The 144,179-nt window shown below is 32.6% G+C and overlaps 3 protein-coding genes and 4 long non-coding RNA genes across 8 annotated transcripts; 4 read left to right on the top strand and 3 right to left on the bottom strand.

The window, feature by feature from the left end:
- The first annotated feature begins 4,160 nt into the window (after nucleotides 1-4,160).
- LOC127718357 (ras-related protein Rab-5C-like) lies at nucleotides 4,161-13,729 on the top strand. The gene is made up of 6 exons (XM_052224350.1): nucleotides 4,161-4,519; nucleotides 6,453-6,641; nucleotides 7,082-7,233; nucleotides 9,668-9,793; nucleotides 11,828-11,921; nucleotides 12,619-13,729. Exons 2-6 carry the CDS (start codon nucleotides 6,479-6,481, stop codon nucleotides 12,714-12,716), a joined length of 633 nt encoding a protein of 210 aa, XP_052080310.1. The 5' UTR covers nucleotides 4,161-4,519; nucleotides 6,453-6,478; the 3' UTR covers nucleotides 12,717-13,729.
- Nucleotides 13,730-21,014: 7,285 nt separating this feature from the next.
- Nucleotides 21,015-78,313, bottom strand: LOC127718358 (myeloperoxidase-like). Of its 2 annotated transcripts, none has more exons than XM_052224352.1 (14): nucleotides 78,198-78,313; nucleotides 76,911-77,542; nucleotides 75,844-75,958; nucleotides 69,613-69,803; nucleotides 68,898-69,077; nucleotides 67,070-67,118; nucleotides 66,284-66,396; nucleotides 63,277-63,378; nucleotides 62,216-62,377; nucleotides 60,004-60,499; nucleotides 26,217-26,444; nucleotides 25,595-25,764; nucleotides 23,043-23,145; nucleotides 21,015-22,287 (listed from the first exon to the last, which is right to left on the bottom strand). In XM_052224352.1, the coding sequence occupies exons 2-14, from the start codon at nucleotides 77,539-77,541 to the stop codon at nucleotides 22,101-22,103; spliced, it is 2,727 nt and encodes a 908-aa protein (XP_052080312.1). In that variant the 5' UTR covers nucleotide 77,542; nucleotides 78,198-78,313; the 3' UTR covers nucleotides 21,015-22,100. The 2 variants fall into 2 exon arrangements, with proteins under 2 accessions (XP_052080312.1, XP_052080311.1); XM_052224351.1 differs by having other exon boundaries at nucleotides 75,844-75,973.
- Nucleotides 34,418-36,497, bottom strand: LOC127718360 (uncharacterized). Its single transcript, XR_007989774.1, has 2 exons — nucleotides 36,193-36,497; nucleotides 34,418-35,190 (listed from the first exon to the last, which is right to left on the bottom strand). It is a non-coding gene; the product is annotated as an uncharacterized LOC127718360 (long non-coding RNA).
- LOC127718359 (uncharacterized) lies at nucleotides 45,805-54,632 on the top strand. The gene is made up of 3 exons (XR_007989773.1): nucleotides 45,805-45,930; nucleotides 53,389-53,494; nucleotides 54,041-54,632. It is a non-coding gene; the product is annotated as an uncharacterized LOC127718359 (long non-coding RNA).
- Nucleotides 78,314-95,035: 16,722 nt separating the features above from the next.
- On the top strand, nucleotides 95,036-100,101 carry LOC127718361 (uncharacterized). The gene is made up of 2 exons (XM_052224353.1): nucleotides 95,036-95,373; nucleotides 96,343-100,101. Exons 1-2 carry the CDS (start codon nucleotides 95,046-95,048, stop codon nucleotides 98,337-98,339), a joined length of 2,325 nt encoding a protein of 774 aa, XP_052080313.1. The 5' UTR covers nucleotides 95,036-95,045; the 3' UTR covers nucleotides 98,340-100,101.
- Nucleotides 100,102-118,976: 18,875 nt separating this feature from the next.
- Nucleotides 118,977-124,016, bottom strand: LOC127718365 (uncharacterized). The gene is made up of 2 exons (XR_007989782.1): nucleotides 123,401-124,016; nucleotides 118,977-119,371 (listed from the first exon to the last, which is right to left on the bottom strand). It is a non-coding gene; the product is annotated as an uncharacterized LOC127718365 (long non-coding RNA).
- Nucleotides 124,017-134,150: 10,134 nt separating this feature from the next.
- LOC127718364 (uncharacterized) lies at nucleotides 134,151-136,368 on the top strand. Its single transcript, XR_007989781.1, has 2 exons — nucleotides 134,151-134,388; nucleotides 135,726-136,368. It is a non-coding gene; the product is annotated as an uncharacterized LOC127718364 (long non-coding RNA).
- The last annotated feature ends 7,811 nt before the right edge of the window (nucleotides 136,369-144,179 follow it).

The raw sequence follows: 144,179 nt of genomic DNA on the forward strand, positions 1-144,179 counted from the left end.
AAAAGGAGAGATACAATCTAATCACTTGGCGTCCGTCGTCCGTTGTCGTCGTCGTTAACTTTTACAAAAATCTTCTCCTCTGAAACTACTTGACCAAATTTAAACAAATTAGGCCACAATCATTATTGGTGTGTGTAGTTTTAAAAATGTGTCCAATGACGCCGGCCACCAACCAAGATGGCCGACATGGCTAAAAAAAGAACATAGGGGTAATATGTTCAGAATCTTGAGCTCTACCAATTGTACATTGACGTCAAAACTGTTAGGCAACTTCTTATAGGAGTTATTGCCCTTAAATGACAAATTTTACCATTTTTTTCATTTTTGCTTTTTAGCTTGAAAACTATAATAGATGGAGACAAACTTTAAGTTGCAAAAATGATCAGCAAGACAAGATCTACGAATAAGTATGATGGTTGAAATCGTTAGTCGACTCCTGATTAAAGTCATTTTCCTTTGATGACAATTTTACCAATTTTTTAGGTTTTTGACTTATATCTGAAAAATTATAATAGATCGATAGAAACTTAAATAAGCAAAAATGATCAGCAAGACAAGATCTACATTCAAGACCATATGGAGGAAATTTTTCGCAACTACTTATTGCCTTTTTATGATGATTTTTACATTTTTTTTTCATTTTTGCCTTATATGATAAAAATTATAATCATTGATAATAGATAAATAGAAACTTTAAATAAAAAAAAAATTATCATCATGGCAAGATCCACAAACAAGTCAAATTTTGCCGATGTAGTTAGTAGACTGTCACTCTTCACAAGAGTGATTGCCTTTAAATGAGGATTTTTTTACCCTCTTTTGTGTTTTGAGCCAAAACTAAAGAAGATAGAGAGAAACAAAACAGACAAATGATCAGCAATACAAAATCAACAAAAAAGAAATTTTTATCATAAACTATTTTCTTGTCTACAATATTGGAGAGAGTCCATTGTTGAATATACTCAATGACCTACGTGAGCGACACAGTCTCTTTAGAGCCTCTAGTTTTGTTTTTGTGACCTCAACTTCACGAGGATCTGAATTGGGAGGAGAAAGGGGGTTGGTTCCTTAATTTTTTTATTCTTTTATTTTTAGGCAATATTTCTCAACTAATTATTCAATTTTCCCAATTGTTATCTATTTTATATATTTTAACACCTCATTAGCCTCTATTCTTTATTATTTTTGCCTATTTTTTCTATTCTTTATATTGTTTGCTCTTTATTCTTCACTTTTTACTAATCATTCTCTTTTATGTAAACCCCATTCAGACCCTCCTTCATAGTATTCTATCGTATACCAAAATTTTAACCAGCCATACTCCAATACTTTTAAGCTGGTATTGGATGGATGAACGGACGGACGGACGGAAGCACAGACAGGAAAACACAATGTCAACTACTATGTATCATGGGTGGAGTATAAAAAAGATGAAAATATTAAGAAAGTTAGTTGTTTTAATAACAGCTTTAATCAAAATTTAGGTGCAGAATATTATTTATATAGATATAAGAAGATGTGGTATGAGTGCCAATGAGACAACTCTCCATCCAAGTCAAAATTTATAAAAGTAAACCATTATAGGTCAAAGTACGGTCTTCAACACGGAGCCTTGGCTCACACCGAACAGTAAGCTATAAAGGTACACCAAAGTTTTATCGCAGAAAAATCATCACTAAACGAAGAATTAGAGATCATATAAAAAGTAGATATAGAAAAGGGATGACTTTCTAAAAATATTTATATTTACCAGAAGACCAGAAAGACGCTGGATGGGTTGAAGACTGGATATTGTTTTTGTTTTCATTCGTTTTGTTTGTATATATAAATAAGAAGATGTGGTATGAGTGCCAATGAGACAACTATCCATCCAAGTCACAATGTGTAAAAAGTAAACAATTATAGGTCTAAGTAAGGCCTTCAACACGGAGCCTTGTCTCACACCGAACAGCAAGCTATAAAGGGCCCCCCAAAAAAAGACTAGTGTTAAACAATTTAAACAGGAAAACCAACGGTCTAATCTATATAAAAAAAAAAAAACGAGAAACACTTATGAACCACACCAACAAACGACAACCACTGAACAACAGGCTCCTGACTTAGGACAGGTGCATAAAAATGCAGCGGGTTTAAGCGTTTAAACAGGCGCCAACCTTCATCCTAACCTAAAACAGTGGTATAACATTACAACATAAAAAGACACACAATAAAATATCAAATGAAATGGCTTAACTCGACCAAGAGACCGAGACCAGAAGGACGCTGGATGGTCTGAAGACTGTTTTTGTTTCGCTTTGTTTGTATGTTTGTTTGTTTGAAAAAAAGGTTCAGATCCTTAACTGAAATGAAAATATTTACTTTCAGTGACAAAAATGGGTTTTTTTTTTTCGCCTTAAATGTATAAGTTTTTTTTAACTGAGCTGCTAACAAGGAAAACACGTTTGCGCTTCCGGGAAAAATCTGTATCACAAATGTATTTTTCGATTTTGTCACTTTAACCGAAAATGATCCGTAATGAATTGAATTATATGGTGGACTCCACATTTAAATGATTTATAAACATAATGCCATCTACTATATAAGTATATATCATGGGTAATGTATAAAAAGATGAAAATGGTAACAAAAATAGTTGTTCTTATATAACAGCTTTAATCAAAGTTTAGGTGGAATATATTATTCATGTTCACCAAAGTTTATCAGGAAAAACTAGATATCATTGAGATGGGAGCCATCTCTGTGGGTCCCGCTGTGAATAATGTGTTGTAAAAAATTTGTATCTTTATCATTGGACATGGGGTTGTCAACTGAAACCAAAGTTTTTGACCTTGACCTTTGACCTAGGAAGTTTTACATAAATTATGACACACCCTCTGGTGCGTGTTAATATACATGTCAAGTATAAACTATGAAATCATAACGGTTCTCTAGATATAGAGCGGACATAATTTGTGACGGACGGACGGACGGACGGACGGACGGACGGACGGACGGACGGACGGACGAACGGACAGACGGACAGACGGACGGACAGACGAATAGACGGACGGACAGACGGACAGACGGACGGACGGACGGACAGCCTGATCACTATAGGGCGTCCGCCATTCGGCGGGGCCCTAATAATCACTAAACCAAGAATTAATCATCAAGACTTTTAAAAATATTTCTAGTGAACAAATTAAAACTCTGTCATAGTTCTAACTCATTAGAGGATGACACTTGACACAGATGCGGAACCAGAACTATGAAAAGGGGGAGGGGAAACAAGGCAAAGTTAGACAAAAAATGTTATAACATAAATACCGAACTCCAGGGTAAAATAAGTAAAAGGATTCAAAAGCTGACAAATTTTGAAAACGCTCGATTCTATGTACCAAAGGAACTACTGGAAATTGTACATGCATTTTCCGAGGAAAATTGTGGTTTAATCCTGGTTATATAGCTAGTTAAACCTCCAAATTGAATGACAGATGACTATAGATCTGTTATCTTGACAGAAATAGTATGAGCAACACAGAAAGACATTATAATCCGCTCAAACCGGTGCTAGGGACCGTCTTAAACTTGCAGTGAGGTGAGAGTTTTTGTTCCTTGTTGAAGGCCTCGCTGTGACGTTGAGATGAAGATCAGCAATAAAAGCGCTGTTCCTGTTTTTTTTTGCTTTGCGTGTACTGATTTTATGTCATGGATGTATTTCCTTTCTTGTCTATAATTGGTAAACGTGACAATAAGGGGAGCTGGTCAAAATGAAGGGGCGATCAAGTTTTTTTCTGTAAGTTGAAAAGGGGGGGGGGGGGGGATTCAGATTTTTTTTTATAAATTCAAAGTGGGGGGATCAATTTTATCTCTAATGAAACATTTGTGAAGTTTTGAATCTTCGAGTATCCTACATATGTGTGTCAAAGGTAAGTGCTTTGCATGTTGAAATTTTGGCATGTTTAAGTGAGGGGGGATCACATTTTTTAAAAATGTTTTTAAGGGGGGATTGAATAAAAACAGTGAAATATTATGGGGGGGATCAAGAAAATTTATATGTTTGATTTCAAATTGACCACTTCTCTGTGTACCAGTTGACATGAAATAAAAAGCGGAAAGTTATCCGTATTTCCAAAGTACTAAAGGAAGTAACTTATTATTATGTGTTTTGAGACAGCCCCTCTGATTACATAGAATTATCAGTAAATACACAATCACGGAAGTGGTTTATGTGACTTTCCTCGTACAAATGTTAAACTTTCTAAACTTTCTAATAGTTGATTAGGACTGTATTATTTTTTTGAGGCTTATATTGTGTATTCGTGTACTACATTCATAACAAAACGTTAGAAAAGAATAGTTTTGTTGGTATTGTTTTTCATCTGGTATACGTACTAAGAAAGTGGGCGTATATAAATCAACAAGTTGTACTGATCAACGGACGATATGTATTGTACTTTGTAATGTTACACTTATGTCCATGTACAAAATGACATTTTTATAACCAGAAGCTATACGTGCAAATAGTTACATCTTACAGGTAAGTTGTGTATTTTAAACTTAAATTATCGTAGTAAAACGTTTAAATACCGAAAAGGAGGAGGACGTTCGATTTGTATATTTTGTCTATGCAGAGCATAAAATGCACAAAATTGCTAAATTTAGAATAGTGAATTCCTCCACACCCATGCTATACAACTGCAGGCTATAAATACCATTCTAACGGAGCTATAACGCGAAGTGTGACAATAAACCATTAACATTTCAAGTTAAATAGCAATTAGCCTCTCAATGTTCAAGGGCTTAATGTAATATATACTCGATGTAAGAAAATGCAATTGGCCATTCAAGATAAGTTGTAAATGTACAAATTTATAATAGCATTCAAAAGTAAAACGGTATGTGTATGTATGAATGTTGGTATATTTTAAATAACAGGCGTCAGTAGGACAATAACACTTTGACACGTTCCCCTACTAGAGGTTATACAGCTCGTAACATAATAGTAACATTGTATCTCATCGATATTGGTTATTCAGGATGGCGAACCTGATCTTCCTTCCCTCTTCAGGAAACACTAATTACATAAGGATCCTTATAAACAAGTCACGAAAGCCCTTTAAAAAATACTAAAATTTATTCTAAATATATCAACTGTTACAATTAAAATTATTTTCAGAGTTATTGTGAAACTATTTACTCTCTGAATATGAAGTACTTTTTTTAAAACATCACACCCAATCAGTTCGTTTTCATCTCCTCAATGCGACAGTAAAAACATTTGACTTCTACGGTATTTCAGGAAACACCCCTCTTTTTTTTACATTAGTGTCCTTGCAAACAAGTTTATATAACTGGGTCTTTCAAATAGTCCCTTTCAAAACAAAATAAAAAATCTATCAACAATCAATACAAATCTTCAGAGTTATTTAAATGTATTCTAAAAAATACACCTTTTTTATTGGGAGATCTATTAAGGTACATACATATTAGGGTACATACAATCAGTTCGAATTCGTCCCCTCTTGCAATAGTTAAAACATTTGACTTCTACGAGGGTATGGAAGAGGGGTCTTTCATTTCTGTATTCTTTAATTTTTTAAGTCATTTTTCTCTATGTTTTATATTTTTTTCCCATTGTTATCTTTTCTTTATATTCTAGCACCCCATTATTCTCTATTCTTTGTTTTGTTATCTTTTTTTTCGGTATTCTTTATATTTTTTTACCTTTTTTTCTGCACGTTTCGCCCATTATTCTCTATTCTTTAAACCCCATCCACACCCTCTTCCACAGTTACACAGATATTCCTCGTTCTAAACAGACTTATTTGAAGATTACATCCAAACCTGATTCAAAAAGAACAATGACCAACTAGATACAAAACGTAGAATACCAACGGGCAAATAATAACCATAAGTTATACACAGTGGCCAAAATAAAAAGACGGATATATATACAACGGTCCAAATAGAGCAGACGAACCCCATGTTATAAAAAAAACGGTTCTGAACTCAGGTGATCCCGCAGTTTGGTAAAATTTGTCTTAATAAATGTTCACATACTAATGATGACCACGACTGATTAAATACTTGATTGCAGATTGTTTAATGTCCATTGGCAAATAGCTAATGCATATTCAGGACAAAAACGCATGCAACAATAATCGAATCGATCGATTTTGCAAACTTGGTTGATCGGGATGAAGGATGAAGTCTTAATGACAATTGGAAATGAGAGTATGACTCATTAGGGTTGCGTTTCAACAATTAAGACATCTATGCACTTAATTATAAAAGAGTAACTGTTCGATAAATTTCATCTGCAGAAAGTATGTTAGTCTCCCTAAAAGGGTTATTGCATTTTAAATCCCAATTCTAACCTGACATGACTGTGCACATACATAGACCCCGCACATTATGCAATGTCCAGCTGAACCAACTTTTTTTATTATACAATCTTATTATTAATTTAGATCTTAGATCCCCATGTTAAGAAAACATGACCCAACGTTCACAACCAAAACAACCTTCAGCAGCAGGAGGATCAAAATCAAAACAGATTAAACTGGTTCTACTTGGAGAATCTGGAGTTGGTAAATCAAGTATAGCCCTTCGCTATGTGAGGGGAGAATTCAACGAGAACGGCGAAGCTACCATTGGTGGTCAGTATATGTATTATGTATATCCTTTGGTATAATTCTAACAAATGAATGTAATTTTTGTACAGTTGTTTTTTCTGCTTAAAATTTGTTAAGAAGTACAGCGACTGATATGAGAGTGTAAAACATGAGATGAAGTACTCAGTTCAGCTTATTTCAATTGAATGAAAGACTTCTTTAGTACATAATATGTATCGTCTTTTTACGCAGCTGTGTTTTTTCGTTTGTGATATTGATATTATTGCGCCAAGTGTTTTTCATAAATTAATTTTCATTGGCTATTTTGAAATGTTTGAAATGACAATTCCATTTGCACCGACTCAACCCCCTCCCACGATTTCGATAAAAAGAGGGAAGCTATGACAAAATTGAACCCCGCCACCTGTTTATGTTCATGACACTATATTGAAATACGGTAACAATGATATCCATTGATTTTACAGCTGCATTTTTAACAAAGACCGTCAACGTGAGAGGTCAAAGTGTGAAATTTGACATCTGGGATACTGCTGGACAGGAACGTTATCACAGCTTAGCTCCTATGTACTACAGAGGAGCACCAGCAGCAATTATTGTGTACGACGTCACGAGTACGGTGAGTAATAAGATAACCCTTGTACACTATACCCGACATACAGGTTTATGACGGAACGATCTTCATCTGAACGATTTATCCTGAAAACATTTTCCGACTAAAACAAAACTTCCAGCAAATTGGGCAAACAGAATGAAGAAATCCTTTGGCCAATGAAAAAAAACCAATATACCCGAATTAAAAACTGGCAAAACATAAAATAAAAGACGAACAGAATAACAATACATACTGTACCACTCCGAAAACTAAAGATTTAACACGCAACCCTAAACAAATCCAGAATGAATGCAGGTGCTCTCCACAAGCCTAAGATGAGCAGTTTTTTATTCAATATTCACCTAGTATATCAAAATTTAGAGATAACACATTAGTGATTTTAAATCCACGTTCTCTCATATCTTATAAAATGCTATATCCAAGTTATGTTCACCCTTCCGATAGCAATACATTGCATTGTACTTCAAACCGTTACAGTCATCATAAATAATTATCTATCATAACGAAGTCAATTTGACACAATTGATCTCGGACCTATCTCTCAGTGCTTCACGTATTTTTCACCATTATCGAAATTGACTACTGGATTTTACAAGTTAATATCGAAAGCAGGAAATGCTGACATGATATATTGCTCCTCGTTTTTTCTTTCTTTCTATTGGCTAAAATTGTATTCTTATGTCTGCAATGCATATTGCAATAAAATAAACGCGGTTTTACTTCAATTAGTAATGAGACGTCTGTTGTTTTGTAGACCAGTACGTCTGTCTCTTTGTTTTTGAACGACCACTTAACTTCAAGGGGGGGGGGGGGGGGCATGTTTTTTTCCTAAAAAAATATTCTGACCCCCAATTTGATGAAAAAAATATTGTGGTCAAGCAGATGACAAAACAAAATATTCTGAATCCAGATGTTCCCCATCAGTACCTTATAGTGTTAAATTTTTTGACTCAGACAAAAAGCCATACCCCCCCCCCCTTGAAGTTAAATGGTTGCTCCCTTACGACTGTCTCTTTGCACCTGATTTGTCCATACGAAATTCACATTACATTTGATTTGCCATGTTGTCTTGTTGATCTGTACGTCTGTATCTCTGTTTTTGAGTTGTCCTGTTGGTCACGTTGCTTTAAATTAGATTTGTCCTTTTGTTTTATTGGTCCGCACAACTTTTTTTTGTTTGTCCTGATGTTTTGTTGGTCTTACGCCCGTGTCATTTTTGTTTGTTTGTCCATACGCTTGTCTATTCGCTTTTGATTTTTTGTCTTGTTGTTTTGTTTGTCCATAGGTTGTCATTTATTGGTTCGTACGACTGTATAACTGCTTTTGATAAGTCTCCTTCCTGTGTTGTCTTCTAGGTTTCAGTGACATGATCTCCCTTTTCTTACAGTTGTTATAATATCCTATACTATATATCATTACCAAAAGATCATTTAGGGATTATCTTTATTATCAATTTTTGACATATTTCAGGAGACTTGTTCCTTGATTTATTATGATAATGTGTCATTGAAAACGCTAAAGCAAGCAAATAGTTATCAAAGGTACCAGTCTTATAATTTGATACGCCAGACGCGCGTTTCGTCTACATAAGACTCATCAGTGACGCTCTGATCAAAATAGTTAGAAAGCCAAACAAGTATAAAGTTGAAGAGCATTAAGGACCCAAAATTAAAAAAAAGTTGTTCCAAATACGGCTAAGGTAATCTATGCCTGGGATAAGAAAATCCTTAGTATTTCGAATAATTCATACTTTTGCAAACAGTTAATTTATAAAAATGACCATATAATTGATATCTAATGTCAACACCGAAGTGCTGACTACTGGGCTGGTGATACATACGGGGAGGAAACACATCTTTTTATTTTATTAAATTTATAGATAAAAAAATTATAGAAATGATTAAGAAACTAAGGTTTCAAAACCCTCAGGCAAAGTTTACCTCAGATGGATTTGGCTATTATTTTTAAAGTTCATTTTGGTCATGCATGTTTAACCCCGCCACATTCTTTATGTGCCTATCCAAAGTCAGGAGTTGTAGTTCAGTACTTTGTCGTTGGTTCATGTCTGTCATATTTGCTTTTCGTAAATTATATTGTAATAAATTAGGCCGTTGGTTCTCTCATTTGAATTTTTTCACATTTTTCTTGTCGGGGTCTTTTAAAGCCGACTATACGGTATGGGGTTTTCTCATTATTGAAGGCCGTTCAGTTGCCTATAATTGCTTACATCCACTTCATTTTAACTCTGGTGGATAGTTGTCTCACAGGCAATCACTCCACACCACATTGTTTTTATGTATATAGCTCTTCAACTGTTTCGGTTCTTATACATTCTTGGCTATCAAATATTCGGCTTTGAGCGTTCCAAATGAAGGTAAATCCAGAAAAGCGCTTGTGACGCATGAAATTTATAACGTGTTGTTTTCATTTTTTTCAGTCATCGTTTACCAGAGCACAAGCATGGATTAAGGAACTCCTTCAGCAAGCGAATTCACAAATGGTTATTTGTTTAGCAGGAAATAAAGCGGACATGGCGTCGGAAAAGCGTGCCGTTAGTAGGGAGGTTGGTATCTTAGAATGTATGAAACATTTTTATTTTTTTTTGCCTCTCATTCAACAAAAATTTTGTACAACGTGATACAGATATTACTCACTTTTACAAGTGTTTGCCGCGAGTTAAGATAGAAAGAAAATTCTGCTTTTTTCTTTAAAGTAATTTTGTATTTACAATACATTTACAAAATAGTTTCGATATAATGAATATTAGTATCTGTCCTGCAAATATCGTAGAATACGAGACACAGGTCACTCACTTTTACAGAGTAGTTCATTTACGTGATCTGCTGTAACCTCATTTTGGTTTCATGGAAATGTTTAAGACTCAATACCGTATTCCTACTTCTGATTTGGTTGACCATTACGGCATATTTGTGTCATAGATGACCACGGATATGTTCTACTGGGCGTAACCACAATCCCACCCTTTTTCCTTCCATTGTTACCAATCATCGTTTTTTTTGCAATTAGAAACGTGATGTGTGCCACTACTAGTATGTGGAGCATGAACTGCCTATCCGCCCGGAGAAGCTGACTTCATCCCCGCATTTTATTGGGATTCGTGTATCACAACCTAAAATTTTCTGTGTAATGTTGTGTTATTGTTGTTTGTTTTATCATCGTTTTTCTTTTTCGTCAAGACTAGTGTTGTTAGTTTTTATTAGACATACTTTTGGTATCTTTTTTTCCCCTGCTGAACATTAGTTTTGTCAGAATTTCCAATAAGCACTCTCACGCATATTGCGAAATCCTGTAAATGTATCTGCATATTCGAACTAGATTTATTTACACCTATGAGTCCACGTTTTTTATAATTTAGCTCGATCGTGTTAGGAGCATTATAATGAACATTTCATTAACATCTCATTAACATTTCATTAACATTTCATTAACATTTCATTAACATTTCATTAACATTTCATTAATATTGCATTAACATTTCATTAACATTTCATTAACTTTTCATTATCATTGCATTAACATTTCATTATCATTTTTTAACATACCGTATCATTAACATTACTATCATGAGAAGCGCAGGTTGAATATAATATTTTGACACAATGTTAAAAAAGAAATGACCTTCAAATCACGAGGAGCGCACGAAATGAACATTCGGAATTCTGTAATGCTTTGTTATCAATAAGAAATTCATAAAAAATAGTACATTAATTTATCTGTCCTTAGACAGTAAACACGAACAATATTGTGTGTGACGAAGCCAAGAGGTCTTTATAATGGTGGTTAGATAATCAGTTTAGAAAATAAAAAGATATGATTGAATAAAATAGAAAGAAGGGAGGGTTGAAATCACTCCTTAAAATCCTTTTCCACTACTCTGCGCCCACTGATTTTCGTCATCGCTATTTAATGCAAGAAATGTGTGTCATAAGTTTTGCTTTAAGTCCAGTGGCACATATTTCATGCACGTTAAGGACGAGGACAAATTAAAAAAATACAACAAGTAGGTTCTACAAGGAAAATCAGGGTATGTTGGATAGGGCAGAAATTTTGACTAACAACATGCCATTTATGACCCTTCAGAGAATAACGGTTCTTTAACGTGCAGCATTTTACATTCCCATTCCGACATGACGTGGCTGCGTATTTATACATCCCGCACGTCACAGTAGGAATTTCAGAGGAAAGCAAGAAAATTTGACGTCATAATCGAATGTTGACCAATGAAGAACTGAGATCAAACGAACAATACGTTGATTAAATAAAAATAATCAACAGGTCAGAAAAAGGATAAATCGAGTAAGAATTAGAGAAATATTTGTATGCAACTTTTCCTTAAATCGCAATAATTTATCTCGCATTTATGTCCGTTCCTTAAAAATCGCAATAATTTATCTCGCATTTTTGTCCATTCCTTAAAAATCGCAATAATTAATGCACGCAATAATTTCTGAATTTACCGTATCAATGTGTACTTTGCCACATGCACCACTATGGATTACACAAACTTGTGTATTTGTTATGATTTAATTATGTTGATATATTTCTATTTACTATTATTAGAACTATTTTGTTTTAGGAAGGAAAGGATCACGCGGATGAACATGGTTTATTGTTTACAGAGACGTCTGCTAAAACTGGGTTAAATGTAGAGGATATGTTTATTAATTTAGGTAAAATTACAATTAATATCTTTCATACAACCTCACTATCTCGATGTTGGTTCCTTTATACACGGGGTTCACTAAAACTTATATATTTTTTCAAAATTTTGACCCAGGATACTGGAAAACTTACACCTGTATCATTGAACAGGGGCGGATCCGGGATTTTTGATAGGGGCGTAATTGCAGAAAATGTAATAGATACTGCTAAGTGGAGCAAGGCAAACATATTTTTGGACAATTTTATGCTAAAAATCATGTAAATCGTGAAACATAAAATGTTGTATTTTTTGACGATCAAGGAGGGGAGGGGAGGGGGGGGGGGGGGGGGGGGGGGTGCGTAGACCCTGGATTCACCAACTATCTGTATATTGAAGAGTACACAGCCACAAAGTTTAACTTACTAGTAGCTGTAATAGGTCGTACATAACATTGAAATACATGAATTGCTCTTGCCTTATATCTTTCATTTAGTATCCAAGATGACCTCAGAGAAATTAAATATAATTTGATGATTTTTGTGTGTAAAAATAAGCGAATTACGACATGCATTTTGTCCGACTTTTTTTTTTATTGACCCACTGCACAAAATATGTCTTTTAAATGATAATACCTTTGTATTTATCCTTCCGGAGCTTGACTTTACCATTGTTTAAGAAGGAATTATAAAAATCTTCCTTATACTTACATTTGTTTTTACTTTCAGCTGCCAAAATTGTTGCCACAACAATGTCATCTGGCAACGACATCGAAGAAAATGTTCGATTAGAAGAATCGGGCCGGAAGTCAGGTGGTTGTTGTTAGTACAGTCAAACATTCTTACTGTGATATAAACATTGTTTTGAAAATATTAATCCTTGCCTTGATGTTCATAACACTTATCATACATTTTTGGAAAGTTATTCGTCACGTGTCTTTGTTTTATTCTTTCCGGAAACAAATGCGGAATAGGAACAAATGATAATACGTAGTGTATCTGCTACAAACGATCAGCCTCCAACAAAACACTTTTAAGTATATGAAAGGACTTTCTTTTACAATTTCTAACGAGCTGGCATCTTTGAATTAGTCAATTCTGTTTCAAAAAGGTCAAATCTTGAACATTGATCTACTGATATCTGTTCAAATAAATTATATACAAATATACAAATAATTAAAAGAAAGTCTCAATGAAAACAAGTAGGAGGGGTGGCACTGGTGTGCTCATTTTCCCAAATCCAGTTTTTAAAAAAAATTCCCACTTTACTTCTTTTTACCCATCCCCCGCCCGATCCCACCTTTTTTACCCCCTATATCCCACATCCTCATTTTTTTAACCCCCTATATCCACATTTCAAAAGCCTATCATCCCCCTAAAGTAGTGATTCTTTATTAACATTTTTATAATTAATAGGTCCTTAAATTGTGTTTCACGTACATAAATAGTAAGCAGAACTTAAAATTACTGAGTAATACAAATTGTAAAAAGCACTACAAGATCAATGAGGGAATATTGTAATGATAATTGTGTGAAAAAGATGTTTTTTAAAAGAATATGAGCTAGTATAAATGGTTGTCGATATTAAAAATATGTGCTTGAATTTTACCGCATTTGTTATTCTGTAGCCTTCTTACTGCCATGTATAATTTTAAGAAATGTATTTTAAAACATTGAAGCACAAAATAGAAGTTAAGTGACTGATTTTCATAATTCATTAATAATACTTGTAATTTTAATTAGCTTTTTAATTATTTTTTTTTTTTGTAAAATGAAACCTAAAGTGTATGATTGTGTTACAAAAAATGTATATATTGTTTTAATAAACCTATAAGACATAGATATGCACTTTATTGTAATAAGATATCGTGACTTAGTACGAGGTCAACTTTTTCCAATTTATCCACTATCCAGTGTATGAGCAGGTCTCATTTTAAGGATGTTCGCTCCTCTTTTATTTGAATTTTTGCCAGATATTCGGAATCTCTAGTTTTATCCATGTAGCGCCATTAAAAATTTTGCCCGCTAACCCCTACTTTTCTTTTATAAATTGATTACAGATAGTTTAAAATGCCATCTTTGAAAATCTTATTAAATCCTTGTTATTTTTTCATAGTTTTTGAAAGAAATGTTAAATGTATGAAATATCTAGAGATGATCATTTCCAGCCAAATTTTCAATGGCTTATATCTCGAAAACAAGCACACGGACCCTTCATTTTTTTCTGCTTTTATAATTCCTTTATTTATATACTATCAATTTATACAGTCTTTTAAAAAAGCTTGTTATTTTGAAACAGAGTAGCGAACATCCTTAAGGGAATAAAACCTGCAATGATACAACTGAAACCTTCATTTTTAGTTTATATTATGCATTACATGAATAACTGCTGAAAATGAAGTTGTATTTATTTCGGACAGATTTGGCTTTTACACAATGCAATCTTTTTTTTTTAGATTATCGTTTATAAATTTAGAAATTATTAAGAAACTAATGTTTCCAATCCCACAGGCAGAGTTGACCATAGATGGATTTTGCATTGTTTTAGGTACTTTTCTGTCTTATTGCTCTTCAATTAACTGTTTCGGTTCTTATGCATCAATGGCTTGCAAATATTTTGCTTTGAGCGTTCTTGATGAAAATAGAATAGGTCCAAATTAAAAAAAACTGCCGATAGAGTTAATTTTTTTCTTGTTTTGTCTTTTTTATTAATTCAGACTCAGACATGCTTCAGATGCGAACCAATGTCGAAACTGCAATACCGAAATCGTCTCCTAGAACGGCAAGGTGTGAATATTTTAGCAATCAATAGTTATTTTGTATAATTTTATTTTCAGTTTTTTTTAGATATGTAGCTACGTTTTTTTTCACAATGTGTAAAAAGTAATAATTATAGGTCAAAGTACCGCCTTCAACACGGAGCCTTGGCTCACACCGAACAGCAAGCTATAAAGGGCCCCAAAATGACTAGTGTAAAACAATTCAAACAGGAAATCCAATGGTCTGATCTATATAAAAAACGAGAATCAAGAAACACTTATGCACTACATCAACAAACGACAACCACTGAACGACAGGCTCCTGACTTTAGACAGGTGCATACAAATGCAGCGGGTTTAAACGTTTTAACAGACGCCAACCTTCACCCTAACCTGGAACAGTAGTGTAACATTACAACATAAAAAGACACACTATAAAATATCAATTGAAATAGCTTGTTTGACTTTTCGTTGTCTTTTGGTTTTGCCATGATGTTGTAAGTTTATCTCGATATTTGAATTTTGAATGTCCCCTTGCTATCTTCTGTCTCATTTTAACGTTTTACTTCGTTGAATGTAAATAGTGGTAAAAGAATTAGATAATGTATATTTTATTTAGATTTTTCTCCAACTTCGTCTTTGCAGTGATGCAGAAAGCCTACTAGGCAGGACATAAGATTGCTTTGAATTTACAAATGGTGAACATTTTTCTTGTTTCCCCCTTTTTATTGTCATTGTAAAATCCTTTAAATAATTGGATGTTATTCTTCCTATATATAGTTTTGATATCGTGTTTAGGATATTCTAAACAAACTTTGCGGAAGGTTTTTTTTTTTTATCAACATCCTGCTTTCATACATGTCAATATTGATTGTAAATTCGATAATGATTTTTGTGCTTGAAAAGTGAAACTTTGTATTGATGTTATAAAATGGTATCTCTTGGTAACGAATTGTACCAGCAACGAAACAATACACTCTACGACATTTTAATTGTTAAATGATTATCAACCGATAACCTCCAAATTTGACTGATGAAAAACAAATAAACAACGAACTACATCTAAACAAAATTTATTTTTGAAATGAAAAAAAAGTCGTATACATTTTGTTGACTGTGCTTTTATTTTGCATTGTAAGAGTATTTCAAAGTAGATTTAGATTTAGTTTATGGGGACCAGGGGCCCCGACACCCTTATGGTATCATTTCAAACTTTGGCTTGTTTCCAAGGATTCCCCCCTTTTTAAAAATTATCATGAATCCGCACCTGGATATAGTTGTAAGCACAATATAGCAAAGGAAAGACCACACGTTGAATTGTACAAATACTATATTTGATGTGGTAAATCGATGATTTTAGTGCACGATATTTAAATTGATATGTTTACTCAGCCCAATCGTCCAAGTGAACACTATCATAACCATCTTTCAAGAGTTCAAAACAACTTACAAAAAAAACTTGCTTATCAAACCAAAGAACGGTCATTGGTTTTTTTCTAGCAGTATACACTAAAAAAATACAAAATTTCACATTGTATACTTACAGCATTACATACATATGAAACACACATAGGTTGCAGAAAGGGAAAAGGGGGTAGGGGGTTGGGACTCACAACAGGTGAATGGCAAAATTTTAAAGTATATATAACTTAAACTTGAAGTTAGGTGGCTAATATGCTATATCATATTTTGCCCTTTGAAACCCTTCATTTGATTTGAAAATCATCTTTGTTGGTGCAGTGGGCATATATGCCAACCCTCCTGTTTTGAGCGGGATTATCCCGCGCAAACAACGAAATTCCGGAAATCTCCCGCTTGCCGGTCTGCTCCCGCGCGGGAGTATATATAGAATCTCCCGCTTATGGATATTTTAACCGCGTTCGTATTTCTCGGGACTTTTCTTTACTGTCAATAAAAAGAAACAAACAATCAGCAATCATTTGAAAACTTTGGTCAGTAGTTTTTAAGTTCGATTTATTAGTAATCGAAAATCATTTCTGTTCTATCAACTCCAACAAGATAGAGGTCTTTGTCTGGACCAAGCGGCAGTGTAAAGAATACGAAATATAACTGCAAATGTCAAGCAGATTAGATGAAAAATTTAAACTTTTACGACCAAGTTCACTCAGCACAATGAATTTTTATTGTGCACATTATATTTAATCAACTTTTCGGTTGCATCTGGTGGTCTGTACGACGTTCAAAAGCATGCTTAGTGTGAGACTCGCAACAAAACTAAAATATTGAATATTATGAGTTATGAGACTCGGAGGTATTGAATAAGGAAAAAAAAACCACCTTGTTTAGATTACAAAAATGAATTGAAGAAATAAAGTATATTTATTAATTCTTATTGGTGTTTTATAGATGAATAAGTGTACAGGTCATATATATAGTTTGAAAATGTCGTTCGTGCAAAATCTCCCCCTCAGCTGTCATAGCTGAGGGGGAGATCTCCCTCTTTATAGGTTTCATAGGTTGACAGGTATGAGTGGGAGATTTATTTATCAAACTCATTGGTTTAAACACTAGAACTTTTAGACGCCAATTTTAATACATAATGTTGCTTGCAAGAAAGATACTGAAGCACGGATTCCTAAGGTACAGTTAAAGTCATGACATTGAAAGCTCAGTCAGCACCATTTTGACTTTTATGATGATCATTGAATATTTCTGTGTATTACAGATGTTTTGACACAATCTGATTAAAATTCTGATCTATATTAACATCAGTGATCTATATTTTCATTAGATTGATGTCAGACAGAGAATATATTTTGTTTGGTGTAAGCTCATTCTCAATCTTCTTTTCTTGGACTTCTCCGCGAAATTTTAAATAATCAACAACACTGATAACACACGTGGTTTGGGAACTTCTTAAGGTCAATGGACAGTAAATTTATGGACTATGTCACACAAACGGTAATTTTTGTAAAGCCAGAAACAAATTAGTGGATCAAGCTCAAAAAGCTTTATGCAGTTTGTACCAGAGAATTAATAATAACAGTATTCCTTTTGATTTACAGATAAAACTATTTTATTCGATGGTAGCCCCTTTTTTTTACTTATTCCTCCAAAATTTAGGGATTTGAAAATAAGATCAATATTCAGAAGATACATTAACAGTTCTGCAAGAAAATTCTGGGGGTAAGGTCATCGAATTTCATGGTCTATGGTGAACTTGGCTGATTTCCTATCGAAATTAGTATCAAGATGAAAATGATTTGTTTTTGGTACAAGCTTGTAACAATGCTGATAAACTGTCTGGAAAACTCACAAGCTTATTTCTAATCTATTTGAAAATGGAAATAAATCTTTTAAGTGGATCAATTATACAAAATCTATTTTTGATGAAACTGGTAAATTCGAAATTTGGCATATATAGGAAACGTTAATTTGAATTTTCTGAAAATTAACGTTAAACAAAGACTCTACAAAAATGGTTTTCGGATATCGATAAATCATCAAGGGGGAAATTTTATTCAAAATTCAAGACTGACTTCTGTATGGAACCCTATCTAATTAGACTTGGAAAATTTACTAGACTTTATATTTGCAAACTTCGCACTTGTAACATTTAATTTCCGATCAATGATGATGATGGATGGCTGCTTAACGTCCAGCGGCAAATTAATATGCATATTCAGAACGAGAACATGTTAATGTTATATGAATATAAACCCTGCTTTGTACTAGACCGACACGCTGAGCTGGATTTTTAACGTGCTAAGTTCACAAGGTAAAAGTCCGCATGAAGACATGTCACCTTACCCGGACTCATTATTCTGACTCCGAGCCGACCAGTCTTTGTTCTTACTCCTTAATGCCGCGTGCTTAGCGAAGAAGCAGCAAATACCAACTTTAAAGTCTTTAGTTTGACCCGTCTGGTGTTCGAACCCACAACCTCCCGCTCTCGAGGCGAATACGCTATTACGAGACCACCGAGGCGGTAATTTCCGATCGAAACGTGGAGATGGAATTCCAGAAAATGAAAGAACATGTAAGCTTTGTAAGACTGGTCTTGGAGATGAGTATCATTATATAGTGCTTAGTAATGCTGATTTTATTGAATTAAGAAATGTATATATTCATAATTACTATAGGATTAACCAAAATATCAACAAACTTTATGGAATGTTGAAATATTGCAACTTACATGTATTAACTAACCTTACTGTTTTTATCCAAAAAAGTAAAGAAACTGCTGCGTTCTCTCTAAATCAACACTATGTATATATTTTACACTTTTGTTACTATCCATTATCATTTGACTGTGTTCATGTGATCACGTGGTTATTTAAACTTTACAGATTGCAAGGACTTTTTTCTATTTGGTCAATACATTTAGTTTTGCACAAAAAATATTTATACCGTTTGATATATGTATTCCACTCATTTCGCTTCTATGTGTAAACTTGTCGTTCCTGTTACGCAGGAAATCTGCGTCGGCGTCTGAGTGTATTTTGAATAAACAGTTAAAACAGATTTTACTAAAGTTTTGCTTACAATCTCTTACTGAAAATCGAAAACAAATAATGCATTTATCTCTTTATTATCTGAAATTTTACTGATTGAATTCTTTCAAAATAGGTGACCCTATCATTATTTTACATCATTAAAACGGATATTTATGTATCAACAACATATAGTTTTTTTCAAGAAAATCTATGTATTATAGAGATTAGAGATTTGGTGATTTTAAGACAAATTTAAGAAGTTTTTTCGCCGATTTTATGTGCTTTCTATACAAATGTTTTCCTATTTTGAAAGAATTTAATCAATAATATTTCAGATATTAAAAGAGATAAATGCATTATTTTTTCGATTTTCAGTTATAGTTCAACGAGCCAAAGTTGTATGCAAATTTTTTCAAAACATCCGTGACGTAGCCCATTTACGGTAACTTGACCTTAATACTTAAGGAGAACTTGAGGTTTTCCAACTTTTGTGCTGACTCTTGACTATATTTTTTGTGTATCGTCGACAAATAATTGTTTGTTCTTTTGTGTACTGTGATGGCGATCTCTGTATTTTTTGTGATATTCGGATGTTAAATAAAAAAATTTCTTAATTATATAAATGCTATAGTTTGACACCATTTAATCTTAAATATTGAAAATATGATAGACTGTCATTAAGTTGTGTATTTGGAATCACAATGGTCAAATTAAGACAAAAGTTATATATATTTGTCAGATATTTTTTATTGTCCAGTAGACATATTTATTACTTGTAGTTGTATGAAATCTGACAGATTGTACATGTATTGTTGTAAAAAAAATCATGTAAACCCTAGTCCCTTTTTGTCGATTTAAAAAAAAATCATGTAAACCCTAGTCCCTTTTTGTCGATTTAAAAAAAATCAACGCCAATTTTTTGTCACAATCTTTGTATAGGCGAAATATTTAGATGTTAATTCACGAGACTTATACGTAGATATAAAGCAGTCTGTAAAACTTTCATGGGATGCGGTATGGGTTTTGCTCATTGTTGAAGATCGTACTGTGACCTAGTTGATTACATCTATGTCATTTGGTCTAGATAGTTGTCTAAATGACAATCGTACCACATCTTCTTATTTTTTATATGTAAGGGTGTTTTTGTATGGAAAATAATTCTTAATTTTGAAAAAAATGACTGTATAATTAAAAAAAAAACCCAATAAATGGAAACGTGGGTTATTTTATTTGAAGGGTGATTTTGTATTGAAAGTTCTTAATCATGAAAAAAGTCACCTTTTTAATGATAAAAAAAAAATAATAAAAACAAACGTGGGCTATGTTATTTGAAGCTAACATGGACAGTATAAATATTAGGAAAAGTATATGAATACATATTTAACAAACCTTATATATATACACAACGATGATATACCATACGTATACTAATGATAAAATAGAGACCCAACGCAAGGATATACAATGAATTTTCTCTTCCTAAAGTGTGTATAGTATTGATATAATCTCACTCCATTTTAATGGGATAAAACTTCCCTTTGATTTGTGAAATGGTCATGTTGTACCTGTAGAAAACTTATTTATAACGGGATAGCACATCCAAATTTTTTCGGAGATGTTGTTTACCGAGCCCGGAAATTTAGATACTTATCGATCCTTTAAATAAACTTATTCTAAAAAGTTACCCATTCAACACTATAATTAGATCTTTGAATATAGTTTTTATTGGTATTAATATTGATTTTTCTTATCAGTAAATTAAAATCAAACTAAATATTATTTTTATATACGTATGCACATTCATGGCTCTACAATCTGTCGATATCTGTATCTTGGCATTGCACAAGGTCATGTTATTCTCTGACTGTTAATAACGTCTTTACACTAAATCCATTGGATGTTGGATTGTTTTATTAGTTGTTATTGGCTTTGAACTAGCTGTCAGTAACTGCGAGTACTCTCAGATCTGTACTTAGAGTCTTTTTGTTGTGGGGATGTATAAGTACCCTGCCACTTCCACTCGTTGTTTTGTTAGATGTATTTCTCCTTTGTATCCCTCTGATGATTTAAGCCTATTTCAACTGATTTTTATAGTTTGTTCTTATGTTGTACTCTTACACCACTGTCCTAGGTTAGGGGAGGGTTGGCGCCTTCAAACTAGTTTAACCCTGCCACATTCTATATGTGCCTGTCCCAAGTAAGGAGCCTGTAATTGAGTGGTTGTCGTTTTTTGCTGTTTCTCATGTTCGTTTTTCATTTGTTGTTTTGCGTAGTTTGTTCTTATGTTGTACCATTACACCACTGTCCCAGGTTAGGGGCAGAGTTTGGCGCCAACAAACTAGTCAGATAAACCCCGCCACATTCTGTATGTGCCTGTCCCAAGTCTGGAGCCTGTAATTCAGTGGTTTGTTGCTGTATATCGTATTTGTTTTTCGTTCATTATTTTTTACAGAGTTAGTTTTCTCGTTTGAGTTGTTTACATTTGTCATTTCGGGGCCTTTTATAGCTGACTATGCGGTATGGGTTTTACTAATTGTTGAAGGCCGCACGGTGACCTATAGTGTGGAGAGTTGTCTCATTGGCAATCATACCACATCTTCTTATTTTTATATACACATATTCATAACCGACATTTCAGAGATAGAGCAACAGTCTTATCAAATCAGAATATTTTATATCAAGATGTTTAAATTATATATTGTGGTTGCTAATATCAAATTAATCATGGACTAAGATAAAAAAAATTACGCAATCTGGCGGGATTTTGCAGTTTTTTCTTCTACGAATGACAAATCTAAATATATCATCCCCTTTTAATGTGGAATATCATCTGATTTTTAAAATTATTGAATTCCAATGAAGAAAAAACGGCTTACCATACCGTTTGTCTTATAATGTTTACAATCGTGTTAAGAAAATTTAAATATTCTAAAACTACGAGAAAATATTCTTCAATATCATAGAATATATAAAACAAAAACAAAATAAACCGTTCTTATTCATTATCTAATCCCAAAATGTTTTTCGGAATCAGAAAGTTTTTCATATCCCCAAGGTTCACATATGTGCCACCATTCTTTTGATATGTCTTTCCAAATAGAGTGAAGGTGTCTCCACTAACAGGTACTTTCCATTTGTTCAAGTCGATGTCGGGAAAACCACTGCATTCTCGCCGAGGATTCCTGTTAAAATCACTATTTTTAGTAATGAGGTAACGATTTCATATACGCCCGTCAGACCAAAGAGATATTAACTGGAATGTGTACTGATTTTATTGTTCTGGTGCTCTTGTCACGAAAAATCTTCTGGCTAAAATTGATCGCATGTTATACTGAAATGTTCGCGATTCGTAAGATTTGTTGTGAAATGAGTCGCTGACCACTGATCGACTATTTTCTAGTGGAGCAGATTCTGCCTATCCTTCCTAGATTATAGCTATCAACAACTGTTCACTTTTGACAAGTTCACTCAAAGTTATATGACAAAAAGATATTGCTGTGTGTAATTGAAAGACACGTGGAGTCGAATTTGTTACGTGCTAGTTTATAAGGTAGCAGTAAAAAAAGATCACCTTACGGGTACACGTTATGCTGACTACGAATCAAACAGTCTTAACTATCAATGCCGCGTGCTTCGCAGATAAGCAGCAAAACCCAATTTTAAAGACTTTGGCTCGACGCAGCTTTGTATTTGAACCACGACAACGAAGATGATACCACTGTAGCTGTTGAGATAGAATAGAGGAAATACTAAACAGGAAATATCAATATATATACATATTGTATAAAATTAATCTTTAAAATGTTTATACAGATGTTCAAGATTTCCCCCTGATAATTTAGTAACGGATGTTCGACGCACACTAGTTTTTCTCCTCATAAACAATTTTGAAGATCTGTTGTATTCTAAGGAAGTACTTCTACTTCAAATTACTTACTCGAATGACGGTGCTTTAAGTGCGTTTTCCTGGACACTATTCACATCACTTCCTTCGCAGATAATCTGAGATAATTTCACCTTTTTTATCTCGTTCACTTGGTCTACATTAATAAAACAAATTAAGTTACATCTATTGCTAATAGAAAGTCAGAATCCTAAATTCAATCTGATTGATATTGGACCACGTGTCCACGCTTCGCTTACAAGGACATGACAACACTCCAGTCTACTTTCTGTTTTGGTACTTATTACGTTAGCCAATGCCATTGCGGCTTACACATTTTTGAAGGTGTGTATCATTACGACAAAACCAGAGAACCCGGAAAAGTCTTTGGTGGCACTCCACAGTTATGTAGTTTCGCATTTTGGCGCCGAATTTTTCAAATATGAAAGCTTGTGTGAAATAAAATTCATTTTTTGATAGCAGAAGAATTATAAAGCCTTCAAAGTGGGTTTATACGAACATCAAGATTGTGAAATGACTTTTTATGTATAATAGGCTGTTTCTGTTTGATAGTCCGTATTTTCATATCCATAACTGACATTGGTCCAGTAATTTTTTTCCACCTATTTGTCGCACGAACGTCGTGATTCAATTTAATGAAAAAATGAGTCGAAAGACACCCAATTTTTGATTGATCATTTGATAGATTAATGTGTAAAGGTTCAGAAAATGTATCACTCAAAGGGATGGAAATTCTAGTTTTAACCAAAGGAGTAGGTCTTGTAAGGGCCGATTTTGGCCTCAAATTTCAGGTTCATCTGATGAAATATTTTGGACACTTTTTAAACACTCAAGTGTCTACTTTAGTAGATTCAATTAGTTAAACTGAAAGATTTCGGCCGATTTAGTCACTAAAGACGCTCAAATTCAGGCTTAAATATTAAAAATCTATCAATTATGCCATAATATGTCACTTTTCAGATGGTTTTTGTCAAAAATGAAAGTGGCCGCATTCGTGTTCATCCTCGATCTTTATATATGATATGTATTATCATCAAATACAACTTACATTTAAATATTAAGAATGAACACGAATGCGGCCACTTCCATTTAAGACGAAAACCGTCTAAAAATTAACTCAAATGCTAAAATTGTGAAGATTTCAGTAATTTAGCATGACTTAATGATGCTAGTACCCGATACATGTGCATTGTATTGTCAAAAACAGCCCATATTTATGTAACAGAAGTATTCTTTTTAGCTAAAAGTTTGCATTTTAACAATTTTGTAAAACTGCTATATTTTGGGGCCAAAAAGGGGTCTTACTGGACCTACTCCTTTCGGGGAATGTAAATAATTGCAGAATGTTGCCATGTACATATACAAGAAAGGAGTTACAATCTATGAAAGATACTGATTACGTACATATGCACATGTATGACACAAACAGTAAGTTTAATGTTTCAGAATGCCAGGAATAGAAGATTTAACATTTTATGTTTCAATTTTAATTTTATTTTCTAACTGTGGATTGCTACCTTTAACACGGAAAGTAGAATTGGAGTGTTTTCAGATCCGTGTGAAAGGAGCATGGACACAGGATATGTATGACAATGGCAACATAATGTTTTTTTTTGCACAAAAAGTATTTCAACTCCCTTAGGCAAAGTTGATTTTAGATACATATGCCTACATTTCGGCTTCAAGCCTCTTTTTGTTATGTACCACCACAGGTATTTATTTCTATTTGGGTGTCCAAAAGTTCGGCTTTCAGTGCTCCCAATGAAGGGTGAATCGGAAATAAACACTTGAACTTGAATCGGTATTACCGGTATCTTCAGATACATATATACAATGCCTATGGTATCTTTAAGTACCGGTATCTTTAAGTGTCGTGCTGAAATGTTTAATACATTGCAAATGATGCTTTGTACAAGAAATATATGACAAAATGGTGCTGGATATTCAAATGTGTAAATTAAACACGAGTGAAAACTATAATTGGACATATCTGTCATCATTAGTCCGCAAAGATATTTTCATCGAATTAATGCACGTTCGAACTAAGCATGATAAAGTGGCAATAGCATGAATAATTTATATAAATATTGAAATTGCTGTGCCCAACATTCTTCTTGAAAGACCATAGATTCAAATATTATTTGAATTTCTTGGTAGAAGCGTATTTTGGTGGAGTTTCTTTTTTTCCTTCCTTTACCACAAATGTAATTATGGTATCAATATGAATATTTGATTGGCTATATTTAATGCGATAGGAGAAATACACAAAACGTAAGTAAGCAATACAAAATTCAAGTGGACTATTGAATTGGACTTAATTGTTTAATATAAAAGTAAGAAGATGTGGTATGATTGCCAATTAGACAACTCTCCACAAGAGACCAAATGACACAGAAATTAACAACTGTAGGTCACCGTACGGCCTTGAACAATGAGTAAAACCCATACCGCATAGTCAGGTATAAAAGGCCCCCTATTTTGTTTATACAGTATCAATATCTAAGGGTTTTCATGGAAAATAAACAGTCAAAACATGAGTTGAATTTCGTAATCAACAAACTAGCCTGATCTTCAAATTTACTTACCCAAAGTAAACCCTGTTATTGTAAAGTTATTTTCATACCAAAACCGGTCTCCAAATTTAATATCTCTAAATTGCTGACCAATGATGCACGCAAAAGTTGGCCCAACAGCTCCATCTGGCACGTGATTTTCAGATATACCGCCAACATAAAGGTCAATATCATCGGGATGTCTTTAAATTAAAATTGATATAAAGATATTATGTTTACATTTTTACAAAAAAAAAAAAAAAAAAAAAAAAAAATAAAGTCTGAAAAAATTACGGCAGTGTGCCAAAGGATGATCGAATGAGAATACACGTATACCTTAAAAGCAGAGCCTGCTAACATTCATATTGCAACAATCATATTTCAAATATTAACACGGTTTTTGGTAGGGTCCGTGTGGCTCAGGCTTTAGTTTTCTATGTTGTGTTTTAATATACTGTTGTTTGTCTATTGATCGTTTTTCGTTTTTTTGGCATGTCATTGTCATTTTTTTTCGGCTTATGAGTTTGGATATCCCTACAGTATCTTTCGCCTTTCATAACAGTTGATATTGAATTTTGTTTCTTTCAGAAAAATACATAATACGTCTTTTTTAGGAGTGAATTTATCCCAACACCTTGAAAGAAACCATTTATACCTGTATATTTTCCTTAAAAGTCGTGTGTTTGAATAAGAATGGTCGGAGAGTGACCATATATTTCTTCTCCCAAAACTGTAGCCAACAGCAAGATTGCACCATCTTCGGAAAGCGTTGTATCCAGGAAGTCCATGGTCTCGTCCTCGCTGAATGTTCATAGCAGGTAAATCTAAACTTTTCCCTTGTTGATTAGAAAATAATTTATCCCTCACTCCAGATTCAAAATATCTGGAATAAAATTATAAAAATAACCTGTAAGGTCAAATCTCTGTTATCAATTGTGGTTTCGTGACTTTCATAGTTACTTTAAACGAAAGTACTACAACTGTCAAGGTTCGTTTTAAAACGAAGAGTCTTATTTGCGTTTAAGAAAAAAAACACAAGTAAAAAATATATTTATTTTTTCTTTGTTTATACATTTTTTCTAGATATTTGTGGTGCAAATTACCTTAGCCGTATTTGGCATAATTTTTTGGAATTTTGGGTCCTCAATGCTCTTCAACTTTGTACTTGTTTGGTTTCATAACTATTTTGATCTGAGCGTCACTGATGAGTCTTATGTAGACGAAACGCGCGTCTGGCGTATTAAATTATAATCCTGGTACCTTTGATAACTACTTGCCCGACCGAGGACGTTAAATCAAAATTAAATACATCTGCGATAGAATGACAGCCCTTTCAAATACCCTTACCGAAGGACGTCCTTTTGAATGTGGGATGTATAGATAAACAACCACGTCCGCTCGGAAGTCGAGAATACACAACCACACCAGATTTTGATGTGCTGGATGTATAAATACACAATCACGTCGGGTTTGATGCTGGATATATAAATACACAACAACGTCGGACTTAGATGTGCAGGATGTTTGAATACACAGCCACGTCGGGTTTGATATGCTGGATATATAACACATAACCACGTCGGTTTGGATGTGCTAGGGCTGTATAAATACACAAGGTGTCAGACCACTAATTAAAAATCCCCTATCTAAGCAACCAATTTTGTCAATTTTCACAGCTTTCTAAATATTTTACCTCAAGTTTCATAGAAACCAGGTACGTGTATATCCTGAAATGTACATGTATCACCTTTCTACATTCCAATTTTCAACCAATGTTTAAAGTCTGGTAGTGACACACCACCGTTTGGAACGCAACTACTACAGTACTAAAAATAACCCCTGGTTTTCTGGAAATCTTAAATAAGTACTATGAAGCGAATTAATCCTTAATTTTTAAAGCAAACTCTTGGACAAGTAAATTTTGTCTCAAAATGGTCTGAATATATTTCTCTTTCACCAAAAGTTTCATTTCTGCAAATTTGTTGGTTAGTTTAAAACACTGTGCGGGACAAATTTGCAATTCCAGAATTGGCAAATCTGACTTTGTCGGTTTACAAGATATCAAAAATATTTTTTGCCCAAGTGTTAGATAATCAAAAAAATTAAATTTCCCATATGTCCCAACATGTCACCGTTGTCACTGTTGTCATCACAGCTGATTAAAAGTACATTTCCCATGGGAAATTTAAAAATTCCCATGGGAATATTCGAAGTTCCCATGGGAAAAGTTAAAGTTCCCATCGGAAAAAGTACTTTTCCCATGGGAATTTTAAAGTTCCCATCGGAAATTTACAGTTCCCATGGGAAAAGATGAATACAGAGAGTTCCCATGGGATTTTAACTTTTCCGATGGGAACAGTTTATCTTCCCATGGGAACAATTTTTCTTCCCATGGGAAAATTTTTTCTTCCCATGGGAAAATTTGTCTACCTATGGGAACAATTTTTCTTCTCATTGAAACAGATATTTTATGTATGGAACATGTTTTCCGTTTGATTGTTTTTCTCCTAGAAAAATAAAAATTTGTTGAAAATGCAGGATTTATGTTAAATTATTGCATTATGCAGGTTTTCTACAAAATGTCAATATGGTTTCATATCTAAAGCTGCTCTCAACATGCAACTTCCATAAAAACTCTGATTATCCAATTAAATATGAAGCAATGGCAAGTAAGTTTTTAAATAAGTTGTGCGTGTGTGTTGTGAATACATATTTCTATTATTGAACTTATCGGAAAATAGATAATAAATGTTTAACAACTTTTTTCCGGTGCTTAGAAAAACCCCATTTTAAAATATTTTTTTTTGCAAAATACAAGACCCATAAAACAAAAACACTATAACCATGATAACATGCTGAGATAATATATTCATTTACAATCTGTATACACGTGCGTAATTAACAGGTTCTGGTTGAATGAACATGCATTTCGATCGATTACACACAAATGACGATCAATAGAGTGTGGCACGTGTCGTTAAAACATTTACATGGTAATTACTAAAGATAGGATTATATAATTTGGAATTATTTTTTTATTTTCTAAATTTCTAAATTTAAAATATCATAGCCTACTTTTATATTTCATGTCCTTTGTGGCAACTGTATCATCACATCAAGTCCCTAGTGCGTATTATTGAGGTGGTCATTTGTGGTATTTCTACGGACGTCTTTATTTCAATATTTTGATTCCTTTCGTATTATATTTTGTATAGGCAGTTTATGTAGATGAATTACAAGAACAGAATAAAAGTAAATTGAAGTCATATTATTAGTCTCCATTGTATTGTTTTAAAAACTTAACATTGACATGGATTAGTGATTTCTGTGACATATACATGTACATGTACCATATGTACAAGTTTGTTACTTTGAGGTTTTTTTTGTGTGACTTATCTTCGTTTTTGTTTTGTGTTTTTTTTTAAACACATTTTATTTTCAAAAGTAGCATATGGGATTGAACACAAAATACATAAGATAATAACGAAAAACAAAATAGAAATAGATGTAATACAAACTATAAACAAAATCGAAAACGCAATATAATATTTTTGTAATATGAACTGGCGTGAAAAGTAGGAAGTCAGAATTTTAATTGTATGCGAAGTTCTGAATCTTTGTGTAATTCTGATATAAGATTGCACAGATTCAAAAGTTGCTTTACTTTGCTGAAATGTATAAAGGTCACCGTGAACAGCTCAATTGGTATAACATATCTTTTTAAAATCAAAAACAATATTTCTCTTGCTTCATTGTGAAATGGGCACTCGAAAAAAATTGTAAATACAATCCTCAACAGCATGGCTACAGCTGCATGCGGGATTTAGTTTAATATTAACACAGATCTGCATTTAAGGAGCTTCGCATACTTCTGAACCATTAAGTTTTCTAACACCACAACTAAAGAAGAAGGGTGGATGTTTTTAGATTTCAGAAAGTCAATATGTCGGGGTTTAAAATTCCATTCAATAGAAGTAGATGGGAAAAAAAATGTTTTGGTTATATCTAGTCTATGACGCGGGAAACTACATAGTTGTTACTAATTTGTAAATCATAATTTGGAGCATTAAATCGCAGAGATAATCAAGGGCAGTCTTTTTATGTTAAGAATATAACACAATGAGCTTTCTTGACTTTCATCTGTCTACTAGCAATTTCCGGCCTATTTCGAGGTGTCAGACCACCAATTAAAAATCCCATCTGTTCAACCAAATTTTTCAATTTTCACAGCTTTCTAAATAGTTTACCTTAAGTATAACTTCAAAGAAACCAGGTATATTCTGAATTGTACATGTATCACCTTTCTACATGCCAATTTTCAACCCATGTTTAAAGTCTTATAAGAAAATTCTGATCTTGAAAACACAGGTACTACCAAAATAACTCCCGGTTTTCTGGAAATCTTAAATTAGTATACTATGTAGCGCATTAATCCTGAATTTTTAATGCAAACTCATAGACAAGTGAATTTTGGCTCAAAATGGTCTAAATCTGGGACTATTATACTAACGTAAAGTCTCGTTCTAACGACAGTGATGTGAGTATTATTACACTGATTGGTGTAATGGTTTCCAATCCCGTTAGTATAATAGTCCCAGTCTAAATATATTTCCCTTTCACCAAAAGTTTCATTTCTGCAAATTTGTTGGTTAGTTTAAGTAAACAATGACATCAAAAGCACTATTTTGTGTCAAAGTAGGGCTACTTTTACATACGTTCTAAATTGGAGGGAGTAATTGGTGGTCTGACACCTTAACGAAATATGTAGCTTAATTACTGGCATATGTATAACTATGCATATTCCATAATTAGTATAATAAAGGTTATGTTTATGCGATCAAGTTTATTTCTTTATAATGCATATTTCAAGTTTTCAAGTAAATATAGGGGAATTAATTGAGAGCAATTTCTTTTATGGATTCTCTCATATATAGTTAGAAACCCTAATTAACTAGCGGTGTTCCGTGTAAAATTGTTTCCAATATTTTTTTTATCTGGGACTAATATACATTTATAAAATCTTTTTATGTCACAGTATTTATATAATACCTTTATTTAATTCCTTAACTTGACCATCAGCATGGCTAAAGAAATTATTGCCAGAGGTACTGTGAGGTGACACTTCCAGGTATTCAAGCGATTTCCTGTCGGGCTTAAAAACTCTTATTACACGTAATGCAGGTTTACGCACCGCACCGCCTGCTGAGCAGTTTACGCGCGGACGGTAATTTGGAACTTTATTTTAAAAAATCATCTGTTATAATATACATCATGTGTACTATATATTACTAAACTCATACGTGTAGTCAATTTTACTACCAGTTGTTTATGAAATACAGTTCTCGTTCAATGAATGATATCTAATTCCAACCAAAGATTTGAGGAATTAACAATTTATTGAGATATTTTCCATCGGTAAAATTTGAAAAATGTAAGTTTGTACTTCTTGTCAATAATAATGGATATTTCAAAACATTTAAATATTAATTCACAAAACTGAACGCACTTGCCGATCGTTGGTTTAGAAAGATAGAAAGATTCGGAACTAAAGATAGTCACAATTAAAAATATGTATTTTGAAAAAAAGACAAAACCCGCCAGAACAGATCTGATTTAAATCCAGGGTCCGTATATGCATATGGTACTTAAGTTAACTTAAAGATTCGACCCGAACGGACGGATTTTTCTACATGTTCTACAATAAATTTATACTACGATTGGATATTGTTTTATGCATATATGTCCAGATCTATATAGAACTTACTTTGCTTCGTCGAAAGTACGAATATAGAAAAATCGCAGATTTTTATTTCAACTAGAACGTTCTAGAACAGTTAAAGAAATCATTACAATTGTTAGTTATTTTGTACATGTATAACTATAATGCGAACCTTGTGAAATAGCACGTGAAATCCCAACTAAGCGTGAATTCTTTGGAAAAGCGACGGTTCTATTAATACCTATTGTCAATTTCAAGTTTTGTTTCGACATGCATTGTAATATATGTCACTGGACGTTAAAATTCCTTCATTAATTTCGTCTTCGTCAAATATTGCTGTTGGTTTCTTTTTCTTTTTTTTTATTACATATACATGAATACACCACAAGTTATTCCTATGTAATCTCATTTAGATATTTAATGCAAAGTAAATTTTAAAGATGAAAGTCGTATTAGTTCGATAATGCTTCAAACTAAATATAAACTGAGAATATATGTATAACGGCCATATTCCGAATCCCGGACATTCATTTGTGTAAATGAAGAAAAGATAACAATGATCGGTATCTGAGTGAATCTACGTCTCAATCAAGCTTCATAAAGATATTAAAGAATATTCAAGATCTACAACTTTTCTTGAATATGATTGCCAATGAAATAAACTATGCAGGAGATTTCAAATTAGCCCAATTAATTTGTGTGTGTACTTTAACAACTGAAACCGTAATTCTGCTGTAGTGCACGTCGATCGTATCTGGAAGGCGTATGGTAACCATACTACCTTACTAAGTTCAAAAGTACATAACAACCCTTTTTTGTGCATTATACGCCCAGGAACATACATCTTACTATTTTGCATAGATTGGTAGCAAATGTTACTTTTTCAACTATAGTCCTTAACCAAAAGCGTTGTTTTTTTTCCATCTGACAAGCTTAATTTTGGATCAAGTGATCATACAAGTATATACGGAGGCTAGGATTTATAATTCGGCTAGTCTGGATGACTTCGTGCAATACCCCCGCTCCGTACTCATTATAGTTTTTACATAAATCATTTAAATTTTAGATCCTTCAGTTTGATATAAATATGATATTTAAATTTCGTATGGCTTAGTACAACCTGCAAAGCATTTTATTTGATGTCACCAATAGTAAACATATAAAATGAAACAATAACTTACTACTAGTATACCAATATATAGACTTTTGTTGTATGATTATACAAACCGAAATCACTACTAGACGAGGGATTAACACGCTCAAATTAACAAAATTGTGTTTCAAAGAACCAATGCACCAAATTGATTTTATAGGATTTAGTTTAACATTTTAACCTGTTCAAGGAATGTATTACTTGACAAGAACAATTTAAATGTAGGACAAAATCGGCTTACAACACGAAATTTGTTCAAAGAATAGTACCAAGCATGTGACAAAATGACGGGTATGTAACAGAGGTATCGCAATTGCAGATGGATTGGTGGATAGTTACTGTTTGTTCAACGTTCAGTGACAAGTATCTCATGCATATTGCAAGACCAAACTAAGTTGGACAGACGACAAAAGCGAAATTGTGACAAATTCGTTGTTCAAAATTTATTTTCAAGTGCTATTTAGGAAGTCAAACATGTATATGGAAAGTAAAATTTACTATTATTTATTGAATAAAATAAAAAGATCAAAACCTCTAAAAGAAAATAAACCCGGTGAATGACACTCCTTGTTGTTGAATTTGGGTTTGGCTGACCTTAATTGATATTACGTTTAAAACAATTATTCAAATTAAATATACAATTATTTTACTTTTTTTTTTTTTTTGGGGGGGGGGGGGGGGGGGGGGGGGGAGGGAGTCAATGACCCTAAAACATAACAACAATACAGGCTTATAGTATTTTGAAGCATTTTTGAAGCATTCAAATATAATGAAACGTATGATAAGGCAAGTCGGCCCAAAAATGATTGATATTTCAAAGAAAAATGTATAGTTAGTTCTAGAGGAGGGACGACACTCTGCAGACGGCACGCAGATTTGTCTTATATTATCGATCGGTCGCGGTGGTATTGTGTCATTTATATCAAACTACTCGTGGTGTGGACATCACCGTTAATGACACCTGGACAACCACAATTTGTTGAATCAATTAAAAAAAAGTAATATACAGAAGAGCTGATCATGCAATATACATATACTTTGTACATACATAATAAACAAATTTGTTAGTTATTTCTTGGCAATAAACATATTTTATTATTTTATACTCAAACTGACTGTTTATTACCATGGGCTAATTTCGACATCGATAATCACTGAATTCTCAATTTATTCAGTCGGCTTTAAGTTTTTAATCTGGACAAAGTTTTGTAAAATACTAAATTTTAAATATTGCATTATTTCGTCATTTGTCAGTAAACAAAACAGAGATAACAACAGTCTCCGGGACAAGTTTGCACTTCCGCTGAGTGCAAAAGTTGTCACCTTAATTTTTGGAGTTAAGTCAAAATGAAGTTGATAACTTGGTTGGTATTGGTTCCCTGATATTTGTCCTAAAAAATTTTGGCTCTAGCACCACTGTTGAAAAAGTTATGCCCCTTTTTTCAACAATTTCCTCAGAGGAAAAGTAGTTTTCCTCAAGGGAAATCAAATTTCCCTAAAGGAAAAAGATTTTTCCTTAAGGGAAATTGTATTTTCCTCAAGGGAAAAATATTTCCCTTAGGGAATTTGCTGCATTAATATTTCCTTTGAGGAAATTCTATTTCCTGTGAGGAAATTTGCGGCTTCAAATTTTCCTTTGAGGAAATTTTATTTCCTCTGAGGAAATTTGAGGCTTCAAATTTTCCTCTGAGGAAATTTGCAGCTTCAAATTTTCCTTGGAGGAAATACTTTTTCCTGTGAGGAAATTTTGTCAACTGCAATTTCCTTTGAGGAAATATTTAATAAACACTTTTCCTTGAGGGAAAATTCAATACCACAAATTTCCTCTAAGGAAAACATTGTTCTCCAAATTTCCTCTAAGGAAATTTCTGTACATCAACTTTCCCTGTAGGAAATGCTTTCCCCTATTTTTACTCATTGTAAATTTCTTCACTATACAAACAGTATGAACATAATGTTTACAAGACTTAATAAATGATACAAATGATATTTAAACTTTAATAAATTTTTGACTCAAAATTATCATGACATACAAAAACAATATAGTGAGTCTGACTGTTTAGGTCAAGGTATTGTACATACTTTATATGACTTTAACTTTGATTTTTAAAATATTTTTTGTAGCAAAGTATTCTGTTTTCTTTGTTATTGTTTCAATTGTATACATTAATAAGCAACCAATTTGAATGTCATACCATTTGTGGAGTTCTTAAGAATGCGTTCATATTTGCAAATTAAATAATAAAATAAACACTTTTCTTGTAAATTTTAATTTTCCTCTGTTTCAGCTGCTGTGTACAGCTATTCAATTCACTACGTAAAAGTTCAATGCATAAATTATTCCATTCACTAAACAATTTCCTTAAATTCTTAGAGAAAACATTTTTGCAATCTGTTCTTTGAAGATCTTCTTCAGTATATTTGATATGAGGGAGCGATGTAAATGAGTGGATAAAGCTGGTGTTCCTTTCAACAACAAAATACTATATTTTTCTTCATTTCTCCCTTCTTTCGACGAATATATATAATATGTTGTTGCATTTATACAATTGTGTTTTTCTGCATCTATGATAGAACTCCATTTTGTTTATAGCCATTATCATGTGATTATGATGAAATTTCCTATTTCTTTTTTGCAGGAAAGCACACATTCCATTTCACATTAATCCAATTAGCGCACCATGTAGATAGATATCAACTTTCAGTTTCCTCTTCAGTATTGACCTATTGATCATGAAAACCAAGATGTCTGATCACCTATAAACACACAAAATAAACAAATAAAATGTTATAAATGGAGAGAGAAACAGCAATAAAAAAGCTTATTTTGTCATGTTTATGAACATTTTAAGAATATTTCCTTTCTTACTTGCATGACTTGTGAGTTCTCTTAATTCCGTGCTTTTTGTCTATGGGTTTTTATATTACCCCGGTAGTTGATTTTGTGCATTTTATCAATCTTTCGAGTTGAGGCAATTGCAACGGTTATTTTTACAGTTTGTTCTTTATATGTTGAGCTGTTAAACCACTGTCCAAGGTTAAGGTAGGGTTGAGTGCTCACAAACCTGATTTTTTTATTACATGTATTAGTTTTTATTGATTTTTAACTAGCTGTCAGTAGCTGTGAGTACTAACAGATCTTTGTGTCTTTTCGATTAAGAGAAAGGTATAAATTTCCTGCTTAGTGCGGACTGTTTATTTTTTTGCAGGAAATCTACCGGTATGTCATTTGTTGTCTGGTGAAGAGTTGTCTTATTGGCAATCATGCCACATCTTCTTATTTTTATATAACCTTGCCATATTCTGATTGTGCCTGTCCCAAGTTCGGAGCCTGTAGTTTATTCTGACACTCAAATTTAGTGGTTGTAGTTGTTTCATATCTGTCATATTTATTTTTTTTTAATTTGTTTTGTTATAAACTAGGCAATTAGTTCTACAGTTGGGATTATTTCAATTTTTCGTCTGAGGGCCTTTTATAGCTGACTACTTTGACAATAGGGTATGGACTTTCTCATTATTGAAGGCCGTCACTGGCCTATAATTGCTTTCTTAGAGCCATGATCAATAGTTTTCATATTTAATATGCCACATCTTTTTATTTTTATAATAATCATGATAATCATCTTTCAAGGGCAATAACTTTTATAAAAGTGGCCTTATGAGTCTTATTGAGCATCACTGATGAGTGTTTTGTAGACGAAACGCGCGTCTGGCGTAAATACAAAATTTAATCCTGGTATCTATGATGAGTTTACTTACCATTTAGGTTTTGTTGACTTCTGCAAATTTTAAATTGCCTATCATTTCTGCTGTTTATTATTTCTCTGCATCTTCTATAGTTCTTGTCCTACACATAAAAAGAGTAAAAATTATTATTTAATGACATCTTGCATCAATAATTATTTTGCTGTTTAATGTATATATCAATACGTGTTTAATAAAAAGCTGTACCATGAGTGCTTGATAAGCTTGTTGCCCTTTTAGCTTGGGTTTATGCTTTAAATGAATTTTAATGATCAACTACATTATAGAAAAACTCTGAGCACTGCGCAACTAAGACCCCCCCCCCCCCCACCTACAAAAAACAAAACTACAGGCTCTAAAGAGCCTGTGTCGCTCACCTGACTCTATTTGGGTTTTTGAAATCATATAAAAAAGATAAAAATCATAACAGATACTTTAATAATGATTGAGGCCATATTTGGTTTAATATTGTCCTACTCCGCTGGCGGCCGTCTTGGATGATGCATCAGCTACAGAGTAACAACACTTGGTCAACACCTCATAAGGAACATTCATGCTATGTTTGGTTTCATTCCATTCAGTGGTTCTCTTAAAAGAAGACATTTGTATGTATTTCCTATAGGGTCCTATCTTAAGCTAAGTCCCCCGCTGCCGGCCATCTTGGATGATAGATCGGCAACAAAGTAACAACTCTTGGTCAGCACCTCATAAGGAATTCAGTGGTTCTCTAGAAGTTCAAAATGTAAAAAGTTAACAACGGCAACGGACGACGAAGGACGCCAAGTGATGAGAAAAGCTCACTTGGCCTTTCGAGCCAGATGAGCTAAAAAAGGACATGCACACAGAGTGGTATTCATTGAAACAAAACATAAAAATAATTTGGCTCCATTTTAAGGGATATTGCAAGTGTATATACATTTTGTAAGTTTAAGGCCGTGATTTTTGAACAAATGCAATTCTAAAACCTTCCAAAGTGTGAAAATGGACAATTTTAAACAATTTTTCAACAACTAAAATTCCATAACTCTGCATAACTCACCATAAAAATAAATAGGGGATGATACTCCGGCTTGCATATCATATAAAGTTATAAAGGAAGATAACTGAAGAACGGTAAAATTTATACTACTAAAATTATAACTTGATCTGATTTTGTGGTAAAAAGTATTGCGTTAAAGTTTAATAAAGTTTGGTTGAGGCAAACTTAATTTAGAGGACGGAAACGTAAAATTCATCATTTTTTCCATCTGTAAAGATCATAACTCTAGAACAGACTGAGTCAGTAAAAGTGACACCACCAAAATTCAAACTGTTTTTTGTGGTAATAAGCATTGTGTGCAAGTTTCATAACATTTGGTTGAGGCAAACTAAAGTTAAAGATAGAGAGCCGGAAACCAAAAATTCAGCAATTTTTCCATTTGTAAAGGGGCATAACTCTAGAACGGTAACACTGACACCACCAAAATTCACACTTGATCTGAGTATTGTGGTAATAAGCTTTTGTAAAAGTTTTATAACATTTGGTTGAGGCAAACTAAATTAGAGAACAAAAACCAATGACTTTGGGACAGACGAGAGACAGTCAAGGGTTGACCCACTATCACATGACTATGGGTCATAAAAATGTAAAGGGAGTTTATGTCAATATATAAAATCAATTCACCAAAGTTTCATAAAAATTGGTGAAAGCATTTTTGAGACTATCCAAAGTCTCAATATACAATAAAAACTTAAATCAGAATTTTTTTTTTAAATTGAAAGGGAAATTATCATGATTATGTTAATTGGCAATATTAATAAATGCATGCAACAATTTCTGAAATTTACAGTATATAGGCTTTTAACCCCACCATATTTTTGCACCTGTCCCAAGTCAGGAGCCTATATGTGGCATTTGTCAGTTTTGTATGATTTTTAATTTTAGTTTCTTTTATATATTTCGGAGTTTAGTATGACGTCCATTATCACTGAACTAGTATACATTTTTGTTAAGGAGCCAGCTGAAGCACGCCTCAGGCTGTGGGATTTTCTCGCTGCATTGAAGTCACATTGGTGACCGACTGTTATCTGCTCTTTGGGCAGGTTGTTGTCTCTCCGACACATTCCCCATTTCTATTTTCAATTCTATTTTAAATTCAATTATAAATGTTAGGCTTCTTGTTGATTTGTTTTACATTTGTCATTTCGAGGCCTTTTATTATATTTACAGCTTTCTATATGCATAGGTGCTTGAGGACAGGATCCTGTTTTGAGCCCCCCCCCCCATAGTCCCTCCCCCTTATTATCATAAATCTTAGATTTTTCAATATATATCACTTATTTGTACCATATACATACTAATATACCATATTTTTACTCTTAATATGCATGTTTACTATCAACGTGAATCTCGACTCCTGTCCTCAAGCACCTATGTCTATATGGTGTGAATTTTGCTCATTGTTGATGGTCGTACGGTTATCTATAGCTCAGCGAAGCAACATCACAACTGTTTCCAAGTTTGTGAAGTCAGAAGACTATATTCATCTTTCCGGCTTTCAGATCATTTGTTGATTTTTCATGAATATGTGCCATTCCAATATGAAATTGCTAAATCATGTATATATTAAAAAAAAACTTTAAACTAGGATACTCATTTGGGGAACTAATGATTTGTTGGTTTTTCCCTAGTCCAAATAATTATGACGTCTGGCAAAGCTATTTTTTTTTCTGGGACGCCTAAATAGCCTTGCAAGACGTCATAATTATTTGGACTAGGTTTTCCCCACCATCGACATCGTCCTGTGGACGAAACGAGTTTGGCGCATTAACAAAAAGATGATGTCTGTAGTGACAAGTTAGTGTGTGACAGTGTGCTTACCAATATTTGATTTTTATGAGCCTTCTTTTTGAATATTTTTTTCATTTTTTGGTACAATACTGACGTCGAGTGCTGTTGTTGTTGTGCTGTTTATTTTTTACAAAAGCGATCAAGTAATGCAGGGGAAGGAAACTTACTTAAAAGACCAAAATAAGTCGCAACTAATGGTACATAAATATTTTACTATGCAGTCAGTATCCTGATATACATGTATATACTCTTAGACTCATTTCACAGAAAAATCGTACAAGTGAAAATACTCGTTAGTCATGAACATTTTAGATCACTTAAAATTTAGATTTTATAACTTAAATTACGAAAGATGGTAATTTGTCAAATAAGTCCTTGTAACCAGGTGCTGCATTTTTTAGCACGTGTCAAAAAACAGTTAAAAGTGCCGGGATCTGACAGAGCTTTCAAGAGCTATTTCTGTTACTGTGAGTTTAGGGGACGACCATTTGATATTCTGGGGGGGGGGGGGGGGGGGGGGCAGGAGGATTTTGAAAATAAATAACTCAGCCTTGATAATCACAAAAATAAATGGTTTGTTCTGTGGTTGTTTGAAAATAAATTACCTGACTTGGAATGTATTGAAAATAAATAACTCAGCAGGTCTAATCGAAAGTATGAGATGGCACATTAGATTCTTCATAAATTCATCTTTTTTCCAAAAAAAAAATCGGGAAACACTTCCCATATCTTTTAATAATAAAAGTATAAATATTTAAATATACTTGAAATGTCAGAAAATTGGTTTCATTTAACTTGAGGTTAATTGTCTCAGGAACACTTACCTCACTTTTATTAAATCAGGGCCGTAACTACATTGAGACAAATGCCTCATGTAGGAAATTTCAAAACCAAACGCTTGTCTCCATATCAAATTGTGTTCACCGTGAGTGCCTTGCAAGAAGCAAGTTCTGTTCTCCCTTAGACGTAGCCCCTGATTTTTCGGGATTAATGTTTCTTATTTATTTGTCTTTTGTTCATTGATTGCCCTTCTGTATTCTGTTAGTGTTGCATTCATTTTGTAATTTAGTAATTTTATTATTAACTTGATCGTGAGTTTAAAAAAACACAGCAGCCACAGACTTAACTATGTGAATTACATTTTTGCTTTATCATGCATATTTGTCTTTTGATGTTGTCCCTAGAAACTTAAGTCGTACACTGAATCTATAACGTGATTTTGCTTTGAGACCAAAATATTGTCAAAAAATTATTAAAACAGAACTTGCATTTTCAGTTTAAGAAAGGGTCTGGGGAACACCCAGAAGGCATGATTTTGCATCATTTGATCTATAGCTTCTTGGGCCTTCAGCGGTTCAAAAACCCTTCAAAAAAATTTTGCCTCGCTCCGCTCGGCGAAACATGTTTGCCAATACTTTTAAAAGAGCCTTAGTTACAACCGAACTTTAATACTGTGTATGTATGCAATACATGTATATGCATTGGGAAATATAGAAGATTCATTTCTGCAGAGGATAATAATTAATTCTGATTAAATGGTACATAATGACTTGACTATACATGAATTATTTATAATAAACAAATAATTTAAAAATTGTATGTTTTCGAATATTATAAATATAGTTGTGAAAATAAATAATCAGTCCCTTGCTTTAATGAAAATGAAAAATCTTGCTTCAATAGTGCAGAAAATAGATAATCTGCCCTCTTAGTTTACAAAAATAAATAACCGATCCAAAACAAATCCTCCTGCCCCCCCCCCAGAATATCAAATGGTCGTCCCCTTATTATATATTTATCACAAAAAGCTAATGCTAATTTCTTTTCATTTAATATGGGTCTATATGAAGCCCCCACCCCTCCTCCAGCTTATCTGATTAATTTACGATCACTCTGAGTAAAGAAAGTAAGTCACAATTGCTTATATAAGGTATTTTAAATTCTGTTTGATAGTTGTCTCATCACCAATCATACTACATCTCCTTATTTTTTTTACAATAAAGCTATATTTAGATGCGGTATAGTGATGAATGTGTAAACATGCAGCATGCTTGTAAATAATTGTTAAAGTACAGCACAAAAGATCCATAATATATCAAACTCGAGTCAATGCCATGTCAAAAACTAAAAAAAAAAACAACAAAAAAAACCCGACCAAATGACAAATAGTCTATAAAAACAACTATAGCATACCAAAATATATAATTTGTAAAGACTTGCATGCAACTAGGCCTATACAGTAGCTCTATGTTCTTATAGATCTCATAACATTACGATTAAAAGTCAGATTATGTGTGTGTAAGTTTATTAGAAAATTCAACGAGACACGTCCTAATCAGGTAAAATCCAAAATAACAATTTACAAATTCAGATCTACTGCCTGTTGTATATTGCTTACATGATTGTATATTGCCAAACGAATAAATATGTCTGGTACGGGATGGCGGCTTCGAAGCGGAGACAAAAAGACCCAGATAAATGAAAGTGTAGAATTTTTGTTGTGGAGAATTTTTTTTTAAAGAACTAGATTCATATCTCAGAATTTGAATATAGCATCTCGTTTTCTTTAGATAAATTGTTAGCTATTACTGACTATAATAATTACCCCCTTATAAGTATTCGCAAAACATGAAGTTAATGATCAATGAATATGAAAACATTTTATAAAGTATAAATATTGGTAAACGGACAGCAAGTTCGAATAAATTAGTTTACAATAACTGTTGAAAGGTTATGAGAGAAAAATCTGGATGAATTTATTTTTATTAGAATGATTTATTTTACAGTAAAGGCTTCATATTTTTAATCAGTTATTTGTAAAAGAAAGGTGACATGTTTAACACCATGGAGCCAGTAAATTAACAAACTACTATGATGGATTTTTTTCTTTACAATCATTGATCATTATTAATATTTGAGAATAACTTTTGTTTACAATTCGTTTTCATAAATAATGGTTCAAGAAAAAAACTTTTTGAAAATTAGTCTGTTAGTTTCCAAAGAAAAAAATATCTTAAAAACTGAACTGTGAGTTTTCAATCGTTACGTTTTGTTATACTTTTTCAGTGTTAATCTCAGCAAAGACAAATTTGGTGATAAAAATCGATTTGTTGGTCTTTAAAAAATAAACATACGTCATAATGTAATCTTCATCTGGAGATATTCATTCCCTACTGTAAAATTTTGAGTTTTTGGTTGATAAATGTCGGGTGTGTCTGACGTACCGAATAATATATGATAGGTACATGTAGGTCTTGTAATTGAGACCGCCCGTGATACGGTCGGAAAATTTCGACTGCCAACGAAAAAGGATGGACAGAAAATTGGCTTAATACCAGGCTACTTATAGTCCACTTGAAGAGTTGTTGCAAGGATTCAGCGTCCCCATTCGGACGTGTCTGAGCACAACCCAATGGACGTTCCACTATCATTACTGCTAAGGATTTATTGCCGGTCAGAAGAAGACCTGTAACGACGCTATTTCTATAGTTACTCTAGTTCGCTAACGAATTCGCTTCTTGTTCCATTGAATATAAAGGAAAGAGTTATCTAATATATGTATATATATATATATATATACACGTCTAAATTGAAAACAACGTTCAAACCTATGATTGCGTTGGATAAAAACCGCAATTTTTATACGTGTGCATGTAAAACAAATTTCTTGGTAGAGGGGTCTAAATACAGCACAACTTACAAATTTCTTGGTAGAGGGGTCTAAATACAGCACAAACAACATTTTCCAAAAGACCAAAAAGTGAAAAGGTATTTTTAACAAAACGCATTTGACTAACAGGTCGAACAACTGATGTTCTTAAACCCTGCTGACTGCCATTGGCTATTGCCAAATAAATTGATCACCAGATGTAAAAAATGGATCTTACATATTAATTAAATACCAAACAGAAAACAATAAACTTACGGAAAAGATGGTATACCGCAAACATGAGGTGCAAAAATTTGTACACCATATCCGGATTTCGACATTTAATGTCTCTTCAGTGATGTTAGGGATCGAAACGGTATTTGGAAGGCCATATAATATATATAGGAAAAACAATAAGACTGAAAATGCACCAAATATTTATATTCAATATGAATATTCACATTTTGTCTATTACAACAACAAGTTGTTCAAAAATTGTTGTAATAGACAAAATGTGAATATTCATATTGAATATAAATATTTGGTGCATTTTCAGCCTTATGTTTTTTTCCTATTTTATACACAGCATGGACAAAATTTAAAACTTTTTGATATATATATATATTTTTCTTGAACTACTATAAATAAAGTAGTTCATTTTAAAATGTATTCTTTAAAGGTTAAGAAAACAATAAGTTAAAATGGCTGGTATATACATGGCTTCATGGCTAATACCAAAAAGGTATAGCCAATTTCCCGTTTATTTTTTTTCGTTGTTTGGTTCACATGTTCAAATTTAATAAATTGATGAATTTAATAATTTATTGATATCCTAAATCTTTGTTAATATATTTACTTCGGTAGAAAAGAAAGTGAATCTTCTCATCGGGACTTTAATTAATCTGCATATCTATTATCTATTTTTTGATTGAAAAAAAATATCTTTAAAAAATGCGGTTTCGAGCCTATTTCTTCATTTTAATTTAGTTACACGTTCAGCAATAACTGATACAAATATGATATATTACCAATGATAAGGCCATATATTTGAAGCTGTTCAAAATTTTGTACATTATAGCTGGGACTATTATACTAAAAAAATAGTTAGTTTAATAGTCCCAGATTATAGGTACGTGTATCAGATTGGACATTTTTTTTTATTGTTATATATAAATAATCTTACTATAAGTTATCTCAGGTTTAAACAAAATGTTACTATGAGTTTTCTAATGAGTTTTGTTTGATAATTTTTTGTTTAATTCAGTTAAAAGTTTGTTTTTTTTTACACGAGAAGGTCTGCTAAAAAGTTTATGATGATCTCTTTTTTTTCAGCATAACAAACGGATACTCTTTAATGTACACTAGGTGGACTTTCCTCTATTCCGATGAAGGCAGTGCACGTCTTTCATTTAAAAGATTAAATCGTTGTTTTGCAACAGACGGCGGCACATCGGGCATTGACTTACCATTTTATAATTTGTAACAATTATGATTAACCATATATTTATGAGTTATAACAAAATTATTTTTTATACATCTTTATCTAAGATGATCGAGATTTGAGAATGATATGAAAATAATAAAATATATATTACAAAAAAAAAGTTATCTCAGGTCTAGTTATCTAGTATAAAATATATTCACTGGAAATAAGCCCTTTTGAACACAAATCCCCGTTTACTCATTGCGAAGTTTATTTGCTAGTGTTTTTTTAATCTTTTTTTTTAATGATTTTATTATATTATCTTTTTTGTGAAAATTTTGAGTGGTTGAACATGAAATGGACACCGATGCTACAAAGAAAATTTGTTTAATGTCATCTGTTGCAATATATACTAAGTATTACACGTGGACAGGATGTTCCCAAGAAAATTAAGGTATTCAAAATAAGTTATACACACCCCAAGGGTACACGCCACTGTCATATGGAAAATTACTGGGTCACCAGTAAACTGGTAATCAGCCATGCAACTAATCAGTTGACTGACCATGCCACTACAATTTAAAAAGTTTGTCGTTAGATCAAAATGAAATATTTATTTTAATTCAAAATTGAAGAACTAAAAGGATTTATCATAATTATGAAAGGAAATAATTCAACAAAATCGGATTATTTCCCAAAAGATTATATATTTTTTAAATTTTTTCCGGGGAAAATAGAAAACTGTATCAGAGACATATATATATAAAGGGTCCCATCAAGGATTTTATAGAAATCCTTGGTCTCATGAAATGGATCTCACCTGGGAACAGTATATCTATATGTTCCTGATCTCACACAGACATGCATAATTGAAATTTATACATTGATTGATTCTATGATTTCTTGAGAAATCAGGAGCGAAATATAACAAATATTTAGTTTTGATATTAAATTAAATTTACTTTTCCTCGCTATAATTCATTTGACATAACATTGAGGGATTTAAGGGTTTGTCCGTACAACGTTAGTATTTCACATGACTTATTTTCGCGCTTCGCCTTGAAGCTCATTATTCAGACTGTTTCAGTCAAGATGGTGAAAATAACATGCAAGGCACTTTTTTTCGATCATCGTGAAGTGCACTCTCCCCCTCTTCAAGAATTGTATATTTATAAATCCTCGTCCTTTTTAAAATTACCACACTCTTTGTGATTACCGTTATGCTATTATGCTAACAGTAATTAACCCGGGACTTGATTTACATGTAATATCAGGGGCGATTCTAGCCAGGATAAAGGGGGTCTTAATACATAGGCAGATCCAGGGGGGGGGGCCTGGGCCCCCCTTTGGTGGGAAAAATTTGGTTTATTATATAGTGAATCACTGAAGCATGACTGGAGCGGGCCCCCCTTAGATCAGTCAGCGCCCCCCCCCCCCCCCCCTTTACAAAAAGTTCTGGATCCGCCACTGAAATATATGTCTCCATTAAATCAGAAACCGGATCCCATCCCCCTTCGATCCGCCACTGATTGTGAATATAAATATAATTGTTACTTAAAAGTCATAGACATAGACTAGTACTAGCTCCGAGCACCTGTTTTGGGATATATACAGCTAATTAACCGTAAATAACTGCGAGATAATGAATAACAAGTTGATAATTGTCTATTCTCTGCTAATTAATGTACCTGCAATTCACCCTGATTCACTTGTGAGACCACCGACACTAATAATATTACCTCAAAGTTAGAGGTTCTCCGTTACTGGGAACTTCATATCGGATCCGATCAATTTATTGGTTCCATTCCCCCTAGTATAATGATCCATTTGCAGTGACGATGACAATCAAAGGTATACTCATTACTGTTATTTTTGCATGATAACATACATGTTATGTCAACTCACTCCTCCTTCCTACGGCGTCAGAGAGAGAAAAAAAAGCCTTGCAATGCGTCATAATTATTTGGACTACTTCCATATGACTTTAAAAAAAACCAAACAATAGTTTATTTCACTGATTGAGATTGGACTGACGAGACATTTCAGCCTGTGAAATCTTAATTGTTAGTCCAAGTACACAGTTATCATCCATTGATTTTCATTTTTTACAAAAAGATTTCCTAGTGTGGACCATGTATTACTTTAAAATTTATTTATTTATATTTTTTATGCATAAACAGTAAGTACAATGAAGTAGGGGGATGAAATTATTTTATTTTAGTTTGAGAATCACTCATACTTCTTGTATGATGTCACCTTAGCCTACAAATTACCAAAAAGAAACACTTTTTTATTTCCTCTAGCTTATGTGTATGCCTTTTCATATACATGTAAAAATGTGTTACTGCCTATATATTGACCTTAAATGTTATTCAGTCTTCCATGGCCTAATGGGACCTTGTTCTACTCATGTGGTATGCTATAGGCAGATAAGTAACTTTCTTTCCTTTTGAAATACAAATAATTTTTTAAATATATATATACATGAAGAATTTTTGTATTAGCCGCTTCCCCCCCCCCCCCCCCCCCCCCCTTAATTTTGAAATCTCTAATTTTAGGCATAGGCTCAAATAAATTCGTCTTTTGAAGAATTGAAATAAATCTGAGACAGCAAATGAGTATTGAGCTGCTTTACATTAAAATACATTATGTACATACATGTGATATACACAATTATATATAAATAGTTATAAAGACATTTAAAAAGCAATTTTTTGCAATATTTAAATTATGTAGGCCCAAATTTTGATAGTTAAACTTTAAACGGCAAAAAATTAACACCCAAAGTTCAAACTTATAGTCTTTAATGTATATATGCTATTGCCATGAAACTAGGTAAACTGTCTTAAAATTCTCTAATCTTAGTTCATGCCAAGTTTGATTAAAATTAGTATTTCTACTCTATAAGGTCTCTAGTGTGGATATAGTGTATAACTTGCAAATTATTTTCATACTCCTTCCAAATTTATTGCGGATGAATAACATTTTTACCAGATATTCAGAATCCTCTGGTTTTATCCATGCAGTGCCATTAAAAAATTTTGCCCGCAAACCCCTACTTTTCTTTTCATATTTTTATTACATAGTTTAAAAAGCCATATTTGAAAATCTTATAAAATCCTTGTTATTTTTCCATAGCTTTTGAAAGAAAAAGGTGCCAGTGTTAAATGTATGAAAAATCTAGAGAGAATCACTTCCCGCCAAATTTTTAATGGCTTATATCTTAAAAACAAGCACACGGACCCTTCATTTTTTCTGTTTTTTTAGTTCCTTTATTCATATTCTTTTAAAAAGCTTGTTATTTTGAAACGGAGTAGCGAACATCCTTAAGGCCAAACAAAAATATATGTCTGTTTACGGTTACCCGACCGACCGTCCTTTTGAGCGCCGACCCTAAGTCATTTTATTTCCGTCGTAAAAGCAAAAATTAACTGAACTCGTGTCAAAAATGAAGTTTGTGTTGCCAATAATATAAATCAATTGCCTGATACATCCCAATGTTCACAATCGTGAATATGACAGCTGTTATAAGGAAATTCGTGACTCATGTGATGAAATAAACACTTTGCCGCCATTTTTTCCCCAACCAATAACCATGGGAAATAATCCAATCATTAAAATAACGGGTAAAATTGGCCAAGGATCAACTCAGACCACGACAAGACGAAACGGCATGACTCAAAATCATGTGAGCAAAAAATAAAATGAAAAAATAAAATAAAATGGAAATACCGACCTACCTAGCCTTTTTTTTTAAAGTTTGTAACCTTAAACAGACATATATTTTTTGGGGCCTAAGGGACCGGTCAAAATTTCTTGATGCATGGGACCGGTGCAAACTGTAATGGGACAAGCACTTTTTGCAGTGTTTACAGGAATGGGACTCAATGTTTTTTCATTATTGGCAAGCATGGGACATGAACTTTTTGAAACAATGTCTGTATATGAAAAAAAAATTATTTGATAAATCTATAACAAACAAAAATAACATCATGAACATCTAACAATGTGAATTTAACAGTTACAACATACCAAATTCATTTTCAAGATTTAGGGACCGGTCAATATTTATTGGGGGGTTGGGACCGGTGCAAAACGCAGTAGGACACACATTTTTTTAACTTAATTTTTGATAGGACTTCTACTTTTTTAGTTTTCAGCACTGATAGGACAGCAATATTGTTATGGCATATGTATGAATGTAGAAAATAAGTAAATTACAACAAAATAAACAAGATTAATTGAGGAACAAACAAGTAACATATGGTGTAAATCAGCCCATCTAACTAAATTAAATATAGATCTATAAAAATTCCAGTTTTTTTTGGTAGTTTGGTTCATTGCTGTGAAATTAAAGAATTAAATTAATAGGTAAAACAAAATTGATGAAATTCAGATAGTCATCTTTAATTATTTTTATAACTTTTTCAAATCAACTTGGATTTTCATCAAACTATACAGCTATCTTAGTTATATATTGATCTTACTGAATCCCTGGTCGTTATGTAGTTTGGTGTATTGCTGTCAAATTTAAGGATTAAATTAATCTAGGTAAAAAAAGATAGAATTTGCATTTTGGACTAAATTCAGATAGTACACTTTAATGTTTTTTATAACTTTTTCAAATCAATTTAGATTTTCATCAAACTTTACAGCTATCTCAGTTATATGCTGATCTTACTGAATCCCAGGTCGTTATGTAGTTTGGGGTATTGCTGTCAAATTTAAGAATTAAATTAATCTAGGTAAAAAAAATCTAGAATTTGCAGCTTGGACTCAATTCAGATAGTACACTTTAATTTGTTTTATAACTTTTTCAAATCAACTTGGATTTTCATCAAACTATACAGCTTTTTCAGTTATATATTGATCTTACTGAATCCTAGGTCGTTATGTAGTTTGTTTTATTGCTGTCAAATTTATGGATTAAATTAATCTAGGTAAAAAAAGATAGAATTTGCATTTTGGACTAAATTCAGATAGTACACTTTAATGTTTTTTATAACTTTTTCAAATCAACTTGGATTTTCATCAAACCATACACCTATCTCAGTTATATACTGATCTTACTGAATCCCAGGTCGTTATGTAGTTTGGGGTATTACTGTCAAATTTAAGGATTAAATTAATCTGGTTCAAAAAAGCTAGAATTTGCAGTTCAGACTAAATTTGGATAGTTAACTTTGAATTATTTTATAACTATTTCAAAGCAACTTGAATTTTCATCCAAATCTACAGCTATCTTCATTATATTTTTATCTTACAAAAAAACAGGTTATTTGGTAATTTGGTTTATTGCTGTCAAATTTAAATATTTAAATTATAGGTTTCTATCTGAATTTTGTCAAAACTGAAAATTTTAGCCTTTTTTTACCTATTAACTAAGTCCTTAAATTTGACACAATACACCAAAACACAAAACAACCTGGTATTTTGTAAGATAAATATATAATAAAGATAGCTGAAAAGTTTGATGAAAATCCAAGCTGATTTGAAAAAGTTATAAAATTTTAAAAATGACACCTTTGTTTTGTTAAAACAAGAATTTAATATAATCATGATAATAGAACTTTCATAACAATCCTTGATAACCTTTTAAAAAAGGAAATGTGTTCCAAAGTTACAGTAAAAATTTATTATAATCAAATTTAAATAAATTTTTGTCAGATTTAAAGACATGGCATACAAGAGGCACTTTAATAAGGTTTAATTACATCAGTACATGTGTGTTTTACAGGTAAAAAGAAAGCCCTACTTTTCTTAAACTCGTGTATTACTTATCGAATGTAGGACAGAAAGTCACAGGACAAAAAGTCACAGACAAAAAGCCACAGGACAAAAAGTCACAATTCAGTTTTGAGATTATTTTTCTTTAACAAGAAAACACTAATTTAAAAAAAAAGATTTTTGTACTTTTCTTGAACTTTAGTATATAAAGCAACTTTGTAAACAAAATTTATATAAAAAAAAGTATTTATAATGATCAAATAATTGTTATGAAAACATAATGTCAAAGTGGGTTGGTACTTAAACGGCTTCATGGTGCCAAGAAATATATCTTTTGCATGATTAAAATTTAATAAATCTTTATTTATCAAGTCTAATGAACAATTTCCTCAACTGTAAAATAAATATATGTAATAAAAAGTAAATATTTAAAGATCTTCCTCTAAAATATTCAAACAAGTGTTACAATACATATTATTTGTGACTTTTTGTCCTATCAAATTTGTGACTTTTTGTCCTATCAAATTTGTGACTTTTTGTCCTGTGACTTTCTGTCCGTTTACCTACTTATCTAGTGAATTCAAAAGGCCTTGCGATTTAAGTTTAACAGGATGTTGCAATTTTGAATGAATGTTATTTAGAATTTGTGTTGGCAATAAAATATGCTTATGTATTGTTTTGTTTACTTTATAACAGCAATAAAGATACAGTTCACACATAGTAGCATTATTTTTTAACTATCCAAATACATTGTAGCATGAAATGTAGCCACAACTTTGATCATGTTTTTTGTGCTTTAACATGGGACACACACTTTTTTACTAGGTAAAGTGCATGGGACAAGCATATTTTTATTCTGCCAGTAACCATGGGATCAAGAGAATTATTTCAGACAATTTTCTTTTTGCACCGGTCCCATGCATCAAGAAATTTTGACCGGTCCCTAAGTAGTGATTTGGTAAAGTTTGAAAAGGTCAAATATTAGTATGTCTGTGAAGTTGTCAAACTAAATTAAAGACCCTTTAAACATAAAATTGTCTATATTTTGAGTTATAGCTTATAGATTTTTCTATTATGTTAATATGTCCTGTCCCAAAAGTAGTACACTACACTGTTAAAATCTCTTTTGGATAGAGCCAGCGCAATTTTTTAAATTTGCCTTTTTGCTCATTGTTCTGAAGGAACAGTGCGATTTTGCCATCACTTGGCGTCCGTCGTCGTCTGTCGTTGTTTTTCGTCAACCATTGGCGTCCGTCGGGTGTAAACTATTTCATACATCTTCTCCTCTACTGAACCAATTCCTACCAAACTTAAGCTGAACGATCTTTAGGGTATTTACAATAAAGTTTGTGTTTTGTTACATGGTTGTCATGGCTAAATATGAACATAGGGGTAAATGCAGTTTTTGGCTTTTATCTCAAAACCCAAAGCATTTAGAGCAAATCTGACACAGAGTTAATTGTTCATTAGGTATTCAAAGTTCTATCAGCCCTGAAATTTTCTGAAGAATGTAATAACCCATTGTCATGATTGTTGGGTTGCTGTCACTTAATTGGTAATTTCAAGAAATATTTGCAGTTTTTGGTTATTATCTTTAATATTATTAATGATAAAGATAAACTGTAAACAGTAAAAATGTTCAGCAAAGTAAGATCTACAGATAAGTTTCTATAACCAAAATTGTCAATGGACCTCTTAAGGAGTTATTGCACTTTAACGACAATTTTACACAATTTGTTTATCATGTTTTCTAACTTTAAAAAATCTTCTCCTCTGAAACTACTGAACCAATTCCAACCAAACTGAGGCTGAATGATCCTTAGGGTATTTAGAATAAAGCTTGTGTTTTATTTTCTGTTTCATCAATAAACATGGCTGCCATGTCTAAAAATAGAACATAGGGGTAAAATGCAGTTTTTGGATTATATCTCAAACACTAAAGCATTTAGAGCAAATCTTATGTGAGGTAAAATTGTTCATTATGTCAAGTTTTATCAGCCATTAAATTTTCAGATGAATCTAACAATCCATTGTTGGGTTGCTGCCACTAGATTGGTAATTTTAAGGAAACTGCAGTTTTTATTTTGTGGTCAAAATATTGGTATGACGTTGACGTTGGCGGCGTCATCGTCATCCAAAGACACATTGGTTTTCACACTCTAACTTTAGTTGAAGTTAATGGATCTCGATGAAATTTTACCTTAAGGTTCAATACCACAAAAGGAAGGTTGGGATTGATTTTGGGGGTTATGGTACCAACAGTTAAGGAATTAGGGGCCAAAAATAAGCATTTTTGTAACTTCCGGACATAACTTGTGTGTTAGTGTATGGATCTCTCTGACATTGATCCACAAGATTCCATATCACAAAGGGAATGCTGGGATTTATTTTGGGGGTAATTGCCTCAAAATTTTAGGAATTAGGGGCCAGAAAAAAGGGGTAAAAAACAAGCATTTTTCTAGTTTCATGACAATAACTTGTGTGTAAGTGTATGGATCTTTCTGAAATTGTACTACAAGGTTCCATATCACAAAGGGAAAGCTGGAATTGATTTTGGGGGTAATTGCCCAAAATGTTTAGGAATAAGGGGCCAAAAATAAGCATTTTTCTAGTTTCCAGACAATAACTTCAAGTGTATGGAACTCTCTGAAATTGTACTGCAAGGTACCATACCACAAAGGGAAGGCTGGGATTGATTTTGGGGGTAATTGCCTCAAAATTTTAGGAATTAGGGGCAAAAAAGGGGCAAAAAACAAGCATTTTGCTAGTTTTAGGACAATAACTTGTGTGTAAGTGTATTGATCTTTATGAAATTGTACTACAAGGTTCCATATCACAGGGGGAAAGCTGGGATTGAGTTTGGGGGTAATTGCCCTAAACGTTTAGGAATTTGGGGCCAAAAAACAAGCATTTTTCTTGTTTCCAGACAATAACTTTGTGTGCAAGTGTATGGATCTCTCTGAAATTGTAATGCAAGGTACCGTACCACATAGGGAAGGCTGGGATTGAGTTTGGGGGTGATGAATCATAAGGGGGTTCAAAAAATTTGGGGGGATTTTTTTTACTTTTTTTCCTTTTGTTTTCTTTAAAATTTTCCATTTTAAATTGGTTATTTCTGATTTATATATAAAAGCAAATAATAATGATACGGTTTGAATAGGTAAATTAGAAATTTTTAAGTTCTTAGACCACATTCATTTTGTGAGCCTCTTGTTTTAATTGCTTCTGTAAGTAATATATTAATTTCAAATTTTGACGACAGACACATACAGATTATACTGTTAACAATATTTCAGAGTTTAATGTTGTCAAGCACACAAATCATAGAAGAATAGTTAATCACGTCATTGTTGTCCATTGAAAAATTAGTATGAACACGATGAAAAAGTACGGGAATGTTTGTTTGTTAAACTATTGACCGTGGTTATGTCTTTGAAACTGTTGACTGGCAAATAGTCTGTGAAATGAAATAGCACAAATATTTCATTCTTTTTTATATCATGGTATATAGAAAAACACATACTGATGTATAATAATAGTTATAGTGACTGTCATTAAATTATAGTTTTTACCTTTTTTAAGTTTAGGGCAAGAAATATAGAAGATAAAGAAAAATATAAACAATTACAACTGTACAGTAGAAATGATCGGCAAAACAAGATAAACAGAAGACAACAAGGCCTAAATGGTAAGACCACTTCTATATAATAAAAGTGATTGCCCTTGAATGATGACTATTATAAAAATAAGAAGATGTGGTATGGTAAATGAGTTATCTATCCACCAGAGTTCAATGAAGTGGATGCAAGCAATTAAAGACCAATGACGGCCTTCGATAATGAGAAAACCCATACCTTATAAGTCGGCCAATAAAGACCCCAACATGAAAAGATTTAAACAATCCAAATTAGTTCAAAGCCAATAACAAGTAATAAAAAAATCATGTCTGTGAGCACTCCACCTAACCATAATCTAGGACAGTGGTTCAAATAGCACAACATATGAACAAACTGTTAAAACTGTTGCAAGTGGCTCGATCAACTCATTATCACTGCAAGGCACTAAAACGACTGATATTAAGTCGTGGACACAAAGCACTGAAATAACAGAACTCATAATCATGATTAGTAGGAATATCAAATTTAAGTTTCCCAAAATGTTCATATTAAACATGATAAAATAAGCTTATTTCATATTGCTGTTTTTTCTCAATTTATATTTTGTGTATTTATAGGTGCAGAGACTTCTTGGTTTTCATGATCATCAACAGATCAATACAGAAGAGGAAACTTAAGGTTAATACTTTTCTACATTGTGTGCTAATTGGATTAATGTGAAATGAAATGTGTGCTTACCTGGAAAAAGAAAATAGGAAATTTCTACAAAATGGCTGTAAACAAAATGGAGTACAATCATAGATGCACAAGAACACAATTGTGTAATTGCAACAACCTACACTGAAGGATTAGGGAGAAATGTAGAAAAAATAGTATTTTTTTGTCGAAATAAACACCTGCTTTATCCATTCATGTACATAGCTCTGTCATATCAACTATATAGAGGAAGATGTTTGAAGAACAAATTGCAAAAATGTATTCTCAACCAATTGAAGGAAGATGTCTGGTGGATGGAATTATTTATGCACTGAACTGTTTTGTAGGGGATTGAATAATTGTACGCAGCAGAAAAGTTAAATTAACATGAAAAGTGGTTATTTTATTTGATCCGCAAATATGAGCACAATATTAATAACATCACAAATAGTATGATATTCATAGCGTTTTGCTTATTATTGTATTGTCTCAAACAGCTAGCCTATTGTTTTTGTATGTGATGTTACTCATCACTGAACATTTTATTAAAGTTTTAATTATCTTTTGTATCAACTATTCAGTCTCAGGAAAAATTATATTCATACTGTTTTTACTGTTATGAAATTTTCATAGAGGAAAATTGAATAAGAGAAATTTCCATAGAGGAAATTTGGAGAACAATGTTTTCCTTAGAGGAAATTTGTGGTCTTGAATTTTCCCTCAAGGAAAAGTGTTTGTCAAAAATTTCCTCACAGGAAATTGCTGTTGACAAAATTTCCTCAGAGGAAAAAGTATTTCCTCAAAGGAAAATTTGAAGCCGCAAATTTCCTCACAGGAAAAAGTATTTCCTCAGAGGAAAATTTGAAGCCTCAAATTTCCTCAGAGGAAATAGAATTTCCTCAAAGGAAAATTTGAAGCCGCAAATTTCCTCACAGGAAATAGAATTTCCTCAAAGGAAATATTAATGCAGCAAATTCCCTAAGGGAAATCTTTTTCCCTTGAGGAAAATACAATTTCCCTTAAGGAAAAATCTTTTTCCTTCAGGGAAATTTGATTTCCCTTGAGGAAAACTACTTTTCCTCTGAGGAAATTGTTGAAAAAAGGGGCATAACTTTTTCAACAGTGGTGCTAGAGCCAAAATTTTTTAGGACAAATATCAGGGAACCAATACCAACCAAGTTATCAACTTCATTTTGACTTAACTCCAAAAATTAAGGTGACAACTTTTGCACTCAGCGGAAGTGCAAACTTGTCCCGGAGACTGTTTAACACTACAGAGAAGGCAATTAAGCAATCCAATACACAAATAATGCACGATTCAATTATGAAAAAACTATATTTTTTCATGATTGTTATTCATAACACTAAATTTTCATTTTGTTTTCAAAATAATTAAAATACATAAGAGTTTATATGCCTAAAATAACATAGTTACTCGCGGATTTGACAAATATTTTGGATATTTTACTTACCGGAAATCATATTTTAGCGACTTATTACGAAGCAACGGCTGGAGACTTAAGGAGATTTAGAATGTTCGAATAGTGTTCTTTGATTGACATAAATTTGAATGATTTTCACGTGCTGACATTTGTAAAATTTACAAAAATCTGTGCCTCGTGATTTCGCAGAGATCGAATAAAATTTTCCGCCATTACAGTGTATTTCTTTATTGATAGAATTTACTTTAAAGATAAAAAAACATAAAGAAAATATTTCATATAAAGTGATCTTCTATCATTGATTAATCTTTTTATTTCAAAACTTTCTTTATTTTCTGCGAGTGCAAGAGAGTATATTTGATATTAAAAACATGAACAAATCGATCTTTTCCAGATTCAAAATTGTCGAGGGACGCTAAAATGTACCACGTGACCTACAAAAATTTGCACACAGCACCTAAGGCTGTCGCCCCTCCTCTGAGTGTGTTCATTGTAAACTTAAACCATAATGCGTATAAATGTCTCTATTATAACAGTCACAAACCACTTCTAGAATTAAAAATCAGCGATTTACCATTCATGCAATAATATTTTGTCGAAAGTGATCGAGATGCCCTTATCAGGTAATTCAAATTCTCGGACACTTAATTTTTTTCCAGAACACGTTATAGTTAATATCAGAGCCATATACTACATGCATTATATCTGGGACTATAATACTAAGTATAATAGTCCCAGATTATATTATCTGTTAATATGCATCCTTCTTTTAAAGTCTTGTTTTTCTTAAACACTTTAGGACCGTATATCGGGGGCACTGCCGAAAATAATCTTTCAAAAAGCAAAATTAAGTTTCAACCTTTAAAACTTGTATGTCAGATCATAATTTGACCACATGACAAGAAATTCTACAATAAACATTGGTCACGCACGACAGATTCCGATGTAAGACACGTGCCGTTACAATAGTCAGTTTACACGTATCAGCGCACACAGGTTTGTCGAATAGGCCAGTTGATTGGAGGAAAGTTACCGAAAACCACCCACGCCTACCTTAAACTAATACCCAATCAAACGCCTTTGACAGAAACATAAATAATACATGGATAAGATCACAGAGATTTGGTTGCGTATTCAATATTTATAAAAGTTTAGACTCTTAATTCAAACTTAGAAGTATAGAATATGCCCGTTGTGCAGTTTCGCAATTTTACAATAAATTTTATACATAATTTCACCTACCTAGTGAGGAAAAAATACAAATTGAAAAAAATTTGCAAATTAAAACTATTTCGAATGTTCTCTATGTGTTATAGTAGTCTCAGTCTATTCGTACGTATCCAATCGGAAAATAATTCATTTTAGTCTTTGATCTAGATGCAAAAGACGACAATGCTCCTTACAGTTAAAACAGTTCACTCCAAATGTCATAGCGTATGCAGAGCTTGACAGATACCCATTACTGTCCTATGTAAAGTTGCGAATGATACATTTCTAGAGTATACTTCTTAATGGAAAAGAAAGTAAAATTTGTGTTGAATTATACAAACTTGTGTTTTTATATTATGCTAATAACGGAATAGAAACTAAGTGGATATCATATATGAAAAATATTTTTGATAATTACGGTATGATCTGCGGTATGATTATGTCCAATATTATAATGCACAGTTTGTGATAAGTGGGTGTCAAAATTTATTAAACAAAAACCCAAAGACCAGTTTCAACAAGAATGCTTTGCTTTTATTGCAGAATCGCATAAAACTTAATGTTATCGTATTTTTAAAAAGAATTAACAATTTGAAAAAAATAACTTTTCATTTTTACCTTACTAAATTCATTTATATATTATGCAAATATAGATGTGGTAGTCACCACTTGCCGATTGAGTCTGGAAGGTGGCAGGATTTACAGAGAGAAAACATAATCTGCCGTCTCTGTGACACAAACAACATTGGTGACGAGTACCATTACATTATGAATTGTAGAACATTTAAACTATAGAAAGAAGGAAATTTTTACGGAACTACTGTAAGTCAAACCCTAATATCTTTAAAGTTGATCAACAGTTAAACTCATCAAATATTGTAATATTAGAAGAACTATGTAAAAGTTATAAATGTGAAAGTTAGTCCTCCAAGTTAATTTAATTGTATCGTTAACACATGCATGTAATAATTTTACCTTATAGTTATGTTTATGTATGTTCTCGATAACTAGTAATTGAAGTTTTATGAGAAATAAAGTATTCGTATTCCTTTAAACCATAAATTACACGAATACAGCCTACCGGTAAAGTACAAGTGAATATATCATAAAGTATATATTAAATCCTCATCCGTATGAAATGCAAAACTCTGGATTCTCTTTGATATTTACCTGAGAGATCATAAAAGACAAATCTAACAAGACTTTCAAAGGTGTTTGCCAAAAATGAATTGAAATAAAAGATTTGTGTGTAGACGAGTAACAATATTGCATTAGCATGATTAAGAAATTTGACCAAATAAATGAAATAAACTTTAAAAAAGTAAGTGCACATCTTTCTAGTGGAGAAAACCACGCATATCGAGTTACGTCGACGAAAAAGAATAAGTACATTAATAATAATTATGAAGTCAATTTCATGAAATTATAGGATTATAATTAGAAAACAATCTTAAACACGATTCGTGATTTCCCATGTATATAGATTAAAACAGATTTATAATTTTTATTCTTAAATTAAATTCTGAAATACAAAGGCATGGCTCTGATACTTGACAGTTCGGCGAACACTATTACATAAAATGCATGATGCTATTGATCGAAAACAAAGGTGAGAGATTCATATTGTAAAATCAGCCGCTGGACGGTAGAATTTCTATCAATCATTCAACGGTAATAAAAGACTTTTGAGTGTAGAAGTATGACAGAAATACTTTTAATATATTGAAATTACATATTTTTTATCAAATGTTAAACTGTTCCAGTCATGGTTACTAGTAACTATCAGTCCATTGCGATATTTCATAGCTCTTTGACAAATTCAGAAAAAAAAAAAAAATAAAAAATAATGTTCCCATGGGAAAAATATATCTTCCCATGGGAAGAATTTTAGTTCCCATGGAAAGAATAAATGTTCCCAACGGAAAAAGGTGTTCCCATGGGAAGAAAAATTAGTTCCCTTGGGAACAAAAATTCCCTTGGGAAATTCAGAATTTCCCATGGGAAGAAACTATCTACTAATGTTCCCATGGGAAATTGTAGTTCCGATGGGAACTTTAAAATTCCCATGCGAAAAGTACTTTTTCCGATGGGAACTTTAACTTTTCCCATGGGAACTTCGAATATTCCCATGGGATTTTTTAAATTTCCCATGGGAAATGTACTTTTAATCAGCTGTGGTGACAACAGTGACAACGGTGACATGTTGGGACATATGGGGAAATTTAATTTTTTTGATTATCTATCACTTGGGCAAAAAATATTTTTGATATCTTGTAAACCGACAAAGTCAGATTTGCCAATTCTAGAATGGCAAATTTGTCCCGCACAGTGTTTTAAGTAAACAATTAATGACATCAAAAGCACTTTTTTTTGTCAGGGAAGGGCTACTTTTGATTAGAGCGGGGGCATTGGCGATCTGACACCACAACTACTTCGGGTTTGATGTGCTCGGGATGTATAAACACACACCAACGTCGGGATGGATGTAAAGGATATATTATTGCACAGCTGCGTTCTATTAGAAAGTCGGCTACGAGATACAAAGTATAAAACGTTGCACAAATAAGAGGTTTGGTGGACTGTAAAACCTAGTCTACCACTTTCATTTGCAAGTCTTGCACCAAGTGGAGACTATGAAAAACAAAAGCCATTGTTCTATTAGTGATAATTTGAAACAATTATTTCCATGAATTAAATGCTAAATATGTATGTATTGCTAATTATATAAGAACCTTGAACCTCTACTCTAGCGGACATAAGCTCAATAGGTGTAACGAAAAGCAGGTCCTGACAACAGTTGGAATTTCGGAATGACGGAATTTCATAACCTCAATCAGAACAATTTAGAAAGAAATTAAACAGGAGTTTTCTATACCCAACCTGCTCTTTCAGTAGATTCTACGAAGATCAATCACACTAAATTTCCCCATCTACAGTTACGGTCAGTTGAAACTGAATCAGCCATATTTCTTTTTATTGCTTTAGGCTCGTAATTAAGTCAAGTTTCGGCCAACTAGAAACAAATTTTAACCGTATAAATTTGATTCAATTAATTTCAATGATCATGGTTGTTTTCCATACAAGCAGTGTTATCAGCAGGAGGAGAATTTAAAACAAAGTTCACTACGGCTCTTGCTATATTGCTCGTAAAGATAAGTAAATCAAGCCTAGTAAGGATGAAAAGATTTTGTACGACAACCATATTTTCCTAGCATGTAAATAAAACATAGTACCTGTCAGCCTCTGCAGATCTGTCAGTAAACATCCATCTTAGCAGATCAGGAATATTTTTCCCGCGTTGTGCTGTGCACATTCTAGGTTTCTTGTATGTCTGTTCAATTGGTGTTTCTGAGTAACGGTTGTATTGAGAGTTCATCCTAGATTGGAAATTAGTAATTTGAGAATGTCCAAATCTGAAAGCAGCTGCTTCAAAACTATTTTTGACTGTTGCATCCACCATTTTGTTGTAAACAGTATCAAAACCGGTCTCCGCAGAAAAAAGTTCGTATCTGATCATGTTCCTGTTACCAATTACCAATGGTAAATATTCGTTATATGTAGTATGTTGTAAAATAGCGGTGACAATTTTTCTTGTCTCTTCAAATAATTGATCTGAAGACCATAATATGAAATTTACTTGCGCAAGCCTTTCAGCAATTTTGTTGTGATATCTAACTAAAAGGTTGTGTAAAGCGCACAGATTAGGGATAACATTAACTCGCCTGTCGCCTACAATTCAATTGATAAATCATTATGTGAAATTGTAAATGCAGGTGTCAAATTCAATATAATAACATAAAAACTTACACAAGTAAGAAAATAACCAATACATGTGAAAAAGACCTTCCAACACATTCCTATTGCAATTGTGTATTTAATTGTGTTCGTCCCTCACCTCCCCTCTCCACATACACACAAATTAGGAGAGTATCGCAATTCCTGTTAAGTCAATTTTGGCTTCATAGCTCTTCACACATACCATGTTGGCTTTCTAAACATTTGCCTATGAGCGTATTTGATATAGAGGTGTAGGTGTTCTTCGCCAAGCCGATTCAACTTTTCGTTTGTAGTTTATAACCCCCAGAGTTCTCGAAATAGATTTTTAGCCAACAAGTCTGGTGGTACCAATGAAAAATTTGGTGGTCTGATATTTGCAGTAAAATGGTTGTTATCAATTATTTCCATTTAAATTAGGTAAGGTCAGTGAACACAATAAATATGTGGTCCATGTCAAATTACCAGAAAGCCTTAAAAAAGAATAAAACGACCACAAACGTTTAGTAGGACATCAGGACCACCCCAACACACTAACTTGGTAGACCTACCTGGTTTTTAGTGGTCAGAACCAACAGGGCCACCAGTTATCGAGAATACTGAACCCCTTTACCTTTGCTTTGCATTAAAAAGTATCGCCGTGAGACGTTTTCTTAAAGTTCATCTCAAATACACTTGCAGTAAGATATTTTATTATTTCTAATGTTTGAGTCTTCAGTTAACATTCATTTATTACACACAAAACATCGTCATAATCTTTTTGAAATATTTGTATAAAAAAAACAAGGTGAGGACCTATCTTTAGTTTTCCATACTTTTGATGTAGATTTATGGATATTATGGATTGATTTCAGAACCGAAATCCAATCATCAAATCATTCGATGTAGCAATTATAGGAGTTTCCTGTAATTTAACTGAGATCACCCCCAGTTTTTGGTGGGGTTCGTGTTGCTTAGTCTTTGGTTTTCTATGTTGTGTCATCTGTACTATTATTTGTCTGTTTGTCTTTTTATGTTTGGCCATGTCGTTGTCAGTTTGTTTTCGATCTATGAGTGTGACTGTCCTTCTGGTATCTTTCGTCCCTCTTTTAATGAGAATAACACTTTAGATTTTTTTTTGGCGTCTGAATCGCTTTCTGGATTAAACCAATCTTATTATTAAACAGATCATGTGTCCAAGCGTTGCTTACAAGATGGGACTATACTTCACCAGGAATTATCAAAGCTAAATACTAGAAAGCCAGGGATGTAATAACGGTAGGGGCTATATGTCAAAAAGGGACCTAAATATAATAGTAAAATTCATCTAAGGTCTATTTTGCCTGAGGGAGTTGGAACCTTAGTTTGTTAAAAATTCCTATATTTACCAACGGAGAATTTTAGAAATGTATGTAATGAATCATGTCAGTACTGAAGCACTAATTACTGGGCTGATGAAACCCGGGGGACTGAAAGACCTCTGTAGGGAATTTATCAACGGGAAATTTAAGAAATGTATGTTATAAATCATGTGAGGACCGACGCACGGACTACCGAGCTGATGAAACCCTCGGGACTGATAGTCTACCTACTGTAGTCAGTAGTTGCAAGCAGTATGTTTTAATTTTATTACTTATTGACAACTAAGGCATTACAAAATGGAAATATGACTCAAACGTAAAATATTCTAACCTGCTTTTTGACAGTATTCATAGTAATCTCCCTTGGAAAGCTTCAAGCAAGGCGTGTCAGGTCCTTTTGGTAAAGACCTACAACCCTCTGTTTCAATGGTGGGTTTTCCCATAAAATTTGAGACTTTCTTTGAAAATGTACACTCTCTTGTTGCTAACAGTCCTGTAAGACACACAATTGCTTAAGGTCTCCGATGATACGAAGATGATATTTAATAGAAAAACAAAGGATATGGGGTATCCATCCATGACACATAATCAGTACATGCACAGCAAAAAAAAAAAAAAAAAAAACACGCAATAAGCAAAGGAACAGCGCTTTTATTGCTGTTCTTCATCTCAAAGTCACAGTGAGGCCTTCAACACGAGGGGAAAAAAAAAAACAATTCTCACCTCACTGCAAGTTAAAGTCTATTTTAGCAGACATTTCAAATGTAAATGGGTCTGGATGAGGTTTACAGAATAGAGAATAATGGGCAAACAAATGCAGAATAAAGGGCAAACAAGTGCAAAATAAATAGCTTAAAAAAATAATTATTAGAGAAAATAGGCAAAACAATAAAGTAAGAGAATGATAGGGAGATAGGATATAAAGAACAGAGAGTAATTCCAAATTAATAAAGAATAGAAAAAATTGTCTAAAAATTTAAAGAAAAAAGAAATGAAGAACACTTCATCCAGACCCTCAAATATAAGTTCCAATCACCATTGTATAAGGGCTAAATAGGAACACGATACATAGGCAATCATATTTATATCAGTGGGTATAATAGAAATTCGAAGTGTCGTCAAACTCAAAGTCAATGCCCGGCATATATATAAATTACTCACATGGTACATGTACAACTTATCATTATAAAGTTTAAGACCAAACATCAAATTATTAATCATTACGCAAAGCGGAATAATTACAACGAAAGTAACACACGGATGGATAAGCTAAAGCGAATGCTTTAGTCTACCCACTCCATGAGTGGGGATATATGATTACATCGAACTTCACGAAAAAAAACCCGCTATTAAGTTTGTTTTTATATACTAGTAGTTACAATTTCTATTTACCTTTATAACCCATCTTCAAATCTTTCATCTGTTCTTCACTAGAGCCATATATAGCAGAACCATCCAAAAATGATGTTATTTCATTTATTTGTTCTCGTATACCTATTAATAGTGATAACTACATTAATGATACAATGAATATTATAATAATATGTTAAAATTGCTATGTGGAGGAATAAAAAAACTTACACGTCTTGAATAGACCCTCGCACATTGACCAATGAGGACCGATTATCAGGTTTGCTACTAACTGATACTTCAGCTGAGAGTTACAATAACAAACAAATTGGTCAAGTGAGCGCAGCATCATTTTTTCACACCAATGACAGAGCCATAGAATAATAATGAGATTTCCTAAACCGAATCCATTGGATTAGTACTGATAAATGCTTAAGTCATGGAAATCATGATTTATTTATTGGTTGTTATTGGTTTTTTTCTAGTTACTGCGAGGACCCTTAGATTGGAACTTTGTATCTTGTACGTTTATGTGAGTTGCCTTTTGTGCTTCGTGCCAACCTGATAAGCCAACCCAAATCCAACTGATTTTTGCAGTTTATTTTTATATCAGGTAAGAGGAGGATTGAGCACTTACAAACCTATTTAATTGTTTCGCATTTGTCATTTTGTTCATTGTTGAAGGCCGTATGATGACCTATAGTTGTTTACTTGTACGTCATTTTGTCTATGGTAGACAGTTGTCTCATTGGCAATAATACCACAACTTCTTATTTTTATATTAACACCGCTTGTCTAAAGTAAGGAGTCTGAATTTCAGGATTGTCTTTGGTTGCGGTCTGTCGTTTATTGTTTTTGTCATAAATCAGGCCATTGGTTTTTCGTTTGTATTGTTCTCATTTGATCACGTCGGGACTCTTTTATAGCTGTCTATATGATATTAGTTTTGTTCATGGTTCAATTCGGTACGGTGACATATAGTTGTTTAAATCCACTGCATTTGAGCTGTGTTTGGTAGTTGCTTCATTGGCAATCATTTCCCATCGCCTTATACTAATGTAATGTGTACTGAGTTTCAGGTTGATGTGGAAAACTACCTCAACCAAAAACTTAAACCTGAGAATGTACCAATTTCCTTATACCACATTTCCATGCCCAGTGAACCGTGTAATCGGGGTCACAATCGTAATTTGGCATATAATTTTTAAAAAAATCACATCATCATAAACTTGTGTACTAAGATTCTAGTTGATGTGACCATACTTTCATGGTAAACTACCTTAACTAAAAAGTAAAACAACCAAAATACCGAACTCCCAGAAAACTTCAAAACGGAAAGTTCCTTAACAATTGGCAAAATCTAAAGCTCAAACACATCAAACGAATGAATAACAACTGTCATATTCCTGACTTGGTACAGGCATTTTCTTATGTAGAAAATGGTGGATTAAACCTGGTTTTAAAGCTAGCTAAACCTCTCACTTGTATGACAGTCTCATAAAATTCCATTATATTTACAACAATATGTGAACAAAACAAACAGACATAATAGGTAAAAATGTAAAAAATAGGGGTACAGCAGTCAACATTGTGTTATAATCTCAATAATTATAAAAACAAACAAATATGTCAACAAGGAAAAACAAAATGGCATATAGACAAAGCACATACGCAACATTGAAACACAAGAATACAAAGAATGACAACAGCACAACAACACAATGGCGGGATGTACAAGTACCGAGCCACGTCTAAAGGATATTACCAAAAATAGACCAAACAGTAAACGTTAATAATTTACAAAGACAAATAAAAGAACACTATAACAGGTAATTAAGATGATAAACAACGTCAGTACCTAGAATCTACACATCAAGACCATCATTATTTGTGAAGTTGATACGGAATATTTATCAACAAGGTATTGGTATCTTCCTATGAACTTTTTAGAAAAAGGAAGAGACGTTCTTTGACATAACCCTGGTTCATCAATTTTATGCTCAGACACTGGTGACGTTTTACAAAGACTGAGTAGCAGCTGCAAGCTCTTGAATACCGAATGAGTTGTGAAATGTATATCCCATATGCAGGTGAAGTCGGTTGTTTTCTGCTCTTTGGTCGGGTTGTTGTCTCTTTGACACATTCCCCATTTCCATTCTTAATTTTATATTGCTACTAAGATCGGAGAAATTGATAATTTCAAAATTAAAATCACCTTGTTTGTAATAGATTCTGGAACTGAGGTGATCGCTGATGTCTAATTCGAGATATAAGTCTAAAAATGAGGCGGAAGAAGCCGTGTCTGTTGTTTCTTCAATTTCTAGTTCTGGAGGATATAGTAATGGAACCCAATCAGAAAAGTTTGGATTGTTTATCGAAAGAACATCATCAATATATCTGAATGTGAAATTAAATGATCTGGCTTCTTTGATCTTCTTGTTTTTGACAAGTGTCTGAAGGAACTCCGCCTCATATGAAAATAAGAAGAGGTCCGCAAGGAGAGGCGCACAGTTCGTTACCATAGGAATGCCGACAATTTGTTGAAAAAGTCTACCTCAAAATTCAACAAATATGTTGTCAATAAGAAACTCCAGCATACTGATCACTTGATCACTTGTTCCTCTGTGTAGAATGTTTTACCTTTTTGTTCACTATTAAGAAAATATGCCGTATGGTATCCCAAAGTAATAAGTTTATAGCGTATGCTACATCTTTATATTGAAAAGCATTGTGAATTATTTCTTTTAGACGATTTTTCACATGAGGATTGATGGTATAGAGGGTTGAATAATCAAAAGTTTTGATAGAATTAATTTCAGAGAAAGATCGAGATTTAAAATTATCCAGAAGTTCTTTAGAGTTTTTTTAGAATCCACATATTGTTAATCTAAAACACGACGAACTGACAGGCAAACGCACTGACTAGAAGTCATTATGCCCCATTCTATCGTAGGCGGGGCATAAATATCATAGAGGCCGGGGCGGTCGTACACGCCGACCTAAGGAAGATAAAATATCAACGCCCTGGCTTGTCGTACACAAAACTAACCTGGCATATCGTTGTCTGGTTTTCCTGGAAGCGATCTGACAAAGTTCAGACATCGACTTTCTTTGTTGAAGTGAGGATCATTTGGTGGAATTGCTAAACTGAAGCAATCGGGACTGTAAAATCAGTAGGTCAGTGAATATCATGTGGATTTATAAAGTTTAAAATCTCATTTTAAACAAAAATTAGCGTTCAAACAATAAACACCACACGCACAGTAATGAAGAATTCTTATGAAAAAATAATATACATATGTTCTTCATTAAATGTAAAAGGTTTACATTCGTATCATTCATACAAAATACTTACTTTCATTAACTGTCCCCATGCCATATGAAGTATCATGAGATCCTGCGAGAGATTCGTTGACTTTTGTGGTCTGAACAGCATATTACTTGCATTTCATTTTAATAATTATATTTTCTCTTGTTTGCTGTTCAAAATGAAACTTAATAGCACTTTTAGTTGATTATTTCTAAATTCGATTTGTTTTCATTTGTGAATTTTAATTGTATGTGATGTACTGTTTGCAATTCATGAAAAGATATTGTTTACACCAAAAATTTATATCTCTTTCAAATAAAACCAGTAAATACGTCATTATTTACAAGGTTATTAAAAACGGTAAACATTCATTTTTTAATGAAATATTCTTTGATAACTAAAATTCTTTACTTTGGGCAATGAGTCAAGAAAAGTATATTTTGGGAAAAGGGTTATCTTCGACTTATGAGTTTTGAATGCCACCTTGGAATGCCCGCCTCGTTATAATGTTTACTAATGTATTACCTGTTTCCAGTATTAGCACCACAACATTGTATATCTGAACCTTTAACCCCTAAAATATTAGAAAAACAGTTTATATCGATACGTAATCCGATAGATGGATACTTAGAAGAATTCAATGTATTTTACGAATGACAGAACCTTATTTTTATACAAGCAATCTTTAACGACGGGTGCCACAGGTGGAGCAGAATCTGCTTACCCTTTCGGAGCACCTGAGATCACCCCCAGTTTTTGAAGGGGTTCGTGTTGCTCAGTCTTTGATTTTCTATGTTGTGTTTTGTGTACTGTGATTTTAACCATGGCGTTGTCAGTTTATTTTCGACTGATGGGTTTGAATGTCCCTTAGTTATCCTTCGCCTCTTTTTTATGTGAGGTTCCAATAGGTAAGTTATATATACTAATGAAAAGATACGAATTATCATGTTGCATTTATGTTTTCTTTTGTATTGCTTAACCCCATTAATGTACATGTAATACTGAATTTGTCCCCACCATTTTTGTTTCCTGAATTACGTCTCGGGGAAACTTTTTTCCTGGTCAGATTATACAGATGTAAAAGAAAGAGAAAAATGTCGCTGTCGCTAGCTAACCTGGCATACAGGGCCAGAGGGAGCTTTTGCCATTACTTAGCGTCCGTCGTCGTCCGTCTTCTGCTATCTTTTACAAAAATCATCTCCTCTGAAACTACTGAGCCAAATTTAACTAAACTTGGCCACAATCATTAGGGTATTTAGTTTATTGAAGAATGTGTCAGATGATCCCGACTTCCTACCAACACGGCATACAGGGCGAAAAATAGAGCATGTGTGTAAAGTGCATGTTTGTCTTAAGTAATCTTGATAACCACTTTAGAAAGAGAAAATCTGACAGGGTAAAAATGTTGAGAATGATGAGATCTTTCATCTGATTTTTTTTAACATCAAAATTGTCATACGATTTCGTGTAGGAGTTATTACCTTAAATGACGATTCCCCCCTTTTTTTGCCTATTCTTTTGAAAATTATAATAGATAGACATAATCGTTATGCTGCATACATGATCAGTTTGACAAGATCTACAAATAAATCCACATGTTTCAAATCGTATTGTTGGTTCCTTATAGGAGTAATTGCCCGTTAATGGGGGTTTTACTATTTTTTTTTCTCGTTTTGCCTTATGTAATGAAAATATAGGTGAATTTGTCAGTCGTCTTTTTATTGACCTAAATGACTATTTTAAAACAGTTTTTTAAGTTTGGGCAAATCTATAGAAGAGTGAGAGAAACTGTAAACAGATAAAAAAAAATCAGCAGTGCAGGATCAACTCTTTAGAGCATCTAGTAAATAAAACTAATATTTTTGGTAACTATTTGTTTTATTTGTTTCAGACAGTGTTGATAGATTCAAAAGTATGAAGAAAAAAAAAAACCACGTGAGTTCAACGGTATATTTCCTTCTGATGTACATTGGCCATCATTTGCGTCTCGATAAAATTCACATTCTAACAGTAGTTTATTCTTGTCTTTGCGTATGGCCATTGTTATATGAAACAGAACTATTCATATTTAAGCTGACATTCATCAAAATAACAATTTTCAGGATCGACGTGTACATTTTTTTTTTGCTCTCATGGAAATGTAGGGCTACATTGGCCCTTGTCAACCAACTCCTTTTCGGAAAGTTCATATAGTGCATTCAATTTCCTTCAGTGTGTTGTAATATTTGAAAGGACAATGCAATATAATATAACACCATGCTTGCAATATCTAGAAAAACTCTAAATTATGCAATAAAAAAAGCAAGATTTAAATTGTTGCACTACTTTGGTCCATGATATATTCATAGCATACCTTTTGTGATTGGCGTCTTTATTACATCATGTATCATAAACTGTCCCCATGCCATATGAAGTATCGTGAGATCCTGCGAGAGTTTCGTGGATTTTTGTGGTCTGAACAGCATATTACTTATAACTCGTGGCTCTGGTAGCTTGGTATCATATTTTCCATAAATTCGTGGCTCATTCAATCCTACGTTGAAATATAAATAGATATGATTATGAAAATAAGGAGATGTGGTATAATTGCTAAAGAGACAACTATCCACCAGACTTCAAATGAAGATGATGTAAGCAATTATAGTCAACCGTTCTTCCTTCAACAATGAGTAAAACGCATACTGTATAGTCGGCAATTAAAGACCCTGACATGAAAAAATGATTGTTTGTTCAACATTTAGTGTTTGAAGTCTGTAGTTAATTCAGTCATAGTTTTTTGGACTAGAGCCGTTTGACTGGCAAATGGCGTGGAAATTGTCAATCGCCATATTCTGTATGCTAACCTTTACCTACATATGTAGATATTATAAAGTGTACCCAATCAAAACCGAAGTTAAATTATAACCTTTAACATATATTATTTCAATATCATATCGAGCAATTAAAGGGTTTCTTATCGATTATATTCTAGTACCTATACCACGTGACTAATTTCCTAGCTGATTAATATGCAATTGAGCAAAATGCCTTCGATACTGTCTATGAAACATGATAAATAAAATTGCTACCATCATTGTACTCTGCTGGGATATATCTCCCTTGGTTACGGTTAGCCACTCCCCAAGATGGATGATCTAAATTATTGCAAGAACCATCTGCTGAGGCGTAACGATTGTTTTCATCGCAAATCTGATTGGTCTCTGTCTTGCAATGTTTTCGGTACCAATCTTTCAAGATTTCAGAAAGCATCCCGGCAGTCCTATAATTATAGATACATTGATTGATTATAATTCCCCTAATGTCAAAATACTTCATGCATTTTCAGAACGATACATTTAAAGAATAAATTTCAATGATAGATAATAGATCATACTTTATAGTGTCAATAAAAGAGGGACGAAAGATACCAGAGGGACAGTCAAACTCATAGATCGAAAACAAACTGACAACGCCATGGCCAAAAATAAAAAGACAAACAGACAAATAATAGTACAGATGACACAACATAGAAAACTAAAGACTAAGCAACACGAACCCCACCAAAAACTTGGGGTGATCTCAGGTGCTCCGGAAGGGTGAGCAGATCCTGCTCCACATGTGGCACCCGTCGTGTTGCTTATGTTATTACAAATCCGGTAAATAGTCTAATTCGGTAAGTCACTTTCGTGAAAAGGGAAGGGTATTGTAGTTACGACATAAGGAACATATCCAATATCATCTGTGAACCGGTTATTCCATAACGGTCAACCAACTCGTGATGGCGTCCGTAAAATTTACGAAGGGATGACTTCAACTTCACCATTTGGAACTCTTGGCTTAAAAGCTTCCTTGTGAGCAGCAATCCTCTATCAAGGAAACACAAGCCCGGGAATATCGTATCAATTGGGAGATATATACTCCGTATGCAGGCGCTGCTGGAATGTTGCTACATAGAAATGGAAAGTTCACAATTGGAAAGCTGAAATCATCTCTTTTGTCGTAAAGTTTTGTTTTCAACCGACCCTCATTGTCAATTTCTAGATGTAAGTCAAGATATGAGGCAGACTTAACTGTATCTGTAGTATCCTTTATCTCTAGTTCGATGGGATAGATTCGTTCAACATAGTCACCAAATTTTGTATTATTTAGTGAGAGAACATCATCTATATAGCGGAACGTAAAGTTAAAGGATATTGCTAACTTCTTATCTTTCTTCCTAAGAAGTTCTGTATGAAGTCAGCCTCATGATAATAAAGAAACAAGTCGGCAAGAAGAGGGGCACAATTGGTTCCCATTGGAATTCCGATAGTCTATTGAAAAACACGTCCTCCAAACGTAACAAATATGTTGTCAATCAAGAAATCAAGCATCTTGATAATGTCAGTTTCAGAGAATTTTTTGTTTGAATCAGAGTGATTCTTTACAAAGTAGGATTTATCCCTCCTCAAGACAAGATACTTGTATCTACGTTCACCATTCTTTTTAATGAAACAAAGTAATACCAACTCTTTCAATTTGTCTTTTAGTTTGGAATGGGGAATACTTGTGTAAAGTGTAGAAAAGTCGAATGTTTTAATACTATTGCAAGATGAGAGAGTCTTAGATTGTATGTAATCTAAAAGATCTTTGGAATTTTTTAGTATCCACATCTGATTCACGCCACCTCTAGAATAGGCAGTTTCACAATAACTTTGGAGCCCGGCTTTGATTGCTGATAAAATAGATGTTAATAATTTAGAAAGAGGTTTCATGGAGCACTTGGAAGACCCAGCAGTATACCGTTGTTTGTAAGGACACTTATGTAGTTTAGGTATCCAATACAGTGATGGAAGATCCAGTTCTTTATCTTTGGTTGAAATTCCAAAGGAACATAGAACAGACCTATGATTATCCAGGATTTCCTCTTTGGTATTTGTCGTGAGGGTATATGTTGAGTTTCCAAGTGAATTGTCAATACCTAATTCATTTATCAAGCAGTTTATGTAATGATATTTACACACAAAAACGAGGGGACAACAACATATTTGTCATGGAGGTAGGACAAGTGTTTTGCAACATTTGGGTTTTTAAAAATTGATGTAGCGTGGGCATTGAAACTAAATTCGGATTTGTATCAACGACCTCACAGCCTTAATCCATTCGGAAAGAGTATCTTCGTCTTCTTTCTCGCGTTTAGCCCATTGCCTGGCATAATCCTCGACTGAATCCATCAGTATTTTGAAGTTGTATTTCCGATTGATGGATTTAGGCTCACGATATTTCGGACCTTATTAATTTATAAAAATTATTGGTACAGACTGATCTTTAAAATAAGGAGGTATTTTCGACTGAACTAATTTATGATGAAGGATATTGCCTAAGTTGACGCCATCGAGACCTTTGTTGGCAAAGGAAAGTTTAAGAAAAGATCTTTTCTCTTTTTCATCTTTTCCAATGCGAACTGGTTTGAAAAGTCTGTGACTTACAATATCCCAAATGATAGCTGTAAGTTTGTATTGGTTTGAATGAGGGTTTGTAACAGTGGTTTCCAAACATAAACTGAACAGAGAATGAAGTTTTGAAAGGGGTAATGAATACAGTTTCGTGCGAATGTGATGAATACTTAACGGCTTTTGTATAAATGGCAGCAAGTCATTAATAGAGACATCATGCAAAGTAGGTGATGTATAATGACGATGACCATGACTGCGTCTACGTCGAGGAGTAGAGTTGAAAATATTCATCACATTCACCGAGCTACAGGAAGGACTAGATAGAATACCTATACCATCAATTTTGTCATTGCAACCATATGATGTCGCAGTTCCCAATTGTCGAATCCAGTAGTCCTCTTTTTGTCTACGGAGAGGCGTTGCAGGTTGAGGATTGTTAGTATTGTGGTATATTTTTTCGATTATACGAACTGTCATAGAAACGATGGAATGATCAGGCTGATTAAAATGCTGGTACAGAATGTCGTTTGCATTGAGGTTGATATCTGATCTATGGCCGCACATACGTTTGTTTAGCCTTCCTTTCGTTTCACCGACGTACACCAATCCACAAAGGTTACACTCTAATCAGTAGACGACATTTATAAAATGCTTAAAATGCTCATAGATTGTCATTTTTTTCTCTCACAAAGCATCTTGTAAATTAAGGAAGATAACATTTTTGTTACCTCAGACAACCAGTCTGTTCAATGATAAATTGTACACCAATGAAACAAAAGATTCAGGACGATACATTTACGGAATAATTTCTCATGAAGTCAAAAAGTTCATACTTTTCATTTAAAAAAAATGCTCAAAGATTGTCATTTTTTTTAAAAATCAGTCAGACATAGGACCGTCTGGTGAACAAATGCAATTGCTCTTGAAACTGTACAATGCACCATTAGCTAACTGAAAATTAAAACACAATATTGCTGTTCGTTGGAACAGTATCCAAATTCGGGTAGTTTATGGAACGTTGAAACTGTGTCGGATACCTTTAACTACAAGAAAGTTGAAATACAATTGCTCTTCCTTGGAACTGGACCAGAATTATTAGCTTATGGAAATTTGAAACATAATTGCTTTTCGTTGGACCTGTATTAGACATCAATAGCTAACGGAAATTTTAAACATAGCTGCTTTCGTTGGAACTGTATTAGACATCATTAGCTAACGGGAATATGAAAGTGGTTCAAACCGATAAAAGCAGTTGATTATGATTCAGATCCTTTTTATACGAGCCGGTTAATGTATAATGTAATTTTTGTTATTATTGAAAGCATCAACTATGCACCTGTTCAAATACGATAACAATCTCGGTAATCTCTCTGTGGTGTTGAAGGTCGTTGAATTGATAGACGGTTAGAAACCCAAAGACTTTAAAATATGCGTTAATACACTGCAACGGTAGGAGCTATACGACCAACAAGGACCTAAACAAAATAGCCAAATTCATTTTAAGTCAATTTTGCATGAGTTTGGAACCTTTGTTTTTTTAAAACTATCATTCTATGCTCTCCTGACTAGCATGTGACAATTAAAATTAAGAGCAAGCAATTGTCAGCTAGGAGTCAGAATAATGTTTGAATTGGTTGGCATGTATCCCTCGGGACATTTAACCTGTGCAAAAAACAAGCTCAGCATGCATGTCTGTCTCGTACAAAAAAAGTCTTAGAAAAATACCGAACTACAAAATTAATTCAAAAAGGGATAGTCCATAAAAATTGTCCAAAAAAACCCCGTTAGATTTTTTCTACCAACGGAACGAATGGAAAGCAACTGACATATTCCTGTTCACACCAGAATAAGAATACCTCATTCTGAATATGCATGTAATATTTGCCACTGGACGTTAAGACAACCATACATTATCAATCTTTCCTTTACACATATGCATGATACATTTGCCACTGGACGTTAAGACAACCATACATTATCAATCTTTCCGTTACACATATACATGTAATATTTGCCATTGGACGTTAAGACAACCTTACATTATCAATCTTTCCGTTACACATATGCATGTTATATTTGCCACTGGACGGTAAGACAACCATTCATTATTAATCTCTCCGTTACACATATGCATGTGATATTTGCCACTGGACGGTAAGACAACCATACATTATCAATCTTTCCGTTACACATATGCATGTAATATTTGCCACTGGACGTTAAGACAACCATGTATTATCAATCTCTCCGTTACACATATGCATGTGATATTTGCCACTGGACGGTAAGACAACCATACATTATTAATCTCTCCGTTACACATATGCATGTGATATTTGCCACTGGACGGTAAGACAACCTTACATTATCAATCTTTCCGTAACACATATGCATGTAATAGTTGCCACTGGACGTTAAGACAACCATGAATTATCAATCTTTCCGTCACACATATGCGTTTGATATTTGCCACTGGACGTTAAGACAACCTTACATTATCAATCTCTCCGTTACACATATGCATGTGATATTTGCCACTGGACGGTAAGACAACCATACATTATTAATCTCTCATTTACACATATGCATGTGATATTTGCCACTGGACGGTAAGACAACCATACATTATTAATCTCTCCGTTACACATATGCATGTGATATTTGCCACTGGACGGTAAGACAACACTACATTATTAATCTCTCCGTTACATATATGTATGTAATATTTGCCACTGGACGGTAAGACAACCATACATTATTAATATCTCCGTTACACATATGTATGATACCAAATACTACAGACAAGTGATCAATGAGTAAATAAATGCATACAAGGTTTAAACAACATGCAAACAGAAATTAAATTGTATGTTCTGTTTTGGGAAAAAAACTTGATTATATTCAAAAGCATAATGCTACAAATTCTAAATTCGTTTTTGAAATAATTTACACGATTGAACAGAATGCGCAATACATTGCAATAGAACATCCATCTAAGGTCAACTTTGCCTGAGGGAGTTGAAACCTTAGTTTCTAACAATTTCAAAATTTATTAATGGACAATTTTAGAAAGGTTTGTTATAAACCATGTCAGTACCGAAGTACTGACTACTGAGCTGATGATACCCTCGGGGACTGATAGTCCACCAGCAGGGGTATCAACCCAGTGCTGTAAAAAATGAAAACAACACGTTATAAATTTTATGCATCAGAAGCGCTTTTCTATATTTACCCTCATCAAAAAACGCTAGAATCCAAACATTTGAAAGCCCAGGATGTATAAATACATACAAACGCGAAGAGTTATATGACTAAAAGGAACATTAAGTATAGCCAAATACATATAAGGTCAACCTTGTCCCAGGAAGTTGGAACCTCAGTTTCTTAATAATTTATTAATTTATCGAGAAGAAGAGAAAAGTTTGATATAAATCATGTCATTACCGCAGCACTGACTACTGATGTGCAATGTACATCCGGATTAATTTATTCAACAACGCCTATGAAGAAATATTTATAATTTTTAACGGCTTGATTAAAGAAAACAATTAGTCATCTCAGAACATAATGCATTCTTGGTACTATTTAAAAACGCGTACACCAAATTGTTGTGATTGGCTAATGACGTCTTTAACAATGAATATTTGACAAATGGCGTATTCTAATATGACGTTCTTCAAACGCTTTGAGTACACACCCGTGGTAAAATATGAATATATTGTATGTCAGCTGATCGGCAACGTCATGATTTGTTTGGGCTGTTCCGATCATCTTTAACAATGAATATTTGACAAATGCCGTAACGTTTTTTTTACCATTTTGTGAACGCACAATGAAATTACCAAGAATCCTTTAGGTTCTGAAACTTTTAATTAGTAAAATTCTTACTTTCCACCAAATGTCTTTGGAAAGAACGAAGAGGTATTTGAACATCTGTCACTGCTGAGAGAATTACTATTTGGCATATCAAAGCGAAGTCCATGACGGAAGCTGTCACCTGGAACTGGCATATTTGCTCCTACAATGTGTTTGTACATATTGTTATTCGGAATATTAAATCAATATTTCATCGATGAAATGGTTAAGAATAATTTAATTAATATCTTCTGGAACAATAATCGCCTGTCTGATTGATTCATGGATGGCCGCTCAACGTTCAGAAGCAAATATAAAATGCATTTTCAAGAAAATAGCATATCACTGTCATATAAATATCCTTTGCTTATGCATCCTTTGGTAGTCATGTTCGCCTCTGGTACGAACGACCATGGCTTTTGATGCCTTTCCGCTAGGCACGTGTCATTAAGTATAAACAACACAGACTGGTCCGCTAGGAGTCAAAATAATATATCAGGGTAGGGTAACATGTCTTTTTGCTGCAAAAGCACGTTTAAATCCGGATAAGCGTGTCATTCAGATTTCTTTTATGCATGTAATATATGCCACTGAACATTGAGCACCACTGCATCATCATCATATTACTAATTCGACACGTTGAAAAGAAATACGAATAATAATTAATAATAATGTGTGAAAAAGTATATTCTTCGCGCAAAAATGTGTAATTTCTAGTACACATTTATTTAAATTTTTGAATCTGGAAATTCACCTTTTGAAGTCGTTCAATGAAAATTGTATATATAAAGAACAGATATATTGCATGAGTTTACTCCGGTAGAACGTCTGTAAAAAACTATTTTGCGAGCATAGATGAAGATAAAAATAGAGCAAAATTTAAAAGAAAAAGAGTCGAAAATACACATTCAATATGACAAGATCCTGTTCGTTTTCTATAGAAATAGCCCACTGAGAATAAGCAAAATTGAAAAAAAACAGTCCTTAAACCAACATTTACAATTTTGCCTGGAAATACTTGAAAGTCGTGCTACATCCTGTGTTTTTATAAGATAACCGAGTCGCTTATGATTCAAATTGCTAAAAACAGTTTATCTTACCAAACAGGGAAATAGTTTTTCCATCTCTTTCTTTCTGCGCATCAGACTGATTTGAAGTTGAAGGTCTCTTTTGCGATGACTGCTGTTTCAGCTTTTTAAGATTAGCTACCAGTTCATTTATATTGAACGCAGAGCGCTTGCGCCGTTTTTGTCTATTCTTATTGTCCCATATATTTGACTCGATAGGAGGAAATGAATAAAAATCATTCTGTCTATAAGGTTTCTCTTTCCTTTGTCTATATTTACCGGAAGCTGAATACGCACGTGAATTAGCGTCTAGATGTTTAGCAGGTTGACGTTTTTGTAGATCATCAGTTATTTCTCCAGTCATCTGCCTTTTTTTAGAATAGAAAGAATTTAAATAAACAGTCGGATTTTCAGAAGGGCTTGTAAAACGTGTTTCAACAACTGGACGTTCATCAGATTGTCGTGCTAGAAGGTCATTTGTATCCTCCAAATTATTCTGCTCATTTTCCGGTCTGTATAAATCTCTATTTATCTGCATCAGTTCTGCAAAATCAAGTGCTTGGATGTTTGGCTTGTTCTGTTTCGCAAAAGTGTCCCATTGGTAACATTCAAACACGACAGTACAAATGAAGACCACCAGCAAAGTTGTCAGCGAAATCACCATTCTGTCAAATATTATAAAAAAAAAGAATCAAAGACACGAGGCTTAAAATTTTGTAAGCCAGACGCGCGTTTTATCTACAAAAGACTCATCAGTAACGCTCGAATCAAAATTTAATAGGCTAAACACAGTAGGAAGTTGAAGAGCATTGAGGGCTAAAAATTCAGAAAGGTTTTGCCAAATTCAGCTTAGGTATAAACCATGAATTTCTGACGATAGAAAATGATTCTTACAAATTTCCCTTACAGGCTAGTGTTTTTAAACATATTTAGATGGTTATAGACACTCGCAAATACGCCAACATCAGATTGCAAAGAAGGATTCGACAATTCTTTCCGAAAACCATATTATGTTTATTTCCCCTATTAATATTTTTGTTTGTTTGTTTTTTTGTTTGGTTATTTTTTATACAAATGAAAATGAAAATATGATTTTAGCTTGATAAATAATAAAATTAAAGTTAAAAACATTGCAAACCTAAAACAAGAACATTTAACCAAAAATAATGTTCGAGCTGATTTGTCGCGATAAATAGATAAGCCGGCATAGCATCAAGTGAAAAAAGACAATCCCGTCTACAAAAAGTTTTCCTGTCCTCCTAGCAAATTAAATAGTCGTCATTTTATATCTTTTAGAGATAGAATAAATTAAAGAAATACCTGTGTGAATCTTATTCTTATGTTTTCGCCATAGACTGTAGTATTATACTGGTTAACGGATTTTCTTCCAGTTTATGTAATTTAAACGACATTAAATGTCAATCAAATGAACAAGTATTCACTTGGCATATTGTTAGTAAAAGTTGCAAATTATTTAAATACAAACGCGAATGTTTCAGGTACTTTTCTACACAAATTTACAAAATATTGCATGTACTTTTATATATTAAAGGAAAAAGACACATTTATGCACGAGGGTCTGTATGATGGGTCCTTCATTTTTGATTCTTTAATTTTTAAGGCCCTTTTTCTCTATTCTTTATACTGTTTGCCCTCTTTTCTCTATTCTTTATATTTTAGTACAGCATTATTATTTATTCTTTATTTTTTTGGTCCATTTTTCACTATTCTTTATATATTATTTTGCTTATTATTCTCTATCATGTAAACCTCCATCCACACCCTCATGCATAGTATTTGTTTTGTGGTCAATAAGATGGCATTTAAAAACTTCATTTATAAAATAAAAAAACTAAATTATATGATTAGATGCAATTGAATCGTATGATTTATTAAGGTTGATTCCGTACTATTATTTGTCTCATGCACTTTTTACGTACATAGATTAAATCATTGTGTAACAAATATCTATTTATATCATAGTGCAAAAAAGTTTCAAGGACATTTAAAGTGGATAAAACGTATGATATATCACTTTAGAAAATTGATAAAGGTAAATCACAGTTAAAGCTTTTCATTGATAAACTTTGGATTATCGTCCTTCAAGGAAAAACAACTAAAACAGAAATATGTTCTCGTCTCCTTTTTTTTTTAGGTTACAATGAAGTATTTTTCTGCATAAGCGACAATGATTTTTTTAGTTCTGCGTTTTTACTATAAAGAAAACGTTGACAGAACTGTCAAATTCTGAAATTTTCAACACCTTTAGGTGTGAATAAAACTGCAAAACACATATGGTGCCGAAGAATTATTGATAGAGAAATGGCATTATTAAAGGGTACTCTATGTTTCTGGAATTTTTGACATAGTATGAATGAAGAACAACACTTGCTTAACTGTGCACAGAAACTTTGCTCATCACAAAGAATCCTCCAAATTTCTCGTTGGACTATTTTTATACATCTTCACGAGTTCTTCACCTATATCATCGCATATTCTTTAATTTGAATCTTTCAAGTGTGGTGACTTGATTGCACGCATCTATCCAATCGAACTTGAAATAAAGAATATAACTGATACAGTTAAGTGTGCATCATATATTGACTTGCATCTAGAAATATACAATGAGGGTCGGTTGAGAACAAAACTTAATGACAAAAGAGATGATTTCAGCTTCCCAATTTTGAACTTTTCATTTTTATGTAGCAACATTCCAACAGCGCCTGATTATGAAGTATATATCTCACAGTTGCTACGGTATTCCAGAGCTGCTGGCATTTCCTATCATGATTTCCATGTTAGAGAGTTGCTGCTTACAATGGGGCTATTTAACTAAAAGTTCCAAATGGTGAAGTTGAAATCATCCCTTCAAAAATTTTACGGACGCAATCACGAGTTGGTTGACCGTTAAGGAATATCTGTTTCACAAACGACGACGAATATGTTACAATTGTCGTAAGTACAATCCAGTTGTCTTTTCCTCAAATGTGACCTACTGAATTAGAATTATCACCGGGTTCGTACTTGCATTAGCAACACGACGGGTGCAACATTTAGGGAAGAATCTGCTTACCCTTCCGGAGCACCTGGCGGGGTTTGTGGTGCTCAGTCTTTAGCCTTTAGTTTTCTATGTTGTGTTTTGTATACTGTTATTTGTCCTTTGGTCGTTTTTTCTTTTTTTACCATGTCATTGTCAGTCTATTTTCGACTTATGGGTTTGAATGTTCCTTTGGTATCTTTATAAAATCTAAGCACTTTCATAGGAGTTGTTAGTATGGTCTGAGACGTACAGAATGAATAGAATTACTTTCATGATACCATTCTACAGTAAATGACCAAGTTAAGACTAAATTTATATCGCAGGTTTATAGGAGTATTAATAGGGGTCAACGGTTTCACAAACATACCCAACCGCCCCCTAGTTTGATGTCACAGAAAGAAACGTTTAAAAAACTGTAAGAAATAAAAGAAACAAGTCCAAATTTAGATGGCAGCTGGTGGATCTATTGATAAATATAAAAATACGAGCGGCAAACGTTTTAAATGTTTCGTTTTTTATGCTGTTTAAAAGGAGCAACGTCAGTGATAACAGATGCATGGAATAATAAAAAGAAAACCACTAAGTTATAATTCTTAAAACAATGTTTTAGAAACTGATAGATTTTAGAACTTTTTTATCATGATTTTGACCTTTATCTAATATAAATAAGAACTATTGTGTACTGTTGTTTGTCTTTTGGTCGTTTTTCAGTTAATGCCATGCCATTGTCAGTTCTTTTTCGACTTATGAGTTTGATTATTCCTTTGGTACAATTCTTCTCTCTTTTACCAACAAAGTTCCGTATAAAAGTATAAGAAAAATAGAAAACTCCAAGGTAAATTTAAAAAGGGGAAGTCCATAATAACTGACAAAATCCAACGTAATCAACCAACGGAACGAGTGAAAAACATTTGTCATATTTCTGACTTAGTACAGGCATTTTCCAAAGAAAATGGTTGGTATAGCTAGCTTAACCTCCCACTTGTATGGCAGTTGTTTATTTATCCGTTCTATTGACAAAATTGGGTTACTGTATTTGGGATCCAGCAGCCAAAACTGTGTAGACATACATCACAGATATACAACATAACTGACTAAAAAATTCAAACAAACTTATAAATAAATCTACCTAAGACGCCAACTAAAAAGATTCTGTAGTTGATAGTAAATTTGACAAAAACGGGTCAGCAAAAAAGTGTTTTTACTAAGTAGATATAAGAAGATGTGGTATGAGTGCCAATGAGACAACTCTCCATCCAAGTCAAAATTAATAAAAGTAAACCATTATAGATCAAAGTACGGTCTTCAACATGGAGCCTTGGCTCACACCAAACAGCAAGCTATAAAGGGCCCCAAAAAATTACTACTGTAAAACCATTCAAATGGGAAAACCAACGGTCTAATCTATATAAAAAAACGAGAAACGAGAAACACTTATGAACCACATCAACAAACGACAACTACTGAACATCAGATTCCTGACTTAGGACAGGTGCAAATAATTGCAGCGGGTTTAAACGTTTTAATGGTACCAAGCCTTCACCCTTATCTGAAACAATTGTGTAACATTACAACATAGAAAGACACACTATAAAATATCAAACACCGATAAAAAAGCTTTTGTAGTTGAAAGTACATTTCGTTTATAGTACTCTTTCGATAAAGCACAAATCTAATATAAAACCAAGGGTGAATAAAATGGAAACAAAAATGTAAAAACCCTCTTGTGACCGAATTGCACCTCAGGATCCGTCAGCATCAAGGACGCCCAAAGTAAAAAAAAAGGACGATGGTCGAATGCATAAATACCGAGTCACCCCAAAAGTCATACGATCAAAAGAAACATAACAGCAAGAAGATAAATAAAGTGGAAACTGTTAAGTAAAATAAAAAAAAAAGACACAAAATCAACACCTAAAATCAATATCTCAAGACCATCTTGTGTTATTTGTGAAGTAGAAACTGAATGTCTTGGTACTTTTTGATGAACTTTTTGAGAAAAAGGACGAGACGTTCTTTGACCATAACCTTGCTCATTATATTTTTCTGCTCAGACACTGATGGTGTGTAAAAAAGTTTGAGAAGCAGCTACAAGCTCTTGAATATCGTATGAGTTGAGGAATGTATACTCCATAAGCGGTTGAAGTTGGTTTGTTGCTGCTAAGGTGAGGAAAATTTGTAATTTCAAAATTGAAACCGTCTCGTTTGTCATAGATTTTGGTACTGAGATGACCGCGGTTCTCAAATTCGAGGTACATTTCTAGAAATGAAGTGGAGGAAGCTGTATCTGTGGTTTCTGTAATTTCTAGTTCAGGGGGATATATTAATCAGACCTTATCAGAAAAGTTTGGATTTTTAATGGAAAGAACAACATCAATATACCTGTATGTGAAATTATATGATCCAGCATCGTTCGTTAATCTTCTTGTTTTTAAAGTGTCTGAAGGAACTCCGACTCATGAAAATAAGAAAAGGTCGATCAGGAAAAGTAAAGTAAATAGTAAAGTATAAGTATACGTGAATCCAGATCTTTATAGAATAAGGTCAATATAAAAACGACAGATCTTAGAACTACTTTATTATTCCAGATTGATTTGATTTTGCAAGAACTGTTGGATTAGGAGACAATACAAACAAACGGAGATGTGGTATGATTACCAATGATACACCAATAGTCCAAATGGCGTGATTGTAAGCTGTTATAGGCCTCTGTACATCCTTTAACAATGAGGAAAAAAAAACTCATACTATATAGTCAGCAATAAACTTTCGTTGCTTAACACAGCAAAAATTAATTTTGGATCATTTAGATCAAAATCCTTTTGTTGTGCAACTTAATCGATTTGTCTAGGTTTTGTTTTCCTTTAACGAAGAATTATTTGGTAGAATAACCGGAATATGAGTTATCAATTTTGTTTGACCTCTGTCGCTAAAAGGTACTGGGGAGATGCTGGACTCTAATAACCAACGGATAATATCTAAAACTAACAAAAATATAAGATTTGCATATTAAGAAATCTATATGTGATGTCAAATGAACGAACGATTAAGTCATTTGTTGTCGGTGTTTGTTGTTTACACCATATCTGTCCTTAAGGATGTTCGTTACTCTATTTCATAATAACAAGCTTTTTAAAAGACTGTTATAAATTGATAGTATATAAATAAAGGAACTAATAAAGCAGAAAAATATGAAGGGTCCGTGTGCTTGTTTTCGAGATATAAGCCATTGAAAATTTGGCGGGAAATGATTCTCTCTAGACTTTTCATACATTTAACATTGGCACCCTTTTTCTTTAAAAAATTATGAAAAAATAACAAGGATTTTATAGCATTTTTAAATATGGCTATTTAAACTATATGTAATAAAATTATGAAAAGAAAAATAGGGGTTAGCGGGCAAATTTTTTATTGGCACTAACATGGATAAAACTAGAGAATTTCGAATATCTGACAAAAAGTAAAAAAAAAGAGTAGCGAACATCCTTAAGTCAATTAAATAACAAATGTTACATGTGTGATTTCTAATGTAGCCTATAAATGCAGCATAATACAAAGACAAAATATCACTATAGAGAAGAAAAAAATTACATATTGTTCATAATAACATAAACGGTACCAATGTTTCTGCACCAGATGCGCATTTCGACAATAAATGTCTCTTCAGTGATGCTCGAGGCCAAAATATTTGAAAATCCAAAGCTTATTAAAAAATAACTATCAAGGGACTTGTATCTGATTTTGCTTTGATAATACATGACGTCAAATTAGACTTATATTAGATGGTTTTGAATTCGATTTTATACTGTGACGTCACGACCGGTCTGAAAGTCAATCTAAGTCTAATATATGTATAAAATGTGCATGAACAAACATAAGTAATATACACAAGGCTAATTACCAGGCGAAATTTATCCTCTCAAAGCCTTTTAGAGATTAAAATCGAACAATAACATTTTGTATTTTTTTTTCATTCAAAAACACTGTTATAAATTTTACCCCACTGCATCAAAATCACTATATTAAACACTTTTCGATATGAAGACGTTTCTGCCTGTGAACAATGGGTGATTGAAACTGTGTAAATGATTGGACAGTATCAAATGAATTCCAAGTGTATATTTACTTAAGCATCTACTGCATATTTGAAAAAAAAAGAATCTAACAATCTAAAAACATTTTTATCTTTCTGAAACACACAGTACATACATTGTATCACTTTTGGATATCTAAGTCCTGCTACGCCATAAAAACTTTTCCAGGTGTACAAGTTTGTCTGTACTCAGAATAAATTTAATGGTGTAAACAAGATCATATTTACAATGTCATCTGATGAAATTATTTTAAATTTTAGATATAATATCATATTTCATGCTATAAATGGTGTAAGTATGAAAGGAAATTTTTATTTAATTATGATCAATATTTTGTATCCCTAGACATCTAATATATACTATCCTAGTATCGTGATGATAAAACATACGAAAGGTAAAGTTTATTTGAACTAGATATTTACTTCAGTGGTATTGATTATATATATCTTGTATACGATTGTATGCCGAGCTGTTGTCATATGTACATTTGTTAATTTTTAAAGACAGGTATGCCTACTCATTCAGTTGTCACATTGGTAAAACCATTTCTTTCCCAAAAGAATCAATTTACATATGCTTCTACTGTTAATTAATAGTGTATATGAATTACAATCTAAAGGTAGGGAGGACAAATATTTATATATAATGAGGAAAGTATCATGAATTTTTGGAACAATTTGATTATTTTGACTTACTAAAACGGTAAGTAGAATAATTGATTTAATTAATATTGTTTAATTAAAATCGTATGGTAAAGGGTTGATATCTCAGCTAATTTGAGGAAGAACGATTGTTCAATAAGAAGTGATCGACTATGGATATTGATATTTTTTCAATCAATCATGCATGCATATGAAAGCATGTGCATGTTGAAGGTGAAGGATATAAATAAATTCAAGGGAAATTGGTCCTACCTATTTACTATTTATCCACACTGTAGGTCTCATGAGGTTTATCACGAGAATTAAGAAAATAGATTATGAAATGGAGGGCTGAAAAAATCAATATTTTTTTCTTTATCTAAACGTTATAAATACATAAGGATGCTAGAAATGGATATACCATTGTGAATGCATCTTCTAATTAGTAAAAGTAATCAGTTGGGTTTATGTGTGTGTTTAAAATGACGTATGATATAGCTTCATTACTGAGCAATATTTGAAACAGGGATATAGATATCATACATTAGTGAAACATTTTTATTAGATTTTAACAACCTTTTCTTTCAAACTAATAACGGAAAAACGATTCCACCTGTAGAAATATTAACAAATTGTTATGTTTCAAACCCAAATATATAAGTTTGTTTGCAACAGGGTATCTTCTAACCTTTAAACATTCGTCATTAGACCCCTTGTACAGATAAAAAAATATTCGGGAATTGTAATATGAATTACAATCCAAAGGTGGGGGGGGGGGGGACAAATATGTATATATAATGAGGAAAGTATCATGCATTATTGGATCAATTTGATAATTTTGACTCACTGAAACGGTAAGTAGAATAATTCATTTGATCAATATTGTTAAAGATATACTGTATGGCAAAATGTGGATATCTCAGCTAATTTAAGGAAAGAAGATTCTTCAATAAGACGTGATCGACTATGAATATTAATATTTTTTTAATCAATCCTGCATGCATATAAAAGAAGGGGGCTCATAAAAGCATGTGCATGTTGTAGATGAAGGATATAATTAAAATCAAAAGAAATTGGCCCTACCTATTTACTATTAATCACCACTGTAGGTTTCATGAGGTTTATTACGAGAATTATGAAAATAGATTATGAACTGGAGGGCTAAGATAGTCAATAACATTTGCTCTATCTAAACTTTATAAATACACGAGGATGCTAGAAATGGATATACCATTGTGAATGCATCTTTTAATAAGTGAAAGTAATCAGTTGCGTTTATGTGTTTGTTTAAAGTAACGTATGGTATAGTTTCATTACTTAACAATATTTTTGGTGAAACATTTTTAATAGATTTTAACAACCTTTTTTTTCAAACTAATTGCGGAAAAACGATTCCACCTGTAGAAATATAAAAAAAAAGGTTATGTTCAAACCCAAATATATATCCGTCATTAAACCCCTTTTATAGATAAAAAATATTCGGGAATTGTCAATAAGATCCCTTTTTTTTGGTCAACTAGTGGCCTTTGACGTGGTGGTCACGGCAAGTTAAAATTCGATGATATGTTGCTTCGGTAATTTTAATTCACACACATGATACCGATTACACTTTCAACACGTGTTTCAGGAATAACAGTGACCAGGTTTTGGAACGTTTCAAAACTTTAATACAAAAATTGTCAAAAAATGGCTAAAAAAAACTGCCATAACTGTCTGAGGTAAACTTTCAATGTCTCATACAACAAAATCTAAATTTTCAGAGACGAATTGCCGCAACAGTAAGCATATAGAATAAAGGTTGAGGCGGTTTTTGAGACGATTGTACATTACTTGTGTAACATGAATACCTTTTATGCTTTTTAAACAACACAAAATCACAAAAATCACTGTCACTTTTTATTTAGTTTTCTAGCATACACAATGCTAATTACCAGGCGAAATTTATCTCCAAGACGCGTTTTAGAGAAACAAATTGAACGTTCACTTGTTGAATTTTTTTCAAAAACACTGAAATAAATTATACCCCACTGCACCAAAATCACTGTACCAAACACTTTTTGATATGAAGACGTTATTGGATGTGAGCAATGGGTGATTTAAACTGTGTAAATGAGTGGACAGTATCAAATAAATTTCAGGTATATGTTTATTTGAGCATCTTTGAAAAAAAGGAATCTGAAACACACAGTACATATAACTTTAAAATATCTAGGTCCTGCTACGCCATTAGAACTTTTCCAGGTGCACAAGTCTGTCTGTACTCAGGTTTATATTAAGTGGTGTAAACAAATAAAGGCAACAGTAGTATACCGCTGTTCAATAGTCATCTATTAAAATCATATTTACAATGTCATCTGATGAAATTAAAATATTTTACCTTATTTTTAGATATAAGGTATAATTATCATATATATGAAAGGAAATTTCCATTTCATTGAGATCAATATTTTGTATCCCTTGACAACTTACATAGACTATCCTATTATCGTGATAATAAAAGATGAGAAAGGTAAAGTGATTTTGTATTTAATATTTACTTCAGTGGTTTTGATTATATATCATGCATAAGATTGTATGCCGAGCTATTGTCATATGTACATGTAAGTGGTTATATTTAAAGACATGTATGCCTCATTCAGTTGTCACATTGGTAAAACCATTCTTTTCCCAAAAGAATCAATTTAAAGATGCTTCAACTGTTAATTAATAGTGTATATGAATTACAATCCAAAGGTAGGGAGGACAAACATTTAAATATAATGAGGAAAGTATCATGAATTATTGGAAAATTTTTATTATTTTGACTTACTAAAACGGTAAGTAGAATAATTGATTTAAATAATATTGTTTAATTAAAATCGTATGATAAAGGGTTGATATCTCAGCTAATTTGAGGAAGAACGATTGTTCAATAAGAAGTGATCGACTATGGATATTGAAATTTTTTCAATCAATCATGCATGCATATGAAAGCATGTGCATGTTGAAGGTGAAAGGATATAAATAAATTCAAGGGAAATTGGTCCTGCCTATTTACCATTTATCCACACTGTAGATCTCATGAGGTTTATCACGAGAATTAAGAAAATAGATTATGAAATGGAGGGCTGAAAAAATCAATAATTGTTTCTTTATCTAAACGTTATAAATACATAAGGATGCTAGAAATGGATATACCATTGTGAATGCATCTTCTAATTAGTAAAAGTAATCAGTTGGGTTTATGTGTGTGTTTAAAATGACGTATGATATAGCTTCATTACTGAGCAATATTTGAAACAGGGATATAGATATCATACATTAGTGAAACATTTTTATTAGATTTTAACAACCTTTTCGTTCAAACTATTTACGGAAAAACGATTCCACCTGTAGAAATATTAACAAATTGTTATGTTTCAAATCCAAATATATAAGTTTGTTTGCAACAGGGTATCCTCTTACCTTTAAACATTCGTCATTAAACCCCTTTTACAGATAAAAAAATATTCGGGAATTGTAATATGAATTACAATCCAAAGGTGGGGGGGGGGGGGGGACAAATATGTATATATAATGAGGAAAGTATCATGCATTATTGGATCAATTTGATAATTTTGACTCACTGAAACGGTAAGTAGAATAATTCATTTGATCAATATTGTTAAAGATATATTGTATGGCAAAATGTGGATATCTCAGCTAATTTAAAGAAAGAAGATTATTCAATAAGACGTGATCGACTATGAATATTAATATTTTTTTAATCAATCCTGCATGCATATAAAAGAAGGGGGCTCATAAAAGCATGTGCATGTTGTAGATGAAGGATATAATTAAAATCAAAAGAAATTGCCCTACCTATTTACTATTAATCACCACTGTAGGTTTCATGAGGTTTATTACGAGAATTATGAAAATAGATTATGAACTGGAGGGCTAAGATAGTCAATAATATTTGCTCTATCTAAACTTTATAAATACACGAGGATGCTAGAAATATATATATACCATTGTGAATGCATCTTTTAATAAGTAGAAGTAATCAGTTGCGTTTATGTGTGTGTTTAAAGTGACGTATGGTATAGTTTCATTACTAAACAATATTTTTGGTGAAACATTTTTAATAGATTTTAACAACTTTTTTTTTCAAACTAATTGCGGAAAACGATTCCACCTGTAGAAATATAAAAAAAAAAATGTTATGGTTCAAACCCAAATATATATCCGTCATTAAACCCCTTTTATAGATCAAAAATATTCGGGAATTGTCAATCAGATCCCTTTTTTTGGTCAACTAGTGGCCTTTGACGTGGTGGTCACGGCAAGTTAAAATTCGATGATATGTTGCTTTCGGTAATTTTAATTTACACACATGATACCGATTACACTTTCAACACGTGTTTCAGGAATAACAGTGACCAGGTTTTTTAACGTTTCAAAACTTTAATACAAAAATTGTCAAAAAATGGCTAAAAAAACTGCCATAACTGTCTGAGGTAAACTTTCAATGTCTCATACAACAAAATCTAAATTTTCAGAGACGAATTGCCGCAACAGTAAGCATATAGAATAAAGGTTGAGGCGGTTTTTGAGACGATTGTACATTACTTGTGTAACATGAATACCTTTTATGCTTTTTAAACAACACAAAATCACAAAAAGCACTGTCACTTTTTATTTAGTTTTCTAGCATACACAATACTAATTACCAGGCGAAATTTATCTCCAAGACGCGTTTTAGAGAAACAAATTGAACGTTCACTTGTTGAATTTTTTTCAAAAACACTGAAATAAATTATACCCACTGCACAAAAATCACTGTACCAAACACTTTTTGATATGAAGACGTTATTGGATGTGAGCAATGGGTGATTTAAACTGTGTAAATTAGTGGACAGTATCAAATAAATTTCAGGTTTTTGTTTATTTGAGCATCTTTGAAAAAAAGGAATCTGAAACAAACAGTGCATATCACTTTAAAATATCTAGGTCCTGCTACGCCATTAAAACTTTTCCAGGTGCACAAGTCTGTCTGTACTCAGGTTTATATTAAGTGGTGTAAACAAATAAAGGCAACAGTAGTATACTGCTGTTCAATAGTCATCTATTAAAATCATATTTACAATGTCATCTGATGAAATTAAAATATTTTACCTTATTTTTAGATATAAAGTATAATTATCATATATATGAAAGGAAATTTCCATTTCATTGAGATCAATATTTTGTATCCCTTGAAAACTTACATAGACTATCCTATTATCGTGATAATAAAAGATGAGAAAGGTAAAGGGATTTTGTATTTAATATTTACTTCAGTGGTTTTGATTATATATCATGCATTAAATTGTATGCCGAGCTATTGTGATATGTACATGTAAGTGGTTATATTTAAAGACATGTATGCCTCATTCAGTTGTCACATTGGTAAAACCATTCCTTTCCCAAAAGAATCAATTTAAAGATGCTTTAACTGTTAATTAATAGCGTATATGAATTACAATCCAAAGGTAGGGAGGACAAATATTTAAATATAATGAGGAAAGTATCATGAATTATTGGAACAATTTTATTATTTTGACTTACTAAAACGGTAAGTAGAATAATTGATTTAATTAATATTGTTTAATTAAAATCGTATGGTAAAGGGTAGATATCTCAGCTAATTTGAGGAAAAACGATTGTTCAATAAGAAGTGATCGACTATGGATATGTGCATGTTGAAGTTAAAGGATATAAATAAATTCATATGAAATTGGTCCTACCTATTTACCATTTATCCACACTGTAGGTCTCATGAGGTTTCTCACGAGAATTAAGAAAATAGATTATGAAATGGAAGGCTGAAAAAGTCAATAATTTTTTCTACATCTAAACTTTATAAATACATAAGGATGCTAGAAATGGATATACCATTGTGAATGCATCCTCTAATTAGTAAAAGTAATCAGTTGGGTTTATGTGTGTGTTTAAAATGACGTATGATATAGCTTCATTACTGAGCAATATTTGAAACAGGGATATAGATATCATACATTAGGGAAACATTTTGATTAGATTTTAGCAACCTTTTCTTTCAAACTAATTACAGAAAAACTATTCCACCTGTAGAAATATTAACAAATTGTTTTATTATACTTCACGTAAAAATGCCATATTTTGATTGGCTAATACAAGGGTGTTAATTTACTCTATAACCCTTCACGGAGACGCTTGATCAAGTGTGCGCTTTATCAAATACGACTATCCTATGGCAAATACTCTATTACCCTTCACGGAGACGCTTGATCAAGTGTGCGCTTTATTAAATACGGATGATTGTTATGTACAAGACGTCATAGTTTATTACTTTGAATTTGAAATTTAATCGACAGTAATAACAGAACATTCAGTATAATTAATTAAATAACACATATCTGAGAGGGTGATAGAGCAGATTGTTACCCCTCGAAAAGACATTGTCAACCTTGGCTTCGCCTCAGTTGACAATGTTTTCTCGGGGTAACAATCTGCTCTATCACCCTCTAAGCTATGTGCTATTTATATAATGTTTCAAACCCAAATATATAAGTTTGTTTGCAACAGGGTATCTTCTAACCTTTAAACATCCGTCATTAAACCCCTTTTACAGATAAAAAAATATTCGGGAATTGTAATTCAAATCTCAAAAACTAGTGGCTTTCCACGTGGTGATATGTTGCCTTAGGTAATTGTTATTTACACACATGAAACCGATTACACTTTCAACACATGTTTCTGGAACAACAGTGACGAGGTTTTGGAACGTTCAAAACTTTAATACAAAAAAAAACACAGAACAGCCATAACTGTCTGAGGTAAACTGTCAATTTCTCATACAACAAAATCTAAATTTTCAGAGACGAATTGCTGCAACATTAAGCTTATAAAACAAAGATTGAAGCGGTTTTTGAGACGATTGTACATTATTTGTGTAACATGAATACCTTTTATGCCTTTTAAACAACACAAAATCACAAAAAAGCACTGTCACATTTTATTTAGTTTTCTAGTACGCATACCGTGTTTTATAATATAGTTACAACGAATGACAAACTCGTTGTATTATTTCAGCTATAGATGTTTAAAGACTGATATCCGAATTCCAATAGGACGTTGCCTTCATTGAGTGCTTCATTTGTACAGTTCGTTGAAAAGTCTTGTACTAGTAGTTGTTGTGCGTAGAAAATTTAAAGTAGAATGTCAGAAATGTATGTTTGTACTGCATGACAAATTCTTAAAGCTTATGTAGACGAAGCACTTTAAATTGTCATTAAAATGATAAATTAATGATAACGTATGGCAAGGTTGTTACTTAGATATTTGTTAAAAATGTCTTTCAAAGCATCAACAAATAAAAAGAACAATGAATATGCACATTACATGTAAATAGTAAGGCTGTGACAATATAAAAGCTACAACTCAAACTTGGTGTGTCAGAAGTGAAAACAATTTGGAGCATTTTATTTTTATTAAGAATTGAATGAGTCATCTGGTTATTTTATTAGGGTGTAAAAACGTTGACCAAAGCAAATTTTGTATGAGGCGGAAGAGCTTCATACTAAAATTGTGCGCACGATCAACGCTTGTTGTGGCCAAGTTTATTTGAAATCCGCGCATTGCTACCAAGGAAGTAAGTTTTAATAAAAAAAACCGTATCACTTGTTACACAGACGACACGTATGGTGACAATAGCTCATACATACCTCACGAGGTCTATACAAACTGGTTAAAGCTGTTCTTGGTAAAATTTCCCTCATCACATAATTTCAAAAATAAACATAAAATGTGCAATTTACATTATGCAGTAGTGAAACACTTCCTATCGGAGCTGATAATATTGAAACGATTTGATTGCTGCAAATCTATTATAAACACCCTTGAAATCTGTTCTGCAATCACTATCATGGAGTATTCAAAGCATATTATAGAATTTTAATGTCATATTTTAATTTAGAAACTACTGCTAGTATATACAGGTGCTCTCCTTCGAGCAATATTTTAAAGGCGAAAAATTCAATTGCTTTTTTATAATTCTACCAAAAGGAAAAATAACAAAACACACTAACACAACAAAAATAATGAATACTTATGCAGTAAAAAGTAAAATAACAAAAATACTGAAAATTCAATTCGGAAAGTCCCTTATCAAATGGCAAAACCAAAAGCTCAAACACATTAAACAAATGGAAAACAACTGTCATATTCCCGACTTGGTACAGGCATTTCCTTATGTAGAAAATTGTGGATTAAACTTGGTTTTAAAGCTAGCTAAACCTCTCAATTGAATGACAGTCGCATCAAATTCCATAATATTGAAAACAGTGTGTAAACAAAACAAAGAAAAAATAATCACATGTTTATTATATCTTTGTTCTTTATTTGTTATGGTGTTGGGATGTATAAATACTCATCCACGATTGCTATTTTAATTATTGCCCCCTGCTATGGTTTTACTTAGATTTCTTATAATCTCTGTTTTTGCCCTGTGTTTTTTATATGTCTGTTTTGTATTACTAAAGTCTTTTCGTCTGGCATTTTATAACAGTTTTTGTAAGAGTTCTTTTTCTGCTTTGCCTATTATTTCTTAATCCGTAATTGTGATCCGTATTCTATGTTACAACCTCCGGTCTTATTTATTTTTCCTATACCCCTATTTATATAATCATGTTATTATGCAATGGAAAGAAATTGAAAAACAATCCTACTTCTAGGATATCCACGTGCTTAAAAAATCGTATTTCTAATATTAATTCTACAGCAGCCTATCAAAATTATCCTACTACATTTAGCATTTTGTACAATTGTATCAAAGGAGGCAATGCCTCTGCAGCCAGGCTGTGAAACAAAATGCACGTGGATATCCACAAATTTTCCCGTGCAATGCCAGAAAATGACTGACCTGTTCCAGATTAACTTCTCACAATACTGTTAGGTCAACAGTGAACCGGAGAGCTTTTTCGATAAAATATCAATTCTGTACTCGAACTGTGAACAACAAATTTATTAATTTTGTAACATATGTTTACTTCCGTACTCAGTACTGCTAACAACAAAATTATTATATTTAAATTTACGTGTGTACGTTGTTTTATTTAACGCCATTTAGTTCCAGGTTAGAGCTGTCTTTTTGACACTGTTCTTACAGATTTTTTTTTTATTAATATTGTATTTATATTGTGTTATAGATCAAACTTATTCGTTCAGTGTATGTTTACTGTTTTTGTGTAATTTTTTTGTTGGTCGAGTTAAGCCGTTTCAATTGAGATTTTATAGTGTGTCTTTTTATGTTGTAATGTTATACAAATGTCTCAGGTTAAGGTGAAGGTCGGCGCCTGTTAAAACGTTTTAACCCGCTGCATTTTTATGCACCTGTCCTTAGTCAGGAGCCTGTTGTTCAGTGGTTGTCGTTTGTTGATGTGGTTCATAAGTGTTTCTCGTTTTTTATATAGATTAAACCGTTGGTTTTTTCCTGTTATACACTTTTCATTTTGGGGCCCTTTATAGCTTGCTTGTTCTTTGTGAAAAGTAAAATAAAAAAAATACTGAACTCCGAGGAAAATTCAAAAAGGAAAGTCCCTAATCAAATGGCAAAATCAAAAGCTCAAACACATCAAACTGTCATATTCCTGACTTGGTACAGGCATTTTCTTATGAAGAAAATGGTGGATTGAAGCTGGGTTTATAGCTAGCTAAACCTCTCACTTGTATGACAGTCGCATCAAATTCCATTATATTGACAACGATGCGTGAACAAAACAAACATACACAATAGGTAAAAATGTCAAAAATAGGGGTACAGCAGTCAACATTGTGTTATCATCTTAAACACTATAAATACAAACAAATGTAAGAAAGAAGCACAAAAAGGGCATACATCAAATTAAACATCCTCATTTTGCTTTTTTATTATACGATTTTATTTATCTATGTAAAATCCCCCCATAAAGGATTGAAAGATTTTAAGTACTGGCCATGGCGTAGAATCGCTCGTTTGACGTCACACCAATAGATATAAAATAATTTTGTCGTTCAAATTATGACGGGATACATAAGTACAGAGTCACGTCAAATGGATATCACAAAAAACAGACTTGTCGATTCTTATTACAATGCTTGAACAAACACCCAAATAAAGTTTGCAGGCAGGCCATTCATGTTTTTGTTCATCAAGGAATTTCTTATTAGCTGTAAGTAACTGGGGGAACTGTCACGGAATGCTACCTTATTTGATCACCGTTTTGCATTTGAAAGGGCTCTTACGTATAAAATGCAGGGGAATTACAGTTTATGATACTCGCTATTCACACCTAATATACTTTTAAACATAAAGGGTTTTATTGAATATTAATAATTTGATAGGTAATGTTTTATTGCAGATTAAATTTCTGAAATGGATAACATTAATAACGTTTCAGAAAACAAGGAATTTGATCATGGAACTGACGTCTTTAACATGAGGAAAAAAACCTATTGGGATGTCTATGGCCTACGAAGTTACCAAGACAAAGGAAAATATAGTGTTTGTCTGCATAGAACCTTTGATGGAACGCTTGTGTTACGAAATAATTTGATAAAACCTTTAATCGACCTATTTGAAAAAGAATTAAAGGCCTGCCTTGTTCGAAGGAAACAACATCAAGACCAGATTCTCAATATTCGCTATCCTGACAAAACTTCTGATCTATATCTAGACTATTTGGAAAATTGTGATGAGCAAGGTATGACATCTCCAAGGAAAAATTCATTTTTCTATTTTGAATATGAACTTGATTTAAGTTGCGGGATTAAAAAGACATTTAGTTAATTTCACGACAAAAACGAAGAAATAATAAGAAATTTTCCTCATTTTTTATTGCAAAATAACATGTCACGACTAAAAGATATAATATACAGTATTTGCTGGTAGGTTGTTAATAACACGAAACAGGTCGAATAGGCAACAAGTGGTAACTATTTCCAGGAAGACGCATAGGGTTAAAATTCAGAATCCACTAGAAATTCAACGACCATTTTAACACCAAAATCCAGATCAAATCAAGTTAAATTATATCATATGTCTAGAACTAGGTCACTGACCTGACTTGTCAGATGAACTTTTATCCCCTACATTTGATCAAGTACTTTTAAAAAAAGCTATGAAATATATTGATCATCTGACTTGTACAAACATGTTCCTCTATATCTCGGTTATTAAACAGGATCCTTTATCCAGGTCACGTGTGGTTTTTACATTGCATTGAAAACCAAAGATAAAAGAAGAGAGACTAGTGAACACAAAAATCGAAAAAAAATAAATATAATACGACAAGAGAAAAGACAAAATATATTTGTTGTATACAGCGATAGGTACAAACATATTTTACTAAAAGGTATATATTTTTTTATTTATAAATGCAACGTGACCGAAATACAACACAACGAATCAAAGTGCATATGATTGACTAATTTAAACAATACGGATAAAAACATCTAGAACTGCTACCCTGTTCAAAGGTAGTTATTAATATGTGTGCCAATATTAACAACACGTTACACGACCCAGATTATTGGCGTTAAGATTGACTTCTCCTTTATAAGAAAATAAATATTTGAAATATACCAATTTATTTCCATATTTTAATGAAAATATTTCGTAAAATGTATTGTAATTGCTTCTGCATGTTAACTTTTGTTTTCATATATCACAGGAGAAAATTGCATGAGGGTTCCGACAGACAACATAGAGAGGAAGCTCCAGTTTCACAATACACAGAAAAGTGAAAAAATTATTAGAATGAGACAAAAAATAATTAAGGTAATTGACCTTTTACGACAAAGAACTCTTAATCATTTAACCTTTATCACAAGCGGAAGTTTAGCAGAAGGGTTAGACTTGCCAGGTAGCGATAGAGATGCCATGATAGTGGACAATGATGTACATATTGTGCAAAATTTGAAAAAGATCTACTTTCCTCAACAGCAATTGACATTACTTATGGAAAGAGATAATCAACATTATGGATTTACAAAATTAAAATTGATAATGGAAGATGTTTATGTTAACGTCACAACATTCTTTTTAAAAACAGAAAATGGAACTTATTTATCGAATCGTCGATGTCTTAATTATTTTTTGAACAAACATTCAGTGTACGAGATATCAATACATGGTCCGTGTGTGTCTGATAAACAGATGGTGCAAGATATAGCCTTTTGTTTTCAATTGCACGAATGGCCTTCTGTAGCCAAAGGCTGGATCTATCGACATAGATCAAGACAGTGGCCAGGTGGAGCTTTGATTGACAGTGTAATTAGTGATGGATGTTTACTTGTACCTATTGGCCCAAAATATGTTGACAATGAATTATTCTGGAGAATATCATTTTCATTAGCAGAAAAGAAGCTAGTTCACAGTTTTAATTATACTCAGTTCATGTGTTACACTGCAATGAAATTTTTATTGAAAACAATAATAGACAAAAACGAGGCTACAAAAGATTTATTATGTTCGTATTTTTTGAAGACTGCATTATTCTGGGTATCGGAAGAATGTTCTAAAGAACAGTTTCAAGTATACAAAATCTCACAATGCTTGAAGCTCTGTCTCAATAAACTTATTGTATGGGTTGATAAATGTTATTGTCCTAACTTCTTTATTCCGGAACAAAATATGTTTAAAGGAAAAGTAACCTCTTCAAACAATATACAGCTTTTAGAGTTCCTAATAAAGATTAGAGATGAGAGGTTGGAAAACATACTTGATAATTTTATCAGTTGGACAATTGCCACAAATTCTATTTGCCAGATTGCAACATTAGAACTTTTGTTTTTTAGAGTTAACCGAGATGTTATAATACTGGATATCAACGACGGTTTTGAATGTTTAATACGAATAAACAACCTGCTTATGTCCGAATCTTCATCTTTTATACACGGTATTTGTAAATTTTATCATAGTATCGCAAGCCAACATTCTGTACAGTCTTTTCCTTTGTCGGAAGTATTGTTAGGATCTGATCATGAACATTGTCCTCGACATAAGCTATTTTCTTATAAATCAAACAAAACTCATTATTATCTACGCCGTAAAATGTTACACGATGGTACGAAGTCAGATGCAGTGTCTGGTTGGCTGTTTTATGCATCATATTATTACTTAAGAGAACAATATACCGCAGCTTTGAAAATTGTGGATTATGTTCTAAGTCGGTGTGAACCTGGATTGTTATCTTTATTAGTGAGCAGTTATGATTCCCAGCAGATAATCAATTACCAAAATATTGCTGCGTGTAGGAGTTTGACATTAAATGAAAGGATGAAATTATTAACTTATTCGAATATAAACTTTGTTAAAAACTCTGCATTGATACCAACCGAATTACAATACGAGGTACAAAAACGGAGCCTAATAGTACCACCCGTTGTGATGTCACACTGTTTGCGTTTTTTCTGTTACCATCATTTACATGATATTTACAACAGACAACAGTCTTTACAAGATCTGCTGGTTACAATAGAACAAAGATATTTCGTTGTAGAAAATTTGCTGTCCCCTTCCTATACATTATTAGGAATTTGTTATCAGATTTCTGGAGACCCACAATCAGCTCATCGATGTTATGAGAAAGCATTATGTAGTGGGGGTTTTATTTGTGAAAGTGCAGGAACCAGACTAGCGAATCTTATATCTAACTCTGTAGTGTAATATATGATTCATATGCATAACACATGATTTTAGAATCACATGTACTCGTAATGTACATGTACGCTCAATGCAAAACTTTAAGAGCTAAATAAATGATAATTTAAGAGCTAAACACAAAACAACACAATCGTCGGGGATCAATGTTGCTTGCTTTTAGTTAGTAAAAATCATAATACGTTATAAAATTGTATTATCTAAAAGTTATAGACTATGCCAACTATTCGGAATACAGAATTAAGTAACAAAAAAAAAATTAAGTGTTAGTAACCTCAAAGCAAGGATAAAGCATAGATAGAAAATACTTCTTCTTCATACCATGACTGGCAACCACATGCAACAGGCGTATTGAAGTAGCAATAACCAATTACTTATGATCGGGACAAACTATTTTTGTGCCCTCTAATATTTGAGCTCAACATAAAAAATAATCATGAATATACACATTACATTAATATATATAAAAAGTAAAATAACAAAAATTCCGAACTCCAAGGAAAATTCAAAACGAAAAGTCTTTTATCAAATGGCATAATAAAAAGCTCAAACACTTAAACGAATGGAAAACAGCTGTCTGGTTTTACTAGTAAAACTTAAAAACATCGTGAACCTAATCTATTTTAGATAGAACAAATGTTTGCATCAAGTGAAAAACGAATATCCCGTCTTCAAAACATTCTCTTGTTCTCCTAGAAAATGAAATAGTCGTCACCTTATATCTTTTAGAGAAAAATAAATTAAATCTTGTTCTTATGTTTTCGCCATAGACTGTAGTATAAGTACCATATATACCATGGTTCTTACGAGCAAATACATTTGAACTAACGAATCCGAAGGATGAGTTTGTTTAAATGTGTGAATGAGTAAGACACGTGGTATATATAGTTTGTAATATAAATAAAAGGGGATAACAAGGCTACATTAGGAGTGGAACATGTTAATGTCTTTGAATTAACCATATATGTATATCCATGAAGGGGGAAAGGGGTAGGGTCCCTTGCCCTCTTAATCCGTATCTGACAAGGATATCAAACATTATTCTACTGACGGTAAGTTTTGTTTTATTGATAATTTTCAAGATATTGTACAAAGATTTTTATTTGACAGGTTTTTTTATTTCAATTTACCTTTTAATTGCCACTGAACGTTAAGCAACCAACAATCAATCGATTTTACCTTTTAGCTTTTAGTATAAACGGCTTCTTTATTTAGCAGGCCTTTAAATGAGCTTAAATTTATAAAAAAATACCAATGAAAGTTACAACTTTATTTTCGTATTATGAATAAAAAACATTAATCGATATGTTTTTTCCTCTATCGATAACATTGATTATTACCAAACATTTAAGACAACACTAATATTGAACAATTTTGTTCCCTCTCAGTTACTCAATGTTAGATTTCCTAAATAGCTGAGAGGCGGATATATTTCAGAAAATGGGGTGGAGCTTAAGCCATGGAATAACATCAAAATGAGCATGTTGTACCATAGCTAAGCTCCTCCTACTTTTCTTTAATATTCTAGTTGGGTTTAATTTTACGTGTTTAGTTATCAAAGTATGGTACAACATCAAATTGAAGATAATAGACCATGGTTTTCGATCAACACACTATTTTTAGCAAATTATTTCATTAAAACATCAAAAGAAAAAATGCAACTTATATTACAATACTAGTTAACGGTTTCTCTGCCAGTTTATTTAATTTAAACGACATGAAATGTCAATCAAATGCACACGTATGAGGGTGTTGATGGGAGTTTACAGAATAGGGAATAATGGTCATATATATATGACCATTATACAGACAGAATGTACACAGCTATGTATCACCATCACTGCTGGTGATCCGATGGATAAATCTGTTGCAGAGTTGTCACTGGTTCAGACGTACTTATATATATATATATATATATCCGGATATGGTGTACAAAAACCTTTACACCTTTTTTTTGCGGTATACCATCTTTTCTGCAAGTTTATTGTTTTCTGTTTAGTATTAAATTTATAATTAAGATCCATTTATTATATCGGTGATCCGTTTATTTGGCAATCGCCAATGGCAGTCAGCAGGGTTTAAGAACATTTGTTGTTCGACCTGTTAGTCAAATGCGTTTTGTCAAAATATACTTTTTCACTTTTTTGGTCTTTTGGAAAATGTTGTTGTGTTGTATTTAGACCCCTCTAACAAGAAATTTGTTTTGCATGCACACGTATAAAAATTGCGGTTTTTGTTCAACGCAATCATAGGTTTGAACGTTGTTTTCAATTAAGACTTGATTATATTTTTTCGTTTGGGCTTGTATTATATTTGCCTTCGGGTTTATATGATCCGTTCATCCTATTTTGACTCCTCAAAATTCAAGAGTCTATTCTTAATTGAAGTAAATTGTATGGCTTTCCAAATACCGTTTCGATTCCTAACATCACTGAAGAGACATTAATTGTCGAAATCCGGATATTGTGTACAAAAACCTTTGCACCTTTTGTTTGCGGTATGCCATCTTTTCCGCAAGTTTATTAATTTCTGTTTAGTATTAAATTTATAATTAAGATCCATTTAATACATCGGTGATCCGTTTATTTGGCAATCGCCAATGGCAGTCAGCAGGGTTTAAGAACATTTGTTGTCAAATGCGTTTTGTTAAAATATACTTTTTCACTTTTTTGGTCTTTTGGAAAATGTTGTTGTGCTGTATTTAGACCCCTCTAACAAGAAATTTGTTTTGCATGCACACGTATAAAAATTGCGGTTTTTATCCAACGCAATCATAGGTTTGAACGTTGTTTTCAATTAAGACTTGATTATATTTTTTCGTTTGGGCTTGTATTATATTTGCCTTCGGGTTTATATGATCCGTTCATCCTATTTTGACTCCTCAAAATTCAAGAGTCTATTCTTAATTGAGATAAATTGTATGGCTTTCCAAATACCGTTTCGATTCCTAACATCACTGAAGAGACATTAATTGTCGAAATCCGGATATGGTGTACAAAAACCTTTGCACCTTTTGTTTGCGGTATGCCATCTTTTCCGCAAGTTTATTAATTTCTGTTTAGTATTAAATTTATAATTAAGATCCATTTATTACATCGGTGATCCGTTTATTTGGCAATCGCCAATGGCAGTCAGCAGGGTTTAAGAACATTTGTTGTTCGACCTATTAGTCAAATGCGTTTTGTTAAAATATACTTTTTCACTTTTTTGGACTTTTGGAAAATGTTGTTGTGCTGTATTTAGACCCCTCTAACAAGAAATTTGTTTTGCATGCACACGTATAAAAATTGCGGTTTTATTCAACGCAATCATAGGTTTGAACGTTGTTTTCAATTAAGACTTGATTATATTTTTTCGTTTGGGCTTGTATTATATTTGCCTTCGGGTTTATATGATCCGTTCATCCTATTTTGACTCCTCAAAATTCAAGAGTCTATTCTTAATTGAAGTAAATTGTATGGCTTTCCAAATACCGTTTCGATTCCTAACATCACTGAAGAGACATTAATTGTCGAAATCCGGATATTGTGTACAAAAACCTTTGCACCTTTTGTTTGCGGTATGCCATCTTTTCCGCAAGTTTATTAATTTCTGTTTAGTATTAAATTTATAATTAAGATCCATTTAATACATCGGTGATCCGTTTATTTGGCAATCGCCAATGGCAGTCAGCAGGGTTTAAGAACATTTGTTGTCAAATGCGTTTTGTTAAAATATACTTTTTCACTTTTTTGGTCTTTTGGAAAATGTTGTTTGTGCTGTAATTAGACCCCTCTACCAAGAAATGTGTTTTGCATGCACACGTATAAAAATTGCGGTTTTTATCCAACGCAATCATAGGTTTGAACGTTGTTTTCAATTAAGACTTGTATATACATATATATATATAAATATAAGGAATAGAAAAAAACTGGACCCAAAAAAATAAAGAATAGAGAAAAATGAGTTTCTAGAATATAAAGAATAGAGAATATTGAGCAAAAAGTATAACGAATAGAGTAAAATGGCTTAAAAAATAAAAGAATACAAAAATGAAGTACCCCACCTAGACCCTCAAGTATTCACTTGACAGATTACCAGTCAACGTTGCAAATTATTTAAATACAAACGCAGATGTTTCTGGCACCTTTCGACACAAATTTAACAAATATTGCATGTACTTTTATATATTAAAGGAAAACGACACAATCATGCATATAGATTGTTTTTCGGTCAATTTTGTCAACTTGTGGCATTTAAAACTTCATGTATAAAACAAAAACTTAATGATATGATTAAATAAAATTGAATGGTATTATTTATTAAGGTTGATTATGTACTGTTATTTGATTCATGCACTTTTTACGTACTTAGATTAAATTATCGTGTAACAAATATCAATTTTCTTTTTTAATTAACAGGGCAGCAGAAAATAAATTTACTTGTAGCTATTATCTTGGATATAAGAACTATGTGGCGCCCGTCATATTTATTTACTTCCTTTTAACCTTTCAAGCTACAGTATTGCAAAATGTTCGATACATTAATAATAATACTGGAATAAAAAATTAACAAATAGATGGAAGAAATAGAAGGATAAGTTTACGATTTAACAATCGTAACTACTGGGCCATTTTCGCTACGCCTACCTTAATATTGTAGGCGTAGCGGGAATGGCCGAGTAGTTACGATTGACGATTTAAGACAGTCCGTATTAATACTTAAATAAAAAGGGAAATCATTTGCAGTTTCCTTTTATCCAACAAATAGTTCAACCAATCTCTTCACGAGTTCTTCACCTCTTTTATCGCAGTTTCTTTAATTCTTAGTTATCTTATTTTGTATCAATTGTAATGTTAATTACGTGGGTACCCAGCCCTTTGACTAAAATAGATTTGGCTCGTTTAATTTTCATAAAATGTTGTAAAAATATTGACTTTGACTTATAAAAAATCAAGAAATTTGAATCACACAATGATATGAAATATTTAATATAATATAGAAGTTTGACAAACACTAATTGTGATCATTGAGAAGCTTGAATCTCTTTAGTAATGTTAAGTGATTTAAACGTTCAGTTGATTGTTGAAGAGTTAACTCCCTTGGTGTTCTATACCCCCTTAGTCAAATTATCAAAGGTATAATAGTTAAAAACAGGAAGCAAACAAACTGATTTATAATACAACAATTATGACGGACAGCAACCAACGATAACAGTCTTCTGCCTATGTACAAGAACAACAATATTGAAGCGGGAACAGATATTGATGTTAACGCTGAACACACCCATAACTGGAAACAATGGGTAACAACGCAACATAATGACATGTGGTTGACGTCATCATGGCATCCCTTTTGTACTGAGATTGATAAAAGTTCATGGCTTAACTCACAATGTATCAATTCCCAAAAGAATCTAAGAGCTTTGATAGGAGTGGTCATGATCAGTACGGTCTGAGACGTTGTAATCGAATTACTTTCACGATACAGTAATTGCCCAGGTTAAAACCAAATTAAAAGCGCAGGTTCATGGGAATATTGACATGGGTCAACGGTTTAACAAACATATTATCCCCCCTTGGTTAGATCGCACTGACACAACGTTTCGAGAACTCTAAGAAATAGAAGTTCAGGTTTATCTGACCGCTAGTGGATCTATTGATACACGGTACCAATTTAAACGCGCAAGATGCTCATTTTGACAATTAATGTATCTTCACATTCGGAAAGCTGACACCGAAGTGACCCCATTTCTAAAGACAACAATGGAAGTCATGTGACTACCATATTTGGGCATTTTTTTGGGGTAATATTTTGTTCTATCAAATGAATTCAAAACATGCTCTACATTATAAACAAAAATGTCTATACGTCATACAAATACAGGTGTTGTCAAGACTTGTGAATGCGTAGATATAGTTCATTGCATTTTCGACTTTATTTTCATTAAAAATTCTAATGACAATGTAATATAAAGAATAACTAATAGAAGATTTCAAATAAAGAAAAATAGTCAACTCGTGACTGAACAACACTAAAAATCAACTAATGCGCTACGCATGTGTTGTTCGGTCACTCGTTGATTATTTTTTTTATATTCGAAATCTTCCATTAGATATTCTATAAATAATTTCATTGAAAATAAAGAAACAAATAGCCCCATCTTCTCACCATGGTTTTATTTACTTTTACAAAACGTCCTACATGAGGGTGTATATGGGGATTTACAGAATAAAGAATAATGGGAAAAAATATAAAGAATAGAGAAAAATGGACCTAAAAATAAAGAATAGAGAATAATGAGGTGCTAAAATAAAAAGAATAGAGAGTAATGGGCAAAACGAATAAAGCATAGAGAAAAAAAGACATAAAGAATTAAAGAATACAGAAATGATAGACCCCTCATCCAGATCCTCCTACATATAAACATTGTCCAATGACATGTCATTGTTTTTTGTTTGTTTTTTCCGGTACTGTACAAATAATGAATTTACTCTTCATCTTTTTCTTACTGATTCTGAAACTGTTTCTAATTTTCTCATCTTGAAATAATAAATTTCCTTTAGCAATAGTTCAATGTAAAGGTGTTTTTTAAAAACATTTTGTTTTTTTACATTTTTACATCAAGAAAGTACTCTCGACCAATGAAAATTGTAGGAATTTGGTGTTCCTTAATTGTGAACAATGAATGTTAATCTTGTTTTTAGTAAGGGATTATCCTTTTGTTAAGTCCTATTTACAATTCAAAACAAAGTATTTCAAAAAATATAATAATAATAATAGATAAATAAATTTTATTTTATTATTGTGTCACATATTTATTGTACATGAAACAATAACATAATAAAAATATACATTAAAATAATTAATACTCAGCCATTGAGTTGGCTTATGAGACATATATTTACAAAACAAATCACATTTATATGTACATAACATTTCTTTAAACTTATTTTTCGAATAATTTCAGAAAGATTTATCATTTACATAAATACAAATTCAGTTAATAAATTAAAATACTATATCATATAGATAAACATTTATTATAACAGTTACTATTATTATTTATTTCATTTAAATATCACATGAAGATTGAAACTGAATATAATTGATTTTCGAAAAAAAAAATCCAAATTAGTTTGAAGTTTACTAGTGCAGAAAAATTGACAATGTCATTATGTGAATATTTATAACTTCAGAATTATGAAAAATAAATAATATGAAAGTAATGCAATAAAAAAGATTGGGAAATTTTTTTAATATAACCGTAAATAAATATTTAGTTAATTCGCATATCGAAACTCAAATTACGGTATCAGCAGGAAAAACAGGAAATTAAAATAACGTTTGATGTCAAAAACCACGCATTTTATTTGAACATTTAAATTTTAATTAATAATGTAGTATTTGATGTAAATTTAGTGATTTGAAATGTAAATAAACAAAAAGATAATTCCTCACTTAATAATTACATTATTTACATTCATACTCACTATGATGAAACTAATACAATTCCTACCATTTCGTCCATTGTGGTGTCATCTACAATTTATTAAGATTTAAAAAAAATGTTTAAAAAGGAAGTCCGACATTAACTATAATCATTGCACTAACTATCAAACGAATTCTTGATTAAAAACATGGTCAATCGTTAGATCATTTGACACATACAAACACACATACTGACACAAAAATGTATCATTTCCCAGATAAAACCCCCGTACACAAACGGAAACGTACAACGACTCCAAAACACGCTTAAGAGTCAGTTGTTGTGAATACCAACATAATAGATAGTAATTATTAAGCTGATTAGTGACCATGATATATGTTTGACTGAAACAAAAACTGATAATTTTGATAATATTAACATACAAGGATATTCTTTTTAATTCATAAATCGGAAGTCACTCTCGAGAGTTAAATCAGGTGGCATAGCATTTGGGTATAGAAATAAAATATCTAAATATATTCATATTATTGAAACTAAGAGAAGATTAGTGCTTTGAGTTAAGGACGTACTTAGGTCAGATTTAGTAATTTTTGTCAGATGTTCGGACTCCTTGTTTTTTTTCCTACTATACAGGGTAAAAGATTTTGCCTCATAACACCCATTTTTCTTTTCATATAAGGCTTCAATAGCTCATAAAAGGTCATTTACCAAATTTTACGCAAATTCTAGATTTCTTTTCTGTCGATTTGAGACCCAAATAATAGCAATGCAAATATAAGGTAGAAGTTCGTGTCAGCCTTTTCCTGCCATTTAAAAAAAATAAATATCTAGAAAAGGAGATCCATAACCAATATTTTGAGCTTATTGTGTTCCTTAACTTATGCTCTTCTGACTTATAGTATCAATTTTAAATTCTAGATGTTTTTAATTTCACCTAAGTACATCCTTAAGATATCTGCCGATTTCCTACAGACTGATGAGGACGTGTTGATTGGAAACGTCTACACCCCCCCCTTTGAAAATTTGCTGTACAAAATAACTGATGCAATAAATGAACTCAACAAAAGTTGTTGAAACTTTCTATTAACCATAGATAAAGTCTTGTTTTCGGAGATTTCAATAGCAGAACTGCTTCCGATATCGATTTTTCAAATATTGTAAACAGCCAGCATTATTTAATTAGTGATAAGATTTTTGCAATTACGTAGGTGTACTTCAAGGCAGAGTCTCTCACCTTTATTATTTTCTTTGTATATAAACGATCTTGAACATTATTTACAAGACACATACGAAGATAGCTTAAAAACAGTATCCAATGATTTAGATTTTTTTCAAAATAACTGATGCATTAAATGAACTCAACAAGAGTTGTTGAAACTTTCTATTAACCATAGATAAATTCTTGTTATCGGAGATTTCAATAGCAGAACTGCATCCGATATCGATTTTTCAAATATTGTAAACAGCCAGCATTATATAATTAGTAATAAGATTTTTGCAATGACGTAGGTGCACTTCAAGGCAAATGTCTCTCACCTTTATTATTTTCTTTGTATATAAACGATCTTGAACATTATTTACAAGACAAAGATGTAGAAAGCTTAAAAACAGTATCCGATAATATAGATTTTTCAAATATTGTAAACAGCAAGCATGATATAATTAGTGATTAGATTTTGGCAATGATTACTCAAATACTTTGCAAGAGTTAAATATGCTAAGTATTAGATGTAGTAAAGATATATCTAAAAAACTCTTATGAAAACGCCTTACTTGATATATGTAGAAATAACAATTTACTCATTCTAAATGTAGAGTAAACGGTGATAAAGAGGGCATATAACATGTATAAGTTCTAGTGTTGTTGATTATTTTATTTGCTCATTTGATTGTTAAATCATGTTGTAAAAAAATGAACACAACACGTTATAAATTTCATGCGTTCGAAGTGCATTTCTGAATTTACCTTCATCAGGAACGCTTAAAGCCGAATATTTGAAAGTCAATGATGTATAAGAACCTAAACAGTTGAAATGCAACCAAAAAAAGACATAAAAATAGTCAAATCCATCTAAGGTCAACTTTGCCTGAGGGAGGTGAAACCTTAGTTTCTAACAATTTCAAAATGTATAAACGGACAATTTTAGAAAAGTTTGTTATAAATCATGTCAATACCGAAGTACTGACTCCTGAGCTGATGATACCCTCGGGGACTGATAGTCCACCAGCAGATGTATCGACCCAGTGCCGTAAAAATGAAAACAACACTTTATAAATTTCATGCATTCGAAGCGCTTTTTTTTATTTACTTTCATCAGGAACGCTCAAAGCCGAATATGCATGTAGATACTTTTTCGTCTCTTTACTCAGATGTACATTGTCCACTTTAAATTTTTTCTTATCTTTGAAATTGAGCACAATTTTGATGTAATTGAAGGTGCAAACATTGGTGTAAGAACTGGCAGTGAAAACATAAAGATAAAAAAATGGGAAAGTGAAAAAAAAAAAAGAAAGAGTTCATTGAAAACATTGATGGAAATAAGATTGGAAAAATTAGAAAATTGAAAGTCATGTGTTATGGTCGCAAAATTCTGTAAATAAGTTGTCCGAACATATAAACGAAATATATTTGGAATCAGCTGAAAAGGTTCTAGGCACCATTACTTATAACACGAAGAAAAAAAGGAAACGAAAGAAAGCAAACCATGGTTTGAAAAAAATGCTTTGAGCAAAAAAAGTACTTACGAATTGCAAAACGACGTTATAAATACAACAAAACGCCAGCTAAACAAGCTCAAATGAAAGATGCAGAGAGAAAGTATAAAAAGCAGATGGATTATTCTATGCATGAGTATAGAAAGAATTTCAGAAACAAAAAAATGCGAAATTAAAAAAAACAGTTACTCTAAGGAGTTCTGGAAAATATTAAATGAAAAAAAAGGAAAGACGTACACCAAACATCTCCATAGATGTGCTCTTTGATTTCTTTAAAACATACGAATTCGTCGAATTCAGTCGACGATATCCCTGTTTCGCGAGTACAAAATCTGTTCCATGAAATTTGAAGTAGTATCATTGTAAAGAAGTGAAATTTTCACTTCTGGGTTCTTTTAGTAAGGGGACAATCAAATAGATCTGTCAATTGGGCGTCAAACAACACTAAATAAAAATTTGCATTTAATAATACCACAACCACAAGACAAACACAAAACAGAAATATATACATATTCCACGACCTCTCTTCTATCTCACATAGACAATGACAAATACAATGAACTGAATACACATTACTTAAAGTTAAAATTAAAAGTAAATAAATAAATTAGTCCATTACAGTCCATAAACCACAAGTCTATAACAATCCAGAAATCTCAAAGGTTGGTCTCGTTTGGTCCAAATTATCATACTCTTCAGATTTACTGTCTGTCTGTCAACTTGACAAATTTTGAAAAAACAATACTTTGACAACATAACGTTAGATATATGTCAGTCTCTCGGACAAACTGTCAAACACGTTTCTACTATCTTTTAAATTGTTATTGTCCCGAAACAAATTCACTGACGGACTATTTTACCACACAGACATTCAGGTTGTTGTAATACTTATTACATGAAAACTATCTGTCCCATTTAAACTATCAAATGTTAACCATACACACAGTATATATTTATCCTCATCTGAGATTCAACTTTATATATAGAAAATTGTCTCATTTTACTTATCACTCCTTTCTTTTAATGGTCAAAAAAACCTCCATAACTCAACAAGTCCCCAGGGAAAGAAACAAAACACAATTTTAATCCCGAATAAAACCACCAAAAACATAATTATTTGACAACCGTGCACGCCATAATTATAATATGACAAACCAAATGTGACATCTCGTGCGAATATTTGAAACAAAAGACATAAGGGCGGGGCATGGTGTGTTTGTGTGACAAAACCTACCTGGGAGTTCTTTATTGTCCTGATGGACAAAATATTAATGAATTCTCCTGAACTGATCATTCCTGATATAATATCTGCCCTGACAATAGTCAAACTCCAACTCCAAGTTCCAGTCAGTTCTCAACATCTGACTCTAACCCTGTCCAGGTGTTATACTAACAACACCCTATCTCAGACTAGTGTTTCTAAATTAACCTGCTTAACCAGCTTTTCACCTTCACATTACCTGTTTGTCAAACTTGATTACTTTTGTTCGTTTTATAAATCAGTAAGATTTATATCCAGGTAACACTCAAAGGATAACTTAAAAACTTAACAATCATAACAGAAACAGAAATATTTACTTGTATTAAAGATTTAGAAAATGGTAAAGCATGTGGAGATGACAAAATTATTAACGAATATATTATAAGTACATGCCATATTTTTATGCCTATTTATGTTCAGTCTTTAATATGTTTTCGATTTAGGTAAAATTCCAGCAGCATGGTTAGTTGGTAACATCATTCCTTTCTATAAAAATAAAGGTGATACAAAAAATCTACAAAAATTATAGACCTATCACAATCCTTAGCTGCATGGGAAAGCTATATGCTTTAGTTCTGAATTCAAGACTTTCCTTACTTTTGGAAAATTATTTTTTGTTAAATGAAAATCAATCAGGATCAAAAGGCTATTCTACCATAGATATATAGTATTTTTGTTTTACATATTCTTTTTGAACTATTAAAGATGCGAAAGTGATTTTATAGACTTCGCAAAAGCCTTTGACACAGTTTGGCGATCTGGTTTATGGCATAAACTTTTGGAGATTTTATCAGTGGAAAAATGTATGATACCATTGTAAATATGTATGGTAACATTTAATCTAGAATGTTGAAGGGCAGTGCATAATTATCCGTGTAACGTAGGTGTACGTCAAGGCGAACGTCTCTCACCTTTATTATTTTCTTTGTATATAAACGATCTTGAATTTTTTTTACAAGACAAAGATGTAGTAGGGTTAAAAACAATATCCAATCATATAGAAATTGAGCTGGATTATTATATAAAGTTGTTTCTGACTTACAAAAACAACTAGATTCTTTGTATAACTATTGTGAACTTTGGAAATTGAAGGTTAATGTAAATAAAAGCAAAATTGTCATTTTTTCAAAAGGAAGACCATAATAAAATATAGAATTCAAATAAAATTATACTGCTTTCGAAATTGTAAATGAGTTTACATACCTTGGTGTTATTTTTTTCTAGAACAGGAAGTTTTTCGAAAGCAAAAAAGGCGCAAACAGAAAAAGCCATCCTCGACATGTCGAAAATACAATTTATCTATAGAATGTCAACTCGATCTTATTGATAAAATCGTCAAGCCTATTCTTTTGTACGAATGTGAAGTTTTGGGAGTCACCAATATTTCTGTTATTGAAAGGGTCCACCTTAAATTCTGTAAAATTTTGTTGAATGTAAAGAAGTCAACGCCGATTACATGATCTATGGGGAACTTGGTAGATATCCTTTAGAAATTAATATCAAGTTGCGGGTTTTAAATTACTGGTCGAAAGTTCTGGTAGGAAAGCAAGAAAAACTTCCTGTTTTTTTTTGTATAATTATGCATATTAAAAGTATGGGATAAATATTACATGGCTTAATAATTACAAATCTATTCTAGATAGTTGTGGATTGTCATATGTTTGGAATGCACAGTACTTTGTCAGTAATACATGGTTATATCACAATGTTAAAGTTAGTGTTATTGACCAATTTAAACAAAATTGGCACTCAATCTTAATAGAATCGCCAAAAGCAATTGATTATCGTCTATTCGAAGAAAGATGAAACTGTTTCAAAATCCTAGATGATGAAAACATTATAACTTTTTGTAGATTCAGGATCCTCAGTCATAAACTTCCTATCGAATCTGGGAGGTGGAATAATGTACCTAGAGAAAATCGATATTGTAAACTTAGGAGATATTTAATGATGAAAGAGAAAAAAGCCTTATAATCGAAATAGACCAAACATATTGAAATTTTATGATTTAATGAATACTAGAAACATCAGCATGCTGAACCATTTGTGCAAATTTATGAGACTGATTAACAAACGGCTGGACTCTTAGGGTAACATAATGTTTAATAACATTTATATCATATTGTATACATAGACATTACATATTTTTTTTTATATAAGCTGGAATTTCTTTTTCATTTTCTACAGTTGTAGATCATACATTTGTTTATAATAGCTCTGTACAAAGGATTTTGGTTTATGAGAATAAAGATAAATAGGGAAAACATTATAGAAATCTGATTAGTTTCAGAAATTTTTAATTTAATCAGCAACCTAATTATATATTTCATCTATATTTCTCAACCTGATCATATATTTTTATGCCCCACCTACGATAGTAGAGGGGCATTATGTTTTTCGGTCTATGCGTCCGTTCGTTCGTCCGTCTGTCCCGCTTCAGGTTAAAGTTTTTGGTCAAGGTAGTTTTTGATTTGATGAAGTTGAAGTCCAATCAACTTGAAACGTAGTACACATGTTCCCTATTATATGATCTTTCTAATTCAATGCCAAATTAGAGTTTTGACCCCCAATTTTACGGTCCACTGAACATAGAAAATGATAGTGCGAGTGGGGCATCCGTGTGCTATGGGCACATTCTTGTTTGAGTTTGAAAAAGTTCTATTTTCCAGTGGCTCATCCCGACCACTCATTACACAATAAGTCCCCTCCCCGCGAATAGGTAATAAGCCAAGCAATTCAATATAAAAACAATAAGAAAAACCCATACAGTAATTAGCTATAAAATTACTATTTTCTTTACGCACAATCAATTCAATGTTAAAACATTAAGAAAACCCAAATACTAATTAGCTATATAATGACTATTTTCTTTTCGCACAATCTATCCAATGTTAATCAATTAGAAAAGGTAATAAGATAATTTGCTATGAAATTACTATTTTCTTTCCGCACAATCAATCAAATGGAAATTGTCTTTTTAGCTTTTTTGATTCGAGCGTCACTGATGAGTCTTTTGTAGTCGAAATGCTCATCTGGCGTATACAATTTTAATCCTGACATCTTTGATGATGAGTTAATTGATAAATAGTTCTAGAATGGTTGTCGTCACTGCGTACAATCAATCCAATGATATAACAATAAGAAACCCTGAACAAAAAAAAAAATTTGAAAAGCTCATTTGTAATTGTAATGTGCTGTAGAGTGACTCTTTTCCATAAGAACAATCAATCCAATTTCAAACAATAAGACAAGTTGAAAGGTAATTAGCTATGAATGAGTATCTTCATTACGAAAAATCTATCCAATGTTAAGCAAATTTATTTTAACGAAACCACAATTACTTCATTGGACATTTAAACCAGGTTTTGATCGACAGATGGTATAATTTGCTGATCAGAAAAATTATAAAAGGGGTAAATTGATAGTCACGAAACAGAAAATTATTCGAGGGACGTATAAATAAAGGTTTCACAAGTAACAAATACAGTTTTTGCAATGGCTTTGCAAGAACTAAGAACGTTTTGGATGCCACTGCTTACCAATTTTCGTTTATTATTTTTGATGATGGTCTTTATCAGTGAATTTGTTGTTATTGATGGGATTCAGGAAATGCGTTATACTACATCTATGGTACCGATCAATTCAACTGTATACACATCAGGTGTTTTCCCAAGTGCAGAGGAGTACCGAACAGAATTAGCTATTGGGAACAGATCGTCGATACAAGATGCTTCATTACTGAATTCTTCATACATGTCGCCAGATATTGTTTTCAAATTACGTGGTAGTCCTGAAACAAACCGTGTACTAAATACCGGAAATCAATCTGAACTGCACCAACTGATTTCGACCGTTACTTTCGATGAACAGAAACGTGATATATCTATGAATAGATTTGATTGGAATACAGATACTACGACAATCGAAATAATTAAACAATATTCATCGTCAAATCCGAAAACTGATATCGAAGAGCTCGTCACCTTTGATTTGTGTCGACAATATAGTTCATGTGAACGTGTATCAAATCTGACCTTCAAAATCTGTCACTGCGATGCTTTATGCATACTTTACAATGACTGTTGCTATAACGCTGATATCCCCGAAGATACTGCCGTTTCCAAAGACCTTCTGTTTGATTGTATATCATCTATTATGATTTCTTCAATGATGCTTTTAAAAGGCTATAAAGTTGTGAAAACATGTCCTAAAGATTTGAAAAATACAGAAATTGACATTAAATGTCAATCGGACGATATTTTTTTTGTTTGGTCCATGGGTTATTACTGATTCAAATATCGTGTTTAAAAATCGTTTCTGTGCCAATTGCAATAACGCTAGTGTCTACAAATCCTTTGACGTCAAATTCACAAATGCAGAAGATATTGCTAAGAAAAACATTCCATTCATAGTATTGGCTGCTTTGCAGGATATATATAAAGAAAGAGCCAAGAACTCCTTAGTTGTAGAGTTTATTCCACCAGTTGCTGCAAATCTACGACAATGTGTTGTTTACAGCGATCCGAAATATGAAAGCAAAAATTGTTTGATCTATTACACCAGCCCTGTAATGGTAACAAATAATATAGAGAATGCAATAGTCAGAAATGCATTTTGCATCGATCCGGAATATGTTTTCTTTAGATGTGTTGGTATGTTTGATACGTTAACAGATTATTGGTTTGAATTTCATGAAATATTTTCAATTACTGTATTATTCCAATTTCAGGAGAGCTGTAAAGGCGAGGTAGGTAAAACATACTGATATATACATATACATATAAATCCATTGTTCGACCTGCTAGTCAAATGCGTTTTGTAAAAATATACTTTTTCACCTTTTTGGTCTTTTGGAAAATGTTGTTTGTGCTGTATTTAGAACTTTCTACCAAGAAATTTGTTTTGCATGCACATGTATAAACATTGCGGTTTTTATCCAACGCAATCATAGGTTTGAACATTGTTTTCAATTAATACTTGCATATACATATACATATACATAAGTCTAAATTGAAAACAACGTTCAAACCTATGAGTGCGTTGGATATAAACCGCAATTTTTATTCTTGTGCATGGAAAACAAGTTTCTTGATAAAGGGTCTAAATACAGCACAAACAACATTTTCCAAAAGACCAAAAAAGTGAAAAAGTATATTTAAACAAAACGCATTTGACTAAGAGGTCGAACAACGGATGTTCTTAAACCCTGCTGACTGCCATTGGCGATTGCCAAATAAACAGATCATAAGATGTAAAAAATGGATCTTACATATTAATTTAATACCAAACAGAAAACAATAAACTTGCGGAAAAGATGGTATACCGCAAACATGAGGTGCAAAAATTGGTACAACATATCCGGATTTCGACAATTAATGTCTCTTCAGTGATGTTAAGAATCGAAACGGTATTCGGAAGGCCATATAATTTATCTCAATTTAGGAAAGACTTTTGAATTTTGAAAAGTCGAAATAGGATGAATGGATCATATAAAACCGAAGGCAAATATAATACAAGTCCAAACGAAAAAATATAAATAAGTCTAAATTGAAAACAACGTTCAAACCTATAATTGCGTTGGATAAAAACTGCAAATTTTATACGTATGCACGCAAAAGAAATTTCTTGGTAAAGGGGTCTAAATACAGCACAAACACCATTTTCCAAAAAAACCAAAAAAGTGAAAAAGTATATTTAAACAACACGCATTTGACTAACAGGTCGAACAACGGATGTTCTTAAACCCTGATGACTGCCATTGGCGATTGCCAAATAAACGGATCACAAGATGTAACAACATGGATCTTTATTATTGATTTAATATCAAACAGAAACAATAAACTTGCGGAAAAGATGGTATACCGCAAAAATGAGGTGCAAACATTTGTACACCATATCCGGATTTTGACAATTAATGATTAATTTTTTTCGTTTGGGCTTGTACTATATTTGCCTTCGGGTTTATATAATCCGTTCATCCTATTTCGACTCTTCAAAATTCAAGAGTCTATCCTAAATTGAGATAAATTATATGGCCTTCCAAATACCGTTTCGATTCTTAACATCACTGAAGAGACATTAATTGTCGGAATCCGGATATGTTGTACCAATTTTTGCACCTCATGTTTGCGGTATACCATCTTTTCCGCAAGTTTATTGTTTTCTGTTTGGTATTAGATTAATATGTAAGATCCATTTTTTACATCTTATGATCTGTTTATTTGGCAATCGCCAATGGCAGACAGCAGGGTTTAAGAACATCCGTTGTTCGACCTGTTAGTCAAATGCGTTTTGGTTACATATACATATACATATACACATTCACGGTTTTCAATCTGTCGGTACCTGAATTTTGGTATGTTAATCTCGCCTGTACACTACATCCATTGTTGGATGTGGGCTGATTGATACTCTAGTCCTTAATACATGATTTTTTTATTAACTGTTATTGGCTTTGAACAAGCTCTCAGTAACTGTGAGTACTCTCAGATTTGTACTTATTTGACAAAAATGCAGTTTAAGCATAATATAGTATTTGTAGTTGAATTGTAATCATTATAAATTATCCGTTTTAACAATACATTAACAAAAACTTCATTGAGAATCATCGCTTTATCCTTGGTTGCTATGAGACTCGTTGTTGCTAGGGTGCTCTCTTCGAGGTCCGCGCTATAGGTATATATAAAGACACCGATACATTGTACGAGTTCGTTTATTTGTAATTTGGTGGTTGATGGTTAAGCATCGGAAAGTGAATACCAGCAAATAAAGTAGTTACAATTATGAAGTTGATAAACTACTTGGAATACGTTGAAAGTTATTGGTTTGAAGCAAGCGGTTTAGAAGTCTTCAATATTCTTGCAAGCTTTTGGGTTGTTCTGAAACTGTAATTTACCACGGGAATGGTCGCAATCCCACGAACAGGTAGCTTGTAATAGTCTGGTGACTTCAGTGCTTCGGAGGTTAGGTGTTTTAGAGCTAGTTGTCTCAGGAACTAAGTGTCTCGGAGACTAGGTGTTTAAGAACTAGTTGTCTCATGAACTAGGTGTCTCAGATACTAGGTGTTTCAGAACTAGTTATCTCAGGAACTAGGTGTCTCGGAGACTATAGGTGTCTCAGAACTAGGTGTCTCAGGAACCTATGGTTTTGAAGCTTGTTCTCTGTTATAGTTTTTGAAAGGTTATAGTGTTAAGCAAATCATTCTGTATGTGCCTGTCCCAAGTCAGGAGCCCGTAATTCAGTGGTTTTCGTTTGTTGCTGTATATCATATTCGTATGTCGTTCATTGTTTCTACATAAATCAGGCCGTTAGTTTTCTCGTTTGAATTGTTTACATTTGTCATTTCGTGGCCATTTATAGCTGACTATTCGATATGGGTTTTGATTGTTATTGAAGGCAATACGGTGACCTATAGTAGTTAACTTCTATGTCATTTGGTCTCTGGTGGAGAGTTGTCTCATTGACAATTTGCCTTTTCAGAATCTAAAGGACTATGTGTAATCTCATTGTTCGTACACCAAAATGAAAACAACGTTACGTCATTGGTTGAATTTCCATTGTTAAGAACATTTTAAACCAATCACAACGTTTTTGTGTACGCTTTTGAAAATATTACCCAGAATACATTAGATTCTGTAAGGGCAAATTATACCACATCTTCGTATTTTTATATCCCAGATATTAAACTGTATATTAGGAACACACATAAAATGTAAACGCAAAAAAGATGCAATAGAAACAACTGTACATTTACGCTGTATAAGTTTGTAAATATTTATAAATTTACCGAAAGAGAGGCGGATAATACCAAGACCGGGCGAATTCAAAACTCATAAGTCGAAGAAAAACTTAAAACGTTATCGCATAAAAAAAAAAACGAAAAACGTCGAAACGTTGAACAAGAGAGTATAAGCTTGAAATGGTTTTATACCTATTGCAGCTTAACCCTCTTCCTTAAAAAATATTACACTGTTTACATGATGTATATTTAGAACGCTTGCTTTCCGATTCAATCGACGATAACGCTTGCTTTCCGATATACGTAACGCTTGCTTTCATAATTCTGTTGACAAAGGAACAGGAGATTTGAGATAAGAATGGATGATGCTTCAAACGCGTTGTTTGTGGTGTTTTCTATTGTATCTCACAGAACACTATAGCTATTTTAACTGATAAAAATGTTTTGCATGTCGTTATGAAAGTGTTTATTTAGGTCGTAAACGGTTTAAAATTCATTTAATATAGTCATAAACGATGTCTTTCAGATTGTTTATCTGCAGCGTCGTACTGGGAAACGATAGCTTTGCGATTTATGTTTATTAAGTAGCACACTACGAGAGGGTCTGGATGCGTTTAAAAAAAGAGAATAATGGGCAAAGAAGCGCAGAATAAATGGCAAAAAAAAAAAAAAAAAAATGAGAAAAATAGGGTGCTAAAATATAAAGAATAGAGAATAATGAGCAAAATAAAAGAGAAAAATGGTCAAAAAATAAAGAATAAAAAAATGAAGGGCCCCCATCCAGACCCCATATCTTTAATTCATATTTGAAATAACTGTATCGGGTATACATATTTTTTATTAGATTTCACTGAGCTGGGTTACACTGAATACTTAGTAAGAACAATGTCTAATGTAAAAAAGGGTAAATGATTTCTGAACACTGGACACTTTTAATTTGCAAAACACTCATTTGCAAATCCGCCGCCGCCTCTCCTTAGAGCTACAGTGTCGTGTATATAACCAAAATGTGTGGAATTACATGGGATTCAATAAATTCATTGCTTTTCTGCTGTTATTATTATATATATTTTTTTATTTGATTTAGAAAAACATGGGATTTTCAATATCCCATGGGATAGGGCAAATCCCATGGGATTGACCATTATCCCATGGGATTTTGGTTAAATCCCATAGGATTTTTTTGGGTCCCATGGGATAATTGTAGTCCCATGGGATATTTGTTGTCCCATGGGACAAAAAAAATCCCATGGGACTATAATTATCCCATGGGATTTTTAATATCCCATGGGACAAAATAAAATCCAATTAATCCTATGGGATTCAAATTATAAATATACAGTAATGTGTATGTTACAATGACTTCTGTTTGGTAGTAAATTGTTTTAAGATGAATCTTTTTAGTTGAATATCTTTTTTTTCCTTGGAAATGTTAATGCAATTATATTGTTCTATAACTGTTCAAAACTAAACTTTTAAACAACAAAGCAGATAATGTAAGTATCAATATATGTTTATTTATGAATTCTAGAATACTTTTTTGAAACACAATTTTTTCCCATTTGGAATCAATGAAAACTCTATTATTAGGCTTAACATACTAGTAGCTTTTTACATAAATCTAATTTTTTTTCAGGATATCCCTCCATCCAAAAAATTAATAGTTTCTTATCATCCAGCATTGTGTGATCGTAATGTATAGTCCACTTTTTGGCCATTCAGCACAGAACATTGTCATTATTGTGGTTTTAATATCTTTTGATATTTAATAGAACTTCGATTCATTGACTGAGTGATGAAAATAATAACTGATCTGACTTTTGTCTTTGAATTTATTCTGGTCTTGTTTCTGTTTTTTCTCCTTTTATTCTAATTGATGAATTTCAATCCTTCTGAAAAAGAACCAATAAAATCCGAAGTTATGCATTATAAAAAATTGTTTGCATGCATGTAGCAATAACATATGATTTTCAATAAAAATAGCTATGCGGTATGGATTTAACTGATTGTTGAAGGTTGTCCAGTGTCATCAGTTGCTAACCTACTACATCCTTTGGTCTCTGATGGAGAATTGTCAAATTAGCAATATACCACATCTTCCTATTCTAATATTATATAACAATCAATTTATGTATTCTTCTTTATAACATTTGGGTATTTTCCCCAGTTATATATATATATATATATATAGATCAATGTTAAAACTTAAGGCAATTACAATAACATTCCATTTTTCACAAGAATTTGCAATATATTATACAAAACGCCAACAATAGAAACAGCACTTCTTTAAGCTTCTGAAGTTCTGAAAGAGTTCCACTTGTGTTTTATTTCAATGAGAAAATACCTTGAACTCTTTTGACATGTTGGAAATTATAACATTGATACAAAATTTTTTTTTTTTTTTATTTTTGTGTTGTTCGGTTGCTGTCTCATTTTTATATATGGTTATACATATATCCTAAATTTTCATTTTGTTAATACTTAATTATTAATAGTAAAAATGGGATATTTTTTATTTTGATAATCTCAAAACATTATTATTCTATCAAATAACTTATTTCCAAGTTCACAAAACACCAATGTGTCATGCAGATATTAATTTTAAGACATTAATAAACAACATCAACAAGCAGTTGACAGGATGTCATGCAAAAATCTCACTAATATTAAACTTTCACAAAAACTCCATACTCAGCGAGTACTATTAAAGTTCTTAGTACAGGACAAATTCCTAGTACAGGACACCATGCCTGGCAAACACTAGCATGTGTCAATGTCTAGTCAATCATGTAATCAGGCTCAAAATCATAGTTTGGCACTGAATTTAAAAGTTCACCACATAATGAACATGTGTATGAAATTCAACTTCATGGTAAGCTATGTACTGTAAATTCAGAAATTATTGCGATGTTTTTATTATTGCGAAAAATGCGACAGAGTTATAATCGCAATAATTTAAACTCGCATTTTGAAATATCTTATATGAATAAAACAGGATTGTTCTCAATATCGCAAAAAATAGAATCGCATTTTAGTCTAAAATGACAAAATCGCAATAATAAATGCACGCAATAATTTCTGAATTTACAGTACCTTAACCTAAAACTTTAACCTAAGAATGTACTATAATTTCACATTATGACATTTCTATGTTCAGTGATCCATAAAATCAGGGTAAAAACAGTAAATGTGGTGTATAATGTATAAACAAGAGTGCACACGCTGAAATGTTGCGCCTTCTTTACTAATCATTGATATCATGTTGATAGTCCTAAATATAAGCTTTACTACAACTATCACATAAACTCAACACAATCAAAGAAAATGAATTCAAGGTCATATAAACCCAACAAGAAATACATGTACACCTTATAATCATTCAATATACTAAATACAGTTGACCTATTGCTTATAGTTTCTAAGAAGCAGACTTAACCAAGAAAACTAAACATTGACCAACGAACCATGGAAATGAGGTGAAAATCTGATGAACCATGCCAGGCAGACATGTACAGCTTACAATCCTTCCATACAACACATATAGTTGACCTATTGCTTATAGATTAAGAAAAACAGACCAAAACACAAAAACTTAACACTGAGCAATGAACCGTGAAAATATCAAATAAAACCTGCGAGACTGACATGTACATCATAAAATGTTTCCATACACAAAATATAGTTGACCTATTGCATTTAGTATTAGAAAAAAAGACCAAAACTCAAAAAATTAACTTTGACTACTGAACCATTAAAATGAGGTCAAGGTCAGATGACACCTGCCAGCTAGACATGTACACTTTACAATCATTCCATACACCAAATATAGTAGACCTATTGCATACAGTATAAGAAAAACAGACCAAAACACAAAAACTTAACTATAACCACTGAACCATGAAAATGAGGTCAAGGCCAGATGACACCTGCCAGTTGGTCATGTACACCTTACAGTCCTTCCATACACCAAATATACTAGACCTATTGCTTATAGTATCTGAGATATGGACTTGACCACTTAACCTTAAATATAAAAAAGAAGATGTGGTATGATTGCCAATGAGACAACTCTCCACAAGAGACCAAATGACACAGAAATTAACAACTATAGGTCACTGTACGGCCTTCAACAATGAGCAAAGCCCATACCACACAGTCAGCTATAAAAGGCCCGGAAATGACAATGTAAAACAATTCAAACGAGAAAACTAACGGCCTAATTTATGTACACAAAATTAACGAAAAACAAATATGTAACACATAAACAAATGACAACCACTGAATTACAGGCTCCTGACTTGGGACAGGCACATACATACAGAATGTGGCAGGGTTAAACATGTTAGCGAGATCCCAACCCTCCCCTAACCTGGGACAGTGGTGTAACAGTACAACATAAGAACGAACTATAATAAAATGCTTTGCTGAGCTCAGCCTGATACGACTGCAGAGGTCGATCCCTGAACAGTTGGGGCAAGTTTGGACACAATATTCAAGCTTGATACTGTCTGAATTTGGATTGTGATCAAATTTTTGACATAATATAGGTTTCTGACACAAAATAAATGTGGTCAAAGATCTTAAAAATCTATTGCGCAATACTTGTAATTGAAGATTTCTTCTTGAAACTTTTCAAAAAATTTGAAATTTCAAAAATATTGAAGAAAAAAAAATTGGGAAAAAAATCCCCCCCCTTGGAGTAATTACCCCCAAACTCAATCCAAGCCTTTCCTTTGAGGTATGGAACCTTGTAGTACAATTTTAGAGAGATCCATACACTTAAACACAAGTTATTGTCTAGAAACTAGAAAAATGCTTGTTTTTGGCCCCTTTTTTGCCCCTAATTTCTGCATGTTTGGGGCAATTACCCCCAAACTCAATCCCAGCCTTCCCTTTGTGATATGGAACCTTATGGTACAATTTCAGTGAGATCCATACACTTACACACAAGTTATTGTCCGGAAACTACAAAAATGCTTGTTTTTGGCCCCTAATTCCTAAACTGTTGGTACCATAACCCCCAAAACTAATCTCAACTTTCCTTTTGTGGTATTGAACCTTCTTGTAAAATTTCATAGAGATCCATTCACTTAAACTAAAGTTATTGTCCGGAAACCAAATGTGTCTTCGGACGACGACGACAACAACATCATAGCATTATATGAACCCAAAAAAAATTCTAGCGGTCGTATAAAAATCAGTTGAAAGAGGCTTAACTCATCAGATAGATAAAAATACAAATACTACAAATACTAGTGGACGTGGCTGGGTACTTGTACATCCAAACAACAAAAAGACACTAAGTACAGATCTGAGAGTACTCGCAGTTACTGACAGCTAGTTCAAAGCAACTAACAACTAATAAAAAAATCATGCATCTAAGACTAAGTTCTTGTTCACTGATCCATGAAATGAGGTCTAATTCAAGTGAAAACTCTCTGACGAGCATGAAAACCTTGCAAGGTACGCACATACCAAATATAGTTATCCTATTACTCATAATAAGAGAGAAATTAACATTACAAAAAATCTTAACTTTTTTTCAAGTAGTCACTGAACCATGAAAATGAGGTCAAGGACAATGGACATGTGACAGACAGAATTCATATCATGAGGCATCTTTATACAAAGTATGAAGCATCCAGGTCTTCCACCTTCTAAAATATAAAGCTTTTAGGAAGTTAGCTAATGCCACCGCCGGATCACTATCCCTATGTTGAGCTTTCTGCGACAAAAGTCACAGGCTCGACAAAAATACATGAACATTTTAAAGTACTAAATTTTGAGTATATACATGTAAAACCACAAGTTACTAACTGAAGTTCATGGTGAACTGTAACAAAAAACTTTAAGTGAATACAATTTAAAGAAAGACAGATGAATGCACAAACACTATCAAAACAGAGCATAAAACTTACCGAACAAGATGTTTTACATTTATTCTTCAGAAGCAGGAAAATTGAAGTGTTTCTTTTCTTTCTCTGCCCTCCATGATATAAACTTCAAATTCATTCATGCAAAATATGAAAATCTGCAAAAGTAGGACCTTGTATCTCAGCTTATCCACATTTTGACGTTTGAACTGCATTGTTCTTTTCATCTTGCTGGCAACCTAAACATAAAAAAATTGATAAACACATAATTCTGGATAAACTTTGTGTATTTGTTTTTGTTGGTACAAACAATTTTTTCCAACTTTAAACGAAAACATCATCATTAAAAAGGACGTCATACTAACCTCCGAAATATTTAAACAAACCAAAATTAATACTTGATTAAGATCTTGTCATAAATGTATAGCATGGATACCTCTTATTTTTGAAGACCTGGCATATGTCTATTGCATACTTATATTCCTTTGTACAAGAGTATGCATATTAATATTAAAGATTGATTCTGAGGACTTTAAAATCAAAGAGGAAGTGCCATTATCCCCTGAATTCATTACACTATACAATGCCATAAGGCTACTGCAAGTTGTATGCCAATCTTTAACATGTTTAATTAGCATGATTAATTTAAGTTTCATAACTCCATGTGTACACTTTAAGAGTCTTACAATACTTTTTATTCTGATTTTCAGAACTTATTGTGAGGTTTTTATTAATGCGACTGAGAGCTGTATTGCATTCTTTTATCTAATACATATTTATGAGCAGAAGACTACCTCTGGGTGGGTGATTTTCTCGCAGCGTTGAAAACCTGTTAGTGGCCTTAGGCTGTTGTCTGCTCTTTGGTTGGGTTGTTGTCTCTTTGACATATTCCCCATTTCCATTTTCAATTTTATGTATGCAGATTTTTCTTAAATCACAATAATCAATCTCACATTTTTGTCCATTATTCAAAATTAGCAAAAATAAATGCACACAAAAATTAACATTGTTAAAGGTTTTTTTTTTTAAATTCAAAACAGTTGCCCAAAACCATTAAATTCCTTGTTTGATTTATTTTATATTATTCAAAGCCTTTTATAGCTAGCTAGATGGTATAGCTTTTGCTCATTATTGCATTTATATCGTTACCTATACCTAACTTGTGCATCATTTGGTCTCTGGTGGGGATAGGCCTACTGAAGAAGGTTCACTTGGAATTTGCAGGATAATGAGTATTTATCCAAAAATGTAGAAGAAAGATATTCATAACCAAAACCAAAATTATGCTGAAATTAAAGATGTAAATTGTCTGTAACATGTTGTTTCATTTTTATTAGTGAGGTACTGGTGACCTGATGAAATTTATAAACATGAACTTTTGACCAATAGGAGTTACTCTACTGGAGTTTGGATCTAGGTCCGTTCACCCTGATTCACATTCAACCTTAATTACTTGTTAGCCTGAATAAGTTAATATCTGTTTGCCCTGGGTCCATTCGCCCTGATTTTAAATTTTATTTTGTTATCTTGATGTATAATGTTTATTTTTGAATAGAGTATGGTAAAGTTTGTAGAAATTTTGCTCAATATTTATATTGTAATGCTACTAACAGATAATTAACATTATTTTCCTTTGATTTGTACTATAGAATACAGGTATAAAATTTTTGATATAAAACACCTGAAGACGATTTTACAGTGGCGGATCCAGAAATGTTCATAAGTGATTGCCTAAGAGGGGGCCGGATCCTGTCATGCTTCAGTGATTCCCTATATAATCAACCAACTCCTGCCCCCCCCCCCCCCCCCCTGGCCCACTAAATCCGCCTCTGTTTTAAAAAAACAACTGAAAACCATTATAAACTGCATGTATTTATCTTAATTGAAAACAATTTCTTGAGTTTTTCTCATTTAGCCGATCCAGAACTTTTCATAAGGGAGGGCCGGCTCCAGTCATGCTTTAGTAATTTCCTAAATAATCAACCAAATTTTTCCAAAGAAAGGGGTGGCCCAGGCCCCTAACCTCCCCCCTGGATCAGCCTATCATATATGATTATATATCTCTCTGATATGCCATTTCAAATCAAATGTGTATTAAATAAAACTTTACACTAGAAAAGTAAGGGATAGTTACTCATTTGGGAAACTTTCAAATTCACAGCATGCCGGTGCCCGTGTTCAAAGTGGTGTGTTTTCATCACCCTCGTTGTATTGCGGAATAACGATTTAGGCAAATTGAGAAAAACACCATGTCTGTGGTTGATAATAGCAGAGACATATCTGATAATAGTGTGTGTGCATTAATTTTCTATACCTTCTTATTTAATATTTTTCCAATTTTGAGTACTGACGGCAAGTGTTGTAACGTATAGTGTACCAATGTCTTGGACCAATGTGCTATTTACAAGTGCGATCGAGGAATGCAGGGGAAAGAAACTTATCAATTATGTTTATTCTTAAGACAAAAATGAGCCGCCGTAAAATGAACCGTGTCGAGGAGGTTACTGGCACGTAATAGGGCAGAGACATATATACACATATGTGTATATATGTCTCTGTAATAGGGTCATCTCTCGAGAACATTAACTAGTACATTGATAATTTACTATGCAGTCAGTATCCCGAAAAAAAAAACGTATGGATGCTAAACGCTTCAGTAGTGGTTTCGGCTGACTACTGAATACGTGCACTTTGTCTCAAAATATCCCGGCAGCGTTAAAGTTGAAGGCAGGATCTTGGGGGAGGGGGTCTTCTTTTTCTGTGTTCTTTATTTTTTCAAGCTATATTTCTACAAACTTACACTTTTTGCTCATTACTCTCTTTCCTCATATTTTAGCATTTCATTATTCTTTAATCTTTATTGTTTGTCCGTTTTTCTCTATTCTGTTAACCCCCATCCATACCCTCTTATGTGGACTTAAGCTTTCGGTAGTTTATTTTATCCTATTTCTGTCTATGTGAATGTAAATACTTTATTTATCACAAAACAAAAACTTACTAAATATTTTTTTATGAAGTCCTCAACAGTTGCGGATCCAAAAAATGTCATAAGAAGGCACTAACTGTCATGCATAAAGAGGGGGCCCGCTTCAGTGATTCTCTAAATAATCAACCATTTTTTTCCAAAAAAGGGGCAGCCCCCCATGCCCTCACCTTAATCCACCTCTACCCCCTTCCCACTTCGTATCCTTGAATTCAGATTCAAGATCTCTCTGACTAAAGTAAGTAAGTAAGTTAAATTGAACTGGCGGATAGTTGTTTCATTACCAATCATACCACATCTCCTTATTTTTTATATCTACGAAAGCTTTATTCATATTTTTAGGTGTATTGATGAATGTGTAAAGATGCAGCAATTGTGTAGATACATTTTAAAATACAGCACAAGAGAAGCAGATTATATAAAACTTATAAGTCGAAGACATACTGACAACGCCATGGCAAAAACATAAAAACGACCAAATGACGTACAACAGTCTATAAAACTTAACTATAGCATATAAAACGCAAACATTTAAAACACATGAGAAGCACCCAGACAGTCAAATAGAAATTTAAAGAATAAGTAATTTGTAAAGATTTTCAACTAGGCCTACAGCTATATTTTCTTATCATCTAACAGTAAACATAGGTTCTGGTACTATGTGATAAGTCATTTTTTCATGCAGACCCAGTTTCATTGATACCTTGAACTTAAAGTGGTTTTATGCATATCAGCCCAGATTATGTGTGTAATTTTATTAAACAATTCAACAATACACGTTCTAAACAGGTTAAATTCAATTTACAAATTTACAAATTTACAAATTCAGATCTACTGGCATTCAATACCCAATTACTTACTTGCTGTATATTGCTAACTTTGATTGAATATTGTCAATCCCTCAACATCGTGAATACGCCATGCGAGGTGTTGGCTATGTTTGATACAGGGTGGCGGCTTCGAAGCGTAGAAAAAAATCCAGGTAAATGAAAGTGTAAAATTTTGTTGTTGAAAATTTTAAGTACCAAATTCCTAAATTTGTACTTAACTCCGTTCTACGGGTAACATGGTTGTTTGATATGAAAATATGATAAAAAGCATCCGGAAAAATTATCACATTATAAGTATTCGTAAATGGATATGAAAAAACTTAACAAGGAATAAGTATTGGTAAACGGACAGAAAGTTGCAGTACAAAAGTTTAAATTAATTATTTTACAATTGTTTAAGTATATGAGAGAAAGTTCTTGACGAATTGACTTTATTTATAGATGGTATTTAGTTGAGGAAATGATTAATTCGCTTTCAAATAGTTTTTTTTTATCAATAACTTATAAAAAGGAGACATTTTTGACAGCATGAAGCCAGTTAATTACCAAACCACTTTGGCAGATTGTTTTCTTAACAATCATTGTTCAATATTAATATTCAAAAATAAATTTTGTTTACAAGTCCGTTTCCTTTTAAAAATGTTTCAGAAAAATACTGAAACGTTTTTAAAATTAAGTTTATTCAAAGAAAAAAATATCCCAAAACTAAATCATGACTCAAAATTTCCTATTGAAATTGTTAGATGCCAAATATTTAGGAGAAGATTGTATTTGTACTTTATGTAATGGTGGTGATATTGGAGACGCGATTCATTATATCATAGCAAGGATTTGTACAAATCCTTGATTATAGAATGTTCGGCAATAGACGAAAGTAGACAAACCCTATTTAAACGGGGTTTTGATCTCCAAGGACGCCACATTTTACATCGAATAAGATCTATATTTTTTAACGTTTTCAAATGAAATAACTTGAATTGAAAATTTCCCGACTATGTGAAGATTTCTTATATTTCTAAATGGCTTCAATTATTACATACAAAACGAAAAAAATAACTTTTTTTTGTAAAAACAATATTCATGTATTATTATAATTATTCCAAGGAAACGCCTTTTTTTTTTTTTTTTTTTTTGCAAAGTTTACTTGTATGTGTTTATAACCATCACCAATCAGTCCTAATTATTAAAGATCAAACGACCTAATCAAAATGATAATTGGTATTGAATATGATCATCGGTCATGCATGACGTATCCCAAATAATTTCTTTAATGTTGGTTTGATTTTATCAAAACCAAAATTATAAGATCAAAAATTAAATTATCTATCGAATGTATACCCTCAACGCTCACTAAAACCAGAAGTCTATTACTAGACGTAAAACATATATACATGTCCTGAGTGACTTTTTATGTCCTGTCTGCACTCAGGAGATCCTGAGCGGTTTTTAGACGTACCGTTAATTTATAGGCATATATTTGAAGCTGTTCTTAATTATGTACATTATCTATAGGTATACATGTATCAGCCAAAAAGACTTTCCAATGAACTTAGTTCTAGTTATCTTAGGTCCTAGTCACAGGCACTTGTCTCAGAAAAAAAATTTCCTATATACTTTTAATGTTATATTAAGGTATATAGGAAACAAAATTCTGAGACAAGTGCCTGTGGTCCTAGTGTGAAATAAATCCACTGGGAATTGGCCTTTTTAAACACAACTATATACACGTTTTCTCAAGGGTTTGTACATGTAAAGTGAAATTATGATTCAATGCGTAGTTACATAAGTTTATTTGCTACTTTTTTCTTCTTTTTTTTATATAAATGATTTTTTTTTTTAAATTTTAACATTTTTTTCTACGAAAAATTTGTAGTGTTGCAATAGGGAATGGACACAGATACTTAACTACATTTAACGAAAGAAATTTTGTGTAATGTCATCAATCTGTATTACACATAGACAGGATGTTCTCTAGAAAACTATGGTATTTCTAATACGCTATACACACCCCAGGGTACACGCACTGTCGTAATGGAAAATTACTGCATGCTTTAATTACCTGTAATCAGCCAACAAATCAGTTGACTGACCATGTCATTACAGTTTAAAAAGTTTTTCCTCAGATCAAAACGGAATATTCATTTTAACTTTAAAATTTAAAACTTTAAAAAAGTATACTTTGACATGATGATGAAGTAAAAGAATTTAACAATTTAATAATCGGATTTTTCCAAAGATTAAGATACAATTATATTTATTATTCTGGGACTGACAGATATATCACAGGCACTTGTCTCAGAATTTTATTTCCTATATACCTTTATTAAAGTATATAGGATTTTTTTTTCTGAGACAAGTGCCTGTGAGACATATACATGCATAAGTCCCAGACATATATAATTGTAAATCATAATGATTTACCTAATTACTGGGAAATAATATAATGTTTCAGTTATGTTGATGTCACAAATACACATGAATTATTTGATGATGCATGCTGGAATTTCTTATGTAAATGCATGACGGTGACCACATATATATATATATATATATATATATATATATCCATTTTCCGATTCTATAATTTCTTGAGAAAAAAAAAATAAGGAGGGAAGTCAGAGGGAAGTGAAACAAACATTTTAAGCTTTTATTAAAAATTGTTGGGAAAACAATAAAATACGACACTGAGGTTTGAAAAAAAAGTTTATGATTGGTCTTGATTTTTTTTTTAATAAAGATAGAAACAATTTTTTGTCCCAAGAAAAAAAAACAATGCCCCCTTTTTAGCCACACCGACGAATGGAGAATTCCAAATAGGGTCACAAGGTCACATTTTAAAACTTTTTCAGTCGCCCAGTCTCAAAAAGCAATTTTGACTGGCATTGTTTTTAGTCGAATTATATTTTTGCAGGTCCGGTTGCAAAGTGGCAGGTCGGATTTGACTATGTTAAAAAATATCAGAAAAAACGTTGAATCAAACGATATGAACCGACGCAGTTTTATAGGGGAGGGCACTTCAATACTTAACTGATAGGGGGTGTCGCTGGGGCTCTGTTACCCCACCCTTTTCATATAATTTAGATCTTAAAAATGTATACCTTTTCATATATTGCGTGGGTAAAATTGTAACCTTTTCCCATATTGATTGGGTTTCGTGGGGTGTGTTGGAAAAGTGGAATATTTAAGGCTAAGATTCTGTGTGTAATGTTTACTTACGGCGAGACTTTCGGCTGTGAAAAAATGACAGGGCTTTTCATATACAAGTAATTGGAACTTTATCGACCTTATCATATGTTTCTGATAGTTTTCCCCTGCACCTATTCCCATATTTTCAAGCAGGAAGAAGTGACATATTCCAGCGGCACGTTCTATTATCTTGTATATAGGAAGTGCCCCCCCCCCCCCCCCAAGTAAAATATACAAATGTACCTTAATTCAGGAGCACAGACTGTGTCTGTCTTTACCGTAAATAACTCCGAGATTAATATGTAAGTTTACTTTGCTAATCGATGTTCTACGACTAAAATTGATCGTAAGATATACTGAAATGTGTATGACTTACGAGTATTTTTACTCTTTAAGATTTTTTTGTGAAAAGAGCCGCAGATTTATATTTATTTGTGAGACCCCCGTCACTATTTATATGCACTCAAAGAAAGGGGTTCTCCGTTACTGGGAAAATCTTATCTGATTCAGGATCAATTTATCGGTTACACTCCCCTATCACCAGTGATTCTTTGTTGTAAGCTGACATTCTGAAAAGGTATACTGTTGACTACCAATTTGCACGATAAGTTACAGATGTCGACTCGGACTACTGCAAAAGACAATAATTCAGTTCACTGATTTAGATTGAATAGTAGTTCGGTTAATCTGTCAACGTATATTTGTTCCGCCTAACAGAAGTTCCACTGGAAACTTTGTTATAAACAATGTCATAATATCTGTTCCTGTTGGAACAAATATTCTATACCATTTATTCCGTTAGGAACATTTACTGTAATATTTATTCCAGTGGAAATAATATTCCAGAATATTGTTTCCATTTGGAACTTATATTATGAAGGAACTTCTATTCCGTGACAAATCCCCTCTTCCCCAAACAAGTAAGAATTAGGTTACATCTTTTGTTTTGGTAGTCCAAATAATTATGACGTCTTGCAAGGCTATTTTAATTTTTTTTTCTATCTATCCATCTTCATATTTCCGCACTCAGTCACAACTTTGACTATTACGTGCCCAGAAAAAGTTAAAATAGCCTTGCAAGACGTCATCATTATTTGGACTCATCTTTTGGCAAATATGGTCGTACCACAGGGGTTTGTTACAATTTGCCGGGTTTTCTATCCTTACGAATCCTGAAAAACTAACCAGGCCAGGTGATAAAAAATCTGTCTCCCCTTTTTATCCCACCAGAATATCAAAAGGTTGTCTCCTTACACCTACATGACAAAAATATATACAAATATGGTATCATTGCCAATGTGACGGCTCTTCAACAGAAACTAGACGTAGAAGTAAACAACTATATAGGTCACCGTACAGACTTCAACAATGGGCTAAAAAGCCAAACTGCGTAATAAGCTACAAAAGGCCAAAATAGATAGACAATATCTGACAAGGGTAGAAATGTCCAGAATGTTGAAAAAAAAATCTACTGTCCATTTTAAATCTTGGGTAAACTCCTTATATTATACTGCCTGGTCTGGTGGTAGCGTGTTCACCTCAAGTGCAGAAGGTTGTTTATTTTGAACCCAACCAGGTAAAACCAAAGACTTTAAAGTTGGTATTTGCTGCTTCTCCCTTAAGCACGCAGTATTATTAAGGTGTAAGAGCAAATACTGGTTTGTTCAGAGTCAGAATAATGTGTCAAGGTAAGGTGACATGTCTCTCTGAGAACTAGTGTAAGAGATAAATTAGTCCTGGTAAAAATAATGAAAATTGTCTGGTCAGACAAATAAAACTAGTATTAAAAGTCCATGGATACAGAATTTACTAGTATATTTAGTCAGATGTCAGTAATTTATGTCCCCAGATTAATTTTCCTAGTCCATGACATCACTATTCCGTGGTAAAAATGTCCAGTTTTTGTCTCACCTGCGACGAAAGTGGCAGAAAGTGAGACATAGGTATTACTATCCGGCGGGGACGGCGGCGTAAACTATTTGTATAAAGCTTTATATTTCAGAAGGTAGAAGACCTGGATGCTTCATACTTTGTATGCAGATACCTTATGTTACGAACTTTCCGTCTGTCATATGTCAAATGTCCTTGACCTTATTTTCATGGTTCAGCGACTGCTTGAAAAAAAAGTTTAGTTTTTTTGTTATGTAAATTTCTCACTTATTATGAGTAATAGGATAACTATATTTGGTATATGGGTTCTTTGCAACGTCTACATGTCCATCAGACAGGGTTCACCTGACCTCAGCCTCATTTCATGGATCAGTGATCAAGGTTAAAGTTACGTGATTAGGTCCGTTTCTCAGATACTACAAGCAGTAGGTCAGCTATATGTGGTGTATGGAATGATTATAAGGGATACATGTCAGTCTGGCAAGTTTCATCTGACCTTGACCTCATTTTCACGGTTCATTGGTCAATGTTAAGTTTTTGTGTTTTGGTCTGTTTTTCTAATACTATAAGCCATTGGTCAACTATATTTGGTGTATGGAATGATTGTAAGGTGTACATGTCTGTCTGGCAGGTGTCATTTGTCCTTGACCTATTTTCATGGTTCATTGGTCAATGTTAAGTTTTTGTGTTTTGGTCTGTTTTTCTAATACTATAAGCAATAGATCAACTATATTTGGTGTATGGAATGATTGTAAGGTGTACATGTCTGACTGGCAGGTGTCATTTGTCCTTGACCTCATTTTCATGGTTCAATGGTCAATGTTAAGTTTTTGTGTTTTGGTCTGTTTTTCTAATACTATAAGCAATAGGTCAACTATATTTGGTGTATGGAATGATTGTAAGGTGTACATGTCTGTCTGGCAGGTGTCATTTGTCCTTGACCTCATTTTCATGGTTCATTGGTCAATGTTAAGTTGCTCTTGTTTGGTCCTCTTCTCAGATACTATAAGTTATAGGTCAACTATATGTGGTGTATGGAATGATTGTAAGGTGTGCACGTCTGTCTGACAGGTTTCATCTTAAAATGTTAATTTAATGTAAAGCTTATATAAACTTAAATTTTTTACTTTCAACATAAATTCAATTATGAACACTAAAACAGGCGAGACATTTCAGTGTGTCCACTCTTGTTCTAATACTGTATGCATCATGTCAAGTATATTTGGTGTATGAAAATTTTAAAGGACGTATGTTTGTCTGGCATGTTTTATTCGACCGTGACCTCATTTTTATGGTTCATTGCTCAATTTTATTTTTTTTGTTTTTTGGTCACTTTTTCTATTTCCTTAATTTCAAATTAGCAATAGGTCAACTATATTTGGTGTATGGAATGATTGTAAGGTGCATTTGTCTGACTGAGAAGTTTCATCTTACCTTGACTTTATTTTCATAGTACATTGGACAATTTTTAGTTTTTGTGGTTTGATCTATTTTTCGGATACTGTTAGCAATAAGGCCCCTATATTTGGTGAATGGAATGATTGTAAGATGCACATGTCTGTCTGGCATGTTTTATATGACCTTGACCTCATTTTCATGGTTCATTGGTCAATGAAAAGTTTGCATTGTTTTGTCAGTTTATCATATGCTTTAAGCAACAGGTAAATTATATTTGGTGGATGTAACGATTGTAAAGTGTGCATGTCTGTCTGACAGATTCATATAACCATGACCGCATTTTATGGTTCTTTGGTCAATGCTAAGTTTTCTTGGTTTTTTCATTTTATCAGATATTATAAGCATATGTCTACTTGTTGGTGTATGGAATGACTACAAGGTGTCATATAAAAATAAGAAGATCTCAGTGTCTGCCAAGGTTAATATTACTGTGACCTCATTGTCATAGAATATTGATAATATTAAACAGCAAAAATGATGAGCAAGACAAGATATACAAATGATCCAAAATTGTCAGTTGCCTACTAGTACTAATTATGTGATAGTAGTTATTGTCATTAAATGATAATGTTTACCCTTTTATGTGTAGGGCAAGGACATTAAAGATAAACAATGATAAAGGGAAACTATAAACAAAAGAAATTATCAACAAAAATAGATTTATAGACGTCAACAAAGCCTAAATGGTAAGTCCACTTCTATAAAAGTTATTGCCCTTGAATAATGATTATTATGATAAGATGTGGTATGATAAATAAGAAAACTATCCACCAGAGTTCAATTAAGTGGATGTAAGCAATGCAATTACTTATTAGAGGCCAATGATGACCTGTAAATAATGAGAAAACCCATAACCTATACATGATATAGTCATCTATAAAAGACACCACAAACAAAATTTGGAACAAAACATCAATTCAAACTTCAAATATACCAGACTAATTTATAAAGAAAAAACAAGTTATGAAAAAACAAATATGACGGACGTGAACCAACATCAACCACTGAACTATGTACAGGCTCCTGATTTTGGACAGGCAAAATATGGCAGGGTTGATATAAAGATAAGAAGCGGTATGATTGCCAATGAGACTTTTATCCAATAGAGATCAAATGACATTAAATTTAACAAAATTAGTTCACTGTACAGCCTTCGACAATGAGCAAACCCTATACTGCATAGTAATCTATAAAAGGCCATGAAATAACAAATGTAAAACAATTTAAAAAGGGCATGGTGTCTATCCATGCTAAACATGCTTGGGTGAAACACCACAAAGGCGAAAGCTAAGTGCCTGATTTTTGCACAAATCAAAAAACAAATATGATATATAGCAACAATTGACAACCACTGAATAACAGGCCCCTGACTTGGGACAGCCACTTACAAAATGTGGCATGGTTTAACATGTTTGCTGGCGCCAAATCCTCCTCTAATTAAGGACAGTGGTGTAAGTGTCAGTTCATTTAAATATAAAAACTATAAAATCAGTTGAAAAGGGCTATTTTCTGCTATTTGGTCAGGTTATTTTGATACATTCCCGTTTTCATTTTCAATTTTATTAACTCATTAGAATGCAACAAAGCAGAAAAACAGCTACCAAAAACACAGACCGGATGTGGCTGGAAATTTATTCTTTCCCTTTAACAAAAAAGACTCAACATACAGATCTATAAGTACTCACAGTTACTGACAGCTAATTCAAAGCAAATATCAACTAATAAAATAAACATTTTGTGAGCACCCAACCCACCCCTAACCTGGGACAGTGGTTTTAATAACAGCACAACATTTGAACAAACTGTAAACATTTGTTGCAATTGGCTTAACTCAAAAGACTGCAACAAGGCACACAAAACAACTAATATGAAAACCATAGACACAAAGCACTGAAATAAGAGTTCTTACAATTTTAAATATTCAAATGAAAGTTTTATCAAAATGTACATAAACATGATAAAATAGCCATTTTATTGCTGTATTTCTCTTCATTTATAATTTTTGAGTTTTGTGTATTTGTAGGTCAGACATCTTGGTTTTCATGATCATCATTCAACAAGTCAATACTGAACAGAAAACTTAAAGTTGATATTTTTCTACATAGTGTGACTTTTTTATTAATTTGAAATGGAATGTGTTTTTTTCCTACATAAGAAAGAGGAAATTTCATCATAATGACTATAAACAAAAAGGAGTCATATCATCATGATCATAGATGCACAAGAACTTAATCATGTAAATGCAACAACGTAATTATCAATTGAAAGAAGGGAGGATGGAAAAAATATATTAGTATTTTGTTGTCCAAATGAACTTGCTTTGTCCACTTATTTAAATCGCTCCATCCAATAAAGATGTACGGAGGAAGATTTTTGAAGAACAGATTGCAAAAGAGGTTTTGTCTTAGAATTGTAGGAATATTCTAGTGGATGAAATAATTTATTTACTTGACTCTTATATAGTGGACTGAATAATTGTACATAGCAAGCTGAAACAAGAAAAACTAAAACTTAACAGAAAAAGTGTTTATTATATAAATTTGCAAATATAAGCGTAATATTATGAACACCACAAAGGTATAAGATTCAAATCGTTTGCATATTCATGTATTGCAATGGAACTATAACAAAGAAAACTTTAACTCATGAAAAGAGTAAACTATTAACTGTGCTTTGTCAATTTATTCAGTCAGAATATGAAATATTTTTTTCAGTTCTATTTTTCATAATAAAACAAACAAGACAAAGATTTCAAATCAATATTTTTTTCTTTTATTAAGACATGTCATCATTTTATTTCAGTTAAAGGATTTTATTTTTTGACTTTAAATAGTATTATACTTTCCAAAATAATAATAATCTTTATTGTCATATAAACAAATTAAAAACATGTTTGTGACAAAATGAAAAAAACCAAAATACACTCATACATGTCATATATATATTATAAACTTTTTACTACCAAACAGAATTCATTGTAACATACACATTACTGTATATTTATAATTTGAATTCCATAGGATTTTATTTTGTCCCATGGGATATTAAAAATCCCATGGGATAATTATAGTCCCATGGGATTTTTTTTGTCCCATGGGACAACAAATATCCCATGGGACTACAATTATCCCATGGGACCCAAAAAAATCCTATGGGATTTAACCAAAATCCCATGGGATAATGGTCAATCCCATGGGATTTGCCTTATCCCATGGGATATTGAAAATCCCATGTTTTTCTAAATCAAATTACAAAATATATATAAAAATAACAGTAGAAAAGCAATGAAATTATTGAATCCCATGTAATTCCGCACATTTTGGTTATATACACGACATTGTAGGTCTAAGGAGAGGCGGCGGCGGATTTGCAAATGAGTGTTTTGCAAATTAAAAGTGTCCAGTGTTTCTGGTTAAAGCGTGTTTAAATTAAAAAAAAAAAAATTATTTCTTTTGCTTGCCGAAAAAAAAAAACCTGTTTGATCTGTTTCTGAAAAGATACTAAATATAAATACACCCGCATAAGAGTAAAGGTTTGATACATCCAATAATTGTTATATAAGATTGAGAATGGAAATGGGGAATATGTCAAAAAGACAACAACCCGACCAAAGAACAGAAAACAGCCGAAGGCCACCAATTGGTCTTCAACGCAGCGAGAAAATTTTGGGTATCTAGCTGTACCAAAGACATATAAAGACTGCGTTAACTTATTATAAATCAAAATTATGTTAATTAATTGAAGTAATGCTATGTATTACCCTTTGGAAAGAAATAAATTCATATTGGTTACCGACGTTCTTCGATACAAAACTTAGCTAAAAAATGTAAAATTTGCATATTTGTTATAACAACAACATATACACCTAACCCGAATAATTCAGTCGTTATATTCCGTTGATCAACGATTACTTCATTAACGCCTGAATGCATAGACAATGAAAAATCTTTAAACAATCATTCGGAATTAGCTCGGGATTTACCTATCTCGATAAAATTGAGATGATTGCTGCGGGATCCGAATTCCGCGGAGTGATCCGAAATCTGCTGAGGGGTCCGAATCCAGTGGAGTATTTACACGAGGGTTCAAACGGCGGAGAAATAAAATCTGGATCCGATTCTCACGGAGATTATACTCCATGGGAAAAGATATGTAACGTGTAACATTACGTAAGGGAACAACCATATAACTTAAAAAGGGGGTTATACATATTTAATTCTGAGATTCTTTTTCGTACCAGACAAGCATGAAATTATTTATTATTTTGAGAACTTAAAATTAATTCTGATGGCAAAACTTCTCAATAAGAATATTTGTGTCCTCCCAGATGAAAAGTTTTGTTTCTTCAAATTTGGGCATCAGAATATATTTTAGAAAAAAAAAAAATCACTCCCTCAGATTTAAATGATCGTACGGTGACCTACGCGGATTATTCAGTGTGCACTACATTTGTTATTTTTTTCATAAACTGAAAAAATATTACATTTATTCCTTGAATAAAGCGAATAATCGTTTCTATTTCAATTTCAAGTTCAAAGGATGAAAGATACAATTTTATACAATTTACATTCTAAACGGTTGAAGTCTTATGAAAGTTAAATCTTGCAACCTTTATTCTAAACGAACCAATCAACAGACCGTATTTCAAAAACGGCCTATTTATAAATTAGTAAGTACTTTCTTAAATAAATAAAGGCAACAGTAGTATACCGCTATTCGAAATTCATAAATCGATTGAGAAAAAAACAAATCCGGGTTAAAAATTAAAACTGATGGAAAAATAAAGGCAACAGTAGTATACCGCTGTTCGAAATTCATAAATCGATTGAGAAAAAAACAAATCCGGGTTACAAACTAAAACTGAAGGAAACACGTCAAATATAAGAGGAGAACTACGACACAACAGAAACACAACATTAAAATGTAACACACACTGAAACGAACTATAATATAACAATGGCCATTTTCCTGACTTGGTACAGGACATTTTAAGAGAAAAATTGCGGGTTGAACCTGGTTTTGTGGCTTGCCAAACCTCCCGCTTTTATGGCAATGTTAAATACAACATTAAAATGACAACATTACATTACAGGACTACAATACAAATAAATGGGAGAACATATAGGACAGAGAAACATACGAATAATAGCTAACAGAAGGTACCAGGTTTAAAATTTAATACACAAGACTAACCAGTGACGCCCAGATCAAAAAATTACGAAAGCCAAAACAAGTACAAAGTTGAACAGCATTGAGGACCTAAAGTTCCAAAAAGTTGTGCCAAATACAGACTAAGGTTATATGTCTGGGATAAGAAAATCCTTAGTGTTTAGAATAATTCATACTTTTGCAAACAGTAAATTTATAAAAATTACTATATAATAGATATACATGATAACAGCGAAGTGGTGACTAACTACAGAATAAAAACGGATACATAAAACAACATAAACCAGCACATAAAAATTCACAGCCGAGTTAGCCAAAGAGAGCAACGCAAAAAAAGTGACGTCACATTTGAATTTCTGAAATTTCCCCAAAATAGGATAGAATTAGGATAGAATTCAAGATTTGGTTTATAATACTCATATAACATTTATTAATAACAATGAAAATTACAATACTAATTAATATAAAATGTGGTAGTAATTAGATAATTAATAGTATCATCTAGCTATGTCGGTGTTTCTTCTAAATCAAACTGTAAACCAAATATATCGTATAAATTTAGTTGACCTAAACTAAAATCTAATTAATGAACTGGGTGATTAATTATCTTTAACATAACACACGAATACAACAGAAAAAAATAAGATTTACAACTACAAACGATAAGACATTTGACAAAATCCGATGAGAATAACAAATATAACATCAAAACTAAATACATGAATTTTGGATAGAAAAGTACCGTGGCACGTCTTATAGCAATGCGAATTTATACTCAGCAAAACAGTCACAATCGGGAATAAGTCACGTTCGGTAATTAAAAGATCAGACGACGTAATGTCAAACCACAATCTAACACGTGGTAAAAATGTCCTTAGTTATTTTGGACAAAGACACATCGTATGGATCGACCAATCAAGATGGTGTTCGTTAAGTTTACGGAGTGTCATTTTTAATCCGTCCTCCTCATAACTTTGTTGGAGCAGTTTCTGCGTTAGGAGCACACTCCTGTATATGAAGTCCGTATAGTGTGAACATGCACGAGCATAACGTATCAACTGAGATATGTAAACACCATACGAAGGGGCAGAGGGTATGTTACTGCTGAGAAATGGGAAATTGATAATTGGAAAGTTGAAATCGTCCCGTTTATCATAGACTTTCGTGTGAAGTCGTCCATCTGTGTCAATATTGAGGAAGAGATCAAGGTATGAAGCAGTCCTTCTAGTATCAGAAGTATCCTTAATTTCAAGTTCATTGGGATATATGAGATGTAAGTATTGGCTGAAATATGGGTTATTCAATGATAGGACATCATCAATATATCGGAAAGTAAAATTAAAGAATATCGCAAGGTGCTTTTTCTTTTTGTCTTTTAGAAGATTCTGAATGAATTCTGCTTCATACGAGTACAAAAACAAATCGGCTAGTAGGGGTGCACAATTAGTATCCATTGGAATACCGACTGTCTGTTGAAATATAAATCCTCCAAACTCAACAAATATATATCAAAAAGTCCAACATTTTGATAATATCATCTTCAGTATATTTTCTGGTAGATTCAGTGTGGTTTTTCACAAAATATGAAACACATCAAATATAAGAGGAGAACAACGACACAACCGAAACTCAACACTAAAATGCAACACACACAGAAACGAACTAACTTGAAAACTTCGCATGTTAAAAAACTCAATAATTCCAATGTAAATATTACTTTGGGTATATGGTTTGAATTAGCTATGATATTTGTTTATCAACTTAGTATTTTCAAAGAAACCAAATAGAGCAATGTCTTTGTTTACATTACGTTCTTACAATGTCCCTGACTGAGTTACTTTTTATGCATCAATTTTTAATTTATTGTTTTGTGATGGTGATGCACACAAATATTATAATTTTTTGCCTTATATATATTTCATAGTGAAAAATATTGTACGAATTCTAATATATAGGAGGTACCACTGATCTCAAAACATTTCGTTGATAAGTCAAGATCAACAAACGTCAGTGGCTGATCAAGGGAGGGGGGGGATCCGAGGGTTTGAATCCCCTTTTTTTCACGATCAGTGCTTTTGAATGAGGACATATGGTTGGAATCCCCTTTTTAAAAATGGATCCGCCCCTGATCCTATACTACTTATCAACAATACTTTCTCTAATGTGACTATATAAACCGATAAACCGAATTACATCATTGATTAAGCAATATTTTCTGTTTTTTTTCTAAATAGTTTGATGTAAATAGCATATGCTTGGCACGATCGTACGAAAGAAATATAGAACATGATTACTCACTGGTGTCATCTACAAATTTGTCGAGAAGCATGATAGAAGATATACTTACCATTATGGCATGGTCGTTCAGTGATGAAATTAAAACAATGGATATCATATATTCTTATAAGGTAGAGAAGATCGACAATCTATTTCATGTAAAAAACGTTTCTTTTACTGGTCAGGTAATAGGAAAGGTTTCATATGAAGAGTCTTTAAACATCGATAACCAACTTGAGGAAGCCAAGTGGCTGATACGTGTTTCCCGCCAAAACGGATTAACCTATGAAGTAAATGCAATGTTTGTAAAAAGGAATGAAAGATCATGGCACAGTACTTCATTTAGCTCCAACAGTAGATTGAACCAATTAAAAGTTGACATCAAGAACAATTTCAAGAAACAGTTATGTGCTAAGAGTATTATTGAATGTGAGTCGAAGAGGGACTCGGACAATCCAAGAACAGTCATCAAAAACTTAACTTGTGTTGTTGATTTTATCCAAAAACAACCAACTTTTGCCGGCAGTACGAATATAAACAAGAATGTTATAACGTATTCAGGTATGGGCATTTCTGTGGTTGCCTTGACAACATCTATACTTGTTTGTAGAAGGTTGGGTATGCACAGAAGTATTCCTGGATCAAATGTAGAAAACCTATCAATTGCTTTGTTTATTTCAGATATAATATTTATGTTAGGAATAGGTGCTAACGATCTCTCTCTGGTTTGCTATAGTGTAGGGGTTGCACTTCATTATCTTTGGCTGCTAGTGTTTTCATTTAAATGTATTGCGTTAATTCACATGTGCCACAACCTAAGAAACATATCACTTATCGCTAAAGTTATTGGAGTAGACATGTCTTCCAAGAAGTCCCATTTTACATTGCTCGGTCTCCTCCTCCCATTTTTGTTTGTTGTTCCAGCAGTTATAATTGAATTGTTGGAGGTCCAAGGTGTGAGTATTGATTACAGTGGGTCTATTTGTTTTCCAACGGGATATCCGGGTAACTTGATATTTGTGTCCGGTCCTATAGGATTGGCTGTTGTGATCAACATCGCATGTCTTTTGTGCATTTCAGGTGTGATAACAAAACAGTCGATAGGTATACGACACATTCGAAGGTCAAATTCTTTCCAGTATCTCCCTGTGTTTGTGCGCATAAGTCTTGTGACAGGCATGTTATGGATTACAGGACTTTTAGGTGCCATTATTCAAAATGAAGTAATGGAATACTTATTTGTCATATGTTGTAGTTTCCAAGGACTGTTAATTGCCGTTGGAAACATGACAACAAAACGTATTTTCCGTGAACTACGGAAACGTAAACAATCACTAAGCAAGTGAAAGGGTATCCTAAAGTCGGATAGACAATTGTTCCATTTTAATTCTTTTCTCTGATTTTCCACATTGATACATGTAGTCATTTTCTGTTTTATCAGATTATATAACCAAAGCAAATAAAATAAAAAAAAAAACCAAAAAACAACCCCAAACTCCCAAAAAAAGATCGGTTTTTAAATTTCACAAGGGGTTGGCGGGTTAAAATGCAATCATAATAGACATATACACAAGAAACATACAATACATGAAAAAGTTCGAAACAAGTCAAGTTAAAATCAATATATTTATATGTATATAGATAATTGACCAATGTGGACTTTATTTTTGCAACTCCATGGATTGCTTTATATAGCCAACAACAGTAGACAAAACATCTTTATTGGGATCTAGAATAGTTTTAAGTTTAAAGTTTGAGTCAAGCTGATTAAAATTAGGATAATGGGTTTTATTGCATTTATAAGGGGATTTCTAATATGTCTGCTGATTTGGCAATGAAGAAAAAAGTGTTCCTCATCATCTAAAATTTTACAAGTAGGGAATAGAACATAAATATCAATTTTACTGTAAAATTAGTTCACTTTAAAATACGCTTGATTTAAATCGATATCAATCGACATGTGAGTATTTAGTTTAAGATGACGCTTTTGAACATCGTTTCAGCGTTGCTACGTCATCACATTGAACAAATGATGAATAATAATTTAAGATAATGTCAATATTGATGCTAATATAAATGTGAGCAATGATAAGAGGGCCTGGATGGGGATGGGGGAGGGGATGTTTCTCATTTCTTTATGCTTCAATTCTTTATACCATTATCCTCTTATTTATTTGTGCCCATTATTCTTTTTTCTTTATATTTTAAGATCCCATTATTTCCTATTCATAATTTGTTATTATTCTCTTTTATTGTAAATCCCATCCAGACCTCAGCAATGATTATAACATATTTAAGTAGACCGGTGAATATTTAGTGTTGTCTGCGTGAAAAATTTACCAGAAATGGTATGGCTGTCAATGAGACAATGGTCCAGATAAAAAAAAACAGGGTGCTGATTTTCGATGAGGAAAAGAAACTAATGGGCGATTGCCTTTCCATTTCTTATTAAAAAAAATCTTTTAAAACAGAAATGTCTAAATCACGAAATTGACAATCTTTTGTCTACATGTGAAGTTGAGATTGGTCAACAGATATATATCGTCGTGGGAATCTTATAATGATGTATTTGCCATTCGGTAACCGTGGTAAAATTTTTGATTAAAGTTTTAAAGCGCAATGTCATAAATATTTGACTGAGACATAAAAAGTTATATAAGAATCGAACTTACGTACATGAAGAGTAACTCTTTGTTTGATTGTCTTTTTTTTCAGTAGACAATCAACTTAGATAAATAAAGCATCCTCTTTTTTTGGATTTAAAACATTTCACTACAAACAATGTAGTTTGAGAAATGTATCCCAATATTTCCATTGGAGATAGACCATGGATTTTTTCTTTTGTAATATCCCTAATTTTGTACTGCCTTATTTGGTAAGAATTGCTCATAGATTTAGTTCAAACCATGCAAACCATTTATTCATAGTACTACAGAGATAACTTTGATATCGATTATTTAACAGCAAAAATAAATGAGAAATATAGTGGATATACAACACTTTAAAAATATTTTTTTTTGAACTATCTAGA

The sequence above is a fragment of the Mytilus californianus genome, unplaced genomic scaffold (assembly GCF_021869535.1).
Source record: "Mytilus californianus isolate M0D057914Y unplaced genomic scaffold, xbMytCali1.0.p SCAF_10, whole genome shotgun sequence".
NCBI lineage: Eukaryota > Metazoa > Mollusca > Bivalvia > Mytilida > Mytilidae > Mytilus > Mytilus californianus.

Bases quoted from the DNA above. Each gene is read 5' to 3' on its own strand.
- LOC127718358 (XM_052224351.1), bottom strand. From the start codon at position 77,541: ATGGTGATTTCGCTGACAACTTTGCTGGTGGTCTTCATTTGTACTGTC. The intron at 69,804-75,843 runs GTAAGAATTTTA...CTATAATTATAG, and splicing joins CCAAAGACATTTGGTGGAAA to GACTGCCGGGATGCTTTCTG. The intron at 26,445-60,003 runs GTACTATGTTTT...ATTTTATTCCAG, and splicing joins AGATCTGCAGAGGCTGACAG to ATATTTTGAATCTGGAGTGA.
- LOC127718357 (XM_052224350.1), top strand. From the start codon at position 6,479: ATGACCCAACGTTCACAACCAAAACAACCTTCAGCAGCAGGAGGATCA. The intron at 6,642-7,081 runs GTCAGTATATGT...TTGATTTTACAG, and splicing joins CGGCGAAGCTACCATTGGTG to CTGCATTTTTAACAAAGACC. The intron at 11,922-12,618 runs GTAAAATTACAA...TTTTACTTTCAG, and splicing joins GGATATGTTTATTAATTTAG to CTGCCAAAATTGTTGCCACA.
- LOC127718361 (XM_052224353.1), top strand. From the start codon at position 95,046: ATGGATAACATTAATAACGTTTCAGAAAACAAGGAATTTGATCATGGA. The intron at 95,374-96,342 runs GTATGACATCTC...CATATATCACAG, and splicing joins GGAAAATTGTGATGAGCAAG to GAGAAAATTGCATGAGGGTT.